We start from the raw sequence: 144,179 nt of genomic DNA on the forward strand, positions 1-144,179 counted from the left end.
AGAAAAGTTCTCGCTGCCCAATGAGCCTTTAAGGCTTCTTTTTTTAATCTCTTTTTAAAAAATGTTATGGATTAATTGAGATTGGCATTAGTCATATCCAACCCCCTCTTCACATACAGATGTGAGTGATCTGCCTTGTAAATAGCTAGTGGCCAAGTGGTAGCAATTTAAATCAGGTGAACAAAGAAGGGGGTTGGGAGAAAGGAAAGAGTTTTTCATCTTTAAACAAAGTCAACTTTTCAACCTTCTGTGTGAATGGGCAACAGAAATTAAAAGGCTAATGGAAACCAACAGAGACAGGCCAAAAGCTACCTCGGCCACAAATTTCCATCCAGGCAAGACGCAAAATTCACTACCTTGAATTTCTTGTACTCTTCTCCCCTGCTCACCCTTTAGGGTCCAGAAAACTGTTTCCTGACCTCATATGGGGTCTTGTAACTGAATGGAAAGGTCATAAAATTATAATTTATTTTCATTAACTGCTTGATGTATATTTTATTTTTTTAAATTTACATTTATTTTATTATTTATTATTATTTATATATATATACCTGTAACTCAGCGTCATCTAAAAACTTGGGAGGGGGGTGGAGGGTTATAAGTGGAAAAATCTTTAAGAATCCCTGCTTTAGGGTAAAGGCTGATGGCCTTGTGTTAATGTGTTAAGGCAGATCCATCAGCAGAAGGAAAAAGGATGAACAATGAGAGCCAGGATAGTCTGCTTTGAAGACTATTGGTTCCTGGGTACAACCATCACCAACACCAAACTTTTATTTATGGAGTGCTTTACAATTTAAAAATATTTTCACAATTGTAAATCTGAAATAATCAGGAGAGGTTTTTGGATACTTCTCTGAATGACAGGTATGGATTTTTTTTTTAATCAGCATTTGAAAGTGATCCAGTATGGCTTTACAGATGGTGGAAAAGGCAGAGGTGAGGAACCCAGTTCCAGTTTTACTTTACCACTAATTAGCTGTCTGACTTAGAGCAATTATTCAATGTTTCATTGCCTGAGATGCCTTATTTGTAAAATGAGTGAACTGAAGTAGATATGATTCAAACACTGGAAGCAGTTAGTTGTCATAATGAATGGATAGAATGCCAGACCTGGACTCAGGAAAACTTGAGTTCAATATGACCTCAGACACTTACTATGTGGGTAAGGCTCTGGGCCAAAAATAAGTTTTTACCTCTGTCTGCCTCAGGTTCCTCATCTGTAACCTATGGCCAATAAGGGTTGTTGTGAGGATCAAATGAGACAATAATTATAAAATATTTAAGTAATGTCTGACACACAACAAGCACTATAAAATGTTAACTATTATTATTATCTTCTGGAATAGTTGTGAGGATAAAATGAAATATTTACATGTATCTATACTCAAATGAACTTACGCATTGAAGTATGCTGTTGTATCACAGATGCCCCAAATCCCAAATATTCTTGACATACAGCTAGACATCTAGCATCTCCCCCACATAAATCTTTTTCATCCCCATTTACATGTGGTATGTTGGATATCATTTCACACACATACATGTGTGTACATTTGTTTTGTGCACACACACACACACACATTCCCCTGAAGATGTCAGAGATAAGAAATGGGGATCACCAAGCATAAAGACCACTCAATCAATATATATTTATTAAGCAAGTACTATGTGCCAATCACTTTCCTAAGTGCTGGTGATCCAAAAAGAGGTAAAAGATGGTCAAAGAGCTTGCAATTTAGTGGAAGAGACAGTAAATAAATATGTACAAATAAACTACATATAGAATAAATAGAAAGCAATTAAGAGGAGGCCAGCAGGGAGATTAAAGATATTTAGATTTTTTAGAAATAGATTTGAGAATTGTTAGCATGGAAATAGTCATTAAATCCATGGGAGCTGATTAGGTTTATCAAATTAAGTAGTTTAGAGGGAGAAGAGAAGATGGCCCAGGACAGAATTCTGTGAAACAAGGAGAAACCATTAGAGGGTATGATATGAATGAAGATCAAGCAAAGGAGACTGAGGAGGTCAGGTAGGTAGGAGAAGAGCTAAAAGAGAGTGGTGTCCTGAAAACCTAGAGAGAAGAAATCACAGAGGCAGTGAGAATTGGACATCCAAATTTTCCATTGGATTTGACAGCTAAAAGACTGTTAGTAATTTTGGAGACAATAATTTTTATGGAAATGATAAGGTCAGACATTAGGAAAAGGGTCAGAGGAGAGAAAGTAAAGGAATTTTAATATAGTCTGCCTATTCAGATTTAGCCACAGATATAGGATGATGATTAGTAGAGATGAAAAGATTGAGTTTTTTTTGAGGATGAGGGAAATATGGGCAAATTTACAGGTGGTAAGAAATGAGCCTATAAATAGGGAGAGATTGGAAAATAAGTGAAAAAGTGGGGATAATAAAGAGGACAATCTGTTGGAGGAGACAGGATGGAACGAGATGCTAGCAGGCAATGTATTGATTTAGAAAACCTCATATTAATATTTTCTATTTTATTTCTATTTATTTTATTAAATGTTTTCCAATCACATTCTAATCTGGTTCATGTGCACTGGGAATATCAATTATGTGTTTGACAGCCTCCAAAAAAAATTTCCCTCATAAGAACACTATGAAGCAAATTAGTCTATATTTTGTAGAAGAGAGAAGCTGTGCTTGTCCCAAGGTCACCCAACTAATCAATGTTTAGAGCTAAGGCCAAGGATTCTCATTTTGTCCCTATTATACTAGCCAATGTCTCCATTACGCCCAAAGGCTTATCTGTCACTAAAAGATAGAAAAGGTACTGAAGATTCAACATTATGAACCTGTTTTCTGCAACTTGAATAAAGAGAAATTCTGCCAAACTCCTCCAGTTCAACCCTGGCTTGAAATCATGACTGAGCGAGCCTGTGCCAGCTTCCCATTGCCTGTGTGTTCAGACTTGGTTGATATAACATTCCTCAAATAATTTCTTCTCTTTTTGCCTGCAAGACATTGCTTTTCAGGGAGGGAACCAAGAGCTAAGGCTCTTTGCTAGATTTAATAGGTCCAATTAACAAAGATTGTGCCTCCCTGTGACCCCCACCCCAATCATGACACACATTTTCTTTCTTTCTTTTTTTTTTTTCTTTCTGCACTGACTTAGAAGGCTATCATTTGAAACCAAATAAACAAAAGTTTGTCACAGATATCATCTCAATCAAACCGGTCTCCAGGAAATCCTGCATCTCATTTGCCTTTCCTAAATGGAAAACTTCCTCGTTTTTTTTTTTTTTAAGGCTAAGAAAACTTGTTTTCCTCAGTCTGAAGTTCAGAAGAACATTATTAATGTGTGCAGAATTTTTCTAAAGGAAAAGATTCTTTGTATGTCACAAGGAAGTCCTCCAATATTTGCAAAAATGTCACCTTAAAAGAGCAGAGCAGTAAGAACCCCAATGGGTTCATTCAAGAAAACCTATACTATGTCTTGGGTCCTGAAAACAGACTTCCAAGGATCAGGTCATGTAATTGTGGGAAATATTTTTCAAAATGTGATCTGGAGACCACAGGAGATCTCTGTTCTCATAATAATCCTAAATTGTTTTAATTTCTAATATGGTAAATATTATTAGATATAACTCTTACAAACACAAGTTCTTAACAGGTCCTCAATAATTGTTGAGTATAAAGAGGTCCTGAAACTAAAATGTTTGAAAATAAAGGAAAAAAGCAATTAGAATAGCAATAAAGATAATTAAAGTTCTAGTTCTAGCTCTCCTATTATATGGTCATGTGGCAAGATTCAGTTTCCCATCTGAAAAAAGGGGATAACAATAATATCTGTTCCATCTATCTTAATGAATTATTATGGTGAAATTATATAATGTACATAGAGTGCTTTATAAAACATAAATTTAGGTTATATAATTGCCATAGGGGATAGATTGAATGTATAATGTCTAGAATGCTATATTAAAATGTCAAAAAAAGACTGATTTCAAATCTAATCCTGGCACCTGTTAGCTGTGATCTTGAGCAAATCACCCTCCCTGCATCTTAATTTTCTCATGCAAAAAAAATAAGCAGATTCTACAGCATGATCTCTCAAGTTTCTTCTAGCATTGATCTTCAATACTTCTTTCAACTTGCTAAAAAGAATCAGGGATGCTTATTCTTTTTTACAGAAGTCTGCTACTTTTGCTAAATGGGGACCCCCTCAATCTGACTTCCACCTATAGTGATTCCAATTTAAATGAAGTTGAACTATATGTGATAAATATGAAGCTAAAGAATTTTTTTCTTTTGATCCTGTTTTTACTTTGGAGATTTTCCTGAGTTACAGATGACACTAGCAATTCTTTGTCCCTCAAGACCTTTAATTTGGAAATTTTAAGAGCAGGTTGCAATCTAAGTTGAATTCACAGAACTGTGATATAGTGATAGTAATAGACCCATTTTCTAAATGGGATCATAGTAGATCCTTTGAAGTTAGCATTCAAAAGCTTTGAACAATTACTTTAAGTACAAATGGCTGTTTTGATCTTGGGAGTTACCATGAAGAGTCTTAAGAGCTAATAGTGATTGGTTTGCAGAGATAAGCAAGAGGTAATTGCTCCTATGTAGGGTTCTTCATGAATACTATAATTTTGCTGAGATGATAAGTTCCATGCTCCAACTTGAATATCTTTTCCATGGCTGAAAATTCTGGCCCTCTTCTTATTAGGCAATTGTTGCACAAAAAGTTTTCAGTTTTTTCTTCATGTTTAAATTTTTTTTTAAGTCTATATCCTTCTAAGATTTTAGTAATCCACATTTCATCATCACACAGTCATTACTAAGAGAAAACTAGTGTTAAGAACTTGGGCTTTTGGTACAAGACAGTCTGAGTAAGTTACCTCTCTACTCAATAAACTTGAAATACTATTACTATAATCTCTAAATACTACATTCCTTTAGTTTGCTATTAGCTATCAAATAAATACAGTCCAAAGAAGAGATATGAGAAGCCATTCCCACCCCCACCCTTTCCAAAAGATCCATGTCTTGGGTCCTGAAAACAGACTTCCAAGGATCAGGTCATGTAATTGTGGGAAATATTTCTCAAAATGTGATCTGGAGACCACAGGAGATCTCTCTCCTCATAATAATCCTAAATTGTTTTAATTTCTAATATGGTAAATATTATTAGATATAATTCTTACAAACACAAACTCTTAACAGGTCCTTAATAATTGTTGAGTATAAAGGGGTCCTGAAACTAAAATGTTTGAAAATAAAGGAAAAAAAGCAATTAGAATGGTAATAAAGACAAAGTTCTAGTCCTAGCTCTGCTATTATATGGTCATGTGGTCCATGGGTATGGTACATTACATATATTTTAGACTTTTTTGATATATTATTCAATTTCCTAAATTTTTTTCTTTTTTTATAGTTTTTCTTTTCTTTGAACAATATTACTTTTATGTGAGGTGATCTGAAAAAGGTGACAGACAGGAGAAATTCTGCTGATGTTAAAAAAAATCTGTTTCGTGTGTGTGTGTGTGTGTGTGTGTGTGTGTGTGTGTGTGTGTGTGTGTAAATCAACTTTGTTGCTCACTATGTGAACTCAGAAATAACTTAATCTTTGTGGACCTCAGTTGTTTCTACTTTAACATAAGTATTTATCTAAATATCTCAAAGTTCTCTTCAAGATATAGCTCTTCAATAAATCTCCTAAATTATTGTTATGTTTTTAGATATCTTATAATTAAATGGAAAAAAAGTCTGGCTTTAGAATCAGGAACCCTTAGTTCAAATTCTAATTCTAACATAAACTGTGGATTCATGGGCAATTCACTTAACCTGTCAAGGTCTCAGTTTTTTCATCTATAAAATGGAATTAAAATATTTGAACAACCTATTTACTAAGATTTCTGTGAGAAAAGTATATGAGTTGTTATTGTTGCATTATATTGCTAATTATACCTACATCTTGTCTCTTTAACTAGTTGGTAAGCTCCTTCAAGGCAGGGACCTTGTTGAATATATCTTTGAATCTCATGTAGAATTTAGCTAGTAATATATATTAAATAAATGCTCCATAAATAAACACTTGTGTTACTGAAGTCCTAACTTTTACTTGCTGTGGAGAGGAGAGGGGAGAGGAGGAGACAAGGGAAGTGGGGACAAGGCAGGTACTAGGAGCAAAGTAAGGTTCTGTCTGAGGTCCCAAGTCATGAAAGACGCCCAATAAAATAGATTGTCTGCTTAGTTGATTGCAGACCAGAGTATGAGCAATAATAAGAAATAGCTATTAAACAATTAATCTGTGTAGAACCTCTGTAAGGTACTCAAAGAAATTAAATTTAAGTAAGACCTATTGTTTTCTATTTCCTTTACAAATCAAAAAGGGTGATAGTAACAATTTATATTTTTATAATATTTTAATATGTATAGTTGACTTTTCTAACAGAATACATATTTCTGGGATACATATAGTGAAAGCATTATTATCTCAATATTATAGATGAGGAAACTGAGGCTTATATTAATTCAGTTCCTAGAGTAATACAATTAGTAAGGAGGAGAACATGATTTAAATTCAATTATCCTGAGTCCACAACCAAGGTTCTTTTTAATAAGGCATAATATTTTAATGTCAGCTAAGTAGCTCACTGGATAGAGTACTGGGCCTGACATCAGGAAGATTTATTTTCTTAGTTCAAATCTGATCTCAGATACTTGCTAGCTGTGTGATTTTGGGCAAGTCACTTAACCCTGTTTGCCTTAGTTTCTGTATCTGTAAAATGAGCTAGAGAAAGAAATGACAAATCACTCCATATCTCTGCCAAGAAAACCCCACAATGGGACATGAAAAGTCAGACACAACTGAACAACAAATCGTTCTGAACAGACACTAAAATCCTCAAATATCTTAGTCATCGAGGCCTCCTATAGTGCTTGTGCCTGGAAGAAATAAGACATTTTGAGAAGATATTTTCATTACTCTAAGTCAGATGATCACAAACTTCAAAGAGATCTTATAAATCATCTGCTTCCACCCTTTCATTTTACAGATGAGAAAACTGGGACTCAAAGGGGTTGTTTGAGTTGTGCAAGGTCACACTGACAGATAATGATTGAAACATGAAGAAAAAATCATTCTGTATACTCACAAACCATATCTGGACAAGCAAACTAATTCTCTATTGCATTTTGTTAGTAAAGGCACAGCTAATTCTATTAATTCCATTATTAGAATTATATAGTAAAAGAAGGAAGGAGGAAGAGGAAAAGAAAAAGGATATAGTGTTGTATCTTTCCTCCTCTTATAGATAAGCAATATTCAGTGCTTAGCAGTTCACAGCTATTTCCCAACTGTTACCATTTTATGCGATGATGGACATCTTTTATCTCCTAAGACACAAGGTCATTTAGTGGCCTAATAGGGTATTAATATCATTATTGAGAAGAGGTGCTTTCAGACTGGCAACAATGCATATGTGTATATATTCAATAACATAATAATTATACAATAATTCACTAATATAACAATAATAAATTCAACTTAAGAATGTCATCCCTCAATATTCAGGGGGTTCACATTCATGGTTTTGGTTATTTATGGGTAGGCCATGGATAATTAAATGGGAATTTTTGAAGATTCTCACTGTGCTGTGAAGAACTGGAAAATCACAGATGACCATGTATATAAAGAAAACTAAAAAAAATTGTCATAAATATATATATATCTACATCCCCGTATGTGTATGTGTGTGTACAAATACAAAACAAATACAAAAAGTTAAATTTTGTTAAAAGTTTTGTCTTAAAGAATTTTAGTTTATAAAAAAAAGAGTAAGCATGCTCACATTTTCATCACATGATAGTCAGCTGTTATTTTTTCTGCCTTGTCTTTTGTATCAATATTTAACAGCTCTTATACTTTAAGACTTGGGCTTCTTGAATATCTATCTAGCAGATAAAATACAGCCAGTGCCCAAGACAGCAACTTTTCTCCTATCCCCCAGTCCAAGAATTGCTCAGCTAAACTTTAAAGTTCAAATATACATTTGAATTAATATCACGATGATTTCAGAGAGGTCTGGAGAGACTTACATAAATTGATGCTAAGTGAAATGAGCAGAACCAGGAGATCAGTGTACACGGCAACAATAAGATTATACAATCATCAATTCTGATGTATGTGGCTCTCTTCATCAATGAGATGATGCAAACCAGTTCCAATGATCTTGTGATGAAGAGAGCCATCTACACCCAGAGACAGGACTGTGGGAACTGGGTGTGGTTCACAATATAGCATTTTCACTCTTTTTGTTATTGTTTACTTGCATTTTATTTTCTTTCCCATTTTTTTGTTTGATATAATTTTTCTTGTGCAGCATGGTAATCGTATAAATATGTATGCACATATTGGATTTAATATATATTTTACCATGTTTAACATATATTGGATCACTTGTCATCTGGGAAGGGAGTGAGGAAAGGGGAGGAAAAATTGAAACAAGGTTTTGCAAGGGTTAATATTGAAAAATTATCCATGCATGTGTTTTGAAAATAAAAAGTTTTAGTAAAAGAAAAGAAAGCACTTTAACAATCTAGCCAAAAAAATAATATGACTATAATATCTAATTAGTCCTTTGTGCCATGTAAAATTCAGACTCCAATAGGCAAATATTAAAAATTTTAAGAAGGAACCCAGATCAATAATATTTGGCATTCTCCTCATCATTTCCCCCACCCTTAAAAATATAGCCCAAAGAGAACAAACCAGGAAATACCAACTTTCACGTATAAGAGCGTGGTGGGTGGTTTTTTTTTTGGGGGGGGGTAAAAAGAAACAGGGGCCCCATGGGGGGACAGATGCTGCCACTGATTTACTCAGTAACTTTGTGGAGCTAAGTCTACATCTGTGGCAACTTTACAAAGACCTATATGAATGGTAAATAAAAAATTGTGAGCAGCTGTTAAGTCAAAGAACCCCAAATGAAAAGTGAGCCAAGACTGGTGAACCAGACATGAAAGCCCAGAAAACTGAAGCATGGAATCAATTTAGGTTAGGAGCACAGGTTTAGAGCTAAAAGGGATCTTTTACTGATGAGCAGGACTGAAGTACTAATAGTTAAAGTGACTTTCCCAAAGTCATACAACCAGAATCAGGACTTGATTGAGTTTGGCAAAAAAAAAAAATTTAAAAAGATCCTTGAGCAGTGAGTTTTTTTCTTAACAACTCAGATGCTCAGGCAGAGGATTTCTTGAACCTGAATATATTCTGACTGACATGAGTACCAAGCAGGGTCGTAGGACGCTACAAAAAAAAGCATAATAGTATTAGTCTTTCCCTAGAGGACAGTAAAGCATTTTTCTGGAGGTCTATGGAGGTAACTGTAATTTAAGACACTTCTTGGGATGTTTTTGTACATTGGGGAGGGAGTAGGAATTGGCTTGTCTAGTACTGTTTAATCAGTACCTTCTTCACTAATGCTGTACACTTAGAATACTACTGAGCAGTGATTAGTGCTTATGATCTTACAACTGTTGGCTTCTCACTTTAGGCTATAGGCTAGTTAGTTATCTTTGATGTAATTTAAAGGAGAGGCTATAGTAGAGAATATGAAAATTTTTTATCTTTTCCAGAGATTTCCTTCCTTGGTCCTTACCTTGCCCAGCCTAGGCAAATAGTTTTTCAACTATTTCAACTATGAGACCTAGAATTCCAATTGCATAAAAGAGAAATTTCTTTAAATGATATTTTAAGGACCTGGATAAAATCAGAAGAAATTTATTTGAAAGGTAAAAAAAAAATTTAGAATACCAGGGAAAACAATTTTTAAAAAGTAGGAATAAAAGGAGAATAATACTTTCAGGCTTCAAGCTCTTTTGTAAAACAGCAATCATGAAAATTATTTGGTTCTGATTTAAAAATTGAAAATTGAGGGAGAATCAGAAATAATTAAACTTCATTACCTAGTATTTGATAAATCCCAGAAACAGATTACCTAAAGAAAACTTCTTATTTTACAATTGCTAATAGAAGTGGAAAGCAATCTGGCAGAAATTAGTTAAAACCAAAACTTACACCATATAGTATAATAAACTCAAAATGAATAGTGAATATCAATGATGATACTATTTTTAAAATTTAGGAGAGAATTTTTCACAGCTATGCCTAGAGGGTAAATTCTTAAGATGGGGAGGGGGGGTTAGAAAAGTTAAAACAGGGCAATTACATCTGCATAAAATAGAAAAGTTTTTGTACAAACAAAATTAAAACAGAATAACAAGATAGGTGATCTAATAAGTAAAGTGCTAACCTTGAAGTCAGAAGACTTGTCTTTCTGAGTTCAAATCTAGCTATATGACTGGGCAAGTCACTTAATCCTATTTATTTCAGTTTCCTAATTTGTAAAATGAGCTGGAGAAAGAAATAGAAAATTACTCCTCTATCATTGCCAAGAAAATCCCAAATGGGGCTATGAAGAATTGGCCAGGACTAAAAACTACTGAACAACAAACAAGGAAAATGATTTACTGAGGAAAATTTTTGTAGACAATATATCTAAATAAAGGGCTGTTGTCCAGTTGTTGTTGTTTTGTCCTTTGTTCTCCAAGAGTACCATATCATCAGGGAGATGATGTCATGATATGCAAGTGAACTACATTTACGTGAGGGAGGGCTGTTCAAGGTCACCTGCTTCACTTTCCCCTTCAGAAAAGACCTTATTTGGTCTAATAGCCAGATACAGATCCGGGCAACCAGAGATGATCCTGGATACAATGGGAGACTTTGGCTTTTTTAAGCTAAGGTCTTCAACAGGTTTCAGTTTGACTGAGACTACATTTTGGTGATTAAGGCTAGGTAGCTTTTGTACTAAACCTTCAAATGAGCATGAATTTTTTTTTTTTGAGAACAATATGCAAAGAAATTTTATATGTAGGTAACAAACAGAAATGCAAGGTAAAAGAACAAGATATAATAACAAAAGCTATTCCCAATAAATAAATGATCAAATAACACAATTTTCATAATAATTACAAACTCCTAAGGACCATATGAAAGAATGTTCTAATCAAGGGATTTAAATCCAAACAACTCTGAGATTTTTCCTTACAGGCAGCAAATTGGCAAAGATGACAAAAGATTTAAATAGTCACTGTTGTGAATGACAGGCAGGTACTAATGCCTTGTTGGTAGAATTGTAAATTAGTCCAATTACTTCAGAAAATAATGTAAAACTTGCGATGGAAATTACTAAGACGCTAGTTATATACACTAAGGAAATTAATCACAAAAAGAAAGTCCCATGTTTTGTATAGCAGAAAACTAGAGACAAAGTAGCTTAGAATAGTACCTACCTAGCACATAGTAAGCATTTACTATGTGCTGACTGACTGACAAGATGCACATCAACTAGGGGACTAAATTGTGACTAAAGAAATTCACTTCCCCAAGGACATACGTTGAGTAAACATCAAAAGTAGGATTTGAACCCAGATTTCTGATTCTAGAACCAGTATTCTTTTCATTGTACCAAGCTAACAGGCAGCAAGGCCATAGCAGGTTTCATTAGTTAAAAATTAGAGAGTGTCAGAGAAAAAGTTCAGAGGATACCCAAATTAAAAAAAAAAAAAAACCTGGCATAAAAGGAAAGCAGTAAGCAGTAAAAGATACTTCTTTACCAAACTTACTAAAGGCCTATCTTTCCTTGATGACAGAGATAGCTTTTATGAATTTCACACTCTCAATCCCCAAGGATCTCCCTGGAACAATGTGACTGTACTTGTTTACATACAAATGTATATATTTTAAACTTCAACAATCCCCTCACTTCCTTCATGATCTGGAACATAAACCATTTTAAAAACCTCACCAAAATAAGTGCATTTCATCATTAATGTGCCTGTCTTCATAAAATGTTTTTCAGCAATTTGATCCTCTTGATTTTTTTTTTTTTTTTTGGTAGTTGTTCAGTTATTTTTTTCAGTCCTGTTCAATTCTTCATGACCTCATTTAGGGTTTTCTTGGCAATGATACTAGAGCTGATGAGGTCTTGAGTAACTAGGTGTGGTTGGCAGAGAAAGAATGAAGTATTGATGGAATTACTCACTGAGACAAGCAGGGAAGAGCATTGACGGGGATCAGTGTAGCCTCAAAAGCCCACCCTTTGTGAAGGTCATGGGTAGCCTCACCTTGATATGTCCAAAGTATCCAAGTTATGTCCAATCTCTGAGATTAAATTTCCCCTTTAAATCTGTCCGCGGCTCACGCCATCCTTGCTGAACCCCTTTGGGTTACGCCCTCCATGGCACTCTGCCTCATGGTGTCTTTCTCCTTATCCCTCCCCCATGCCATGTGGTTTCTCTCCTTTCATCTCTTACCATGACTCTGTTCTTTCTCCTTTTTATAGCTAATTCTTTTAGGGAGCTAAACTCCTCTATAGATTTAGCTTCTATAGATTAAATAGGGCATATCCCAAATTTATGACATGTTTCCCTTCTTCTGGTTAATTGTGAGTTCCACTAGGAAATGTTTCCATCATTAATTATTGAAACTCTTTTCCTTGTTATGTGCTTTCCCAACACTATTTTGTATTTATCTTTCCTGGTGTCTATTGTATTTCTTCATTTTGTCTGTAACTTCTCCTAAATAAGCTTACCTTTTGCCAAAGAGAATGGCCATTGTAAATTCTTCATATGACCAAAGTCCAACATGTGGTGGCTACAATCTCATTATTTAGCGCTGAACCCCAAAACACCATTTGGAATTAAATATAGCTCTCCTAAATCACATCGTTATGGTTTGTTTTCTTCTCCAGCTCACTTTACAGATAAGAAAACAGGCAAAAAAGGGTTAAGGGTTCCACAGTAAGTGGATAGTAAGCATCTGATGCTGGATTTGAATTCAGGAAGATGACTCTTCATGACTTCAGTCCAGGTAATGTCATTCATTGTGCCACCTAGATGCCTCTCTTCCCATATAACTTATCTACTTCTTCAAAATCACTAATAGCTACCTTAGTATTACTCTATGAAAATAAATTCCATCTTTGTTCTCAGGGAGCTTCTTGGTAGAACTAAAAGCCACATCTGAGCTGTCAATTGTGTGTGCAACTTGAAAGCCCTTTGAAAATCTGTCCTAGGATACATATGAGAAGGAAGCAAACTTCCAGGATTTTGAAGTTGGCTTCAGTTTAAATATGAAGTCTGCCTTTCAGACACTTGTCTGCAGCTTCTGGTCACTATCTGAATATGCAGACATCTTGCTCCAGCTCCACAGCCCCATTCTCACTTCATTCTCAGTCTCGACTTTTCCTTCTGCAACTCTTCTGTTCCATTAGGCAGAGACCCAACCTCTGTACCTTAATACACACACACACACACACACACACACACACACACACACACAAACACACGCACACACACACACACACACACACACACACACACAAATTTGGTTTATTGCATTCCTGCTCTGTGCATATTACTGAATATGGTCTATCTTAGCATCCCACCTGGAAAACTATTTATGAGCTCCCATGAGGGTTCCTGAATATTTACTTTTTTACAGAAGAGCTGGGCCTTCTCAGAATGAGTCTTTTCACTTGAGAAAGCACTCAAATTTGATCTAATTGCATGTATATGCATATCTATTTGCTGGATGGAATATTATCTTAGTCACTCAGTCCTAAAATATCTCATGAATGGATTCCAGTGGAACTATCCAGAAATTAAGAGAGCAGTATTATCTCTTCAGTAAAGAAACTTACAGATGAACTGAAGTGTTTGGTCTTCATATGTGGACCAGGGATGACGGATCACTCTAACAGCAGTATGCATTCTGTTATATAGCAGTCTTACTGATTTATTTCATTTTTTTGTTGTTGGAAAAATATATTTTGGCCCAGTTTTCTTCTTTAAATCATTCCAAGATGCTGCTTCAGATTCCTTCTTTTCTCAGTTTTAAATACTCTTGAGAATTTCCACTATCATGTCACTGGCTATATGATCCCAACAAAGCAAAATATGGAATTGAGGTAATTATTTAGATAATTAAAAACAAAAAAGCCTTGGCCTTGGTGACTTGGAAAAGCCTGTGAAAGTAGGATTTTTGTATAAATTAAGAAACTCTAACTTTTCTTTCAGTTCATAGGCACAGTTAATGAGTTGAAAATAGATTAATTGTTTTCTCTAAAAAAAATTATTTGGGGAAAATTGGGTAACCATGTCACTATTTGACATACCTCATCTCAATGGCTTAGTCATGAGAATAGAATTCAATCACAAAACTTCATCTGGTTGGTTGTTGGGCATTAGCTGCTACCTGTCTCATCATCCTCCCTCTACTACATCCTCCCAAAATATCTAGCACATGATTCCCCCTACTCTGTCCCCACTCAAATGATCTCAAGATTGTTGAAATTAAAACAAAAACAAAGCCATGGTGTCTTCCCACAAAAATGTTGGAGATCCACTTGAATTAATCATTTATTTACCATAACTCACAGATAGATACAGAGAACTATATGAAGAAATAGGACATGAAGGCAATGTTGTTGAATAGAGGTTTCCTAATCTATACCTCTTGATCATAGGATGATAGATTTATAACATAAAGTCATCTTAAGGTCATTAGCTCCAATCTTCTCATTTTACAACTGACCATTTACACTCTAAGTGATTTGCTTAAGTAGCACATTGCAGAGCCAGAATTTGACCTCAAATCATCTCTTCCATCTCTGCAAGACATAGAAGCCAATTTGCTATCATATTAAATCACAGAGAACTTCCCTTCAGAGGCTTCTGACTGTTCAAATATCAGTTCTTGAACTATCAAGCATCAAAGAACATATCCCACCACATTCGAAACGGTAGCACACAAAAGTCCTAATATTTTTTGTAGTGTCCACTGACAGTTCTTCTGCATATTTTCTAATTCATTTAAATTCTTTTACTTATCTCATTCTTTTCTTTTTATTCCTTTCTATTACTATTGCCACTTTCCTAATACTGGCCCTTATTATATCACAACTTGATTATTATAAATGATTTCCCTATCACCAGTCTCTGTTCATTCCAAGCAATCCTGCACATATACAGTCTATAGTTGCCAGATTAGTCTTCCTAAAATATTAGTCATATTGTGTTACTCTACTATTCAGAATTTTCAGTGGTTCCTCATTACTTAAGGATAATTCTGAAGTGCCAAGCTTCTCTCTCCTTCCCCATGAATCCACAACAATCCTGAACTCCTACAGGATATTATTTTGCTAAAATGAAATCAGCCACCTATGTAAATAAACTAGTTTATTTAATATTTTAGTTTTACTTTTTGAATAGAATTAATAAAAGGAATGAAAATACAGGACTCAATAGAACATGTACATACACACAGCTTCTTCAAGTCCTATACCATCCTGTCTTCTTTAGTAACTATACTCCAAATCCAAAAGATTTAGAACACAGTTCAAGGTACCTGGGCTTCTCTGGTCACTCAGAAGAAGGAGATTCAACAAAACCTTTCCAACGAACGCAATCGTGGGTTGCGTTATCTGGGTTATCCGGGTGCTATGGGTTTTGTCAACTCCTAAAGCTGATACTTTTCAGTTTGATTTCTGTCAATAGCAGGAGTCTCTGATTGCTTCTCCCCCTAACTAGATTATTGTTCACAAAGCAACAAGAGAAAAACTTTCTCTCAAATGAATGCCCCAGTAAAAAGAGCCTGAACCCATTTGACCTTCTCTAGGTTTCTAATGGCACAAGCTATGTCTCTTTTTCTTGGATTTCTTCTAATGTAATCATGAGCTTGGTGATTGAGGATGAAGCAAAAGAAGTCTGCTTTTGTATTCAGGCTCTAATTCAGGCTCCGTCCATATGAAGGAAATAAGATAGAAATTTGAAACAATTTCCCAAATCACTCAGGTAAAAAAAAAAAAATGAATTTCTATAGAAAAGAAACAACAGCTAGCATGTCCAAAGTGATCAATACAACAGTTAATTTCAGCAAACATATCATATTTCTATTGTAAACAGAGGAGTGTTTGAGGAACTAATGGAAATGCAAAGTCTCACTAAAACACTCTCCCTAACCTCATGGAACTTATACTTTAATAGAAAGATATGACATTGACATAACTGACTATACTATAAAATATACAATAAGCAAATCAAGTATGTGTAAGAAAAACCAATAATGTCTGATAGAGAGAAAAGAATATTATTGACAAAGGCTATCAGAAAAAATTACTTTTCATCTTTAAACATCTGTTAAATTTTATAGGAAAGAATGAAGGAAGGTGGCAGTGGAAATAAAGATATTCTAATAATAGGTAATTGTGTAAATGGAGCTATAGAATTAAGAAAGAAAAGGCCATGCACAGGACAAAGAATTTACTCCTTATAATTCTCATGTAGTTCATGAAGTGGAATAGTCTTAGATAAGACTGAAAAAAATAGGGATGTCCAGATTCTGCATGGTCCTAAATGTCATATAGTGCCATAAGAAAAAGTAAAAGCAATGTGTTAAGAAAAACTCAAGAAAACTTGAATGACAATGCAAAGTGAATAGAATCAGGAGAACAATTTGCACAATAACATCATTGTAGAGAAAATTTTATTTGATTTAAAACTCTGATCAATCCAGTGATTAATCATGATTATAGAGAACTGATAGTGAATTATATATGCAATCTCCCGATTGAAAGATGATGGCTTTAAGGGGCAGAATGAGACACACTTTTGGCCATAGATAATGTGTCATTTTTTTTTGCCTAAATATGCATGCTTGTTAGGTTATATTTTTCTTTCTAATTGGTTTGGAGGGAGGTATGGAGGGAGATAAAAAAAAAAATAAAGGGGAGAATAAAGGAAGTTCAAGGTAAAAGAGAACTGCTAGAGTATTTTGAGCAGATGAGTGACATGAGCAAATTATTGGATAATCATTAAAATTCTACATTTCATTTTGCCTGTAGGAATGCTCTTCAAGGAGGCCTAAATATTCTATACTATGTCCATACTTCAGTATAGTCCATACTATCCCCATAATGGGATCACAAAGGCAAGAATTCAGAGATCATTGAGGAAGTTATGTAAGGCAATATAAAGGATATTTGATTGTGGGTCAGAAAGTCCCCAGACATTTTTTACTCCCAGACATTAATAATTTTCTCAACTGATACTAGTAAAAATTTAAGGAAACCAAAAAAAGTAAATTTCTCTTTTCTTTTGACTTCTAATTATATAAATGAGGAAACTGAGGTCCAGTTATTCCCCCTCTCCACTTTTCAACTCCCTTTTATATGTTCTCCTCCCCCTTTAGAATGTAAGCTCCTTAAGGGTAGAGACAGTATTGGTTTATCTTTATATCCCTATAATTTATCCCAATACTTGGCATACAGTAAACTTCAGTAATGCTTCTTAACTTGTTGACTTAACTAGGAACTAAAGAGATAATTTGAATACTTTGAGAAATCTCTTGAATTAACTATGATTTTTTTTCAGTAGTCACACTATCTGTATCTTACAGTACAACTCATTTGTCTATAGTACTTTAAGATTTACAAAATGCTTTCATCACAATATCTTTGTGAGGTAGATAATGTATTATTAAACCGATTTTCCTGATGAGGCACATCAATTAAGTTATTTGTCCGAAATAAACAGTAAATAGACTAGACCATAACTAGAAACCAGCTCCTTCGACTCTCTTCTATAGAGCTAGCAAGTTTCTTGTTTAGGCAAGGATCAGGTCTCTTCTAATCATGATATTCTTGGATTCCTGGCCCAATAGTTTTTCTACCAAAATAATATCAGACAGTTAGAAAATGCATAATTTGATCATATTCTTCCCATACCAATCTGAAAATACTTTTTTGTGTTCCCCTATGCCCTTTATTGAGCCTTTTGAAACAAAATACCTATTTTAAAGTTATTCCTCCTCAAGAATTAGGGATGTAGTGAAATAGATTTGTAAATTATTAAAGTTAGTAGTTGATTTAAAGATCATCTAGCCTAATCCCCTCATTTTTAAAGTGAGGAAACTAAAGGCCAGAAAGGTTAAATTATCTGCCTGTGGTTGTATAGCTAGTTAATGGAAGAGCTGTTACTCAAACCTAGTTAACCTCTTTGTATGTTCAGAGCTCTATCTCCACTGAATTATATAGAAGGACCCCAGTTACATTTTGCGATACTCTGACATTGTCCATCCCCCTGGAGTCAATCCACGACCCAACTGGCTTTGATTATTTCTATTCTTCTATGTGATTGTGAAGTTTATCCTCTCCTCTCTGCAAAATCCAACTTAAACCTGGTCAAGTAGGCAGATGTTTGTAATGTGTATGTTGAGAGGCATAAGGGAGAATCTCCTTGGCCCCAGATATCTCTCCTGCCAATATGATATAAAGGCCTGGGGACCCAACATTAGGGAGGTCCATTCATAAAACATCATATATTAAAACTAGAGAGGATTTTAGAGATCAACTAGTTTATCCCTTTCATTTTTCAAATGAAAAAACTGAAGATAAAGAGGATGTTAGCTAAAGCTCCCAGTGAGTTAGTGGCAGATCAGAGAAACCCAGCAGTCTAGGTTTCTGCCTCTCCTGCTCAGTTCCCTTTCCACCTTATACTTTTCAAAGAAGCAATCTAGCATAATTCAAAGATCACTGGGTTTGGAGTCAGAGACCAAAATCCTGGCTCTACTGTTTAATAGTTTTACATGACTGTTGGTAAATCATTTCCTCTTGTTTAAAATTTTAATTTTTAATTTATGAAATAAAACAAGCATTTCCATAACATGGTAGAATAAAAAAATTTGAACTTGAAACTGCAAATCTATTATGTATAACTTGCTATTTCTTTTAAATATATAATAAAATTCTTTTATGCACCTCCCTCCCCCCAACCCCCCATGGCTACCGTTGGATGCAGATATTTTATGCTTCTATGCTTCTATTTATCAGTTCTTTTTCTGGATGCAGATGGTACCTGCCTTCATTGCTAATTTTGTTATTTATAGTAGTAAAAATAACAGTTGTTCAAAGTATTCTTAAAACAATATTGCTATTATTGTATACATTTTATCTTTTTGACCTTCAGTTTCTTCACCTATAAAATAAGAGGGCTGGTCTAGAGTAATGGTGTCAAACTCAAATAGAAACCAGGGCCACTAATTTGTTTATAAGGATCTCTGCAAGAAACATTCTGGTTTAGTTTTTAAAATGTAACATAATCTTATTGTATTTTTGTTTACTTTGTTAAATATTTCCCAATTGTATTTTAACATGGTTTGGGCTACATATAGGAGCAGAATCAATAGCATCCCCAAGTCATTTGTTCAATATCTCTGGTCTAGACAATCTCTAAGATTCCAACTAACTCAAAATATTGTCCTAGTATCCAGGAGTCTGAGAACCAGAGGTTTATGAGGTTGTGAGGAGGGAAGAAGGACTAAACTTGAACATGCAGGTAGGGCATCACAATGAAAGAACCTGTTTGACTCAGGGATAAAAATAATAAGTTCCTTCTTCAGGAGATAAATGTGAATAGAAAGAAGAGGATCTGTGTTCAAATCCTTGGACTGATGGTTATTACTTTGTGATCTTGGACACTTCATCTACATAATCTTGGTTCTCCATCTGTAAAATAAAAAAGTTATATTGGATGGACTCCAAAATCCCTTCTAGCTCCAGATCTATGGGAAAATGGCAAAACACCCAATCCAAACTTTATCTATTTCCACACTGGGTGCTATTTGGTCTTCATGAAAAAAGCTGTGGAATATCCATTGCAACTGACCCAAAAAAGGAGCCTAGGTCTCAAGATATCCTGATCCTCTTAACATTAGTCCCTTCCCGCTGTGGACTTGTTCCAAATTGTCATATATATGTCCTGTTTTTATAGTATTGTTTTCATTCATATTAGCTCCTCCACTGGGCTATAAGCTATTAGAAGAAGGATTGTTTTTTGCCTTTCTTTGTATGCATGGCATCTGGCACATTGTAGGCACTATCCTTACTAATTAACTAATAAGTTAAAATAGATAAAAATCCCAAAGGAAAGTATTATGAGGAAGAAGGATAAATGTTTTTTAATGTCTTCCTTTTGAAATTAAAATGCCTGCCCTCTTCATCTTGTATTAATTGCTTTTCCCATGATGCTCCTTTACCCACTCACTGATTCAATTTAGTTGTGATTTGGTGTGGCAGGAGGGGCAAAGCGAACTCCCCTTCGTATGTCAAAAACTTGGTGGTGAGACCTCCATTATTAAGAAGTTAGCTGACTCATATTGACACCCAAATGTACTTTCACTCCAGGAATGATGTAAAATTATAGGTATTCCTCAGGCAAATAAACTCAGAACACTCCCCCTGTGCAAATAATTCATAAAAGTCTGGGTAAAAGAGGGTTGGCACCATTACACTGTAGGTGGGGCAGGGATTAATTTCAAACATGGAGATTTATTTTAAAATCAATATTAGTCTCTTTAGAGTATATCCAAGGATTGACAAGTAATAAGCTTAAATTATGAATACAAAGATGTGAAAATTAGAGGGTAAGGGAGGAAGATATATACAGAGTCAGAGCAGAAAACCAAAGACCACCTTTGTATCTCTCCATCAATGATTTCATGACCCATGGCTAAAATACGGTAAAAAGGGACAGTTTTCTGAAGATTCCTTCTACCTTCAGTTCTTTGGAAAACTTAAGTGTAGGCGGGCATGATGGTACAGGCCTGTAATTTCTGGTAATAGGGAAATAGCTGATAGAACACTAGTTTGAGAGTCCTGAGTTGCAACAGGGCTAAAACTGATCTAGTCTCTGAATTATATATAGCACCATATGATGGTTCCTCCTCCTATTCTTCCTCCCCACTTCTATGGGACAGGGACCTACTAGTTAGCCTATCAAAACTTTCAAGCTGATCACCAGTGGGATTGGATCTATGAGCAAATGCTGCATTTCAAGTCTGGGTGAGATAGACTCAATCTCGAAAAGTAAGATAAAGTAAAATAATTTCCAGGATAATCTCAGACCACACAAAGTTAACTGAACTCCATCTTCTCCCTACTTCTCTGTACTTCCCCTTCATCACAACTAATGCATACACGAACATACAATATTTGCTTGTAAGAAGAACCTGACTTTGTTCTCCACAGCAGACTGATGCTAAATGTGAAAAATGATTAGTTACATGGAGATGGTTATAAAAACTTATCAGAAGATAGGAGAGAGAATGTTACCTGATAACAGTTCTAGATTAACCTTTCTTTGGACTATATTATTTATAATTCCTTTAATGACAGTTAGGAAAGCCGGGTACTAATTTCTTTTCTGAACTTTATTAGTTTCATAAATGAAGTTTAATTTTGTAGGCAAATTATGGGATTTGCAGTAAAAGAAAAAAACACATGAGTTCAAATTTTGGCTATGATATTGGATGAGTCCCTTTGTCTCTCTGAAATTTTATTTCCTCACCCATAAAATGGGAGTGTAAAGGAGGACTAGCACATACATAGAATGCCATTGATACAATTTCCCCTATGAAAAGAGATTTAGGGAGCTTGCTTCTCAAAGGGTGTCAATGAATTTCCTAAAATGTAATAGAAACATCTTGGAGAAACTTTGGAGAACATATAAGTCATTCAGTAATTTACTCTGGTCTGTTAACCATGTGGTAAATGATGGCTTTTTTTTCAATAGTTGCAGTTGTGGAATCAAAACTGAGGGAACCTTCAAAAGGCCTTAATTGGCCTAGCTACCACTTCCTCCACCTAAATTTGACCCAGCTGCTGGGATTCCTAACTATGGCTATGTTATCCAATTCTTATCTCTCAACAAAACTATTTTACATGGAATTCACTCATTCTATAAGAACCTATTAAGTGCCTACTATGTTCACTATAACTAAAAGTATAAACATAACTTGCCCCCTGAAGCAAAGTTGTTCATCCGTGAAGAGGAACAAAATCATTAACAAATCATTCCTTACTTTTCAGTGCAGCTAATCAACAAGACTTTTTTCTCCATGATGGCAGAATGTGCCAAGTACTGGAAATGGTGGTCACTTCTATTGTACTATTGTACTGTGTCCAATTCAGTTTAACCAAATCAATTCTACCATGTCATCACATATATTGACTGGGCCCAGGGCGCTCCAAAAGGTCCACTGGCTCCATAATTCCTTTGGAACTTTAAGTGACCATGCTTTCTCAACAGTACCCTCCAGAACTGAAACTTGAATTCAATTAAACACTAATGAATCATTATTATATGCAGCATTAAATCAAGCTATGCCTAGAAAAAAATCTGTAACAAACTGAGAGGAATGAAAAGTTAGCTGTATGATCATGGAAAAGACACTTGTCTTGTAATCAGAAAACCTGAATTCAAATCTTACCTCTACTAACAGGCCATGTGACTTTGAGAAAATTGGGTCTTCTGTGGGATCTTATTTCCTCATCTTTAAAACCCTGGATTCCAACCTTGATTTTTTTGCCTAAGACATTACTTATCATTGCATATAGTGATTCTCCAGTAGTATTGTAAAAAGCAATGATGTTGACAGGAGAGCTTGAGAGAGAAAAGATCTTTCTTCCTGCTTTGAAAGAACACCCATATGATTCCAAGCTTTTTTTTTAGGGATCCACATTGAAAGAGAGTGGATTCTGGAAAGTAGATATATAAGTGAAAGCTGGTTCCCTGATATGTCGCTGCTTTACAAAGCAGGAAGGAAGAGAAATATCTCACCTTTCCCAAGCTCTCAACCAACATCACTGCCTCATACAGTCATGGAGAATTGAATATTTTTTCTCCACTAATAAGGAGAGTTTTATGCAAATGTTTCACTCTTCAACCAAGGTCACATCTATAAAATGAGTGAATTGGAATAGATTCACTCTATAGCTCTGGATCCTCTAATTCTAAGAGTAAATTAAAATAGATAATCTTTTAAGTCTAGACAATTTCTCCCCTAATTTTCAGAGTACAGAGAAGTACAGAGAAGAAATTAGTACCTGGCTCTCCTGTCATTAAAGGAATTACAAATAATATAGTCCAAAGAGAGTACAGTCTAGAACTGTCATTGGAGGCCTCAAGATTTACTGTGACTTGTCTTACTCTAAGATTTTTTTTATCCATACACAAAAGAGCATATACCCAATCTATAGGACTAGCACACTCTAAGACTTATCTCGTAAGGTCTTAGGGGAACTATTAGGGGACTAAAGCTAAACCTCTACTAGATATCTTACAATCTTTTACTTTGCACCAGGTTTGCTCTAATCTGGGAAGAACCCACACTTGTGGTCTCAATTAGCAACAGCACATGTCTGCTATTAATAATGATAGCAATTTACTTCTGCTGAAACTGAAGGCCTTCAATTCCCTTTGAAAAAGTTAAATGTATTTCACATGGCTTGCATACATTTTTCTAAGCTTTCTCCTTTGCATTTTTCTTCTTTTGTTTTTAAAATAAACTTCATCTTCAAAGCCTATGACTGTCATTTGGGGCTCGAAGATGATTTTTTTTAATAAGCATTTTGTGCTGTGGTCAAATAACTGGTTCTGTCTTCTGGGGTAACTTGTTAGAGTCCATGTGGATATAATTTAACTGTCTTTTTTCCTTGAATTTTTATTTGACATTTTAAAAGACAGTGGGATAGCATAAAAACAAAGAAAAATCCTTGCAATGAAGAATCATAATTGTTTTCAGGAAACCACATGTAGCATTTTAAATCTATGTTGTGGATTACATTGTATCTTGCAATGGGGTACAGTTGAGAAACACCAAAAAAACAAACCCCAAAAGAACCATTAAGAAGCAAGTCTGAACAATTAACTGGCCTTCACCAAATACACAAGAGAGGGATTTATAGCCACATCAAATGTTTCCATTTTCAATAGTCCAATTGAATACATTGAACAATTGTGTCTTAAAAGAATCACCCCCCCCCAAAAAAAAAGAATCACCCAGAGCAAGTGCATGTGGAACAAAGGGAATTGGGATCAGTTAGGAGAGGGAATATTGGCAAATCTGAGATATGGAAAGCACTTTTATCCTCTGACTAATATTTCTGAAGGACTTAAGAAATTTGATGCAAAACTTGCAAGCTATATTCATAGAGGCAAAATAGAGAGTTAAGACAATCAGCTGAAAAATTTAGGCTAAAAGAAAATTCTATCGCAGCTATTTAGAAAAAAAATCAAATTCCCCAAATAATTTGCTGAAATTTCTCCTTTGTTATGAAGATACAAGATATGTTCTTTGTAACCACCAAATTGATACAGTGATTATAACCAAGATGATTATCATAAGCTCTGAAATTTGGTACTATATACATGGCAAGTTCGTAAAAACAAAACAAAACAAAACAAAACAAAACATACCAAACAGCAGCAAGAACAATGAAAACAACAGTTGATAAAGAATTTAAGATTGGATAAAATGAATAACTTGTTCATCAAATAAAATCATTGAATAGGTGTTTTAGAGGAGAAGATAAATGGGATCCATTTCTTTCTTTCACCCTCAGTAAAAGTATTCCAGAAAAGTGAAAAATCACAGCTATTCCACCAACCCTGAGGAAATGCAAATTACTATGACCAAAAGTTTTTTTTTTGTTTTGTCTTTAGGTTACTAATTTTTTTATAGGAAGGTAAAATTTAAATGAAAATCTTCTTTTTACTTTCCCCCTTACTCCTCCTTACCTAGATCAATGGCTCTGAAAGGACAGATTCTATGATTATTTTAAAGCAATTAACTAACTTTGTTAGCCTTTGAGGACATCTGACTTGAAAGATATGGTAAACTGATATGCATAGAAGACAGAAGGAAAATGCATTTGTCTGCAAGCAATAATGGTGACCAATCATGGTTTGGCAAACTAATAAGAACTAGTCCCTGGAAGTGTTTTTATAAAGATGAGACTGGTTCCTTAATGTATCTGTCACCATGGCCCATAAAATGGAAATGACATGGGCTTTGAGTATGGCTAATATAATCAAAAGTTACTGAGCTCCAGAGTTGGCAAAGATTTTAACGGCCCCCAAGTCCATCCTGCACCTAAAAATTAACTCCTTCTCAAACATAAATTTCAATTGGTACTTAAAGATCATCAATGAGAGAGAGAACCTACTACCTCCTGAAGCACCCCCTTGGAACTTTGGGATACATCTAATTATTAAGAAGTTTTTCCTTAATTAAAAGCAAATTGATCTTTTCAAAAATTTCACCCTTTGCCCCTGATCTTGAAGAAGAAAATATGGTCTAAAAAGAAATAGACCAATAATTAAGTTAGTTAACACATCAACTCTAATTTAGGCCCAATCTAATCTTTAATTCATTTCTAAACTTTAATCTAATTCCCAGCCTTTGACCTGATTTTTAACATTCAGTGTCTTGAATTATTTTTAAAAAAGCAATTTTGTGCCCCAATTACTCTTCTTTCATTAAGTCTCACAGATATTAGGTCTTGAAACCCAAAGCATATTATATATGAATTATTTTTATATAATATATTTATAGAAACATTATACAACATAATAAAAGTTTATAGAAAAATACATTATTGGATTTAAGCACCCAGACCACTATCAGGCCTGATGCTTCTACTACTTAATTCCAGCTAAAATTTTTGTCAGTTAAAGCTAATTGATTTAGAAAAATCAAAACTTTAAGTAAGTTGAAGAATTAAACATTTAAATTACTGATTATTTATTTATTGAACAAATTTTTATGACTTAAGTGGTATCATACAAGCCTAGACTTGGAACTAAAAGAGACTTTGGAGATAAACTAGACCAATCCTCTTATTTTACATATAGCATATAATCAATTCTGACAGATGTGGCTCTTTTCAATAGTGAGTTGATTCAGGCCAGTTCCAAAGGTCTTGTGATGAAGACAGCCACCTGCACTCAGAGAAGGGACTGTGGGGATTGGATGTGAATCACAATATAGTATTTTCACTTTTTTTTGTTTGCTTGCATTTTGTTTTCTTTCTCAATTTTTTTCCTTTTTGATCTAATTTTTCTTATGTGGCATGATAATTGTGGAAATGTGTATAGAAGAATAAAAATTCTATAATATTCTATTTAACATATATTGGATTACTTATCATCTATGATAAGGGTTGGAGGGAAGAGAGGAAGAAAAAAATTGGAATACAAGGTTTTGCAAGGGTGAATGTTGAAAATTATCTATGTATATATCAGGTTTTTTTTTTTTTTCTGAGACAATTGGGGTTTGTTGACTTGCCCAGGGTCACACAGGTAGGAAGTGTCTGAGGTCAGATTTGAACTCAAGTCCTCCTGATTTCAGGGCTAGTTCTCTATCCACTTCACCACCTAGCTGCTCCTATGTATATGTTTTGAAAATAAAAAACTTTAATAAAAAAGAAACAAGATCATGTTCAAGTTCACATAGGTAGTAAGAAGTAAATATAAGGGGTAGAATTTAAACCAAGGGCCTCTAGTTTCAGAATCTATATGCTTTCTATTATATTACTGCATTTTGGCTGAATTCAGTTGAAAATTTAAAATGTGGTCCATGTCTAATTAAAATAGTGATTCAAAATGAACCATTGAAAGATTATCCAGTAAATGTGTATTAGCACTTACAACTATAGAGAGAACATGATTGAGTGAAAAGAGTCAAAAGACCTATATTTGGATCCTAAATTTGATACTAATTGCTGGGTGGCACAGTGGATAGAATGCTAGGTCTGGAGTCAGGGAGACTTGTCTTTCTGAGTTCAAATCTGACCTCAGACACTTCTTAGCTGTGTGACTCTGGGCAAGTCACTTAATCCTGTTTACCTCAGTTTCTTCATCTGTAAAAGGAGCTGGAGAAGGCTCTAGTATCTTTGCCAAGCTAACTCCAAAGAGAGTCATGAAGGGTAAGACACAGCTGAACAACAATTGAAGCCATACAAGACTATTAGCCCTTTCCTAAATGTGACCTACAGTCTCCTGCTTCTTGATATTGGGACGTACTATCTCTCCACCATTGCATGCCCTCTTTCCTGACTCTTGCCTTTCAGATTTTTACCTTCCATTTGGCTTGGTGCCAGTTCCTTATGAATGACTTCTATGATCATTCCAACTAATCTTCCTCTCTCATCCTCCCCTTCAAACATTCTTCAAGGAATTTTTCTGCTATCTTGGTCTCTTTCCTTTCTACCTTCTTAGTGTTTCCATCCCACAGTCAAACACAAGCTTCTTAAAGCCAAGAATGTTTTATAATTACCATTTTTATCTGTAGTGTCTAATATAATGCTTTATACTCTTCCTGATTCCAGGCCTGGCAGTCTGTCCACTACACTCTCTTACTACCAAGTAACAAGTTTAGCAACTTCCATATAACTTTATTTTTGAGAGTTATCTGAGGCACTAAGACATTAAATGATTGCCTAAGTGTCTTGTCATTCAACCATCCAACTCTTTGTTATCCCATTTGGAGTTTTCTTGATAAAGATACTGGGATAGTTTGTTATTTCCTTCTCCAACTCATTTTAAAGATGAGGGAACTTAGGCAAACTAGGTTAAGTGACTTTCCCAGGATCACACAGCTAGTATTTATCTGAAGATAAATTTGAACTCATGTCCTGTCTCCAAGTCCAGAATTCTATTCACTCTGTCACCTAGCTGCCTACCTCAAAGCTACTAATCTAGTTTATGTCAGAAGTGGCCTTAAACCCAGGTCTCTTTGATTACATAGTGTAACCTTTCTCTTTGTACACAGAGGGCAATTAATAAGAATCTTTTGAGCAAAAAGAGACAGGACACATTCCTCATGAAATATATGCTATTAGAAAAACCACATTGCCCTTTTTAATAAAGAAAATCATGCATATGTATATATGTATGTATACATACATCCATATACATATACACACATACATATGTACCTATCTATGGAAGGATTCAATTGCAAGTCAGATGGGAAGGTCCCATGGTCCTTAAAGTACCCTGGGAAAACAATCATTAATAATAATATGGCTTCTTAGTATCATTTCCAATTATAAGATTATATTAGTTTCAGATAGTGAGTCTTTTCACAGTGCCAAGGATTTTGGTAGCAAGCAAAGAAATGGTGTTGGATCTAATGCTTGAAGACTTGAGTTCAAATTTTGCTACATACCATTGGCATGACTTTGGACAAATTACTACTTTTGGCCTAAATTTTTGTTAATCTATAGAATAAGGAAATTGTACTCTTCTATGGCCTTTGATATCCTTTCAATCTCTATGCTTGCATTCTTAGGTCAATACAATTATAGATGAATTGCATCAATGTCAAAGCATACTATTAATTTATTTCACTTAGTCATGTGTAATAGAGAAAAGTCCAAATCATATTGGCCAGTCATACAATCTTGTAGAAAGCAGAATGAACTAATGATAGGATATTCTAAAAGTCTTAGTGCAGATTTTAGCTTTAGTAACTTAAAACTTTGGGGATACCCTATATGTCAGGTCCATACAATTTGCCTGGTTCAGCATTCATGAAATAGAAATTGCAAATACCTTCTTTTATCTCAGAATAGATTTCTCTCCCTTTAAAAAGGTTATTTGTCCTTTGTCCTTCCTTTTCAAAAGGATCAATGACATTATGAGGTGATGCTTGACTTGCCCGTGAATTGAATTTAAGTGAGGCAGAGTTGCACCAAAGTCAGTAGCCTCATTCTCTTTTCCAGAGTCATCAAAACCCATGGTAATGGTCTGCGATGCAGCGAATGACTTTGGAACCTTTAATGTTTGACCAAACTGTGAGCACTCCACAGCACCTTCTTCAGCTGCCTTCAAGGTTGTTGGAACAAATTATTCTTATCCACCTGTTCTGGGGTAGACATCTCCCTAATTCACCTACAGGTTTGATGCCTGTTGGTTACCTTTAATCAGATATATAAAGTGTTCAAGGAGGACTAGTATTTCTGGTGTGAGGGCTTGCTGAGCCTTTTTCAAGGATCTCATCCACCTTTCATGTCCACCTTTTGCTCAACTTCCCTCAGTGGGTCCAAGAAGCTGTACCATGTATAGTGGTCGTACTAAATAGCAGACCAATTAAACTTTATAAGAATACTTATACTGTGAATAACTAGCTATTCTTCCCTCTATTTCTCCTTTTTGAAAGTTCTCAGCAAAGTAGCCTTAGGACAATCTGAATAACTCAGCCTGGGTGCCCAGAAGAAGATAAGAGAAGGCAAGACAAGGGAAAAAAGAGCAGGAATAATTCAATCAACAGTAAAATGCTGCTGCCCAGTTATGCAGTTAGTGTACCACCCAGGTGTTCAGTGAATGTAAAAGTAAATGAAACTAATTTACCATTAGCCAAATGGGAGTAGAAAGAAAAAGGATACTCCTCAAGGGGCCCAAGAAAAAGTAGTCCCATGGTACTCTGAAAGACTGAGTGAGGAAACAGAAGAAATAGTAACTGGATTTTCAAGAGTTTAAAAAAAACATAACAGAAGTACAATAGTAATACTGACATTTATATGGTAAATACAATAAGTTTGTAAAACATTTTCATAGTAGATAGAGCCAGATTTAGAATGAGATCTAAGTTAAAATACTGTCTCAGACGCTTACTAGCTCAAGTGACTTGCGCAAGTTAGATAAACTAATTTGAAATGTTGGTATAATAATAGTTGGGCATCTAAGTAGTGAAATGGATAAAGTGGTAGGTCTTTTTCAGAAAGATTCATCTTCCTGAATTCAAATTGGTTTCAAATACTTACTAGCTATGTGATCCTAGGTAAATCACTTAACTCTGATTCCTTATCAGTCAAATGAGCTGGAGAAGGAATTAGCAAATTGTCAAGAAAACCCCAAATGGAGTCACAAAGAATCATATACAACTGAATAACAAATTAAATAAAAGCATTGGGATGGATGTTAATCTTCTATGAGATCAATGATCATCATTATCACCATCATGACAGAAAAATCATTATCTCATCTTGTTCAATGAGTTCAGCTAGCAATAATTTGGGGGCAAGTTGTGCTATCATGCTGTTATTTCTGTTCAGTGATTATAATGATAAAACAATATGATTTCCCAACCAAAAATATTGATGCAATCTATATTAATAGTGAAGAGTTTAGAAGAAGGGAGATTATAGTGCCATTCTATCCTGCTCTAATCAAATATCTGAGCTAATACATTATATTTTGGTGGCCATATTTTAATATAGAAAGGCTTCTTCTAGATATTATCAAAGAAATTAGGATAATACAGAAAGATATCTGCTGGTTTCAATCATAAATCTCTCATCATCCTACTTGACTCCTTCCTTAAATAATTTTACCCTGATTTCCAAACTATTGTATTATTCTAAAAATAGAATGAGCTGCCTGTGGATAGGTTAGGACCCATATCATTGGAGCTCTTCAAGGTATACTTGCTAAGAATGCTGCAGAGAGAATTCCTGTTCAGTCATGGATTGATATGAGAATTATATAATGGAAAGAGTACTGAGTGTGGAATCAAAAAAGACTGGACTAGAAAGTGACAGTATTTACTACTGAGCATGAGATTACACAATCTGAGTTTCATGTGTAATGAGGGTTATCGCTGACTTCATACTTAGTGTATCATTATGTGGTTTGAAGGGAAGCAGAATATATATCTTTAATCTCATCTCATACCATTCTCCAAGGGAAATATAATTTCTATCTGGAGGGAAATAAGAGATTGGAACCAGAAATTTGGCTATTTTTCTTTCCATAGAGTGAAGTGGTATAAGGCTAGAATTATATCTGTTTCCTTAAATATTATTCATCTAAGGGAAATAGTTTTCTGGTTCAAACTAATGATCATTGTTTCATTAATTGGGAAGCCAGCAAAAATCCTAAGCTTTATAATGCAAGACTTGATGCCCTTCTCACCAAATACTAGCTCCACAATGAACAATGAACACAAATGCAAAGAAGCTCATTTATTCAAGTCCATTGCAAAGAGAAATCAGAGAAAGTATATTTAGGAAAATATATACCAAACAATACATGATAAAGGAACTCTGTCATTGGAACTGAGAACTAAATGAGATCCCCTCCAAGGAGAAAATTCCCCAAAGTATCTAGTTTAGCTGGCTAGAGATTGTGACATGATAGAGACTGTCAGTTTCTTTCACGTTGACTTCTTTCCAGAGAATTTTCCTTCAATAACCTGAAGTACAGTTGGCATCATCTATCTCCTCTCTCAAAACTGGAAGTCAGAAATGCCCAATGCCTGAAAAGTCCTGAAAAGACTCAAAATCAAAAGATAAATGAAGAATTCAACTCTTTCTCCATATTGCCAACTATGCCCTGCCCCTCATGCCGGCACAGGGCATGGATATCCACCAATGAGAACGCAATTCCATATTAATTACCTTTGGGATTGGTGTTATATATTCATGACATAGCTTCTTTTTAGTTATCTAGCTCACACAATGTTTGTAAAGCTTGAAAGTCTAAGGCTTAGACAAATTTTAAAAGCATCATTATATATTTTTTTACCTCTAAGATATCACGCAACTTTGAAATTCTCTCATATGCCAAGGCTTAAGGATACCAACAACGTACATCACAAATCTCTGTTCACAACAATCATAAAAGATCAGAGATAAACAGCTAAGAAACCCAACTTCCAACTCCAGGAGTAAGAATTTTAGTCTTAAGAACTGCCACATATTAAAAAAAATTTCAGGAATTATTAACCTTCCTGTTTTGAGATTCATTATAAGAAAATATTGCTTAATCTCTTGAGTAAAGAAGTACCAGAATATAAGGGGACATTGTCACAAAAAGGAAAGAGAAAAGAACTGTGGAATGATTCTGTTATGAGAACGTACCACTGTGAATCTACCTAGCTCCAAACTTAATAGACCCTTGGAAGAGTACGGCTATTACATGAAGAAAATGCTTAATTTTAGAGTGATTAACTATGCTCTTTCATGCAAATTGAGTTTCAATACAGTTTAGAAGAGAATATTTAGAAGTAGTTTATTACAGTGATTCTAAATCTGGGGTCCATGGATTACTAAGAGGGTCCATAGATAGATTTCAAAGGATCTGTGAACTTAGAACTCTTAATATTTTGATAACTTTGCAATCTTATGTATTTTACTTTATACACTTAAAAATATTATTTTGAGAAAGGAGTCATAGATTTCATCAGACTGCCCAAGAGATCCGTGACAAAAAAAAAAAAATTAAGAACTGATGTTTTACTGGGATTGGTTTTCTTCCTTCTGTCATTTCCAAAGACATAATTAGATCTGCTTTTATGTGAAGTACTGAGTTCACATACAAAGGAACTACTTGTCCCAAAGCACCTATCCTACCATCCCCCAAAATAGAAAGTTTCAGGGAAATCATAAGAATGTTCATCTAAACTCTATACATGGGGCCCAATTTATAATATGCTTTGAATGTAGACAGCCAATATCAGAAAACATAATGGTAACACAATTCAAAGAAATGTGGCCATGCTTTAATAACTCATTTAGTCCTTTTATAGATATTGTCATCCAGCCCCTGTTCATTTTTCTTAAACCTTCCATCATTTGCTGCCTTAATAATCAGCAAAAAATTCTGGAGCATGAACAGAGATTGCAATCTGACTCTTGTCAGCGACCATGTGTAAATATTAGCTATAGTCAAAAAAAAAAAAAAAAAAAAAAGGAGCCAACTTCTAGCTAGGAATTCACGGCAGCTGGGTCTCTACTAGGTAAAATACTAGCTTGAGAAATACTCTCTCTTTATTAGCTAATTTCATATCATAGCAAGGATCCAACTGAACCCAGAAGACATGATCCAAAGTGATTAGAGGGGAAATCCCCCGCCCCAAAAAAGAGAGTTTGCCTGAAAAAAATTGAATCAATGGCTATGTGGACATAGAGTCTGTGACAGAAATAAAATCTGAATAAGGGCCTATGGCACTGAAATTTAAGTGTCTGTTTGCCTTCTGTCTCTTCTGAGCCTGGCTGAGCATAAAAAATGGCCATCAGGACAGACTTCCTCAGAGAGCAAAGAAATCATAAATAATTAAAGCATTCTTTCAGTCTCACTGCCAGACACTTATTTGAAACACTACTTAAATCTTTCATAAGCTACTGATCATCTGCCTCTATGCACTGGCAATCCGAGCTTTAGACACAGCCATGTTTTTTGGCCTCCTTGATGGAGCTTGGATGAAGCAAACTTTTTAGTTGGAACAACAGAAAACTAGTCCATTGACTGTTCCCCAAATGCAGACACAATACTCAGTAGTGCCTTCTGTAGCCTGATCCTTTGAAACAAACAGTTTACTTGTTATAAAGTCATGTTTTCTAATCCAGTGACAGCATCTACACTTTATTCATGAGAAGATATCTTTCTACAGTATATGGTTTTAATCTTTTTAGTCTCTAAATATAAGTTAGTATTTAAAATGCCCAAAGAATACTGTAAGTGGGCTGGCATTATAAATATGAAGTAGACTATTTTGTTGTTCCTTGGTGTATGGGTTATCACTTATTTGTGTATAAAGAGGACTTCTCCAAAAACCACTTATTAGTTTGCACAAGTCTGAGTAGAATTTCATTTTGGTAGTAAACACAAAGCAAACCATTGTTTAGAAAATGCATCAATTTGATTCCTTTTACTTTGTTCATATTCAGTCCTAAGAGTCCTTTTCAGTGATTTTTTTTACAGTTTATGAACTGCAAATGGATCTGTCAACTCTCAGTAACTAATAACTTAATTTGTAAATAACACATTTTACTTCTGGCCCATAACTACTCCTGCCTTTAATTTTAAAAAATCAACTTAACAGCTTGAAGATGCTATTTAAAAAAAAAAGCTTTCTATTTTGAAAGAAGCAAATAAATACGAGTGACTTGTTCAAATAAAGATGAAAAGGAAATCCTTTCTTTTTCTTATCAATTAAATCATCATAAATCTTCATGCATTCCAGAGAACTATTTTCCCATTGATTTTGTTTTTCATCTTTTTTATATCCTATTTATCCTAATTTTTAAAATTGTTAAGACGAATTGATTAGCAAGTGTGGAAAATCCTTTTAGAACTGCAGTGAGAACTTTCTGCTGCTCACCTGCAAGAGGCTTATTTATCCAACCCTTTTCAAAAGTTCAAGAAGGTTGGATTCATGCATCAGGTACATGCTACAACTTTCAAGTTTATCTATCTATCTATCTATCTATCTATATATGATCTCTGTTTGCATTGATTTTCACAATAGATTTGAGATCTATTTTAGCTACACATTCAGCTATTAATAAATATATTATAAATATTTAGATATGTTCATTAAATATTAATTACATTAATACTCCTGGCACCAAAGGACCGAATAAACAAGAGAATCCAATTCCTTTTCCCCTTATTTAATATTTGTTGTGTTTTGTGGTCCTATACAACTCTTTGTACCTCATTTGGGATTTTCTTGGGAAAGATATCAGAGTGGTTTGCCAATTTTTCCTCCAGTTCATTTTTGCAAATGAGGAAATTCAAGCAAACAGGTTTAAGTGACTTGCCCAGTGTCTCATTGTAAGTGTCTGCATCCAGATTTGAACTCAGGAAAATGAGTCTTCCTGAGCCCAGTCCTGCTGCTCTAACCACTATATCACATAGAAATAACTAGATGAGAAACTTGATGGTAATGACCTCCAGTTTTTTATTTGAGGAAAATCCTACCACTAGTGATTCTTTCTAAATGCTTTAGTGGGAAAAACTCAGGCTCTGGAATAAGCAGAAGTGTTTTAAAGTTAATCTCCAATACTTGCTATTTATGTGATCTGGGACAAGTCACTTATTTTCCTGGACCTCTACTTCCTTAATTGTAAAATAAGATAAGTAGACTGGATGACCTCCTGTCAGTTGTGATTCTAGGATCCTGCATTAGAATGCTTAGGGGAAACAAGGAAATTGATGGTGTAAAAATTTGATATGTGGATGGATTCAAGGTTAACCAGCTGGTCTTTTCCCTCACAGAGTGAGTAGATTTATGACATGTGTATGCTACATTTCCTTCACTTAAGTCTTCTTCCCTAGAACTTCATCATGATGTGGAAGTGACCTTGATTATATAAAGACGAAGCCAGGGTAGTGCTACCTTTGTCAATAAACATTAATTAGGCTTCTACTACATATTTGGAAGGCAGCTAAGTCTTACAGTGGATAAAGTGATTGACCTAGAATCAGGAAAACTCATATTCCTGAATTGAAATTCGACTTCAGTTACTTATTAGCTGTGTGACCCTAGGCAAATCACTTAACTGGTTCAATTTCCTCATCTTTGTAAAAGGAGCTGGAAAATCAAATGGCAAATCATTCTGATGTCTTTGCCAACAAAGTCCCAAATAGGGTCACAAAGAGTTTGAAATTGCTAAGCAAAAAAACTACGTATTGAACTCATCCAACCATTCTGGAGAACAATTTGTATATCTTAACAGCAATATTGTACAATGAAGAATTGTGAGTGACAGTTATTCTAAGGAATACAATGATTTAAGACAATCCTAAAAGACTCCTGATGAAAAATATTATCCAGAGAAAGAACTGATGTCTGAATACAGACTGAAGAAGCATACTATTTTTTACTTTTCTTTTTTATGAGCCTTCTTGTACAAAATTACTAATATGGAAATGTTTACATGATTGCACATGTATAATCAATATCAGATTGCCCCCCCCCATCTCAGGGAGGGAGGAATGGAGAGATAGAACATAAAACTCAAAGCCTAAAATAATTTTAAAAGTTGTTTTAACACATAATTGGGGGGGGGGAACAAAGTATTATTTAAAATAAAAAAGAAAACTACTTACTTACATGCTTAGCATTGTGTTAAGTCCCAGAGATTCAAAGAAAAACAAAAGAATCTGTGCCCTTCAGGAGTTCACAGTCTGATGGAAGAGAAAATATGGAAGTAATTATGCATTTCAAATAATTTATATGCAGAATAAATAGGAAATAATTAACAGAGGGAAGATACTAAAATTAAGAGGGATTGGGAAAGACCTCCTGTAGGTTATATTTTAGCAGAAATGTGAAGAAAACAGGGAAGCCAAGAGAAAGAGATTATAAGACCAAGCATTGCATGCATGAGGGTCAGCCAGTAAAAATGCGCAGAGGTGGGAAATGAGAATAACAAGTTTGAGGAACAACAGAGATTTGATCAGTGTTACTGTAATGAAGAATACAAGGTGTGTAGGCCTAGGGTGAAGAATAAAACTGGAAAGATGGAGAGTCAGGTTATGAAGAGATATGAAGGAAAAAGAGAGGATTTTATGGAGGATGAATTATATCCCTATTTATGGAGGACAAGTTTAATTAAGGCTGGAATGACTCATTACCAGAAATGTGGAGGCAGGTTGATGAAGTTTTGGACCACAATAATTCATAAAGACCCTGTACTGAGTTCTAGAAAGAAATTCTCTGAAGCTCTGGAAGCTGTATGCTGGCTGATAAAATCTTGGCTCCTTGAGACATAGAAATAAATTTATGCATACCACATATATCGCTTAGTCTAAATACTACTTTCTCAACTACAGCATGAGCTCTTTGACGAGCACTTTCATGCAGCATTAGGAATCAGGAGACTTAAGTTCAAATCTCATCTCTATTATTTACTACTTTGTGAACTTTGGTGACCTCACTGGGCCTTCTTTATAAAATGGACTTCGATGTCCTTTCTAACTTTAATTCCATATGAAATTATGATCCTAACCTTCTTCATTTCTTAAAGCTCTTCTACCTTCTAGTATCACCTAATATGTGAGATTATGAGGAACCCAATCCTCTCCTCGTGACTCAGGAACACTCAACTATTCCTCTACCAGCATTCTTCCAGATTCTTTCTTCAAATGAGCTGATAGTTCAAGGGGAAAAAAATTACTTCTCTAGAGAAGGTAGCCTCAACTGCCCTAGGCAATATACTTTCATCTATGCCATTAAAAAGAAGCCCAGGAAAATTGCCTGTCATAAAGCAGGGGAATCCCAGGCAATTGTAAGAGATTAACCACCCTAAACTTCCCAATCCCCAAATGTTTCCTTTTGAGGGTTATACTGATAAGTTTAGGTCCAGGCATAAAACCACTGCAATTCCAGGAACCACCCCTTCCCCTAATAAAATAAAAATCCACAGGTCTGGTTCTTTGACAAAATTAACTCACTAGACAAAGATTCAGTTCACTTTTTAAATGAGTAGTTCTAGAGACTTGTAGACAAAGCCAATAATAGTAAACTATCACTTTTAAGTGCCTTCATCTCCTCCAACACACAATTCCAGACATGACAGTAGAATGAAAATAAAGGGCCAAACCCAAGTTTTTCAAAGGCATCATTGCCAAATTCCTGTCTCATATACAATACTGTCTCAAAAGAAGTTAACTAGAAAGAGAGGGTGAAGAAGTTATTATCATCTTCAAAGGCTGCTGACACCTAAAGGTCTTGGAGTTCACAGAACAAGCAAGGTAAAAAGGAGAGGGTGTTCTAGGGTCTGATACTGCCTTATATCTTGTGTCCCTATTCCAGGAGCTGCTGAAGAAGTACAATAATTGACCAAAGACTAACAGAAAAAAAGATGATACAAACAAAACAAGTAAAAAATTAGTTAAGTACTACATGTGAATTACTGATAATTTTCAAATCTATCAAAATGGGGTTGCATTTTTTCAGACATCTGCTTTTCCCCCTCCACACTCTCAGCCTTCTTGTTTATTTTCAGTATGGGAAAGAAGAGTTTTGCAACCTGATTAATGATTCGGAGAATTTAGATACTGAATTTCTGTTACACAACTCCAGAAACATCACAGAGATAGATGTCAAGATTGACAAGTTAAAACAGAACTAGAAAGTAACACTCTGGCAGGGTCCCTATACTCCCCCCCCCCCAATTTAAAAATAACAAATAAAACACCCAGTGTCATAATGTAAATGAAGAAAGCTGGCTTTCTGCTTGTTCAAAATAAACAGAGAGCCCAAATTTCTGCCACTCCCTTCCCACTCTCAATCCCGCAATAGATGGCACCAAGCAGTTTGGCATGTTCTGTATGTATGCTATGATACCCAGAATGCATTTGCAAGAGGAGGAGAAAAAAATTGGTTCTGTCCATATGATCCTCTTCTTCCAACATATGGACATTGAAGCCTTGTGTTATCCTGCTGGCTTTGTGAATATGGAGCAGACATTTATTTGTATATTTTTTCTAATGATTTAGGGAAAAATATCTCCCTCACCCACTAATGCTTAAATATCTCACCCTCGTGGCTTTATTTGTTAGCCTGATTAAATGCAAATAATACAACAGAGAATAACACTTTAAGGATTATTAGACATTTGTACCTAGGTGAAAGGAGTTTTTTCAATTCCTTCTAAAAATTGCTTTGACGAAGAGAGAAGGCAATATGAAATCCTGATGCTTCTCTTGGAACCTGGAAGCAGTATGCAGAGAAAAAAAGGCAGAGGGAAAACTGCAGAAAAGGAGAGGCTGAGGAAAGAAAAATGCTCTGCATTTACAAGTAAGGGCCAGGGAATACTTAGCGGCAGGACAATGGAAGAATGAGAAAGACCCAGAATGACTTCCCTTTGTTTCTATGGTTGAGGGTGGGAAGTAAATTTCATTTATAAATTTAAAGCAATCTAAAAGATCATTTCCCTAATCCCATTTGCTCCACAAAATACAGCTACTAGAAGAAATATGCAAAGTATTAATAAGAGAATATAGGAAGGAAGTTGCAGTATTCTCTTTCTCATTCTCATCCCCTCCCCGCTCTGTTGCATTTTTTAGCTTGACTTGTCTACATACTTGCCTTAGTCTATAGTTTAGGGAATAGTTTGGTTCTGGTCTGAATTATCCAGATTGGTAGTTTAATTCTACATTTTTACCTGTGTAGACTCAGATTAACTTAAGAATGACCTTTTTTTAAACCACATCCTCTCTTGAAGCTAAATCTTTGTTGGTAAAGGAGTGAGAAATTGCTACCAAATGTCCCACTGCACTTCTGAAGAATTATATCTCTCTCCCTTGAAAAGGCCTCAGAGACAATTTGGTAGGCTGCTAGGAGTATTTTTGGAAACTCCATGGTTTTCAAATCAGTAGTGTATCTTCCAGTAGTAAACCCCACACAAGATAGTCTATAATTGTAACTGCTGTGATTATTCATTTTCCAAAATGTTCTCTTGGACATATACTGTATATATGTATGGATACACATGCATATAAATATATAAATATGAGAAGTAGACATATATAGATGAGGCAACTTTCAACTCCAGATTTATAATCCTGTGAGCCCCCAAAATATGTATGGTTATTTTTTTTGTTCAGTTGTGTCTGACTCTTCATGACCCTATTTTGAGTTTTCTTGACAAAGATACTGAAGTAGTTTGCCATTTCCTTCTTCGGGTCACTTTACAAATGAGAAACTTGAGGCAAACTAGGTTAAATGACTTGCCTAGGGTCACATAGCTAGTAAGTGTCTGAAGCTACATTTGCTCTCATGAAGATGAGTCTTCCTAATTAAAGTCCACCTAGCTGCCCTAAGAAAATATACATACATACATATAAACAAATATACTTACACATATACATATATATATGTATTGACCACCTTTGTTGTTGAATCCTTAAAAATAAAGTATAAGCTCTTAAAAATGACTTCCAAAAATTCAACAATTCAAAAAAAATCTGTTAAATAACTAGTAATGTCTAAGGTGCTATGTTAAATACTGGGATGTCAAAATAGAAATAATAATACCTGCATCTAAGGAATTAAAAATCTAATAAAAGGGAGAAATGACAGTCACCATGTATAAAGCAAATTTAACACTGGAAACATCCCTATTTATGTTATGTTGTGTGTTAGGGTCCCAGAAAAATGCACCAGATTTAAAGTTATGGATTCACAGCCATTCCAGCCATTCAAAAACCATATGTATCTACTTCCATTTGTCTGCCACAGTGCACTATTAGTTCAAAGCAAAGGCAACTTATGAAATATCATATTGAATAAATTAACAATAGCTGATTTCCTTCAAAACCCTCCATAAACACTTATGCCATAGAGGAAAATGTGGACATACCTAGGAAATAAATATGCGATACTTATCTGTCTTAGAGACAGATTGAATGTAGATGCTTTAGGAGAGAACAGTAGATTTAGGAATTTAAAAAGTTGTTAAGAAGATATGTCAGAAAAAGGAATTTGGATTTCTAGACCACAGTCTAATATATAGACATTATTGAAAGACCAGTAAGAAAGTATACTTAATGAGAATTGGTTAAAATATTTGCCTGGAGTTTTGTGAATCTGATCAAGAGGGCTTAAAAATGTAGAGAGAGGGGGAAGAAGAAAATTTTGTTCTTCAATAAATAGAATAAAACAGAGAACTCTGATTCTAATGTAATTATGAAGTACAATGACTACTTGGGATGTAGTGGATATAGTGCCTCGATTTGGACTCAGGAAGATCTAAGTTCAAGTCTAGCCTGATATTAGCTGTGTGATCCTGGGCAAGTTACTTAATCCTGTTTGCCTCAGTTTTCTCATTTCTAAAACGAGCTAGAAGAGACAGTAAACCATTCCTGTATCCTTGCCAAGATAACTAAGTGGAATCATGAAGTTATACTCACCAGCAATGATGAACAACAGTAACAGAATAATTTCTGTAAAGATATGCATATGTATAAAACATACCTAGGATGTGTAAAATTGGTATATACATGTATAATTTGATTGTAGATGTGTATATATGCATATATATATATATATATATATATATATATATATATATTACATATATACATGATATATGTTGTTGTGTCCTGCTTTCTAGAGCCCCCAAGTTGGGAGTGACAAAATGTACTGTTGCTTTCTAGTTTTCTGGTACTTGGCACAACTGACACAGTGTGATCCCACCAATTGAAGCATCTAAGAAATGCCACCTTCTAGTGTTAATCCCTCTTGGATTTGGGATTTGGGCAAGAATTCCTTCATGATGCTAGGGAACACTTTCAATGAACTTGCACCTTCCTGATTTACACTTTGTGGATATTTGTATTCAGGCAAAGGAATATTAAGAAGGAAATTAAAATGTGAGGGCATAGGATAAGGAGTAATAGAGTTGAAAGTTGAAAATGAAAGTTGTCTCTTAATAGTTTTACTTGTGAGATAGGAACCAGAATTAAATTTATATCCCCAAGTTTATATGCTATGTACTGGGCTTGCCTTCTTTTGGTTGTCTGGTGCCTTTTTTAAAAAATAGCTTTTTATTAGCAAAATGTAGGCAAAGATAGTTTTCAGCATTCACCCTTGCAAAACCTTGTTCCAAATTTTTCTCCCTTCTTTCCTCCCACTCCTCTCCTAGACAGCAAGCAATCCAATATATATTAACCATGTGCAATTCTTCTATACATATTTCCACATTTATCAGGCTACACAACAAAAATCAGATCAAAAAGAAAAAAATAATAAAGACAACCAAAAAAGCAAACAACAATGAAAAAAGTAAAAATACTATGTTGAGATCCATATTCAGTACCCACAATTCTCTTTCTGGATGCAGACAGCTCTCTCTTTCTTAAGTCTGTTGGAATTAGTCTGAATCACCTCATTGCTGAAAAGGGCCATCACATAATCTTGTTGTTGTATATGATGTTCTCTTGATTCTATTAACTTCACTTAGCATCAATTCACATAAATCTCTCTAGGTCTTTTTGAAATTATCCTGCTGATCATTTCTCATAGAACAATAATATTCCATAGCATTCATATAACATAACTTATTTATCCATTTCCCCAACTGATGGGCATCCCCTTAATTTCTAGTTCCTTGCCACTACAAAAAAGACTGCTGTATACAAACATTTTTACACATCTGGCTCCTTTTCCCTTTTTAATGATCCCTTTGGGATACAAGATTAGTAGAGATACTGCTAGATCAAAGGGTGTGCATAGTTTGACTTGATACTCTTTTAGCAAAATAAATGGCTTCATTGCTTGTGATTTTGAGTCAGTGTGCTTTATCTGCTATTGTTGGTTGTTAGTGGTATGGATGAAGTAGCACCAGATCTGGGGGATGAAAATTCAAATGATGGCTCTGAAACTTAGTACTAATGTGAATTTGTGCAAGGCATTTCACATCTCTAGAACTCAGTTTCTTCCTCCATAAAATAAAGGGGAAGGTTATTAGATGATCTCTAGGGCTCTACTCAGCCCCAAATTCCACATTACTATGATTCTCTGACCCATGCCATATTGAGTCCAGTTTAAACTTGAAAAGGCATTAGCAATGCCAACCTTCCCCTTAACCCCAAAGTTTAGAACTTGCCTCAGTATCTTTCTCAAATTCTTTAAGTTCCAGCTCTTAGAAAAGAAGAAAAAAAAACAAAACTTTACAGTTTTAGAACTTCTAGCCTTGAAGCAGCTATGAAAAATTCCTAATGATTTTCAGATTTACTTTGCATGAAAATATTACTGTGGAAAGAAGGGGCATAAAAAACCAAGAAAATTCCAGTTAAGAATTAGGATAACAATGTACCTTTTTTTTCAACTCCTGCTCTGTCATTATTTCTATACCCTAGAGTACAACTTTATCTGGACCTGCCTTAATAATACTAAAGAAACCTTATTTGCTTGACTCTTCTCATTGATGGAGAATGATTACTCAATGCTCCATTCCTATATGAAAAGTAAAATTGGCAAGATCTTGAGAGAGAATAGATCCTAGATTCTTTTGTTTTCTGGCACAGAGACAACATGATGTAATGCAGGCTTTCTTCAGAGAAAGATTTTTGAAGGAGGGTAAACCTTCACATATACCTTAACCTAGCTAACATTATTAGTTAGGATTCTTATAATACTAGATAATTTCCACAATCCCATGTTTTCTTTCTCCTTTTCTTCTGTTACTTACTAGTTATATGGCCTGGAATTAGTCATTTAACTTTCCTAAATGTCATTTTTTTTATCTATAAAATGTAGGTACATCATAGGATCAAATGAAAATTTATATGTATTAAATGAAATTTGTATGTATGTGTACAGTTTTATAAACCTTCAAATCTTCTATTACTATGTTATTATTGTTATTACTACCTTGCATGGAGGTTATTTTCTGAAATTCATCCATCCATCAATCAATAATTTATTAAATGCCTATATAGTCTAGGCACTATGCTAGGCAGAAGGATAAAAAAACAAAAATGAAATCAGACCTTTCCTCTGGGAGCCCACATTTTAGTGGGGGCAGAAAACATGGATACATGCAAGTATATAGAAAAGAAGTATGTAATTGGTATTACTGCATTCAAGTTTGCCTAATAATAGTTCTCTCCATTCTGCTTTTTGTTAATTAACTTCAATTAAGCACTTTTATGAATACTGATATTATTGATCTTTCTTTTCATTCTCAATGAAGGTTAACCATAAGATAGTGCCTTTTATCTGATGCTATAATTTTATTTACTATATCTCTGTATCTAAAGAATCGAAATGCTCAAATAATAATTTTAAAGACATTATTTCTTATTATGTGGATTATGGTCCTTGATCTCATTGGTGGAGATCTGGTTTTGCCCTTGGATGGGAAATATGGCTGATAGTTATTACTAATGAAACTGAATGACTTCCTAACTCTAGCTTCTCAACTATGGAGAAAAGTGAACACTTTTCTTGCATATAATTTTTCTATTTTGGTCTAGACTGCAAGGCTTCTTAAACTTTTTCTATTGGTAACCCCTTTTAACCTGAGAAATTTTTACATGACCCCAGGTAAATAGGTATATAAAATAGATATACAAATCAAACATTTACTGATAATAAATTATAATTTTGTAAAGCCCACATTCAGTTATAAGACCCCATATGTTTCACCACCCACAGTTTAAGAAGCTTTAGTCTAGAGCTTAATGTCATTTGATACTTTTCTTATAAGCTGTTGAAGAAATTTGTTTACTTGAAAATTTTTTCTCCTTTTGACAATTTACGTGACAATGACATGTGATAGCATTCAGTTCCACATCCCCAATGAACTTTTTACATTTAGTATAATAATGATAAGTAAATACTTAGCACAGTTACAACAAATAGATTCCCAATATGTGTTAAGATATTGTTCTGTGCTGTGAGGCAATATGGGGTAGTAGAAATAATAACAGTCTTAGACTCAGAAGATTTGAGTTCCTATCTTAACTTCTAACATTTACAGTCAATATGATCATAGGCAAATCATTTCACCTCAATGAGGCTCAGTTTCCTCATTAGGAAAAAAAAAACATCAGAATTAGAGTTGGATGAAGAAACTAATAACAAAAGATCATATAATGGAAAAAAGTACTTTGTAAATGTGATTTTTCAATAATATAGAAAATATGGATCCTATCTTCAAGGAGTTTACAATTGAACTGGGGAGAGATAAATAAATGGTTTTCCAACTAACATGCATGATATAATATCTAACCTATTTATACATTGTATTGATTCTGAAAACAATCTATGGATCTTCACTGGGATCATTGGATATTTATCACAGGCTGAATCACATATCAGTTCCCAGATGACATATTCGGGGATTTATTTAGAAGCACATAGATTATTAAAGACCTAAGTTCTATTTCTCAGAAGCCTTGCAATGTAGCACGAGAGCAACAACTGATTTCTACCAACACAGCTATTTTGCAAGAAGTTGAGTCTACACAATATTCATCAGTTGAATGAAAAATTAAAAATCCAATTAAGTACTTAGGTATTTCCAAACATTTAAATGTTTAACACAGCTGTATGCAGAACATAATTTATTTTATTCTGTTGCTTCAGGTCCAGGATTAGAATAAAAAGAGACAATTATAGATCAACTAACAGTTCATAAAAGTAGGTTTACTTAGCCATTGAATGGAAAGAATAATAAATAAGGCTACAGCATCAGTTCAGGTAGACACAACCCTGCCTCGTCTCCACATGAAAACTTGTCTAGTCAGCAGGGTGTGTTAGATGTGGTGAGTCAGATGGCAGTGGGGCATATGCCAAGTCTGAAGGGCACTTAGTCTTTCTGGATTGGCTTTTTATACCTTAGGTGACTAGAAAAGAATACAAATTACTTGATCTTTAGCTTCTTGGATGGATCAAGTTGCAGAAACAGATTTTTTGCCTTTTAGGGGAAAGAAAAACCCCTAGCCTAACTTACATGTCAGATATAATTTCTAGATGAATGTCTGATTTAAAAACATCTTTCATCTTAATTAGATAAATATTCCAAATGATGATTTAAAGGAAAGAATACTGTACTTAGAATTAAATTCTAATTTTGACTAAGATATGTTGGTAAATTCCTTAACTAGTCTATGCTTTAATTTTCTCATATTTTCAAAAATGTTTAGAGGTCAAAGAAATAGATTATCTAATTAATACCATTTTTTAAAAAATGAATATTATTGTTTCTGGTTAGGGGTTTGACTTGTATGAGAAAAGTACTGTCAAAGATAGTATTAATGATACAGTTGATTAGAAAAGGAAGTGAATCAATCATGTGGAAAGAGAAAGGGATAACAAATGAACAAGCCCAAGTCACATAATGGTATCTATATGAATTTAAAGGACCCTCAATTGGGACATAGTTGAACAAATTAAAGGTACAGTTTCAGAGAAATCTAAGACTTCATGAAATCCTAAAGAGTGAAAAGTTGAGTACCAGAAGAATAGCTTATATAATAAAATTACAAAGACAAATAATTTTAATAGTTTAATTCTCTCCAGTGCAATGATCAACCGTGATTCTAGAGAATTATTAAAGATTATGCTATACAACTTGAGAGGATTGCATCTTGATTAACTCAAGAAGCACAATGAATATACATTTTTACATGGCCAATTTGGAAATTTGCTTTGTTTGACCTTACATATTTCTCCCCCTCAATTGAAGGAAAGTGGTGATTAGGAGAGAAATATGCTTGTTAACTGAAAAATAATCTTAAAAAAAACCCCAACAACAAAAAAAAATTTTAAACTAACCAAAAAACTTCCAGAACATTTTTTTCTCTAATATATATGAAAGATTTAGACAAGAGTTACTCAGAATGAGGAGGCATGATTAAGTTGTGGTATGTACCTTTGGAAGGACTACCTACATTGATAAAATAATCTGTCTTTTAAAGCAATATATTAGAGGCAAATCATGATGCTCTTAACATATCTCTATTAGTAATTATAAACCTAGAGGGAAAAATGTCACAACTTGAATGTTATAAAGCCAACTATGGAAAGCTGGCTTCCCCATCATTCTAACATGAACCTTATCATCTTGGCATTCAACTATCTGTACAGGGAAGAGTAGAAAGAGCTTCCCCAGACATCCATTTAATAAGGGACCCTGGGCAGCCATCTTCTTATTTTCTCACTTACTTCTTTGGATTTCTCCCTCATACTTTTATGACAGATACCTTCCTTCCCTCTCCCTGCTTTTCATCTCCCCTTAAATTCTTGAAAGTAAGGACTGTCCTTTTTCATATTTGTATTTCTTGCATTTAATAAAGTCTGGCACTTAGTAGGTGCTTAATAATATTTATTGACTGACTGACTGATGGAAAAGAAGATTTTGCAAAATGAGAATATAATAACTGAAAAGTGAAAGTAATTATTTTTGGATCCATTTTTGGCAAAAACAAGTTGATATAAATACTTACGGTAACTATTGGTCTTCAAATATATCTGTCCCACATTACAAATTATATTACAATAAATATTTAATTATCTGGAGCCTTTATGGAGTAAGTTTTCCAAATATTTACCCTTTTAGACAGCAACTTTAAAAAAGTTAATCTTGATGGAATTTTTTTCTTTTAAATGTATGTATTTATTTAAAAATAAATGTAAATAAAAAAAAATAGAAAAAGATAGAAAAAAGCCAAAAACATTGTCCTGTGCCCAGTAAAACAACAGGGAGGATTCAAAATATGTAACAATAAATCTCAATTTAAAAGAAAGCATATATAATAATAGAAAACATTGTATTGATGACTGTCCATCTTTTCCTTGCTTTCTTGTAGATTTTCTTTTGTTCTTTGCTGTGCACTTGATGGGAACATTTCTAAAATAAACTACAACTCTATTTGAATATGAGCTCATTAAATGTGAGAAAAAGAAGGAATCAGAGATAATACTGCCTAACCTTTTTATACAGAGAGAGAGAAGAATTGTAGAAGTGACTTGTATCTTATGCAAATAATAGAGTGAGACTTCTATAGTAACCTAGGTCTTCTGACTCTGAATGCAATGTCCTTTCGCAATATCTAATTTTTGACTTTTTATGTAGACTATACCAAACATAATTGAATTTTTCCTGGATGATTCAGGTCCATCGTTAGGAAATCACTTTATACACTGGGCAGCTCTTAGGCCCATTAAATTATGTTGACTGCTTGTCCTGTGCACGGTATTTCCCTGATACCTGTGATTTTTCAGTCTGTCATTTTCTTCCTTTTAGTAGTTTTTCAATATATTTCCTCACTTCCACAGACTGTCAGCTATCACTTCCCATGGCTGTCAACAACCCCACCTCTAGCATCTCTTGTAATAATCTATATTACATATCCAAGTATGTTAAAATTGCATGTGAAACATGAGTGGATTTGTAGTGAATGAGGGCCTATGTGATTCTTCTTGACCCAAATTGTATGTGGCTATTGTGATAGATATTTTGACTCCTTAGAGACCTGATTCATTGCCATTGTGGATCTTGTATTCTGGATGGCTGAAATATAAAGAAGCTGTGTTATCATGCATATATCCAGAACTGGTCTATATATATATATATATATATACACATACACATATATATACATACATGAAGATAAACACATTAACCATTCATATATCTGTATAAACATATACATAATGAAATCTTAATGTTATAAGGAATTCATTATCAAAAATCATAGTTCACAAAAAAATGGAGCTATAAACAACCTTAGAGAAAATTTCATCTCACCCCCTATTTTTACAAGTCATTATCAATTAATTTAAAACTTACAAGTCTTGGGATCCTTTTCAGTTAACTAGATAAGTAGCAGCAGCATGTTTCTGTCTAAGAATTAAAACAGAAACCCCCAAATCTTAAACTTCATGTTAGCTTGATGTTCTTGGAAGATTTTATATATATTAAGTGATTTACTAAACGGCTCACAAAAGGAGTTATGATTAAAACCTAGGTTTCTAGGAACTCCAAACCCATTGTTCTTCCTTTTATATCATATTATCATTCTCCCCCTCCCCATTACTCCTTCTTATCATCCTCATTAGTATTAGTAGAAGCATTAGCATTTATAATAAGGTTTACTGAACACTTCCCTCACAACAAATTTGGAAAATGGACAACGCAGATATTATTCTTTCCATTATACAAATGAGAGAACTGAGGCTCAAGTTATTTGGTCCATAGTTATCTAATTAGTAACTGATTAAGCAATTTATTTAAGTCTCTCCTGAATCCAAGACCAAGACCTGAATCCAAGATCTTTCCACTACACTGAGCACCTAGTTATTCAGGTCACTAGCCTAACTATATATAGAGTTCACAGAAATTAAAAGTGGCTTCCCCCCAAATTTACTGTCAATGAGCTAGAGAAAGATCTTAGCAGAACCCTTTCTTAAAACTGGAAGCCAGTATCTCTAAGAGAAAAAAAAAACCTTGAAATTTCCATTTTTAGAAATAGTTATTCTAATCAATATAATTTCCCGTAATCAACTTTTAAAAATTATTCACCAAATCATTCATCTATTCATCCACCTAGACTTTTACTCAGCAACATTATTTATTGATCATCTACTATATTTAAGTTAATCACAAAAAGTATAACTGAAAATAATGTCACTGACTAAAGAATACTATCACTCTAGATAATTTTATCTGATAGATTCTTTAGAGATTCAAATAAGATAATTTTAAATAATTTCCTCAAGGGTTTAGCATTAACATCCAGCCAATTTAGTTGTTTTCTAAGAATCAGTCCTTTGCTTTATTCTGTGACTAATAATATAACTGCCTAGCCTCATGTTTTTGATGGGGGTCTTTTTCAAAGACCTGTAATACTCTTACTTAAAATAATTGGATCCATTCTTCAGAAATCTCTTGGGTGCTCTTTAAAATATAGCTTATTGTAACAATTCTTATTCCTCCAGCCTCTCACTATTGGAACACTGGTGGAAAACCACTTGTAGATGTAGGAGTCTACAAGTGGTTTTCCACCAGTGTTGTGCACTTGTAGATTTCAAACTGGGACCCTAATTGCAAGGTCTCTCTATTTCCTAAGTGCAACTTAGTACAAAGAGGATTCAGTTGCTTGTCTATAAAATTAAAAGGTTAGACCTAGATGGGCTTTAAATATATATTGAGTTTTAAATATATGAACTGATGATCCAATGGAATCAATTAATTGCCTCTTATGCTTCTCATATGACTAAAAAGGAAATCATGTTTTCTAAGAAGCATAGATTTAGAGTTGGAAGAAACATTAGAAGCAATCTAGTCTGAGGCCTCAGATTTTGAAACTGAGTCCCAGAGAGAAGATTTTTTATTGTAGGTGCTTTGTCAGTTAGTTAATGATTGCATTATGCACAGGTGTAAACAATAACAATAGGTTATACTTTGTATAAGTAAACTTATTTCCCCTTATTTGACAAATGAGGAAGCTGAGGCCTAGAGTATCAAACTTATTTTTCCAAATCCACCCCAGTGTGTGAGTCAGGATTTGAATACAGATCTTCCTCAGTCCAAATCTAGCACTTTATCTACTATCTAAGATACCAGACACTGTGGTCCTTTCTCAAACTAAACTTCAGCTCTACTGCAGAGAGCACAATTCATGGGCTGGCCACATTTTTCAAATGCCAAATGCACAGTTATCAAAAAAGATTATTTTTTTGGAGAATTCACACATGGCAAGTGTTCACAAGGTGGTCAGAAAAAGCCACACAAGGATACTTTCAAGGTCTCTCTGAAGAACTTTAGAATTGATTGTATGATACAGGAAACACTAGCACAGGACTGCTCAGCATTAGATACTCTCATCAAAGAAGATGCTGTGCTCTATCAGCAAAGCAAAACTGAATTAGTTCAGAAGAAATGGGAGATGCTTAGAGTTAGAGAAGCCATCCCAAATGTCACAGGGAATATTTGTGTCTGACCTGTGACAGAACATTCCAAGCTTATATTGGTCTGATCAGCCACAGTAGATGATGACAATTTTGGTCCCCTTTGAGAATGAAGACAACAACCAACTATCTGTTATACCACCCCTGTCACAGAACAGTCACTTGTTACTGAAATTGTGTGAATTCATTAACAATTTTTCCATGCTCAAATATGATTGATAAAAAATACATGTGTAGAAAGAGAATAGGTTGCTCATTGGATGGAGCCAGGAAAACCTGCTTGAGTTTAAATCCCACCTCAGACACTCACTCTGTGATTCTGGGCAAGTGTGCTGTGTGACCAAAGAGTAAACTCTGATTGTCTTAATATACTAGAGAAGTAAATGGCAAACTGCTCCAAGATCAAGAAAATCCCATGGACAATATTGGCCTATTGTGGTAACAGATTCACAGAGTTGGAAATGGCTAAACAACAATATAGTTTTTAAGGTTTGCAGAGCACTTTTACAAATACAAGTTCATCTATTTTTCAGCAAAATCTCTATCAGCAAATTATTAATTTGTACCTGTTAAATGGCACAGTGAGATAAATCACTAGATCTGAAGTCAGGAAGAACTGATTTCAAATCTATCCTAAGGTACTTATTAGCTGTGTGATCCTGTGAGTCACTTAAAACTGTTTGCCTCAGTTTCCTATCTCTAAAATGAGTTGAAAAAGGAAATGACAAATCACTTCAGTCCCTCTGCCAAGAAAACCACAAATGGGTACAGTTGAAGGGAATGTTTATAGAAGCAAGCAGTTTGAATACTCTGGTAACAACTTAATTCAATTCAGTTCAACACTTAATGAGTAGATGAAAATTGAAAAGTGAAAAATAATAGAACATTAGTTCCTTCATTTAAAAGTTTACAAGATAGTGGCCTGAAACTGGAAACTGAGTGGATGCCCATCAATTGGAGAATGGTTGAATAAAGTGTAGTATATGAATATTATGGAATATTATTGTTCTGTAAGAAATGACCAGCAGGATGATTTCAGAAAGACCTGGAGAGACTTACATGAACTGATGCTGAGTGAAATGAACAGGACCAAAAGATCATTATATACTTCAACAATAATACTATATGATGATCAATTCTGATGGACGTGGCCCTCTTCAACAATGAGATAAACCAAATCAGTTCCAATCAAGCAGTAATGAACTGAACCAGCTACACCCAAGGAAAGAACTTTGGGAGATGACTATGAACCACTACCTAGAATTCCCAATCCCTCTATTTTTGTCCGCCTGCATTTTTAAATTTCTTTCACAGGCTAATTGTATACTATTTCAAAGTCTGACTCTTTTTGCACAGCAAAATAACTATCTGGACATGTATACATATATTATATTTAACTTATACTTCAATATATTTAACATGTATTGGTCAACCTGCCATCTGGGGGAAGAGGTGGGGGAAAGGAAGGAAAAAGTTGGAACAAAAGGATTTGCAACTATCAATGCTGAAAAATTATCTATGCATATATCTTGTAAATAAAAAGCTATAATTAAAAAAAAGAATTTTCCTAAAACAACAACAAAAAATATTTACAAGGAAGGGGCTAGGGCAGAATAAGAGATTTAATATGTATCCAAATAGGTAATTTCATAAAATTTAAGGAAGAGATAACTTGGTTAGAATAAAATATATAATATATTTGTGAGACTAAATAGGATAGGTTCTGGACCTTTGATCTTAGTGTAGGAATACTACCTAGCATTTTTACTTGATGGTTATTTTCATATTTTAATAAAAATGCTGAAGTCATTCACATTTGGAGCATAAAAACTTCTTTACTTTAAATATAAAACCTACTTAGTTCTTGAGGAATACTTAAGTTCCACAAACTGTAATCTTCCTCCAAAGCCTAGCAACACTCTTCAGCAAATTATCAGGAACAAAGAAAGTCAACTCCAGAAAGACTTAGCAGAGCAAGACTAACTCAAAATAATGCTGATGCTAATAGGCATTATTATGATTACCATCACTATGTGCACACATTGGGAGCCTTTCATCTTCAAGCTTTGCAAACATTAACACATTAATTCTCATAACATCCTTGTGAGCAAGACAGATGGCAAGTTTTATTATACTTTATGTTAGAGATAGGAAGGTTATAATGATGGTAATAATAACAACAACAATACATCAAAATCTCAATCAGCATCATCTTACTGGCATACCAGAAAAACAAGGAAAGGTGTCTGGAATGGGTCTTCAAGAGATAAATAAGTTTTCTTAAAGAAAGAAAAGGAGTTTAATTTTTTTTCCCCAAAAACATTTTTTCAACTATTTTCATTGTGTGAAACTACTGTGCTGTCACTGAAGCCTAGATAGTTCTTGAAGCCTAAGGAGATTAAGGCTTTGAGTCATTCCACTGTTCAAAGAGGCAGAAATCACATTGGGGAAGCTAGTACTTTAAAAAGATGTCCAAACTAATGTTGTATTTATTTGTGAAGAGAGTTCTGGCCAGTTGAGTGCGATGAGTATGTTCTGGGAATGCTTGTATGTTTCATGGTAAGGAGATGTTTTTATGCCATATAATTGGATAGCAATCCTCTTGTAGTAGTGAGAATGAATGATTGCTAAACTATCCTAGAAGCCTCTCTTTAAGTCAATCACTTGTTATAGGATCATAAATTATGGTTGGAAAGGATCTTAAGAGGCTAATGGTCCAACCCCTTTATTTAAAAAAAAAAAAAAAAACTGATGCCCGAAAGAAACTTCCCAAAGTCTCCCCAACAGTAGTTAGCCCAAGTATTATTTGAACACTCAATATTCTGACTTTCCAACCAAAGCTCTTTCCAGAGTACTTTGACTGTTTGTCTATCAACTTTTACTTAGCTTCCTTTGAAGATTCACCTTTGCGTGCTCATCCTGTCATTGAATTAAATTTGATTGAGTTGAATTAAATTGCTATCAGAGTACCCAAAGGCTTGCTCCTACAAAACTGTTTGCAGTGCTTTGGGGAATTATGAAACGAGTAGAAAATATAGTTCCTGCCCTTGGGGCTTTTATGAAATAGATCATAAGTGAATAACCCCCTAATACAAATAATGTATATACAAATTCCATTCATTCACTTAGCAAATATTTATAGGGAGAGGCTCTTAAAGTCGAAGGCACAGGGCTAGACGATGTAAATGGAGGTATTTGGGACTGATGCAGAAGCCAAGTGAGTTTCCCAGAAAAGAATTCTAAATGGACTTCAGAGGGTTTGACAGTGAGTTTTTCAGATCTTCCAATTGATTTTTAAAATGACAGATCTATGTTTTCAAGAAGGGGGAGGGGAAAAACAGGCTCTTGCTGCCTACACCTTTCTCTCCACAGGTTGGGACCTGTGACATAGGCTCATGTGCTTACTAGAGGAGCCGAGGTACTAACTTGTGGTGCATATATTTAGTTAAGACATGCTCGATTCCTGCTAGAACCCTCAGAGCTCCAGCAATCACACTCCTGAGTTCGTTCTCTGTCTCTGTTTTTGTCTGTACCTGTTTCTCTATTTGTCTCTATCTGTCTTTTTCTTCCCCTCTGTTTCTTTTTCTGTGTCTGTATCTGTCTGTTATCTCTCTGTGTGTCTCTCTGTCTCTGTCTCTGCCTCTCTCTGAATCTGTCTCTCTGTCTCTGTCTCTCTCTCCCTCTCTCTTCCTCACACCTTTTCATAAAAACAAAACAAAACATAAATATCCTCAGTCAGATCAGATATATGATTTTCAGCTTTGTTAAGTCAGAGTGGGATTAGCTTTGGACCACCTTTCTCCCACGAAGACCACAAACCAGAATCCTGCCACTGTTGGGATGGGAGGGAAAGTCTACAATTTAGGTCCCCTACAGAGTCTCAGAGCATAGGGGAGATGGGAGGAGGAGGGAGTCATAGAATTTAGAGCTGGAAGGGATATTAGGAAGGGAGGACAAAACTTTGCTTCCTACAACAGCGAGGCTGGGAGTGCCCACCAGCTTACAGCAACTCCGGGGGACTGGGACGGGGGCGGGGCGGGCAGCTCTTAGAAGCTCCGCGGGAGGCTGGGCAACCCGGAGACAGGAGAGGGGAGAGGGGAGAAGTGGGAGGGGCTGTCCAACCCGCCCTTTCAAGTCTCTCTCCCTCCCTCCCTCTCCCTGGCGGCAGCTGGGGGAGATGAGTGGCGCTGAGTCGCCTCTTCCCTGACCCCTCCTCTCCCCCCTGCCCCTCCTTCCTCCCCCTGCCTCTGCTGCCGCCGCTGCTGCACGGGAAATATGAAGAGTAGGTGCAGCTGCAGCAGCGGTGGTGGCTGCAGCGACTGGGCTCAGAGTGCGGAGCTGGGCAGAGGCGGAGCGCGCGGCCGCGGACGCCCTCCGAGACACCAAGACGCAAAGGCGGCTACCCGGGTTCGGGGCCGGGAGGGCAGGCAGCGATACCGGCGGTCGTTGCAGACTCAGAAAAGTGACTGCTGCGGCCCCTGAATTAGCTCCTCTCTGAGTGCGCAGTTCCTTCGCACTGCAGCCGCGAGTCCTCCATCCCTGGCCAGTGAGCTGACCCTGTGACAACCCGAGCTCCTGAATCCAGTCCGGCGCTCCACTGCATCCCCCAGACCCAACTGCGGGAGATCCACCGAGGCATCCCCCAGTTATCCCGCTGCCGCCGCCTTCTTCCCGGCAGACGGAGATGGAGTAAGCGGTCCCCGCTCGAGATCAGGCAGAACTTTTTTGGAAATCCGAAGCAAAAATTGGAAAGCTAAGTTTCTGAGAAAGGAAGAAGGAAGCGAAGAGGGGGACACTGTAGGGAAAAATCCATCCAGAGCCTCGACTCCGCCGCTCGCCCTTTTTTTCTGGGGTCCCAACGCACCTCCTTTGTCCACTGCCTAGCTGCCTCCGCTGCAGTCTTGAACGCAGTCTCCCCCCCCCCCCAAAGCCTGCGCTGCTGACTGACCCAGGACCCCCCAGGGGCCTCGACTTGTTGATCGCAGCTCTTCCAGCTCTCTTTCATCTGGCTTGTCAAGTTCACCCAGAAGGGAGTAGTGAACTTTTCTTCCGGCGTGGGGGTGGTTGGAGCGAAGAGAACGCCAGAACTTTAGCATCACTTTGATTCGAAGAAAGCCCAAAAATTGCACTGGAAGAGAATAGTTACTGACCATCAGAAAAGAAGAGGACAGCCTCTTGGACTCCTGGAGGAGGAAGTGAAGGAGGAGGGAGAGGAGTTGGTATAGAAGAAAAACTAGAAATGTCCCATCTCTATTTCAGCCTGGTCAGATACCTGTTCCTGGCCCTCCTTTTACATGGTAAGTGCTACTATTCCCTCTTCAACATCTCCCCTCCCCTTCTCCTCTTCTCTCCATACCCACCCCCCAACAAACAAAAATACTGGTAAATATAATGCTCATTTATAATAATTAATTAATTATCCATGATAACAGCTAGGGTCAAGTTAGGATATAAAAGTATTTGAGAATAAATCACAAAAATCTGAATTATTTAAATTACTTAACTTTCCTGGGGCCTCAATTTCTTCATCTGTAAAATAATAGGTCTGGAAGACATGGCCTCTGAGAAACTTTCTAGCTTTAGACCTTTCCATGGTCCTATGCTAGCTCTGAAAGGCTCAAGGGAACCTCCAGTTTCTGTCACTCCCACTTTTCCTGCATCCATGTGAAGGTTTCTTAAGCCTTTGCTGCTTGAGTGTTCCTATATGGTAAGAAAAGCTTGTTGACTTCCCCCTTTCTTTTTACCTCCAGGGTCAATGAGTTTGCCAAAATTTTGGCAAATGTTCTTATTCCTTCTTTAGCTTTTCAACTATAAGCAGAGATGCTATAATTAAATTATGTGCCTTGTGGTCATTTTTTAAAACGTTCCAAAGTCCATAGAATGACTCTTACTGTGGTCCAAGTTTTTATGGGACTCTAAAGAATAAGAATGATCTTTTATGGAAAAAGTTCCATGTGCATTTATCTCTAAATTTCTTGGAAAAGTATTGGTTAAATTATTCCTTTTGGTTCTGAATGAGAGCTGCTCACTGATTCAATTCTGAAGTGCCAGTGTTGTTTCAAATTTCCATGCATAAGCATTTCTGAAGTCTTTGAATGCAAGTTGAAAGTAGCAACACATAGTTTACCCATATTTACTCATCCAAGGAAGGTCTCACAGGGATTATCTGAATTTAAGGTGCTCTTTTCCTCATGTTCTGGTGTGATTTGATTTCATTAAATTTTCCACATACCCACTTGAGCTTTGCCAAAAGATCTTAGGCTTCAGCTCAGGGATATTATTTGCCTTTTGGAGATTTTGGTATGTTCTTTGAGGAAAATTAGAGACATTAAAAAAAGATCAGAATTATATTATATCCCACAAAGTAGCTGCTAGAGCAATATTGCTTGGCATAGCATCAACAACAGAATATATTGATAATATTTTGGGGTAAAACAGCTTGCTGTAGTGTCCTTGCTGAATAAGCACACTACTCTTGACATTAGAGGATTTGCATTTGAATTCAAATTCTGTCATTTATTAGGTATATGCAGTCACTAATTCACTGAGCCTCTGTTGCTTCATCCATAAAATGAGGATAATACTCACAATACTTAATTTACAGGGTTGTTGTTAGAAAAATGTTTTGTAAAAGTGTAAGTTAATATCTTTACGATTAGCTCTTGTTTTGCTTCCAAAAAATGCAAAATTTTGGAGTGAAACACCATGGCTTGCTTGCTGCAAGATGTGTCTCTAGGGGTACTCATTCTTCTTCCTTGTTAACAACTGAGTTACATCACTGGTGATCAGTGGGTATATGTCTAGGTTGTGATTATCGTTCAAAATGAAATTATTTTTATCAGGTTTAGAGCAGGAAGAGAAGGTGTAGATCATCTTAGAATTCATAGAATTCTTGGAATCACAGGAAAATGCTTTAACTGAGTAGGTAGATGCTTTCTTTATAGTCAGACTGCAAACTGCCCAACTTCTAATGCCATAGGCTGTGTCAGGCTGTCTGCTTAAGCCAGACCCTCCTTATGGCCAAGGTGTACTTTCAGACCCAGTGATTTGGAAGTTTAAAAGTCAGAATAGAAGTCTTGCAGTTAGAGGGCAAAAGAGAGAAGGTATAATTATAGGGTTGGACTCCCAGGCCCATCTGCTTAGAATTACAGAGCAGTTTTAATCTTTGGCTGAAACATGAAACAAATCAGAGCCAATGAACAGATCAAAACAGCAGCTGCCACCAAAAGAAAAAGAGAGATGAAACAGGGGAAATTGTCCATTTTCTTTCATCTATAGTTATATCTTGTGAAGAAAAAAAAAAAGCATTCTAATGACCTTAAAACAAAAGAACATGGAAAGTTAGTTGGAGTTAAACACTCTTAAAAAAAATCATTACTAATTGAATTAGAAAAGTAATGAATGACAGAATACTTACACTTGCTGCTTAGTTCAGGCATAGCATCATTTCCCTGCCACCATCTTTAAGAGGTAAATATTTTTAGAGTTACCTGACCTAACCAATTCATGGCTAGGACAGAATATCCTGAAATTTCTTTGAGCATGATGAGTGACCATAAGAACTCAGGTGATACTTCAGATTGTTTATGTTTCTCAAATTTCTATATGAAGAGGTATCTTATGGTCCACATCAAGTTTCTTAGGACCAGAAGATAAGACAATCTTAGAGAAGTATAAGTCTTATATTGAGTGGGAGAGAATCAAAGGATTTGAGTTCTAAAAAAGAACATGTAGTTCAAGGATCCTTAATGTGGGGTCTGTGAAAAATTTTTTGATCATTATTTTAGTATAGTTGCTTTCCTTTGTAAGCCTTTCTCATTTATTTTGTGTATTTAAAAACATTATTTGTATAAGGGGCCTATAGGTCTCACCAATCTGCCAACGGGAGTCCACAACAAAAGTTGCTCCTTATCTAGTCAAAAACCTTTGATAAGATTCAAACCCTGGTCTTCTGACTATAAATCCATTTTTTTTTTCTTACAGAAGGCAACTGGAGGAAATATTTTGAAAGGGGAAGTAGTACTTGGAGTTGTTTTTGTTTTTAAAAGAAAAAGAATTGCAAAGCTATAGTTAAATGACAAAGGAGATTCACAACATGTCATCCAATTCCAAAAGGAATCTACTTTGCACAAAATTTTAGAATAACTACAATTGATCACATAATACCATAGACATATCAATAAGAAGTAGAAAGAACAGGTGCAAGGAATTTGCATAACTTCATGTCTGAAATGAGAAAAATGATCATAATCAATAAGTCTATCTTTCAGAGGATATTAGATAACAGATACAGTGGGAAAATGAAACATTGAATTTCTTATTTTTATTTTGTTAAAGTATTTTGATACAAAACAGGTACCAATCTGTCTTGTACTTTAAGGAAGGTTTGTATATGTATAGCATATACCAGTCCCACTTTGGTATCAGGGATTTTAGAAATTTTTTTTCTTTGTGAAGGGAATCAGTTATGTAACGGTGCATGCATTTTAAATAAATTAACTCAAATGCTTTGGGAAGAAATGCATTTGGGAAACTTGGGCAACTGATTTTTTTTTACCTGAATTCAAATCTTTCCTCCCTAAATGTGGGGTTTTCTCATAATGTTTTTGAGGATGATTTTTATTCTGTCTTGTAACTTTAGTTGTGAGAGTTTGAAAATAGGTAAAAGATTTTATAAGGATAAATAGGAAGGTCCCAAAGACATTTACATTTAGATGCATGATTTTAGGTTTTAAAATTATTCCTCCTTGACTAAGCCACTGATAGATTGCCTCATGACTATTTTTTTCATGTTTTAGGGGGAAAATTAAAACCATCACCTTTCTTACCAATAGAACAGTAAAATATGTAATGAAGAGATTATAATTCATTGTTAATTTTTCTGAAAGTTATCAGATTTATTCTTCCATTTGATTGGTGATGTAATTGCATCAGCTAATTCAAGTCAATTCATGATAATATTACAAATGTCAGGAACTCTACTATCTGGTTCAATTGTCTTTTCAGAGGGGGAGGTTGAGACCTAAGATTGTGCAGTAATAGAATCAGGACTACAATTTAAATCTACTGGTTCATAATCAAAAGTTCAAGATAACGAATGTCAAAGAAAGTATGTTGCTAGAAATTGCCCGCTTTCACTCTTTTCTCAGCTAGTGTAAAAAGTGTAAAAGTTTCAGATGTTAATTTCTCAAATTAGTGAGCTCCATGATACTCACAGAGTTGATTTGTCTGTAATAGAAAGAATTGATTCTAAAATTTATCACTGATATTGTAAGGACCTATTTTTAAAAATGGTTGTTATTAATAGAATTGATTCACTTTTTTCTGGGAAATGAAGCTCTTTAATTTCATTCATTTGTGTCCAAACTTCCTACTATTTCTATGATGACAACTTGAGTCTAAAACAATTCAAGAATATTAAGATAAAGGTTAGATAATTATGGCAAAAAAAATTAGTTTATGACTTGGGTTTGAATCTTGGCATTGCTAATTATGGTTTGTGTGATCTTGAGCAAGTCAGTTAACCTCTCTGAGTTACCTCACCTGTAAAAGAAAACCAGTAGGCTAGATGATCTCTGAACATCCCTTGCTCCTATGTAATTGCTGGAAATATAGTTTGCTGGAAGAATTTCATGATGCTAAGAAAATGTTTTCTTTCCATTCTCTGACCTTTTTTAGAGCAGTAGGAAAAAATGGTGTGAGAACTTAAATATAAAAATGACCAAAAGCATAAATTTCATGAAAAAGCTAGGTGCAAGGTTCTTATTTTATGCCAGTGGCTTAGCAGAGACAACCAGAAACCTCCTTCTCCTCTCTCTGCAAGATGAATAACGAGCAAAGCACAGGTGGCAAGTGTTTCATAATTACATTGTTCTTGAGTATAAAGCAGAAGTTTGATCAAATTGGCAGTTGACATAGTCAATTTAAAAGATCAACAAACTATATGAGTCATCCTAAAGTATATTCATGATTTTTATATTTCTCAAATATATGTGTGTATCTTTGCCTCTCTACAGATCAGGGAAATGAAGATAAGGGAAATATCCAGGCTACTAAAGCAAAAACAAACAAACAAAAACCTTTGAATGAGGGGAAAGCAAGACTGGACCTCAATTGATCATGCTTCTCTATATGTTGCTTGCCTGCTTAGTTCTCTTGTCAATTAAGTGGTAGTGAAAAATCACATTGTGTTTCTCCCAGGGATCCCATATAGATGATGGTTCAAAATGATTAAGCCTTTAGATCAGGGATGCCCACTTGGTTTGTGAGCAGATTTATTTTTTAATTCCCTGAAGCTTTGCAATTGCTATGGGGAAGAGAACTGGAGAAACAGTAAAATTCTTGGAGATAGAGATTGCTAAAAGTAAAAATCATTATGTGGAAAAGAGAAAGAAGGGGACTATTGCTCCTCCCTTCCCCCTACTGGAAATCCTAGCAAATCACAGCAAGCCTTTTTCTGAAAAATAAAGAGAAGAGTTAGTGCCTCCAAGAACTATTTTGAAGATTTACCAGGAGAAACTTTGGATTTTATACTCACATCTTTATCTCCAGATTGAAGTCTTATATGTTAGAAACACAAGAGGACACCTGATGTTCAGCCAAAATCAAAGTAGCATATGATTAGTATCATTTTTTTAAAAGATACTATTTCTAGCAAAAGAAAATAAATCAAAGCCTTTAATGGTGACTTCATAAGAAATGTGTATTCCACTGTATCCTACCCTCATAAAGGGAGTAAGGAAGAAATAGAGAAAAAAGGGAAAAAAGTTTTGTTTATCACTGTAAAGATGAAAATTAAAAACAATGCCAAGAAACCGTAGTTAACTAGTATTATCAGAATCACTATTTTCTATTACACTAAAAATGAAAAGGCCTCCTAATATTTATCTAACAATTACTACATCAAAGTATAGTTTGTGGCAATAACTTTTTATTTAATTGAGAGAGCAATTGCATGGATAAGTAATTACCTATATTTAAGCTAATCAGTTGCATTTTTACATGCTACAAAGTTTTCATCTTTCAGACACGTTTTAACTTGAAATATAGCATGGTTATAGTAGAAATAGAATCATATTCTTAACATATATTATTTACATTGGAGTTTCCACAAAAGATAATATGTTAAAATTATAGTTCATATTCATAGGTTTTTCATTAGTCTTTTATCCTCCTTTTATCTTTTCAATTACTTTTTAGAAAATATTTTATTTTTTGTTTTCATAACCTTTACCTATATGGGTAAATATAATAGAAAAAAGAAAATTCAGACAATAAAAATCGCTGTTCAAAAATGTTGAGGTTAGAGGGTAGAATGACCCAAAAAGGATGTCCAAATTAATTAGACTAATCAGATTGATTAGACTTTTTTCCATTTCTTACTTATATAAACACAGCCTTTTTAGAGATACCTGCCCTATGTCCCACAAAAATCTCTTCCTTTTGCCCCCAGGGGTAAAAATGAGCACAATCTTTTGGGTGTCAGTTTACTCATATCATGGATGAGAGGATCACAAGTAGGGAGTAGTGTTTACTATTGTTGGTGTAGATCAAAGAGAGGAGTTGCATGTGTAGCATTTGTGGAATAAGTATGCTAAGATCAGCTCTCCACAGCCATCATCTGGTGAATTTAGGCAGTGTAGACAGCCCAAGTAATTCAAAACCCAATGTTCATTTGGTGCCTGGTCTTATGTTCTCACAAGGTGAGCTCTCTTTTTCTTTTTATGTGGAACCCTGTCTTTAAAATTGTTATTACTGAGAACTTCTGCTCCAGAAATAGAAAGTTGATTGTTGTGATCCTAATTAAGATAATTTTGGCAAGATTTAAGGTGTTGGCAAGAATAATCTAACCCCTAAGAGTAAATCACTTGCTCCTGTAAAGTGAAACAAATGCATCAGAATGTAAAAGTATCATTTACTGCCTTGAAAGTGGTAATTTGCTAAGTGGTAGGTACCCTTGTGCCCTAAAGACTTCATTTGCTTTCATAGCTTTTATGCAGTCTTGCTCACTCTCCATAGGAGCAAGCCTGTTACACATATACTAGAGTTTCACTACAATTCTCTCCAGGATCTGTTTCCTGAGACTTAATTGTACTTGAGACTAGTTTTACAACAAGATTATTTGGGTACTTGGTTGGGATCCAATTTGCACCCTTTATGAACCAAATTCTATTTTATGACAAAGTGTTATAGTTATTGTTTAGTATTTGCATAGTATTTGATATTTAGAAAACATTCCACTGATGTGTTTTATTAATTATTCCCCATCATACCTATAAGGAAGACTACTTTTGATTTTCCCACTTTATAAATGGGATGAGGCACAGTAATATGAAGGATCAGTTGCCTGAAGTGATGCTGTTGGCTAGCATTTTACAGTCCCTTCTCTGACTATTGCTTAGTCACTTTTCTTTGTCAAAAATAATCCATAGTAAAGCTAAAAAATAATCCAGAATCAAGCCTTTACAATAATATAACCAACTGAGCACTTTAACCTATAAATGAGATGGTTTCCTCTTACATTCTTTTCTGTCATGATAGAGGAAATAGATTGAAAACAAACACATTAGATTAAAACAAACAAAGAAAACAAACAAACCCCAAACTCAAGTTTGGATATGTCCTCAAGTTGGCCCATGCTGTCCAGTCTCTTGTGCTTTTTATGTATGAAGTGCTGTACAAGGAGAATTAATATTCAGATTGAAGAGCCTGAAGCACTGCTGGATTCCTAAGTCATCAAAGAAAGATGTTTTCTCTAAGAAGGCAGATCTTTCAACAATCAAACTGAATGAAGTTTTTGGTTAACTCTTAGTTAACCAAAAATTTCAGTTAACTACAACATCTCATTCCCTGAACATTATAGATTAATTATTTTTAAAAATTGGATATATATATATATGTACATATATATATATATGAACACATATAGAGTAACTTCATTATTATCAGATACTCTTTAAGATTTGGAGGTAGAGGATCTAAACTTCTATTATAAAGCTATGTCTATCAAGTTAGGGGCAAAGAATAAGAATTAATTATCCACTATGTGTCAGGCACTGGACTAATCACTTTTATAAATAGCCAATTCCTTACAACAGCCCAGAGCCTTAATTTATTATTTACCACATTCTATAGTTAAAAATTTGAAGCAAACAATAATTTCCCCTGGGTCACTCAGTTAGTGCCTAATGCCATATTTGAACTGAGATCTTCCTGTCTTTGAGCCTAATATGCTTGAACCACCAGATGCTTCTATCATTCAAAGACTAAAAAAACTAAATAGAGAGATAGGAAAAAAGGTAAGATAGAATGTTCATAGAATGGACTTGTCTAGTTTGTTAATCAAAGACATATTTATGCCTAACTATCTTGTTTATTAGAAATTTTTCCTCAAGTGGAATCCAAAAGTCTTGGATTTAGATAAAACCATCACTGATGTGATCTATAAATATTTCATTACCTGATTCTTCAAAGCAAAGCTTATAGAATTCAAGGATTTTATGTTGCTATGCTTAACTTCCATTGTTCCTTACATTAATGCTTTTAAAATGAATTTTCAATTCTCTGCCATTTATAAATAGTCTAACACATCCTACATACAGCTGCTTTCCTTGTTTTCCATACAATGACAATGGTATGGAATATTTGAATATTTGAAAGTGAATATTTGAAGATGAATGTTGATGACCAAATGAACATCGAAAAGGACAATGTACTTCATATGATGTATTACAAGCATTCTTTCATTAATTTGAACTACTGATTTCATTCCCTTATTGTTAATGATGTGTTGTTGCTGTTGTTTTTTCAAATAAAATACTTAAATTCCATATTTTTAAAAATTTACTACTGTCACTTCATAGTAGGTAGTTACTTGGCTCAGTGTATAGGATGCTGGGCCTAGAATCAGGAAGATTTGAATTCAAAACCAGCCTCAAACATTTAGTAGCTGTGTGACCATGAACTTATTACTTACTCTGTTTGTCATAATCCACCGGAGAAAGAAATGGCAAACTCCATTTGGTATCTTTGTCAAGAAAACTCCAGAAAGGATTGTTATGCTGTGGTCTATCAGGTCACTAAGAATTGGAAATGACTGAACAACAAAAACTTTATAGTATTGATTTGATATTATTTTGTCCTGACTACTAAACTTGAGTTACTTTTATGTTACTGTTATTTTGATTGGGTTTTTGTCCATGTTAGAGCCTCTGAATAGAAAGCAGTAAAGACATAGCTTCTCTCTATCTGTTTTGTCTGTCTCTCTTGGTCTCTATCTATGTGTGCATGTCTCTGTCTCTGTTTCTCTCTGTCGCTGTCTCTCTTTGTGTGTTTCTGTCTCTGCCTCTCTTTTTCTCTTTTTCTCTTGTTCTATCCCTTTTCCCCTCCCTACCTCTATTTCTCTTTTTCCTTTTTTTTCCTATTTGTATTCATTTGCCAAAGAATTCCTAGGGGAAAATTCTATAATGAATCATATAATATCTGAGAAATGAGCTTCAAAGATTTCTCCCTCAGTTAACTGTTTTCCTTCTAATTTTAGCTAAAGATGTTTGTACAAAAACCTCTTAATTTTATTTATTTATTTCCATCCTTTATTCTCTGACATTTTTTCCCACCATGCCCTTAAGATGGAAGAGCAACATAGAAAAGGAGTGTACTAAGCATCAATGGTTGATGTAAATAGCTTCTGTTCTTCTCTACTCCTTTGTTCCTTTCCCTCCCTTCCCATTTCAGTTAAATTATCAAGTATTTCTGGGCATCTCCTTCTCTGACATCTTTATGGTCAATGATTAGCAGGATATTTTCTAGGCATTTTTAGAACCTCTCTGCTATACAAATATCCAACTTTAACCTCTAGCTCTCATACCGAGGATAAGAGGCAACTAGATGATAGAGAGGATACATTGCTGGATCTGGAGTTGGGAAAATTAAATTTGACTTTAGACATATATGATTTGTGTAAACCTGGCAAATTACTAAATCTCTATCAGCCTCAACTTATCTATATGATGGGAATAATAAAAATAATAACAACTACCTCTTAGGGTTGTTGTGAGGTTCAAATGAAATAATATTTGTTAAAGTGCTTTTCAAATCTTAAAGTACTACTCAAATACTAGCTATTATTATCAATATTATATCTAAATACCTCCAACTGATCAGATTAGGGTTTATAATGAATCAGAGTTCATACTTTAGTAGACTATCCATGGAATGAGTTATTTTCTTCCTTCATTTTCCATAGCCTATGCTTGCAGCCATACTATTTGGGTTGCTACAATAATCAACCATCATTTGCATATACTTAACTTGGCATCTTGTCTCCACTGTGTTGTGTTTAATGACTAAAGTTAAAAGATAATTGGGAGGCTGAGAACAAATGAGTTCACGGACATTTCACAGAATAGTAATGGAAGTAAACCTGAATTTTGACTCAGGACATGGACTTAAGTCCTGATTCTTTTCCTCATTGAATGGTCTTGAGTGAGTTACCTTTGACCCAAGCAACTAGTGCATAGTGGCTGGAATGCTCTAGTTGGTATCAGGAAGAAATGCATTTAAATTCTTCCTCAAATACTTAAATGGACAAGTTACTTACCCTCTCAACTTCAGTTTCCTTATTTGTAAAATAGGGTAATAATACTACCTATCTCATATCATTGTTAAGAGCATGAAATGAAATAATATTTATAAAGGACTTTGAAAATCTTAAAGTATTAAATAAATGCTATTATTTCTTTTAGTCTATTGATTTCTCCTTTCTTAGATTTTGTTAGATTCTATTGCTCAGCCATTTTCAGTTATTTCTGACTCTTCACAAACCCATTTGGGGTTTTCTTGACAAAGATACTAGACATTTACTTTTCCAGCTCATTTTACAGAGAAGGAAACTGAGGCAAACAGAATTAAATGTCATCCCTAGGGTTGTATACCTAGTAAGTATCTGAGGCTAGATTTGAACTCATGAAGATGAGTCTTCCTAATTTCAGGCCTTGCACTCTATATCACCTTTTCCAGTATTCCTTAATCTCAGTGCCTTCCTTCTGAGATTACTGCTGATTTATTCTATTTGTTTTTATTTCATACATAATTATTTGCATTTTTTCCTTAATTGACTGTGAGATCCTTGAGAACAGGAGCTGTTCTTTTTTTTTTTTTTAACCTTTCTTTTGTTTCCATGATACCTGGCACTTAATAGGTGCTTAATAATAAATACTTGTTTGCCTTGACTTGGTCTTCAGTGTTCAAAATAGTATTGACACTCTGTAGCAACAGATCTCTACCTATTCAGATCCCATATTCCTTGCCAAAGCTGCAGATATCAGATCTTATGCCTTTACTCTCACTTTCTGGCACTTCTGTGCCTGGAGTCAGAGATAATTGAGTTCATATCCTTTCTTAGATACTTACTAGCTTTGTGGCTCTGGACAAGTCATTTAACCTTTGTCTCTCTGAGCTTCTTCAACCTCAAAGTAAGAATAATAATAGCACCTACAACTGGGATGTTATGTAAATTGCTTAGTATGGTATTATGGCATGTGGTAGCTTCTTAATAAATGCTTGTTTCCTTTTTCCTTCCTGCTGTAGGGTGTCTCTACAGCTTATTTTAATCCACTAATTCTACATATAGACTTAATCTCCTGATTGTCTATCTTCAAATAGAGCATCTCTGTGCTTTCTACCCATCTATATCAAATGGACTATATCCTCAAGACCAAGGTTTGATTCCCAACTCCCTTTCTTGATGACTTCACCTTCAACTGATTTCTCCCTTTTATAATTCCTTTTTTATATTTTTATATATTATATATTTTTATAATGAGCATCAGAAAAGCATGGAAAGATGTATATGAACTGATGCTAAGGGAAATGAGTAGAACCAAGAAAACATACAAAGCAACAACAAGATTATGTGGTGATCAACTGTGACAGACTTGGCTCTTTTCAACAATGAGGTGATTCAAGGCAATTCCAATAGTCTTCTGATGGAAAGAGCCATCTGCATCCAGAGAGAACACTATGGAGACTGATATGGATCAAAGCAAAATATTTTTACCTTATTTGTTGTTGTTCTTTGTTTGCTTGCTTTTTTCTCATTGTTTCCCTTTCACCTTTTGCTCAGATTTTTCTAATGCAGCATGACAAATATGGAAATATATATAGAAAATTGCACATTTAATCCATATTGGATTGTTTGCTATCTATGGGAGTAGGTTTAGTAGGAAGGAAGGAGAAAAAGTTGAAACACAAGATTTTACAAAGGTGAATGTTGAAAACTCTTTACATGTATTTGGTAAAATAAAAGGCTTTAAAAAACTATAAAATGAGCACTTTGTTATATTGTCTTATACTCTTGCTTTCATGTATGTGTAACAGAAAACTCATATTCATTCCTTTTATATATGCATATTTATAAATTGTCTTTTCCCAAGTAGATTGTAAGTTCTTTAAGATGTCTTATGCTTTTATATTTTCTGTAGTGCATACAGCTTAACATACTGGTCACTTGTTAATATTTATTGTTTGATAAAATTGGCCTTTTTAGAAAGGATGTGAGTGTAATCTTGCCTCAATACCAAGTCACCCTCTAGAGTGACTAAGGAGACAGCCAGGTGTCTCAGAGATTATGGAAGGGAACCAAAGAGAGGCTTGCATGCTATTGGATACAGGAAACAACTTTGTTGCAAGTGCCCCCTTGAGAACCATTAAAAAGAATTAGCAGTAAAACTAACAGAGGAAACTGTCTATTATGAATAAAGTTTCTCTGAGTGGATGCCCATCAGATGGAGAATGGCTGAATAAATTATGGTATATGAATGTTAAGGAATATTATTGTTCTATTAGAAATGATCAACAGAATGATTTCAGAGAGGCCTGGAGAAATTTACATGAATTGATGCTAAATGAAATGAGCAGAACAAGGAGGTCATTGTACATGGCAACAAGAAGATTATACAATGATCAATTCTGATGGATGTGTCTTTTTTCAACAATGAGATGATGTAAAGCAGTTCCAATGATCTTGTGATGAAGAGAGCCATCTATACCCTGAGAGAGGATTGTGGGAACTGAATGTGGATCACAACATAGCATTTTTATTCTTTTCATTGTTATTTGCTTGCATTTTATTTTCTTCATTTTTTTTCCTTTTTGACTTGATTTTTCTTGTGCAGCAAGGTAACTCTATAAATATGTATGTATATATTGGATTTAATATATATTTTATCATGTTTAACATATATTGGACTACTTGCCATCTAGGGGAGGGATGGGGGGAAAGGGAGGAAATTGGAACACAGGGTTTTTGTTTTTTTTAATTAATTAATTAATTAATTTATTTATTTATTTAAATTTTTATTTAATAATTACTTTATATTGACACTCGTTTCTGTTCCGATTTTTTTTTCCCTCCCTCCCTCCACCCCCTCCCCTAGATGGCAAGCAGTCCTTTATATGTTGGATATGTTGCAGTATATCCTAGATACAATATATGTTTGCAGAACCGAACAGTTCTCTTGTTGCATAGGGAGAATTGGATTCAGAAGGTATAAATAACCCGGGAAGAAAAACAAAAATGCAGATAGTTCACATTCGTTTCCCAGGAACACAGGGTTTTGCAAAGGTTAATGTTGAAAATTTGTCCATGCATATGTTTTGAAAATAAAAGGTTTTAATAAAAAAGAAAGAAATTTTCTACTAATGAGACCAAATATGACAAACAAATGCTTTGTCAGTTCATACTGTTTCCTCTGTACAAATTATTTTAGCCAGCTTTGATATAGATGGTTCCTGAGTTCCAAAGGCCTAATGACTAACTTTTTTCACTTATCTTTCTAGGGCTGGGAGAAGGTTCTGCCCTTCTTCATCCAGATAGCAGATCCCATCCTCGATCTTTAGAGAAAAGTGCTTGGAGAGCTTTCAAGGAATCTCAGTGTCATCACATGCTCAAGCACCTCCACAATGGAGCACGGATCACTGTACAGATGCCACCCACAATTGAGGGGCACTGGGTTTCCACAGGGTAAGAAGGACAAAAGTAGTGATGGGGAAATCTCACAGAGCACTGCAATGGAAGGGAAATGAAAAATGTTCTTTCTTATCTGTTTGAAGTCTCAGATGCACAGAAACTGCCTATAATATTCAATGAAAACTCTACTCCCTTGTTATCTGAATTTTATCCTAGATGGCATGCAATAAAAAAAAATCTGTTAAGAAACAGAGCTAAGTACTGTTGAAACCTTATGCTAAGGGAGAGATTATACTGTAACACAGTTGACCACATAGAGTTAGTGAATGGAACCTTGTTTACTGAACTGTATCCTACTGCTTGTTTATATAAAAAAAAGGCATTAGCAAGTGAAATTAAGTATCTGTATTTTACCAACCCCTGAAACATAGTTAGCTCCTTATGGTCTAAATACTGTAGTCATATTCAACTAATGCAATACATGTGACTTCAAGGCTATAACAGAAAAGAGAGGTACTAGATTTACCTCTACTAGTCTTTTTCTCTGCCACAGATATGAGATTCATCATTAATTGAGCGCTAGATTATAAAAAATAATGTAGAAGTCTAAGGACCTCAGGCCTGTGGCATTTGTTATCATTTAATGCTTCTCAGTTACCAAGGCTAGATCTAAGTAGGCTGATTTCTTCCTTCCAGGGCACCATAGAAAGCTGCCATCATGTCAGAGGTGGTGTCTAGCCAAATGGTTTGGCTAATGCCAAAGGTAGAGAATGAAATCAATTTGTGGTTCAACTTTTCATGCTTTTTCTGTAAAAATATGTTTCTATCAATGTAGCAGCATAAATACAAACTAATCATTTATAAATTAATATATCTTTAATAAACAAACAACTCAAAATTTAAAAATTGAATACCTTTGAAAGAGATGAAACATTCAGTCACTTCTTTTCACTATATAATAGATTATTACTTCTTAATAATATACAAAAGAGAAATCTTTTGTATTTTAATCAACTTGTATTTGTTAAACATCTTTGTTAACTGGTGATACAAAGACAAGATTAAATAATAGTTGAAACATGTTCATATCTAAATAAATGGAAAATAAGTAAAAGGTACATCTGAGGTAATTGAGGTAGGAAATCTGAGCAGCTGATAGAGATCTTTTCTGAGGTTATTGGCAATAGTAACTTTTGATTTTTTTTTCATTTTTTTGGGCATTAGAGTTATGATCACAGATCTTAGCCACATAAATTATGCCTTCACTCTTTGTACCTCATTGTAGCTTTTGGCATCTATTGAAAGTTCTTGGATCATATGAGTTTCCTTAGTGATTTTCCTAACTAGTCTTTCTGTAGTTTAGAAGTAGTTGCTATTTTATACAATATCAATTTCTTGGGATAGTTCTTTATTTCCTTTTCCTTATCTTCTGTTAGAACAATAGCAACAAAAAAGGAGAAATATCAGTCTATATAATCTTAGCATTTCTGTGGTTGTCTTTTTTTTTTCTCTCATGAAAAGTTACTCTGACAACCTTGATTCCATGCTACTGACTTCTTTCTCCTTGCAGCTTACTATTCATCAATGTTATTTTATGTAGAATGACTCTAGCTTCTTATTAAATAGACTGATAACTTTTAGGGTCTTTGAAGTTTCCTAAAGAGGTTTTGCCATTTTTTTCTTTTGCATAGAATATGTTTAAAGTCCAGTTTTAAAGTGTTTTTTTTTTGTGATCTATTTTAGGCATTTTCTAGTTGTAATTCTGTTTAGCTGTAGTGAGGGAAGGGTATGAGAAACTGTTTAAGGGAAGTTAGATGTTTTCTAGTGTCAATTTTAAAAAATAGTCTTCAATTATCTTGATTATCTATGCATAAATTATTCCTCTCAAGACATTATTTTGGTAAATTATTCATCCATTAAAGTTACAAACATTTAAAAAAAACTTATTGGTGGTTCAGACTTAAACTTTTCACTAAGGTAGCCTGTAAAGGCTCTTCCTCATCGAACAGAAAAAAATATTAAACATTGAAGAGTACAATGCCTCAGTTTATTTTTAATAGTAGTGATTAAAGTTGCTTGATGCCACATTTGTTAATAGTAATTTCTCTCAAATAAAATATTTTTTGGGGTGCAACCAAAATGGAGGAGAGTAGATACATCTCTGAACTCTTCCAAATGGTCCCTCAAATCAACAGCAGATTAAGCCTCTGAACTGATTTTGGAGTGACAGAACCCACAAATAATTGGAGTACAACAGACTTCCAGATGATACTTTGGAAGAACTTCAGAAAAGGTCTGTTTCAGTAGAGTAGGTGGAGAAGCTGCTGAGCCCAGATCACAGCACAGGAAGCAAGGGTGTTGTGGCATCTGCACATTGGGGAGTCTACAGCAAGGCTCTTAGGCTACTTGGTCCTGGTTGCAAGCTGGTGGTTCAGCAGATTTGCTGCAAGATATCCAAAAGCAAATACAAAATGAAAATTGTGAGCCACTGAGCCCAAGAAGGAAGTAGGAGATGGCTGTGCCTACCCAGCACCAGAAGTCAGTCAGCAGCATTGGCAAACAAAATCAGCTGTTGCCCCTTTGCCTTAAGAATAGACCTCAATCTTTTTTTTTTAAATTGAGCAAAAAAAAAAAAAAACAAAAAGAACTTTGACCATAGACAGTTTTTATGTAGAAAGAGAAGAACAGAACTCAAATCTTAAGGATACTAAAGGCAAATCAACTCCAGATGAAGCCTCAAAGAGTGATGTGAGTTGGTCCCCATTTCACAAGGCTCTCTTAGAAGAATTCAAAAAGCATCTTAAAAGAGTTAGAAGGAAAATGGAGAAAGAAATGAGATCTTTGTAAGAGGGTATGGAAAAGGAAAACCAGAAATGATCTGAAGAAACTCCTTAAAAATTGATTTAATGAAATGGAAAAAGCATAAAATATTTTTGTTTTTGTTTTTATCTGGTCTTTTTAGTCTGTCAGAGTAAGAAACCCTGGTATGAAAATTCCTACCAACAATGCAGAAAGGCAATTTTGTTGTAACTTAAAGAGTTGCCCAAAGTACTAAGAAGCTGTGATTTTCCCCCCAAAGAGGGGAGAATCACACTACTTACAAATGCCTCTTTCTACTTCCATCTGTTCAAAGAAAAAAAAAAACCCTACAGCTACTGAAAACACTTCTCTTTTCTACAACCAATTCCTTGATGCACATTTCAACATTATTCAGGATAATTATGAGGTGTATACATTTTTTGGTGGGCATCTTTTTGGGGGAGGAGAGAGCTTGGTCCCTGATTTCACTGGCATATCAAATTTTTTGTGTGGAAGCCAATACAAGTTCACAACTACTCTGTAACTTACAGATTTAAAAATTTGGCTGGGGCACTGAAGGGTTAAATGACTTTGGCTGTGATTACATGGTCAGTGTGTATTAAATGCAAGATTTGAACTGTCTCCTGACTCTAGTAAAAGCCTTCCATCCACTGTGATATGCTGCCTTTCAAGAATAATGAACATAATTTTACACTTACTATATCATTATGACTTTAAAAAGTGAAAGAAATAGTTTGGATGTGCAATTAGACACCAGTTGTATCCCCAAAGAAAATAATAGGGCTTGGATCACCCACATGTTGCAGAAGATTTCATTTAGTGAGAGCTTCTCAGCAGCACACAATTCTGTCCAATATTCTTCCATTTGCACATCTAGTACCTACTAAATACAATGACACAAATTATGACATTTATGTTCTAGGCTCTAAAGGGGATTATAAAAGACAGCCCTTATCTGAAATGGCTTATAATTTTGTTGGAAGGAGAAAAGTTAAATAATACAAGGTAACAATATAAAAACTAATAAAAGACAATCTATAACTTATTTCCATATATGTAGTATAAGCCAGTAGTTCTCAAAACTGGTTTCAAGATCTTCTGAAATTTATTGAAGTCCCCAAAGGACTTTTATTTGTGTAAGTTATATTGATTTGATTTTACCAATTTGTATAAATTACTATTGTTCTTAAAATAGTTTTGTTCTTGTAGACCTCCTGAAAATATCTCAAAGATCCCCAAGAGTCCCTGGAGCACACTTTGAGAAATGATTATATAGACAATAAGTGCTATGAATTTAGAGAATGAAGTAAGAAAGACTTGAGGTAGAGCTTAAATGGTGGAAAGAGAGAAAGCTGATTTTGGATAGATAATGTGAGCAAAATCATAAAGGCAAGAAAGCATAAGGAATATATCGAGGGAAAGTAGTTTAGTTGAAATTGAAATTTTGCTTATGTAGGGAATGAGAAATAAATCTGGAGAGATGATTAAGTTAAGATTGTAAAGAAGTTTGAATACAGACATGAAGAATTTGTCAGTCATTCGATAAACATTAAGTTTGGATTATGTAAATTTTAGCCTATAAACACTAGGAGTCATTGATGATATTTGAGTAAGGTAATGAAGTGGGATTTTAGAAAGATTAACATGACAGTGAAATGCAAGTTGAGATATGATACAAAAGGTGATGAAGACTATCAGTGGGAATATAAAGAATGGATAAATTGCTTATGGAAACTTATGCTTCATAGCCTTGCTCTGGAACTGGGGACAAAACCTGAAATAATATCCTAAGTAATTTTATTCTCATTTGGAATGCCAAGGAAGACATTTTTCTATTGTAGTGGAGATGATGATACATGTAGCTTTTAAAAACAAGGTATTGATATCATAATTAGAACATAATTGTTATGAACCATAGACCAAAGGCATTGGACTGTTCTTTTGGATAGAACATTCAAAGAAGATTTGCTCTTTGTCTGCTGTTAAGCATAATTCCATACATGTAAATTAATGGGAATTTTAGCAGTATATGTAGCACTTAAGTAAAATGTATCGATGATTTTTTGGTATAGTAATGGGCCAAATTTTATATTCCTCTTGTCATATTTTTCACGTCATCCTAACAACCAAAGAAGTGATTTGGCCAATTTCTTTGCCAAAATAAGGGGATCTTTTAATTGAAGGTTCTTGGTCATAATTAGGTTTTTTTTTTAAGCTAGCATTAATTGGCATCTCCCTTTTACATGCTAGATACAAATCCAAGTTTAAACTACCTGGAGTTTGAATTCCCCACTACCTACTAATTGTAATACTTTCATATCAAGAGTAAATAAAATTGATCTGCAAGTATATATATATATATATATATATATATATAATATATATATATATATATATATATATATATATGCGTGTGTGTGTATATATATATATATATGCGTGTGTGTGTATATATATATATATATATATGTATGTGTGTGTGTGTGTGTATATATATATACACCTCGTTTCTCCTATATATAAAGAGCTGGATTTGGATATTTTAAACTATTGTCACTAGATTTAAATTGAGAAGAAAGAAAAAGAGAAATTTGCCAAAGTAAGATAGGTGTAAAAGGTTAGACAAGATGCAAAGGAATGTTTTGAGACACATTTAAGGAGAGGAATAAAGGGGATCTTCTACAAAGAGGAGAGAAAAAAGATAGATAGCTGACTAGATGATGAAATGAGATGCAAAATAGGTTGAATGAACCAAGATGCGGGAGAGGGAAAAAGAATAAGAGCTTCAAGACAGGCAGCTTCAAGAGAAGGTAAGCAGATTAAGAACATATAGCCACTCCATAAATAAGGAAAATAAATATTTTTTGACCAAGCGTATTGATTTTGGAGTTAGAGAACTTGTATTCAAACCCTGGCTCAGCTGTTTTTTATAGGCCTAGCCTTGGTCAAGTTATTTCAATTTTCCCATTTCTAGTTTTTTTTTATGTCTAAAATGAGACTGATAAACTAAATAATCTCTAGAGCTCTTTCTGGTTGTAACTGTATAATGCCATCAACTAATAAATATTTCTTAAGAACATACTGTGGAGGATTAGGTGGTGCAGTGGATAGAGCAGTGGTCCTAGAGTCTGGAAGACCTGCATTACACATTTGACACTTACTGTGTGACCCTGGGCAAGTCACTTTAACCTACTATATGTCTGACACTGTGCTTAAGCACTGCAAATGCAAAAAGAGGCAAAAGATAATCCCTGCGCTGGAAGAGCTTACAATCGAAGAAGAAGAAGAAGAAGAAGAAGAAGAAGAAGAAGAAGAAGAAGAAGAAGAAGAAGAAGAAGAAGAAGAAGAAGAAGAAGAAGAAGAAGAAGAAGAAGAAGAAGAAGAAGAAGAAGAAGAAGAAGAAGAAGAAGAAGAAGAAGAAGAAGAAGAAGAAGAAGAAGAAGAAGAAGAAGAAGAAGAAGAAGAAGAAGAAGAAGATGATAGCATACAAATGAATAAAGGAAAAATTAATTTGATCAAAGGAGTAAACAAATGGAAAAAAAAAGGTGGAATTCACCATATACTTATCTTATTGTAATGAAGGTAATCTTCCTTTTCTCCCCACTTCCCATTCCCATTTTCCCATTTTAAGTTTGCTATGATCTGCTCCGATTCTCTGGAATGTTCTTTCTCTGCCTCATAGCTGCTGTTTAAATTTCTTCTTATTCCCCCCTTTCCCCCTCCAATGGCCTAAGTCAAATATCATTTCTTCCATGAAACTAAATCGTTAGTCAAGTGAGTGAAATCCTTCTGAACTTTCCAACAAATAGAAGCAAATGTGTACCTTCACAGATTTCTAATGCCTTTTCTTGGTCTTTATCATATCTTCTTTTGAAAATACTAGTATTATTGTTGGAGTTGTGAACTAACCCAACTATTCTGGAGAGCAATATGGAACTAGCCAAAAGGCTATCCAAACTGTGTATACTCTTTGATCCAGCAGTGTCTCTACTGGGTCTGTATCCCGAGAGATCATAAAAAGGGAAAAGGACCCACATGTGCAAAAATGTTTGTGGCAGCCCTTTTTGTAGTGGCAAGGAACTGGAAACTGAGGGGATGCCCATAAGTTGGAATGTTAGAGAATATTGTTGTTCTCTAAGAAACAATTAGCTGAATGATTTCAGAGAGGCCTGGAGAGACTTATGTGAAATGATGCTAAGTGAAGTGAATAGAACCAAGAGAATATTGTACATAACAATAACAAGATTATATAATGATCAGTTCTGATGGATATGACTCTTTTCAACAATGAAGTGATTCAGGCCAATTCCAATGGTCTTATGATGGAGAGACTCATCATCATCCAGAGAGAAGACTGTGGGGGATAAGTGTGGATCACAACATAGCATTTTCACTTTTTTGTTGTTTGCTTGCATTTTTTTTTCTTTCTCATTTTTTCTTTTTTGATCTGATTTTTCTTGTACAGCATAATTTTTATGGAAATATGTATAGAAGAATTGCACATATTTAACATATGTTGGATTAGTTGCTATCTAGGGGAGTGGGGGGAAGGGAGGGAGAAAAACATTTGGAACACAAGGTTATGCAAGGTTGAATATTGAAAACTATCTATGCATATATTTTGAAAATAAAAAGTTTTTTTTAAATACCAGTATTATACTAAATTCCCTTCTTTTCTAAATATTAATGATATAGTGTAACATAAATATTTCTGATGTAAATACTAGTATTTCCATAGAACTTAAAGTTTTGCAAAACACTTTGCATACATTATCTCATTTGATCCTCATAATAATCCTGTGAGATAAATGTTATTATATCACTATTTTATAGGTAAGGAAACTAATGTTGATAGAGATTAAGTGACTTGCCCACAGTCACAGAGTAATACATGACTGCAACAAGATATGAACTCCTGGTATTCCTTATGTCTAATCCTCCACACACTGAATCTCCTAGCTATCTCAATTTTGTGCATGTTTGTTTTAACTATTTTTATTTTAGGCTCCTCCAGGGCATATGATTATGTCTTCTTTCATCTTTGTACCCTTATCTGCTAACACAATGTCTTAAACATATAGGCACATAGTAAGTGTTAGTTGAATTGAATTCAATTGGTTTAATATAATACTATAGTGTAGATGGTCTCAATAACTTCTTTAGTCCTTTCAAGTCTTAGGACTTCATAATTTTAAGCAGAAAGTCAAAGGAGATGTGCCTCAGAGAAAAACAAAGTTTGCTACTGCCAAACTCCAAGACAAGTGACAAAATCTATATCCCCCCCAATATTGACATTTATAGAAAAAGCACACAGAATTATAGCAGCAAATCTCATTTTTAAAAGTGACTTGAGAAGGAATAGTTTGTCAATTCTAGATATGCTATACAAGTGATGTTTTTTTTACCTTTTATATTTACCCCTCAGGAAATACTATATAGTGTATTTTGTTAGTTTATTAGTTTAAATGAAGAGATATGGGAAGAGAAGGGTTTGGTCCATGAATGATGACTTATGGTGAGTATAAAGTATATACAGTATATAAAAGTAGGTTCATGCAAAAGATTATTTGAAACTTCTGTTTTATAGCAGCAGGAAATGTTTCTATGTTTCTAAAATTAAAATCTGAAGGCTATTTTTCTTAATTTATTATTAGTTATTATTGTATCATATATATCACAATTAATTAATTAATTGATTGAAGAATGGAACCTATTTTCAGATTTAGAGACCTATCTTTTATAAACAAAGAATGAGATTTGTAGGATTTGTAGGATGATGAAGGTGATAATTCTATCATGTTGACCTATTGTATAACTTAAATGAATGCCTGTCTAGAGTGATAGCTTACTGGAGTGGAAAGAGTCGGAATCTGTAATCAAAGAATTTGAATTTGAATACTACATTTATTACTATTGCTTTGATTGTAGATAAACTATGAAACTGCTCTGGGGTTCCCTTTTGTCAACAATACAACAAGGGAATTGGGCTAGATAATTTTTAATTTAGCTCTAAATTATATGTTCCTATAGTATTTTTCATTTTAGAAAGCGGTAGTGGTTTCCATTTCTCATACTTTTTATTTTAAAAAATTTCTCTTTTGTTTTCTAGATGTGAAGTAAGATCTGGTCCAGAATTCATTACCAGATCGTATCGATTCTACCACAATAATACCTTCAAGGCCTACCAGTTTTATTATGGTGGTAACCGCTGTACCAATCCTACCTACACTCTAGTCATCAGAGGTAAAATAAGGCTTCGCCAAGCATCATGGATCATCCGAGGAGGGACTGAAGCAGACTACCAGCTACACAATGTCCAGATCATCTGCCATACTGAGGCTGTTGCTGAAAGACTTAGTCAGCTAGTAAATCGCACATGTCCTGGTTTCATCCCCTCAGATAGTCCTTGGGTACAGGATGCCACCTATGATTTATGGCGAGAGGAAAATGGACGTGAATGTACAAAGGCAGTGAATTTTGCTATGCATGAGCTTCAATTGATCCGGGTAGAAAAACAATATCTCCATCACAATCTTGATCATCTTGTAGAAGAACTGTTCCTTGGTGACATTCACACTGACTCTAGCCAAAGAATGTTCTATCGGCCATCCAGTTACCAGCCACCCCTACAGAATGCCAAGGTATGTCTTTCCAGGACCATCAGGAGTCCCCCATTTTACATTTAAAATGATTCAAAATGAGACAAAATAAGCAGACTTTTTGTGCCAAAGTGTGAAATCACTGTTGGGTATAGGAAATGGCATACCAATAGCCGAAGAGGTGAAATCTTTGAATGATGAGGGTATTAGTTTAAAAATGAACTGAATCATATCAGGAAACTGGGCTATGGAGGGATGAAAGGTAGAGAAAAAGATAAAGGAAAAAGAGAGAAGAAAAAAAAACAAATGCAGAAGTGACAAATGAAAAAAAAAACCATAGTGTCAATAATAATAGTAGTAATAATAATCTTAGCTAGCATTGATATAATGCTTTGTAGTTTGCAAAGCACTTTAGCAATAATATCTCAACAACTTTGGGTAGTTTATTTGGATTTTGAAGATAGAGAAACTGAGGCAAAAAGTAAATGACTTTTCCCAGAGTTATGTAGCTATTAAATTTCGGAGACCAGATTTCATCTCAGATCTTCTTAACTCCAAGTTCAACACTTTATCCTTGGTATCACCAAACTGTTTCTAGCAATGAAAATTACTATGCTGTGTGACTGTGGACAAGTCACAATTTCTTGGACTTCAGTTCTTTATCTATAAAAATGAGAGGTTTGAACTAGTTAGACTCTGAGGACCCTTCCAGTTCTGCATATGTGACCTTTATAACACATTTTTCTCATAACAGCTTTATGAGATAGGTAATTTAAAGATTATTATCTCCAATTTATAAATGCAGGAACAGTATTAGATAGATACCTATGGTCCCATAACTAGTAAATGGCAGAGTTAGGACTTGCTAGAAACTTAGTTAAGCCTTCTAGTTGTACAACTTAAGTCCATGCTATGTCTCGCAAGGCTTGTGAAAAACAGGTCCATGTACAATAGTAGTGACCCTAAAAGGAGAAGAGGAAGGCACAAGTAGTAGCCATGAAGAAGGAATATGATCAGGTAAGTGATGACTAACATTTTCATTAACAACAACAATAATAATATCCTGCATTTACAAAGCACTTCTCCCTCTCTTGAAGAGCTTAATGTTCCTCAGAGCAAGAATACAACATGACCAATATCATACACACATAAAGAAAGAGTATCTAGCTGAAAGTACTTGAGCCCCTTTTGGATTCTCTTTTCCCCACAGGGTTGAGCACAAGCTTTACTGTGTGCTATCTTCACCTAGTTGCAGAACACTGATTGCATAGTTATATAGTACAGACAGTTTGAAGAGAAATTTCATAGGTCTGACCACAACCAGTAGAAGTGTGCAAACTTGGAAGACTGGGAAGTATGATAGCTATGTGTTCAGCTCCAGCCACTTTAAGATAAGTAGAAATGGAACAGGTAGAAGTGTAATGCACCCAGGATTAGAAAGATTCCCTTAAGAAACATTGACTTAACTAGAATGTTGACATTTCTAGGAATTTTTTACCCAAATGCTTTGAATTTGCAAATGTCTTTGGTGATACGCTCAGGAGAACAGTGGCTCCCTAATTGGACTGATCCATTTGCTGATGAGGCTATATTTGTATGTGTGTGTGTATGTTGTGTGTGTATGTGTGTGTGTGTGTGTGTGTGTGTGTGAATCAGAATAATTTTCTCTCATGTTCTGAGACAAATCATAACTGAATGAGACAGCACAAAATATTTCCTTTCTCAAACACTATTCAGAATTGGAGGTTGTTATTTGAATCTATCACATATAAATATATATAAAAATATATGTATAAAATCTTCTAAGAAAGTTTCCTTGGCCAAGGATATTTCTTATAAATGAATCTTGTCATGGCTGTGTCTTGGCATTTGTAATTGAAATATGTCTGATGAACTAGTGTGCTGAGATACAGAACCACTTGGAGATCATTCTGAGTTGGCAGCTTGCCAGAATGATGTCAAGGGCCATTTGAAATTTGTTCCAAAGGGGAACATAAGCCAGAGCAATTTCTTTCTGCCTCATCTGTTTCAAACTATCTGAAAAGAAAAAAGGTGAACTGAATTTGAGGAAAAGGGAAGTTTTAATTTTTGGTCCTTGTGGCTGTAAAAAAAAGAGCTTCTCCATATCCTCTCCCCCCCCCCAATAGTTCTTTAAGTTAGTAATGTAGAAATTTCTAAAGGTTTCCCTTTTCAGTAGGTTGATTCCTTTGAAAAGGGAAAAAAAAGGAAACAGAAAAAAACCTGCTTCCAAGCATGACGGGCAAGTCTTTAATGAAAATTTTCAGGAATACTCATAGAATCAACTGAATCAATAGAATTAACAATTGTTAATCAGCCTGAAATTTCATTTGGGAATTTTGATTGCCAGAATTCAGCCCTCTGATGGGTAATATGTTCTTTTAAGACGCTAGTTTGAGAGATAGTCGGAAAAAGAACAACAGCAGGAAAAACTTCTTTCTTGGCCTTAGGTTTCATCTTCATTAATGAAGCCATCTCTCAAATATATATATGGCACTCAGAGGATAGGAAATGAGCCTTTAATTTCATTGGTATAGCAAACTCCCAGATAAGAGAACTCTCTCTACTCATGCAGATTGGCATTTTTTCTGCACTTGATAAGTTTTAGTCTTAGAGAATTACCTGGAGCAGGAGAGGTTAAATGAATTGTCAAAGATCCCATAGCCAGGATATGGGAGAAGAAGGACTTGGACTCAGGTGTTTGTTACTCCTAAGTCAGCTCTTTGTCCACTCTGCAATCCTGGCTTACATGAAAAGGAGAAGTAGGAGAAAAAGGGTTTGGGAAATGTAGAAAATTCATATTTGCTAAAGCATCAAATTCAACCTCACCCTTGCTCCTTCTTACCCTTCATTTTCCAAATATTTAGTACAAATGTTAACAAATACACTTCACAACATTTGTAATATATGGAGCCTTATAGATTTTAGACAACTCCCTAAAGGTTGAGTATTACAGCAGAAAGCATGTTGCTGTTTTCAGAGGTAGAGGTAGGATTCAAATTCTAGCTCTACTTGTTATTGTATATAAAAAGGCTTCATGTCTCTGGATATCAATTCCTTGTCTATAAAATGTGGGTGAATTGGGCTACTTGGCTTCTAGAGCTATGATTCTTATGACCACATTTGTAGAGCACATTCTTTATGAAGCCTAAATCACAAATCTTCACATAATCACTAATAAATAGAAAACCGATTCAGTTTAATTTTATCTCCTCCAAATTGGGTGGAAAATAGCCAAATTGTAGGCTAATTAACAAGCACTTGTTAAGCATTTACTATGTGCCAGGTTTTGTGTTAAGTTCTAGGGTTACAAAGAAAGGCAAAAGGATAGTTCATCCTTCAAGGAACTCCTCTTCTAATCATGCAAACAGCTGTGTACATCTAAGTTATGTACATTGCAACTGGATGGCCATCTTAGAGGAAAAACATTAGCAGTGAGAAAGGTATCACCCTTACAGAACATGGATTTTGACATGAGTTTTAAAAGAGACCAGAGAAACCAGAAGGTGGAAATGAAAAAGAAAAATTCTAGTGTTAGAGGATAGACAATAAAAAGGCAAAGAATTATGAGATAGAGGGTTGTGTTAGAGACAATATCAAACCCTTTATCATTGTATTATGTAGTTTATGGAGGGGAGCAAACTGTAAGAAGACTGGAAAGAGAGGAAAGGACCAGTTTGGAAAGAATAATATATTTGGTCCTGGGGGTAATAGGAAGCTTTTGAAGTTTCTTGAGCTAAGAGGTTGAGTTACATTGTCATATCTGAGCTTTAGGAAGAACACTAACAGCTAATTAGAAGATACATTAGAGTGGAGAAAGACTTGAGACAAGGAAAACAGCTGATAGTTCAGCGTCGGTGATGAGGAATTGTCCGCAGGAGATAGCTGTGTGAGTGGAGAGAAAAGGACACACACTAATAGAAATAACAAGCTTGACTAGAAATGGTCTTATGGAATTAGTGTGAGGGAAGAGAAGTCAAGGATGATCACACAGAGATTGTGGTATTGAAGACTGTAAATCAAGGCATTTAAATAATTTACACAGAATGCCTCTGATTGAGACTTGGTAGTAGAATGAGCACTGGTTACAAGATCTGGATTCTAGTCTGACTTTTGCCTCTATAAGTTTAAGCACATCACATAATTTTTTAGCCTCCTAAAGATTTCTGAGGTTCTTTTCAGTTCTTAAATACTAGAATGAAAGCAATTTAGTTCACCATGATATTCTTTTCTTATGAACTTATGTTTGTCTCATTTTCTATTCCCCTCTTAAAATCCTAATGGTGTGGCTTCTCAGATGAGACCAGGGAGTCTAAAAATCAAAGGTTTTTTAAGTGTTTAATAAGGCTTCTGGCTTCTTCCCATTTCCCCCACCCCTTACCCCTCCCCTACTTTCCTATCATTTCCTTTGAACTCCTAAGAGGGATTTTCATGTTGGTCAGTGTCCATCCTCAGAACAGAGCCCATCTGTAGTGAGAACAGAGACATACACAGCTCTTTGAAAACATCTGAGGGCTAGGAAGATTTTTTTTTCAGATCGTTCTGATTAAAATATGAAAGTTGGCTGAAAAACAGGGTGATCTATCCAACCCATGGCACTGCCAAGCTCACCTCAACTAACTCCCTCTGGGAGTACACACCCTTCAAAAGTAAGGGAATCTCAAGCACCTCTGAGTTGATTGGCATTAGCAGAAAATAATTTGGTAATTTAGGTATGTTGTTGTATGTCTCCTACCCCTACCCTATCAGCCATGGAAAATTTCCTGTTAGTGAGGGTCCTTAATCATTGGAAAGGAAATTAAGGGATTTTGTATGATTTCCTGCTTTGGTGGACTATTTCATAAAAGGAAAGATTGATTTGGACTGATGCAGTATTTTAATGGAATGGATTCCATAGGAACCTACTGGTCCTATGATTCTGTGGCAAGCTAAAATGATAATTGCCCAGGGAATGCAAAGGTATTTTTCTGAACTTTGACTACCAAGATTTTTCCCCTTAATTTCTCCACCCCCCCAACCTAGCAAAGAAAATTTTGGAAATAGTGAACAGGTTTGCATCTCTATCTACATTAAAATTTGAAATGGGTACTTATGTTTCCCCCAAATATAGAAAACAGTCTGTCTCAATCTTGGGCTAAATCTCCCAATCTTGCTGCACTTCCAGAGATATCTGTTCAAAACAGTATAAAATGGAAGTCATAAAGGCAGAAAGCCCCCAATTCCAGACTTCTGGGATATGCTGGCATTTTGGGCAATTCAAAGGGACCATTCTTCTCTTGTTCTTCTTCTTGTATCTCTTGGCCCAAAATTTGCAATAAAGTCATGAGGATATTTTAGATCTCTTCTCTAGGACAACTAGGAGTAGCAGTAAATGGACTTAGAAATTGGTAATTTTCCAGATGCAGCCAAATGAAAAACCACAGTTTTTCTATGCCCGTTTCAGGCTGCCATACCAGCAGGTTGTTAACCTGGTTGTGGGTTGCGGTGTTTGCTGAATACAGGAAGAAAGACGGGAGAAGCTGCATTTTAAAAGACCGCACAAGCATGCCATTGAAAGGTTATAACCCTTCTTCTTTGAACTCTTTGCCTTTCCTAATTGCTGGTCCCATAGAGACCTAGCTGAAAATGAGTTTAAATGCTAAATTGAGTTTGAAACCACTAGTTCAGACTCTTCTGGAAACTGGACACCATGTATAAATAGAAACATTAAATCAACTTGTTATTCTAAGCTTTCTACAACTTCTCTGTGAGATTCCAAAAACTTTGGCAAGTAAATTACCTTTGGGAAGAATCAGGTGAGCTGGGTAGAATCCCTCATTATGAGGCTGGTTTTTTTCCCTTAAAAAAGGAGGCTTGCTTAAAATATATTTCTAAGAAGATACCTTGTCTGAATTCAGTTTAAAATTAAGGACTTCTTTAATGGGGATTGCCCCATTCCATGCTCACATTTTTCAGAACCTTATCAGTGGATGGAATGATTAAGTTCATTATTTCTGATACAGAATTGAATATTAATTAAAAACAAATGATTGCTGGGTAGAAATTGCCAAAGCCACAGGACCAAATTTTTGAATAAACAGAATTGTGCTTTCTCCAGATTCCTGCAGTGACTTAGCCACAGGATGGTAAATCAAAGGATTTCTCTGAAAACCAGAAAGCTTTCCTCCAAGCTTTGAACCCTTAACATTTTATTCAATTATTTAGCAAATAATAGTGAAATATTCTAGTGAAGAATGTTGGGGAGAATCAAAAGTAAAACTTTTTGAGAAAACTTTGTTATTTAAAGGGAAAGATATGCTAAATGTTCTTTTTCTCATGAATTAACTGTAGCTGCTTTCATGATTCAGAACGAAGAGCAGCAGGACAGTGAAAAGACTCCCTGCCTTTGAGTTTTATGGAGAAACGACTTAGTCAATCTGTCAGTGAACATTTATAAGCTCCTTTTATGGGGCAGGCACTATGCTGTGTTGGGGATAAAAAGAAATGCAAACGATAACTCCTGCTTTTCAGGAACTCCTAATCTAATGGGGGAGGCAACAAGAAAACAAATTTATACAGCCAAGTTCCATATAAGAAAAAAAAGGAAATAACTAACAGAAGGAAAGCAATAAAATTAAGAGGAGAAGGAGAGGGGAAGAGAAAGGGGCAGAGAAAGACAGAGACACAGACAGAGACAGAAAGAGATTTGAATGAGTCTGATGCCATTGGATTGAAAAACATATTGGAGGAAGGTATAAAAGCCTGGAAATATGAGGAAAAGGGGAGATTGTGAAGGGCTTTGAACTCCAGAGGATTTTCTATTTGATTCTGGAGGGAATAGGGAGGTAGAGTTTGAGTAAGGGGATGACGTGGTTGGATCAGTGCTTTAGGAAAATCACTTTAGTAGCTGAACAGATGGTCTGGAAGGAGGTAACACTTGAGGCAGGCAGACCCATTAGCAGGCTGTTGCAATAATCCAGGGGTGAGTGATATGGGCCTGCATCAGATAGTGGAAGTATCAGATGAGAAAAGGGGGCCTATCTGAGAAATGTGCAAAGGTAAAATCAGCAAACTTTGATAAGAGATTGTATATTTGGGAGGGAGGAAATGAGAGATAGTGAGAAGTTGAGGGTGAAGACTATTAGTTTTGAAACTGAGGATAATAGAACTTTCTTACAGGAATAAGGAAATTAGAAGAGGGAGTGAAATGTGGGGGAGAGATGAGTTCAATTTTGGGTATGTTGCATTTAAAATAACTAGCCTAGTAACTAGACAGTTGGAGACTGGAAGTCGACAAAGAAATTATTGCTGAATAAATAGATTTGAGAATAGTTTTTCTCCCAGGCTCCCTTGCACTCTTCTTCTGTCTTAATCTCTTAGACAACCTATTCAACTATAAATTGTCCTCTCTTGAGCTCCATTGTACCGCTGATTATGCCCAGCCAAGCCTCAACCTTGGATCATTCCCACAATTTTCCACTTTCACTTCTACACATGTCCTGCTGAACATGTGAAGAAAATCATGAAATCTTTCTGACTGGATCCATTAAATATTTATTTCATGCAGTCTCAATTGGGCCCTCACTGCTGCTAGGCAATCCTATTAATCTTTCCTTATTAACTCACTAACTTATTCTCCACAGTAGCTCTTCCAAACATTTTCTTCTCAAATCTCCCATAACTCCCCTCCTCTTACTCTTTCAACTGAGAACCTTGCCTCATATTTTATAGAAAAAATGGAGACCCTTCTCCATTAATTCCCTCTTCCCCCTTTTCTTTATCTTCTATTACTCAGATCCCTTCTGCCCTTCTTTCCTCCTTCATCTTTGTCTTATATAGTTAAAATGGGCCTTATTCTTTACCAAAGTTAACTCTGCCATTTGTTTAAGCAATTCTATTCTATCCCATCTCCCCCAACAGATTAAGCTCTTTATCACAGGCATTCTTTCAATTATTTTCAATTATTCCTTATACATTTCCTATGACCTACAAACTTGTTCATGGCTCCCATCCTTAAAAACAAATCAAAAAACCCCCCCAAAATCCTCATTTAATCTTTTCATTCAATCATTCTGTATCTATTCTTTTTTTGGTAACTAAGTTCCTCAAAAAAGTGCAACTACAATAAGTGACTCCGCTTTTTCTCCATTCAGTTTCTTCTTAATGCTTAATAATCTGAATTCCATTCTTATCATTCCATATTATCTGTTAATTATTTCCTATTTAATCTCTATATAGTTTGCTTTGTATTTGTTTGCACGTTGTCTCCCCCTTTAGGTTGTCTTTTGCATCTTTTCGTATCCCTTTATTGATAGTACTTAAAGTTGTGCTTTGCACATAGTAGGTACTTAATAAATGTTTATTGATTAAAAAGTATAGAATTTGTAAACTTTAAAACATGATTTAAATGTAAGGTATTATTATTATGAATATCTCATTCTTTTCATATTTTTGAAGAGTTCAAAAAAAATTCAAAATATCTCAAGGACAAATTACCATGCCACTATTATTCTTTTATACATAATATTTTTAGAATAATTGGTTTGGGTGAATAAAATGACTTTTTAAAAAATTAAGAATTTTGAAACAATAATTTGAGGATGTAAGCTTTTCTTCTGTGGTTCACTTAAAGCATCTTCGGAATATCCCCAGGAGCAGAAAACAGCATTAGCAGACATTTATATAGCACTAACTATATACCAGAGACTAGAAATATTTTATAAATATTTTCTCATTTAATCCTCATAGAAACCCTAGGAATTTCCACTTCATAGTTGACAAAACTAAGGGAGACAAAGGTTAAATGAATTGCTAGTAGTTACAAAGCAAGTAAATATCTGAAGCTGGATTAAAACTCAGGTCTTCCTGAGCCTTCCATCCACATATCTGGTGGCCTTTGAAAAATTTTTCATAGTGTTACAAACATATGTCCCATACTTCATCCTAATTCTGTGAAGTTTTCTCTCAAATTATACATGATTATAAGTGTATAGGGAATAGATTTTGGTCCTGTGGCTTCATTGGTATAGAAAATTCCTGGACAAGGGAACTTCTTTTATCCTCACCTTCTCCATAACTTGAATAATAAATAATTTATCAGGGGTTGTTTTTTTAGCTATGTGTTTGTTTGAAGCAGAAGAATAGGGAACAGTATGCTGAATACAAGAAAAATATGGAAATAACTATAGGTTGTTAGCATCTGAATTTATTAACTTGGTTACAGAGGAATATGGCTGACTTGACAGTAGTGGCAAAGGGTGATAGAGGAACATACTGGAGTTATATATGTAGTTGGAATAGTTCCCAGGACTCACTGGGTGTGTACTGCTGGATTGGCCATGGAATAGAGCCAACAATTTGTGAGAGAATTCCAAGCCCCATTTTATTCTACCAGTGGAAGGCAGAAGAGAAAGCTTTTGGGAGCTACAGAGCTGAAAGAGGCAAGCTGCCAAAAGGAGTTGGAGAGCTAAGTAGCTGAAGGGGCAGTGGGTGAAGACAAAGTTAGATGCCATTTTGGCAACAGTGGTTGGCTTTTAGAGTAAGTTGTTTCTTACTTATTGTGAAATTTTTCCTATAACCCAGTGGAGATCGCATGCTCTATGGAAATATTGCGCTGGGTGATGGGGTCATCAGATGACAAGGGGCTTTACTTTGGAAATGTATACATCATTTGTTTTTTTGAATGTTAGTTTATTTAGGGTGAGATATAATGTGTTGCAGACATGCTGCATTGAACAGACTTTTTTGTTTTTATTTTATAAAGTTGTGAAAATGCTTTATTATTGGCTAAACTCACCTCTGATGTCTCTAGTATCTCAAGTAGAAAAACAAAAGTGAAATTGCTCATTTAATGAGTTAGTAGAATCAAGAAGTGTACTTTTGGGGGCAGCACAGTGGATAGAGCACCAACCCTGAAGTCAGGAGAACCCGAGTTCAAGGTCTCAGATACTTAACACTTTCTGGCTGTGTGACTCTGGGCAAGTCACTTAACCCTAATTGCCTCAGGGAAAAAAAGGCAAGAAGGGTACTTTTGTGGAAGTAAAATCTATAAATATTTAATTTTTCAAAAATTTATTAAAAATCTACCATATACAGAGCACTATGTTTAAAAAAATCATTTTGTTGTATTTCGGTAACAGTAGTAGATCTCCCTTTAAAACCCATCATCCTCTTCCTTCTAGGGAGCAAGAGAAGTACAACTTTATTTTTGAGATTATGATCATATACAGGATAGATAATATTAAAATCACAGTCAATCAACTCTTATATTATTTCTCATGCTTTCTGCACATCCCTGAAACCCTGTTGTATATTTCTGTAGATGGAAAACCTCAGTTTGTCATGTCATTTTTCTAATTACAAGATAAAGTGAGATTGGTTTCTTAGAAGTAGTCATATAGAACATTTGTTAAATAGAAATAAAGCAAATTTATGAAGAAATTTGAAGAATCAAATATGAAGAAAATTACTTGTTATAAGTCTGTTTTATCACTTTTTGAAATTCAGATCATCTTGAGACTAGCTGATATTGTTATCAAAATCCTGATATTTTATACAATAAAAATATGAGAAATTGATTTGGCTAGGCATCTATTTATGACCATTGGCATAAATAAGCCAAATAACATCCTGGGAACCTAGCGGCACTTGACCTTTTAGAAAACCCAGATATGTGATGCTTGGCAATTTTTTTTAAAAAAGGTTCCTTTTACATCATTGTCTGCCCCCATAAGAATTTTAAGAATTAATGATCAAATCAGTTCCATTTGCCTTGAGCAAAATGTTATTTAACTGAGCAGATATTGTTAATGAAGTCCCCAGTGTACTGTAATAAAGTTTTCCCAGGACTCCTTAGAAAAAGTGTAAAATATTTGAACTAATATACAACTCTATATTCAGATCATCAAAGAGCTAACTAGCTTCTCTGAAGCCAAATTTTCTTATTTTCTGCCTACAAAATTAGATATTTTTAATGGGACATATACTCATTTTTGTGTGTTTTTCTGTATTCATTCTTTTAAGTCTCAGTTCTTCCCTTTCCTTCACCATTATACAGAAGGGAGAGCTGGCAACTATAAAGGGACACTAGAGAAGAAAGGGTCAATTGTCATGTTAATGTTACCTGTATATGACCTTAGGTGATCTGCTAAAAAGAAACTCTGAAAAGAAATTATATCAACAACTATTTGCCTATATGCCTTTTCTCACATCTATACAAAATTTTTATCTGGGTCATCTATACATAAATTTAATAGTCAATAAACATCTATTAAACATCTACTATGTTCTAGACACTGTGCTAAGTGCAGGGAATGCAAATATAAAAAGACAGTTCTACCTTCAAAGAGCTTAAAATCTAATGGGGAAAGACAATACACACACACATACACACACACACACACATACACACACACACACACAGACACACACACACGCTCACACACACAGAAACTGAATAGTGTGAGGGGAGGCGACATGATGAAAAAGTCCAAGAAGTACCAATGAGTGTAGTCAGATGAGAACTGAACACTGAGAGTATTATTCACAAAGATATCAATAAGGAACAAGCAAGATTTCCCAAATGACATTCAACAGTGGACTATATCTTTATCTTCTTACAATTGACTGAAAGATATAGATGTTTTAAGATCCCATTATGTTTATTGCTTGAAATGAAAACAAGAAACACTGAGGAGTCCATAGAACCAGACATTACCACAGTTTTAAAAATAAGATCTCTCCCATTCATGTAGCAAGGTTGTTCAAGATTCTTTGGAAAATAAAGCCATAGAAATAAGCCCATTCAACAACCTCTGATAATAAATATCAAGCAAGGCATAAAAAGGCAAATGTATGTTCTTCAAAAGTATTTGTCACCCTGTTGAATGATAGCCAGTGTAGATTCCAGACTGAGAAAAGACTTCCCATGGATGATGAGGTCGTCCAGATTATTCTCTTTGCAGATGTCTTTGTATTAATTGCTTCAAGTCCCCAGACTGCAACATTCTAAAAGATATCTGAATCCATTCAAAGGAGTCTGACCTACTTATCTATCCAGAAAAATCCAAAGGGATGAAAAATGTTTACCACTCAGATTTCAAAATGCCCATTGAACTCGTCCCACCAACAGCATGCGTATTTGGGACAGACATTATAAATAGATAAGGAGGTAAGCCCAAAGCAAGGAAAGTAGGTTAGATTACTTTCAGGAAGTTGCAAAGCATTGTCACTGATGCTGTTTCACATAATATCTAATATTTATTCTTCCAATACAAACATTTTACTGATTTTTCTGTACAAAGGAGAGATCTACAATGCTATTACAATGCACCAAGGGCAAGGGGAGGTATGTGGTAGATATGAGTAGTTTGTAACATGTAACAAGGGAGAATTTAAAGAATAGGAGTAAAGAGTGCCGGGACTAACCAGTTGTAATGCAGAAAAATGAGACAGTCACGGGGCAAGAGAATAGTCAGATTTAGGGTGCACAGTGCTTTCCTCAACATGTCAGAAAAGGGGAGAGCCCACCAGAATGCTGAATCCTATTCCCTGTTTCACCTCTTCTGCCTATTCTCTGCTTCCCCTTTTCCACTGCATGATCCAGTTTTGGGGAGAAAATGGGTGAGAATGTATGGGCAGATATTGATGTGATATCATCTCTATCACTGGAGAAAACTCCTGAACTGTTGATAACATAGATCTATCTAAATACTGGGGGTGGGTGTCACAAGGATGAAGAATCAGTAACCATATTTATGCCACTTGTATAAGATAATAAGTCTAGAGCTGGAAGAGGATATATAGTTCTATTTCTTCATTTCTCAATTGAAGGCCAAAGGAAGTAATGGAGAGAGAGAGAGAGAGAGAGAGAGAGAGAGAGAGAGAGAGAGAGAGAGAGAGAGAGAGAGAGAGAGAGAGAGTAATGAAAAGAGAGAGAGAGAGAGAGAGAGAGAGAACGAGAGACAGAGAGAGAGAGACAGAGACAGAGAGATATAGACAGAGAGAGAGAGATGGGAGGGGAGAGACAAGAAAAGGGAGAGAGAGGGAATGTGTAGCTGCAAAATATTTTGCAGGCCTGAAAAAGTTGCCATGCCTCCTGAAGCAAAATACATTGCTGTCATCTAGGTCTTAGTAGGTTTAAGAATGTATTATAATCAGGAAGTTAGAAATATAAGAACCAATGGTATATATTGCATTTGGAGAATTACATTATAAAGTTAGGAGTACATTGAACTTTCTAGTACCTCCCCTCATATACACACACTATATAGATAGATAGATATGTTAGTGTTAGAACATGAGAGTAATGAGAGAAAGACAGACAGACAAAGAGACAGAGAGAACCCTGTAAAAATATATTAATTAACATTTAAGATTCATTATGAGCTAATGAAAGCGAGGAAATTTTTCAAGATCTCTCATATTTACTATTAATTATTCCCACTATGGAAAAAACTTGAGACTAGTTTGACATTTGAATGGTCAATGAGAGTTGTCCAGCTCTCAAATGTTGTCTCTGTTGCTGAGAGGTAATGGAATAGTAGAAAGTTCACCGATCTGGAGTTAGCAGCTATCTGAAAATTCTGGCACTTAGTTGTTGTCTCTCCATGTACAAGCTATTTAACCTCTATAAAAACCTCAGTTTTCTCAATTGTGAATTGGAAATAATATTTGTGCTACATGCCTCACAAGACTCTTATAAGGAAACTTGGTAAATTTAAAGAAAATATCACTAAATGTGGATCAGTTGGGATGGGAGATAACAGAGTGGTAAGGTAGAATACTTTTCTAAAAAGAAATAGAGGATTCTAGAATCAATTTTCCTTTCATTCTGTTTAAGTTGGTGAGGAAAAAGGCTTGAAGTGAGAGAGACTGGAATGTCTAAGATAATTGCATCCTTTTACATCAAACTAAAATTGAAATTGAGTGGAAACTCTTTTAATCTTAAATGCATTATCCCCCCCTTTTTAAAGGAGTGTTTATCCCCCCATTAGAAATTTCATTGAAATTCAACTTAACAAGTATTTATTTAGAATATGAACAAGAACTAAAATAGGCCCTGAGGGAGAAAATATATGGGTAAGATACTAGCCCCCTAGTAAATGACAAACTTCTTGGGGATAGAAGTACAGAAGTGAAATAGTTAAATAAGACTGCAATGCAACAAAGAATTAAATCCCAGAATGAATGGTATGGACAAATGTTATTGTAGGAGTTAAGGAAAGGAATGAGCATTTATATAGCACAGGCATTTGAACCTCACAACAATCCTGACAGGTTGGTGCTTTTATCCTTCACAGCTGAGGAAACTGAGGTTCAGTGAGCTGCACGTAGTCGGTATAGTCAATAAATTTCTGAGGCTAGATTTGCAACTCAAATCTATCCTGAAGCCAGGTCCAGCACTTTATTCACTGAGCCTTCAGCTATCTCTCTAGGAGACAGGGAAAGATTAGTGTAGATTGGAGTGGGTCTGGAAGGCTCCAAAGAGAACGTTAGGCAGAGGTCCTCAAACTATGGCCTGCGGGCCAGATGTAGCAGCTGAGAATATTTATCCCCCTCACTCAGGGCTATGAAGTTTCTTTATTTAAAGGCCCACAAAACAAAGTTTTTGTTTTTACCATAGTCCGGCCCTCCAACAGTCTGAGGGACAGTGAACTGGCCCCCTATTTAAAAAGTTTGAGGACCCTTGGACAGGCTTCTTTTTCCACTTGTGACTCCTTTTCACCCGAGATTTTTACGTGACCCTGGGTTTATAGATATATAAAATAGGTCTACAAACCAAACATTTACTAATAAAACATCATAATTTTGCAGCTTACTTCCCACATTCAGTTACGACACCCCATGCAGAGTCACAACCCACAGTTTTAAGAAGCTGGGCTTTAGCTGAGCCTCCAAGAATGATTAGGATTTGATTAGGTTTGACCCTACAGAACTGTGGACTGGGAGAGTAGTTAAAGTTATCTCCTAATTCTCTTTAGTGTATGATAATCTGAAAAAAATTTAACCTTTAAAATTCTCATTGATTTGATAGATTAAAATGTGCTTTTCTTTCTAACTCTAATTATCCCCAGCATTGAGAGTCAAGCTATCTTGGCAGGGGAATGTGCTGGAATTGGGTTCAGATCGTGACTATGCTGCTTACTTACCTGTGTAACTTTGGTCAAATTACTTAATCTCTTAGGACAGGGGAAGGGAAAGGAACAAGCATTTGTATAGGGCCTGCTATGGGTCAGACCCTGCACTGAACATTTTGTACTAGTATCTCTTTTGATCCTTACAACAATCCTAAGAGGTAGGTGAAAGATCTTAGGTTTTTCTTTTGTTAAATAATTAGACTGGGTGGCCACTAAGATCTCTTCCACCTCTACATCTCTGAGTTCATGATTATAATTCAGTGATACCTGTGGCTTTATAAGGAGAGGGGGAGGAACAAAGGAAACAGTTAGGTAGCACAGTAGGTAGAATATCAGTACTAGAGTAAAAAAGATTTGAGTTCTAATATGACCTCAGATACTTATTGGCTGGGTGATCCTGAGCAAGTCTTTTAAGCTTGTTTTCCTCAGATGAGGATTTATAAATGATCTGGAGAAAGAAATGGCAAATCGCTCTGGTAGCTTTGCCAAGAAAATCCCAAATAGGGTTACAAAGAGTCAGATGGGACTGAAAAACAACATATAAGGGGTGTGTGTGTGTGTGTATTTTAAATTTAGGGAAATAAACATGGAATCAACAGCAAAGATACAACCACTGCTGGCACTGTGATAGAACATATTTTTATCTAAACTGTAAATAACAGTTGGTTAACCATAAAAAAGACAATAAAATAGCCACGATAAAGAACATGTCAGATTGTAGCCTGAAATACCACTATTAATAAAATATTTTATCTCCCAAATGGCAGGAGAGGAGTAAGAATGATGAAAACTGAAGTGAGAAGAGAATCAATCAGCTAGTATTAGTATCCAAGGAACATTCATGATGGGTCAGGGTCTGGCACTATTAGACTCGGTGGGGGATACAAACAGAGACATAGCTTGAACTATGGGATCCACAGGATTTAAGATTTTTCTAAGCTAACTATTAAAATGAATAACTGTGGAAACAGAGGATGAAAGAGAACCAAACAGTGAATTAATAAGCAAATGAGGAAATTTCATTATCATTTTTTCTTTTAAGGCTAATTTGTTTTATACTCGGTTGTTTTTCTTCTGGAAAAGTTTCCAGATGCTTCTTTTTTCCCCAAGTACAGAAACTTTATTTGCTTCATGAATTCCTTGAGCATTCTGGTAAAGCTTATGGATCTCTTCTCAGAACAGATTTTTAAATGCACAAAATACAGTGCATAGGATGCCAAGAGAAACCAAACACACTGACACATAATTATCAATATTTTTTAAAATGTTTATGGATCCCAGGTCAATAATTCCTGATAGATTTTTTATTTCATCAGTTCTCAAAGTGTGATTCAGGGACCTCTGAAGATCACTGAGACATTTTCATAATGATACCAAAATGTTTGAATTTCTAATAAATAATTATTGTATAACCCAAATTGATTGCATATTATATTTTGTTTATTGTATAAACACAAGCTCTTTAGGAGATTTTATATTTTGAAAAAATATAAAAAGGTTTTGAGACACCAAAGTTTGAGAACTGTGAATCTATTTAAGCAGGGAAAAATGATAAATAAATCATTTAATAAATTTTGGTAAATTTGATTAATGATAAAGAAACCTGAAAGAAAAGTTAATTGTTCTTGCTTTAAAAAAAATTACTGGTGATGGACCTTAAAACAAAAGAGGAGAATAGTTGAGAACCAATTTCTAATTCACACTCAACTTATCATAATCTTTAGAAAATCAAAAATCTATATAAATTAGAATATCGCTGTGATGATCCAAACAATTTTTATCTCTTTCCTTTGAGGTGCAAAAGGAGCTTTCAATTGACTATTTCGGGCTCTGCCTCATTATCCATTATTGTAGTATAGAATCAACATTCCATTATTCTTTATCTCCTCCCTCCCTCCTTTTAGGTCTAGCCCCCTACAGGGCCCTGTCTGTCTCCATGGCTAATCTAACAGACTTGTGGGCTGCTGAGCATTATTCTAGTGAAGTTCCATAAAACCTTCAGTGCCCTAAGGAACAAGTGCATTTCATCTGGCATCTTCCTTGTGGTCTGAACTCTTGCCATGGAAACAGTTATATTTTTTCTTTAGTATTCTTTTCCCAGTTCTCCCCACCATACACATATCTCTTTTTTCTCTACTATTTCACAAACTATTGCCTGTCTTTATTTCAATTTCTTAAAAAAAAACTTATTCTCTGTTGTTTCATGGATATAGTGACTTCAGAGAGGTCTGGAATATATAGTAAACTGAGGCTGTTCTATTCATGATTGAGTTTAAAACAGTTATCTTCTTCTATCTGTCTCTCCTATAGCTTCTTGTCAACCCTGTTTGTTTTTCATCTAGGACATGCCCACTAACTGCTCTGTATGAACACCATCACCCTCACCTAAGCTTGAAGGTTTGGTGTCTTCTTCAACTCTTTATTCTTATCCCCCCTGTAGCCTATTATTACTGAATCTCACTTTTACTTTCACGAAATCTTTCATATATGTTTCTTTGCATTCATTTAGTCACAAACTGGTCCAGGTCCTCATCATCTCTCCCAGACCAGTTCAGTAACCTTCACTGGTTTTCTTGCCTTAGATTTCTTCCTTCTTCAATGTATCCTACAGTCAGTTATCAAGATGATTTTTTTTTAAAAAAAATATCAAGTTGATTGAAGCAGAATTACAGTAGCTCAAAAAAAGTGAAGTGCACTAATTTGTAGACATTTTTATTCCAAATGTTCATGTAGGCTATTTGTGCCATTCAACCTTATATTGATCTGATCAGCCATAGTCAGATACACTGTACTTTAATGCTAACATAATAATGCCAATTGGGTTCTTTTTGAAAATGAAGGATAACAACCAACTGAGATCCTGATGATGTCACCCATTTCTTTAAAGAGGAAAGTAAATCTCTCTTTCTTCCAGGATCAAATACAAAGTCTTCCATTGGACATCTCAGGTTCTCCACATTTCCTATTCTTCTATCTTCTTACATATTCCTTCCTTCTATAGATTTGATGTGCCAGTAATCCTGACTTACTTGCAGGACTAAAATACCACCACTCTATCTTCCATTCTCGAGGCAGCTGGTTCTGAAGTTGGAGTCAGGAAGGTGTGATTTCAAATCAGACACTAGTTATATGACCCTAGCCAAGTCATTTAACCTAATTTACTTCAATTTCTTCTACTGCAAAGTAGAGGTAATAAAAATACCTACCTCCTGTGATTATTGTGAGGATCAATACATAGTAGATGCTATATAAATATTTATTCCCTTCCCCATCCTCACACCATTTTGTTCACTTTATCTCACACCGGGAATCAAAAGAATCAATCTAACATAAACATAAAGAGACAACTAACTTCAGTCATTCGGAGCATTTCAGTCACTGTTACTGGAATATACATTGTTAAGTCCTCTATCCATAGTGATGAAGTGAAGCCTCTAGAGAAAAAAAAACTTTCAATTTATTGGTGTCTTTCTTTTCTTTCCTGAACAATTTTAAAAACAACTGTACACTGTACTTACGTGTGAATAACATGGGATCGCAGTTAGAACAGGAAATTTCAAAGAACTTCTGGTTAAGTCTCATTTCTGTAGTTGAAGAAACTGAGCCCTAAGGAGTTCAATCACTTACCCACAGTCACACACAGAGTATCAAAATAACTTTTTAGAGGTGAACTCTTCTGAGTCTAGAACCAGTGCTTTTTGAACTTGGTCATGATGCCTCTCTAGCCTCCAAAATAGAGTGGAAGTCCCTTCAAGTAAGAGACTGTTCTAGTCATGTCTTTGTCTCTCTAGCACCTGACATCTTCGGATCAGGTCAATTGTAGGTAGTTAATTAATGTTTGTTGTATTGAATTGAATGGAATAAACAAGCATCAATAGGGATCCACTAGGGAAAGAGGGAGAGGGGAAGAGAGGGAAAGGGGGAGACAGAGAGAGAGAGAGAGAGAGAGAGAGAGAGAGAGAGAGAGAGAGAGAGAGAGAGAGAGAGAGAGACAGAGAGAGAGACAGAGAGACAAAGTAGAAAAAGTGACATAGGCTGAGAAACAGAGGCAGACAGAGGGAGAAAGTTTATACTAGGAATATCAAAGAAAATGTTTATCCCATTCTGGGCAAGAGGCTGGTCCAAGTAGCAATCTTTAATGAAGATCATTGACTGTCCAGAAATAAGTACTATTCAGAACCCAGAAATAAGTACTGAAGAAAATGGAAGAAGCCTATAAAATCCCCGTCTTCTAGGGATACTTTTAAGTGGCTAGAGACTTTGACAATGCAATATGTTCTTTCTCATAGGGCTCATAGTCATCTTCCTGATTCTTTCTGTCTTTACCTCTGCTGATTTAGCTGAACAAAGGTCAGTTTGCATTTTGCCATGCTTGAGGAATTCATTTGTAAAAATGGTTTTATCAACCCTCTGCAAGTTACAGAATAATGACCCTAATGTGCTTAAACCTTGGAAAGAAATGTCATATAAAACCAGGTTTCATTGATATTTACTGGCTTTATGGAATTATAGAGAAACTAGAAATTATAATATATGAAAAAAGTGCCTTCTCTCCAGAACATTACTCATTTAAAAGATTCATAGTTTCTTTTCATTTTTAAAACACAGTTTTTTTCCTTAACCAGTTATATAGGTATTTTTTAAAATTTAAAGTTTCTATAGTTGGTATACCTCAAAGTCATTTTTCTTATCATGTCATCAAGGTATTGCTAAATATTTCTATGACTTTGGAGACATTAGCAAGTGCTTAATAAAAGCTTACAAGTATTTCATGGGATAGAGTGCTGGACCCAGAGTTAGAAAGATTTGAATTTGAAGCTCACTCCTTTTATGCCATCCCTATGGTGATCCTTGTCCTGGGGAAGTCACACCTTCATGGAGCTTAGGCTTCTTCATCTGTAAAATGGATGGCAGGACTGCCCTAAGAAAATTATGACATAGTGCAAATGAAATAATATATTATGCAAATGACTACAACCATAAAAGATTTTATAAATATCAATTATTAGTATTATTCTTTTGGAATTCTGGTAAAGCACAGTCTGCTTGGCTAGTTCCACCATGCCAGAAAGTCTTGAAGTACTGCCTTGATTATAGAATGGATTTGTCATCTGAAAACACCCAGTCATGCTTAGAAAGGGTCATCACCATAAGGCTGACTAGCAGATAATGATTTTTTTTTTTTTTTTAACCACAGCGACTCATGAAGGCCATCTGCTAGGGATTAGTGAGGTTGGGATTGTTGTTGAGGAAGAGATGATATCACCCATTCTTATTATATTGAGGTATGGTTGATAAAAAAATAGTAACAAGAAGATTTTTTTTCTGATTTCTCTGCTTTAAAAACCTTATCTGTGCATGGAAACCCAAATTTTATATCATCAGCGCCAAGTCCTAGGGAAAGAAGTCAAATCCTTGGCCTTGAAAAAAGACCAAATCTCAAATGAACACTCTATGTCAGAAGAAGAAAAAACTCATATAATAGGAAAGAAAATAAAGAAAACATAACTTTAGTATGATACTTAATGAGATTCATTCTGCTTATTAAAAATGGTTATAATTTCACTTTTCCACTTAGTCATCTGGAAAAGCTGGATATACATACAAAAGCATATTAGAAAAAGGAAATCCTAGGGCTAACATACTGTGCAAGTAATATTTCCTACTTCTATTGGAGCCAATCCCATAGTTCTTTGATCCAAGACAAGGATAATAGAAATGGGGGAAAAAAAGAAACAAAACAAAAAGCATCATTAGTAAAGTATTTACTTTACTATATGAACTACTCGTTGACTTTGTCATTGTTAATAACTAAGGAAAAAGATGCAAGGGAAGTATGACAAATAAGTTACCTCTTTATAAGAGCATCTATAGTTTTTATTTAATGATAACTTTATCTTTTTTCCAATGCATAGTTCTGAATTTTAGTATTCAAAAACTTTTAGTGTCTTCCCACTGATGACTGAATAAAGTTCAGATATTTTAGTATTCAAGGCTTTCCACAATCCACCTCTATCACAATTTTTCAGCTTTCTCTAGCATTATTTTGCCTTCTACCCTACAGGCAAAATGAACTGCTTTCCATGACTTTGACATATACCATGCTCCTCCAGTTCTGTGTCTTTGCTTGCTCGCTCCCTCTGACTAGACTGAGCTCTATCTTCATCTCTGTCCCTTGAAATCCTTCTTTCATTGCTATTCAGGAGTCCTTATACCTCTAAAATTCTATAATTTTTTATAATTCCATCAAGAAACTTTAGCATCTCTTTATTGGGTATTTCAAAGTACTATGTGATTCATACCTCTTGTGTTGACCCAACATGTCTTGTGGATACACTGAGGGTAAATGTAGTAGTTCAAGGTCATAAGTGACAGCATATCTTGGGAAGAAGGAATGATCTTTCTTGAATACAGATATTGTCAGTAGTCAGACAAAAGTCGAATGGCTCTTGTCTGAGCTTACCAATTTACACAGCACAACCAGAAGAATATGCTTTTATCAGCAGACATTTGCAGCAAGGAAAATCTTGTCCAATATGTTCAGTAGGATAAATTTCTTAGTCTTTTGCTGGTTGTCATCCAGTATGTATGACCATAAAATCTCTTTGCTTTGGGGCAAGAAGACAAGAGAAACCACAACTTTTAATTGCTAACTCAAGGGTTAAAAAATCTGAATTCCTTCCATGCTCAAAGTTTATCCTGGTGGTGATGTATTTATATATTCTGATTAAAGACAGTTCTAATAGACTATGTTCAGGTGTTTTACTCTCCCAATTTAATCACTGTAATTTGCAGACAGCAGCACACAAACCACAGGACACTCCTGCCTTCCTTAGATCACAGCTCCCCAGGCAAACAGTAGGCTAGAAAATACAAACCAGACCCCTAGGTTAAAAGCAGAGGCCTCATGCTTTCATCTCACCTTGCTGCAGCCCATTTGATCTTGTTATTTATGAGCCACAAATTATGTTAGCCAAGGGAATGTTCTCTTTCATAAATTGCAGCGCCATACTCATTTAGCAGAAGTAGCAGGTAAATGACTGAGAAGAGATTTCCTCTTTGATTGGGGAGGCTAAGGAGGTGACAATTGAAAATCTCAGTTCCTTTTCTCCATTTTCCTCTTCCCTCATTCTATGAAATCAAATAGAGGCTTTTATAGTTGCATTTCCTGATATTAGAAGAATTAAGAAACTAGGAAAATAATAATAATTAGCATTTATATAGCACTTTAAAGTCTGCAAAGTTCTTTATATACATGGCCTCATTTGATTCTCACGAGTTCTGTGTGGTAGAATGCTATTGTTTATCCCCATTTTATAGATAAGGAAACTGAGTCTGAAAGGGACTAAATCAGGCTTTGAATTAAGGTCTTCTCTACTCCAAATCTAATACAATATTTAATACACCACTTAGCTACCTAAATAAATGCTTCCCTTACAGAAACAATAACACTGATTTTTAGAGTATCCTTAGGAGGGAAAGAGTGATTATTATTATTATTTTTAATAATTTTTTATTGATAGAACGCATGCCAGGGTAATTTTTACAGCATTATCCCTTGCATTCATTTCTGTTCCGATTTTTCCCCTCCCTCCCTCCACCCCTTCCCCGAGATGGCAAGAGTCCTTTACATGTTGAATGGGTTGCAGTATATCCTAGATACAATATATGTGTGCAGAACCAGTTTTCTTGTTGCACAGGGAGAATTGGATTCAGAAGGTATAAATAACCCGGGAGGAAAAACATAAATGCAAGCAGTTTATATTCATTTCCAGTGTTCTTTCTCTGGGTGTAGCTGCTTCTGTCCATCTTTGATCAATTAAGGCTCTCTTTATCAAAGAGGTCCACTTCCATCAGAATACATCCTCAAACAGTATCATTGTTGAGGTATATAATGATCTCCTGGTTCTGCTCATTTCACTCAGCATCAGTTCATGTAAGTCTCGCCAGTCCTCTCTGTATTCATCCTGCTGGTCGTTCCTTACAGAACAATAATATTCCATAATGTTCATATATCACAATTTACTCAACCATTCTCCAATTGATGGACATCCTTTCATTTTCCAGCTTCTAGCCACTACAAACAGGGCTGCCACAAACATTTTGGCACATACAGGTCTCTTTCGAAAGAGTGATTATGTTGAATATGTGGAATGATCTCTGTCAATCTGCCAAAGAGATCTAGTTTAGGTGTCACTAAGCTAAGCGCACTCTCTCTCCCTCCTTTCCTCCCTCCTTTCTTCCCTCCCTTCTTCTCTCCTTCCCTCCATCCCTCTCTCTCCTTTTCTCCCTCTCTCTATGTAATTCTGTCTTTCTCTGTCTACCTGTCTCTCTTTCTTCCTCCCTTTCTCCTTCCTTCTGTTCCTCTTCCCCTTTTCTTCCCCTTTTCTACTCCTTTCATCTCCCTCTCTTTCTCACGTTTGTCCATCTGTCTTTATCTCTCTCATACTTTCAACCATGTGCACCTTTATCATGCTTTTATCCTTAGCAAGTCCTTTATTATTTGATTTGCCCAAGATTCCTATTGCTTTGTGGGGATAGTAAAGACATTCCTCTGCCTTTATGTAGGTGAGGGAATTGGTGCTGAAATAAAGAAATCAACTTGCCTACTGTCACAATAATAGTTAATGGAAGAAAGCTGGAGCTGGAAACCAAGTCTTCTTATCCTAAACCAAGTCCAAGTTAGTTTATATAATTCATGTCTATCACTCCCCCCAGACCAGATAACAGACATTCATTTCTGCATGTTCCACATGTACATTCCAGTTCATGAGGCTTTGCAGATAAATGTAGAAAATCCTTGCCCAGTGAAGGAAGGTGATGATACTATAAACCAGACACCAGAGAAGATCCTGTTAAAAATATATCTTCTGCTTTCTTCTATTAATTTAATTTCCTACAGAGATAAAATCAGAATATGAATTGAGAATCTATACAATTTCAAATCTGCCAGGCTGATAAAAATAAATGGATGATCTGCATATACTAACATCTTCAATGTGGCCTTCAGCCCTTTCCTTCTTTCAGGCATTTTCCTTCCCTCCTTAAAAAAAAAAAAAAAACACATTTTTTATGAGGGCAAACAGTTCACATTTTGGTTTTTCCTTGTGTGCTTCTATTATAACATTTGTTTTTACTTTAGAAATCAGTTTTGCATGTGGGTTAGGAGGAGGCTATGTTCAATGTGTATCCATCAGGTTTCCAGGCAGGAAATTTTATTAGGTTCTATAGTTCAACTATTTAGGTTACTCCAAGATAGCATTTAAAAAGATATTTCATATAGGATATATCATCTGCAAGAAGCCTTTTCCAGTCTCCCCCAGTTCATTCTCTAAAATTACCTCCTTTTATATTGTATATATTTTATATAAAAGTAATTCTTTACATATTGTCTTCTTGATTAGAAAGTGGGCTCCTTAAGTCAAGGACCATGTTTTTGCTTTTATTTGTATCTCTAGCACTTAGTATACTGCCTGGCACATAGAAAGTACTCAATGAACGATTCTGGAGGGCTGCCTTCCAGATAAGCTATTTTTCCGAGGACAGTATAGTAATAAGTATGGCTGAATTAGGAAGCCACTGAATGGTTATGTCTTGGTTTAATGGGAAGTACATCGTTTGTTGTTGTTGGCAACTTCAGTGCCAACTTCAATTCCTTACTCTTCCTCATCTCACATATTCCAATCAGGTGCTAAATCTTCTTGCTTCTGCCATCTTTCCTATCCATCCCCTTCTCTCTGTTCATAATACCAAACACCTTTATCTCCTTCTACCTAGACTACTACAGCGGTATTCTAATTGGTTTCCCTACCACAGGTCTTTCCCTGAACCTAATTTATCTCACTCATAGTTGCCAAAATTATTTTCCTAAATCATAGGCCATATCATACCCCAACTCAATAAATTTCAGATGCTGCCTATTATCTCTTAAGGCCAAATAAAGGTTCTCTTTTGATTATTTAAAGCCCTGATCTCAACTCATCTTTTTATTTATTTATATTTTATTATTTGTAATGTATTTTATTTTATTTCTAATACATTATAATAAAATGATATAATAAATGCATTGTTATAATATATTAACATTTATTTATTATACATTTATTTATTTTATTATTATACATTATTCCTCTTCTCACAATTTAGTCCAGCCAAACTTGGTCTTCTCACATATAACTCCCTATCTTCTGACTGTATATCTTTGTACAGTCTGTTCTCCATTTCTAGGAGATACTCTTACTATCTTTTAGAATTTCTAGTTTCCTTCAAAGCTTATATCCAAGGCCAATTATTCTACTTAAAGCCTTTTCTGATCCCCTCTGCTGCTAGTACCCTAACTCCATTAACTTGTGTATGTGTGTGTTTTTTTTTTAATTTTTATTTGATAATTACTTTATATTGACACTCGTTTCTGTTCCGATTTTTTTTCCCTCCCTCCCTCCACCCCCTCCCCTAGATGGCAAGCAGTCCTTTATATGTTGGATATGTTGCAGTATATCCTAGATACAATATATGTTTGCAGAACCGAACAGTTCTCTTGTTGCATAGGGAGAATTGGATTCAGAAGGTATAAGTAACCCGGGAAGAAAAACAAAAATGCAGATAGTTCACATTCGTTTCCCAGTGTTCTTTCTTTGGGTGTAGCTGCTTTTGTCCATCATTTATCAATTGAAACTCAGGTCTCTTTGTCAAAGAAATCCACTTCCATCAAAATATGTCCTCATACAATATCGTTGTCGAAGTGTATAATGATCTCCTGGTTCTGCTCATTTCACTTAGCATCAGTTCATGTAAGTCTCGCCAGTCCTCTCTGTATTCATCCTGCTGGTCATTTCTTACAGAACAATAATATTCCATAACATTCATATACCACAATTTACCCAGCCATTCTCCAATTGATGGGCATCCATTCATTTTCCAGTTTCTAGCCACTACAAACAGGGCTGCTACAAACATTTTGGCACATATAGGTCCCTTTCCCTTCTTTAGTATTTCTTTGGGATATAAGTCCAATAGAAACACTGCTGGATCAAAGGGTATGCACAATTTGATAATTTTTTGGGCATAATTCAAGATTGCTCTCTAGAATGGTTGGATTCGTTCACAACTCCACCAACAATGCATTAGTGTCCCAGTTTTCCCGCATCCCCTCCAACATTCATCATTATTTTTTCCTGTCATCTTAGCCAATCTGACAGGTGTGTAGTGGTATCTCAGAGTTGTCTTAATTTGCATTTCTCTGATCAATAATGATTTGGAACACTCTTTCATATGAGTGGTAATAGTTTCAATCTCATCCTCTGAAAATTGTCTGTTCATATCCTTTGACCATTTATCAATTGGAGAATGGCTTGATTTCTTATAAATTTGAAAACGCAGATATATCCTTAGCTATCTTCTGATATATATGTGTGTATATCAAATTTAAAATCCTGAAGGCAATGAATGTTTTATTTCCCTTTGTATTCTTAGTGTCTAACATGATGGATAGCAATACTAAGTTTTAAATAAATGTTGGTTAAATGATAAGTGTTCTTTAATAAGAAGAGTCTTTAACTGGGTTTCTTCTCTGGTTTCAGAATCATGACCACGCCTGTATTGCATGCCGAATCATCTACCGTTCAGATGAGCACCATCCTCCAATTTTGCCCCCCAAAGCTGACCTGACCATTGGCCTCCATGGCGAATGGGTGAGCCAGAGGTGTGAAGTACGCCCTGAAGTCCTCTTCCTCACCCGCCACTTCATATTTCATGACAACAACAATACCTGGGAAGGGCATTATTACCATTATTCTGATCCCATCTGCAAGCACCCCACCTTCACTATTTATGCCCAGGGTCGCTATAGCCGTGGAGTACACTCTGCCAGAGTCATGGGAGGCACAGAGTTTGTGTTCAAAGGTAAGATGCCAGTCATGAATCAAAATTTCTTTAAGGATTGAGTCACAATGCAAGACTTGACCATTTTTGCTGTGCACATGTATACTACTATATTGAAGCAAGAGACAAGGGGGAACTTTTTCTGTTGGCAAAACCTGTCATGTAATGGTTAGCAGATGCCTGCTGCTTACAGAAAAGTACCAGCTTTGTATATTGTTGCCTAATTTCATGGGTTAAGGAATTCTGACTTCTAGTATTCACTTTAACAAGGTTCAGAATCCTAACCTAAAATGCAAGTATCATTGGGAGAGGTAATACCTTTACTTAAATTTTCAAAAAAGTGTAAATGACTAAATATCTGATTTTTCTTAAGAGCAAGTTTTATGGGAAAACTCAGAAAGGCACTTACTGTTTGAGGGAACAATGTATAGAAAAAGGGGCCCTCCTCTTGGAGGTATTTTTTATTGCTGTTTTTGTTTTTATCTTAGTACAAACTGGCTTATTAGCTTGTTTAAGGGTAAAATGTATAGAAAAAGGGGCCCTCCTCTTGGAGGTATTTTTTATTACTGTTTTTTTTTATCTTGGTACAAATGGGTTATTAACTTGTTTTTATGTTGTATATCGGCAATGTGAGGAATTTTATAGCTCTCTTCTCAAAATAATATAGGTTTAAAAATTATATTGGGAAGAAATGTTAAATTTTACTTAAAGGTTAGTGAAAATAGAGATGTAACTTTTTTTCCCCATCCAAATTCACAGGCCTCCTGATATCCATCCATGGAGATCTATGAACCCTAGTGGATAACTGTATTAAATGTTGCATTGACTTGGAGCATAGAGTACATTAAACAGGGAACATTAATGAAACAAAGGAGGTGATTTACGTAATGAAGAAGCTTACAATCACTTTTATTAAGAGTTGTAAGACATTTGGGATATATTTTCAAGAGTAGTCATAGGATCTCCTCATATGTTTTAAGAAATATATGTACACATTTCTGAGATCCTGGGTACACAGATTTACCCAAGAGATCAAAGGAACATAAAATGACAGATCTAGAGGTGAAAGGGATTTCATATCATTTGATCCAATGCCTTCATTTTATAATTAAGGAATCTCAAGAGATTTTAACGCAGAAAAGTTAAATGACTTTCCTATAGTTACACAGTAGAAGAGCAAAAATTTGAACCCAGATTCTCTGACCCCAAATCCAAGGTGTTTTCCAGTGCATAGGAATACTGCTATGAGAACGATGAAAGATGTGAAGCATTTCCAATAAAGATTGCATAACCAAATTATTCTTTTTTTTAAAATTTCAATAGTATTTTATTTTCTCAAATATACAAATAGTTTACAACATTCATTTTCATAAGATTGTGTGTTCCAATTTTCCCCTCTTTTCTTTACCTACCCCCTCCCCAAGAACAACAGCAATCTGATATAAATTAAATTTGTACAATCCTTTAAAATATATTTCCATATTTTTGTGAAAAAAATCAGACCAAAAAGGAAAAATCTAAGAAACAAATAAAAACAAATAAAACTGGTAAAAATACCATGCTTCCATACACATTCAGTCTCCATAGTTTTCTCTCTAGGTGAAGATGGCATTTTCCATCCCAGGTCTATTGGAATTGCCTTCAATCACCACGTTGTTGAGAAAAGTCAAGTTTATCACAGTTGATCATTACACAATCTTATCATAACTGAATTATTCTAATGTAAAATACAGCAAAGACATTTTATCTGAGTGTTATTTACCCAAATAAATCTGAGAAATCTAGGGAACCATATGCAAGATATGTGTTATAGAAGCAGAGAATCTAAGAGCAAGAAATAATTTTAAAGTTCATTTTTTCAACTTGTAGAGTGGTTAACTTCTCAGGTGTACCATCTTTGACAAATGGTCATCCAGTTTATTTGGAAACTTCTTAAGGTTAGGGAATTCACAACCTGTGAAGCCCTTAAACTTTTGGATAGTAATTTTAGGAAGGTACCTCTTACACCAAGCCAAAGTCTTTCCCTCCACAATTTCTGAATTCCATTGTTCCTAGCTTTACTTTCTAGGGTTAAAAAAAATAATTCTTCTCCCTCTCCCCCTTTAAGATTTTTTAGGTAATTGAGAGATAGCTATCTTGTTCCCTGATAAGTCTTCTCCAATTACTTCAAGGTCCCCAATTACTTCAAGAGATCCTTACACAACATGGTTTCCAAGCTCTTCTCTGGACATGATCCAGCATAGCAGGTTTATTTTTCCTCCAATGTAGTACCCCAAACAGCTCATGAGACCCTATGTGGTCTGACAAGGGTAGGGTGAGACAGAACTCTCTCCCCCTTGTTTTAAACAGTGCCCTCCTACTAATGTAAGCCAATTTGGCATTAGCTGTTTGCTTACCACATAACAATGTTGGCTTTCATGATGAGCTTTTAGTTCACTAAAATCTCTATAACTGCAACTCCCCCATCCCTTTCAGCTTTGAGGCTTTATATGAAAAGAGCTGGGATTTTTCTCTTCTAAATCTTTATCTACATTTTGTCTTACTGCCCATAGCCTAATTTCTTTCAGATCCCAGCCTATGGACCTAAATTAATTTACATGGCATGGAGAAGTGATTGATGCTAAATCTATTAAAGATCTCAAAACATCCTATGCCATTTAAAAAATCCAGTTTCCATCATTACTCTTTAGTAGGCTGATTTTTCAATGTATTGATATCAATTCACATAATATTATAACGTAGAAACATTTTATAAGCCATTATTCTCTAAGGCTGTGAAAATCATAATTAGCAGTGGATGTCTATATTTGACAGAACTACCAAGGCCCAGTTTATTGACCAAAAGAAATTAAATTTACCCAGACACACATTTAATTCTTTTGGTGTGACTGCCATTCAGAGAAAAAGATTCAGATAATGCTATGTAAAAAGACTCTGGTCATATGGAAGCAGAAGCTGGGATGGAACCTTTCTTTCTACTATCCCTTAAAATAGAAGGAAAATCTCACTGGTATATTATATTGCTAGTATCTGCTCTACAGGACTTCACTATCATATGCTTGCTTCCTTGGAGTAGTGAACTTTTTTCTTTTTATCATCTTCCTCCATAGTGAATCACATGAAGGTCACCCCCATGGATGCAGCCACAGCCTCTCTCTTAAATGTGTTCAATGGGAATGAATGCGGAGCTGAGGGTTCATGGCAAGTTGGAATTCAGCAGGATGTGACTCACACCAATGGTTGTGTTGCCTTGGGAATTAAACTACCTCACACTGAGTATGAGATCTTCAAAATGGAACAAGATACACGAGGTCGGTACTTACTGTACAACGGCCAGAGACCCAGTGATGGATCCAGTCCTGATCGGCCAGAAAAGAGAGCCACATCTTACCAAATGCCCTTAGTTCAGTGTGCATCTTCGGCTCCCAGATCAGAAGATCTAACAGAGGAGAATACAATAGGCCACTATGGGAATGGGGCACCTAAAAGGAATTTCTGTACTGTACTCTTGACTCTGATTGCATGCCTTTGGACTATTCTACAATGGAATACCTTCAGCTAGATTCCTTTATGCTTAAAAAATATATATATATATTTTTATTTTCCAAATTAGGATTCCTTGGGATTTGTGAATTTTCTTTCCCCAAGAAAGGATCTTTATTTCCCGGATGCACTTCAATGCCTAAGAATTGTTGTTCATTTCATTCTCCCTTTCCCCCTCAAACCCCACTCCTAACCCCAGAATCATGAATAGCACTTGTTTGAAGTTTCTTCTTTGAACTTCATCCAGTCTGTTCCCTGGCCTGAGTGACTGCACAACAGTAATTGCACTTTAGGACTGCAGATGGTTTATGGGTAATAGATTCTTTGGGGGTTGGGATTTTTAAAAAATTATATATTTGGCTGTGTTGGACTTTAGTTGGGAAAAAAAAAGATCCAGCTACAATTTTCACTGCCATTTTCCTCTTGTCGTTTCCTTTCCTATCTCTGAAACTGCCTCTCCTTCAGAATCTAACCATCTTGAATAGCCCTATGCAGTATTGGGTTAGTGCAGGGAGAATGGCGTCTTTTTACTTAAGGAAAATGCTTTGGTGTAGATATGTATATATTCAAAGACACAAGGATTTATCTAAATGATCTTTACAAGTTTTATACGAAGAGAGAATTGAAAGCGTTCCTTTCAGAAGACTAAATGGAAAATATGTGTAATTAAAATTTCAAAGTAATTTAAGCTATTTTTACATGTAATTTTTAAAAAAAAACTTTTAAAGAATACACTTACTGGAGCATATGTGGCATAGTTCTCTGTTCATGATTGATAAAGTCAAAAGAAATCTTTGAGGTCATTTTAGTCTAACTCATTACTGTGATTTTGTTGTTATATTAGGTTTGTTTTTGTTTCTGTGCTCTGTACAATCAGGTAACTTGCTGAAATCAGTATATAAAAAGCAATGCCATGATAAATCAGAGGATAAACTGTAATGTATCTGGTATTTGTAGATTCTTCAAAGTACCACATGAATGCTGATAATAATATGGTCCTTTTCTTAATATGCAATTTCCTTTTCTTAAAACTTTCACCTTGACTCGTATGACATTTTGTTACAGGTAAGAAGAAGTATCTAGATTTGCAGTATCTCTCCTGCCATAAAAATTATATTTTTAGAAGAAATATTTGTTAGGAAAGGTCCTACTTGCTTTTCAGAGAAGATGTAAAAATCAGTATCCTGTGGGATTTGTAGCATCCCTTTCATACCATATGTATCTTGGTTTTTGTATTGTCTTATTATCATATGGACTTAACTGGGAGACAGGTAACTAGACTAACCCTCCTAATCAGTAATTGACTTACTTATCCAACATAAGTCATTCTCTCCATTCCTCACTCTAACCTTATGCAAAATAGGAAATAACATTTCTGCCCCTTTTCTGTCCCATTGAGACACTGGATGGATTTAATGTTTGTAATGTACTTTAGATTCTTGAAAAGGGATCTGATTTAACACCAAGTATTTTTAAGAATAAAAACTAATGAAAAAGGAATGAAACAGTCGACAACTGAAGATCTAGATATAAAAGAATGCTTGTAGAAGGCAAAAAATCAGTCAGGGTTAAAACATTATTCTATTTAATATTAAAATTAAATGCCAGTAATATTGTCTGTGATTTAAATTTTTAAGGATCATGTGAGTGTATATTATTAAATAAATATATTTCAATTATATTTATAATCATGAAGATTATTAAGATCACATATTCAGCATAAAAATACTAACCTGATCAATCAAATTTACTTCCTAGTGAAAAGAACTGGAAAAGTGTTAATACTCCTGTAAAATTTCTTTTATCTATGAAGCCGCCTAACAAATGGGGTAATCATTTCATCATTATAAGACACAACAAATTATATGAAGCATGTCATATTTACTACCATGGGCCATATCAGCAATTTAATCATGGAAGTAACAGGCTAATAGCTATTGAAATTAGAAACTCTAAATCATAAGTCTAGAAAATTGTTTCCCTATTAAATACTTGCATTTTTTAGAAAAGTGTATGTATATTTATATAATTTATTTTTAAAGTTGCAAGTATGGCAAAATATATGTGTATATATATATATGTATGCATATATGTGTGTGCATGTATTTCTATACAAAAATAATACATGCAAACACAGTCTTATTAATGAGAACAAAACTGAATCCACATGGATATAGGTCCTCTCTTCATCATTAATGTAATTTATTTAAAATGGTAATCATGATAACACATTTATATATTTCAACTACAATGATGGGTTTCTTAGTTATTAATTGCAACATAGACATACATACATACATATATATATATATATATATATATATATGTTTGGACTTGTGTTTTTACAAATTTAAATCTGAAATCAAATTGGTATAGGATCATATAGCCCCTTTTATATCTTATTTTATACAATTCTTGTCCATGTCTTTCTGTAAATTATATACAGAGGATACTTGACGTATTAGAAGCTTTCCTCTTGTATTTTATATTTTGTGGGCACCAATATAGTCCAAATTTTCCACTGCTTTTAGTCTTGATATATAACTGGCCTGCTTTCATCCAAGATATGCATGGCCAGATATGCCTGGCCAGATAACATGTATTTTATTCCATGAATGGAGCACAGACTATCTTATTATAGTTTACTTATATCCATCCTATGTCTTCTTTTTGCCCTTTGGGTTGCTTGTAATTTTGAATATGTTAAAGTCATGATGATTTATGAGTCATAGCCATACAGCATCACCAAGAGAATATTGTTATTAAAGATAAAAATGTTTTCTGGTTGCAAAAGAGATCATTAAAAGCACTGAGGAATTTCTCAAATATAATATAAGCCATTCACTTACTCAATTCAGCATTCAGTTTATTTTTCGTTGGAATATCCAACCAACAATTCAATCAACAAACATTGAGTAAGTACTCACAGACACTGTCCAAGATATACATGTTGGTGGATTAACTTAGTGGGTCTCTGTTCAGTTAAATATCATTTTCTTGGCATTGTTCATTTTTTATTCTCTTTGTTTTCCTGTGGTAGACAATGTCTTTTGAATTTCTGTGGATTTCACTGAAGAAGTTTAGTAGGATATGGGGGCTTAATTCAATCGATACAATGGGATCTGTGAATAAGACCATTTAAAGAAAACTTTCATTAATTCACTTTTGCTTGAACTCTGCACAGGACATCTTCCATGCTATAATCAAACATTTTAAATGAGCTGATATCTTGCCATTTTATGACTGGCTTAATAATGAATTGTTGATCAAAGTGATTTCCTTAGTCACATATTTTTACAATATATTGCAGAAGGTGATTCTTTTACTGAGAAAGATCTTATAATTGATGGTTGAATTTTTTCCTACCAAGTCTGTTTAAAAAAAAATCAACATAGTAGTAGCATTCACTATATCATTTAGTTATAAGATCCAAAGATATGTAGATGGAGATATAAAGAATTTTCTGTTATCTTTTCATGCATTTATCAATAACATTCAATATATATGTGAATGATTTTCATCAAGATTTTATGAAACTGAGAAAATAAGCACATAAGTAATTAGTTCTAGGTACCTTAATTTGTGAATAAAGTTTTCTAAATGTTAATTTCCTGCACCAAATTACTCAGACATGCTGTTAAGTATCCTAGCATTCTTGAAAGAATATGACTATAATATTCAGGAAGAGTCCACACTGAAGAATTTTTAATGACTTTAAGATGGTCTTTCTTAGAAAAGTTATAATGATATTCTGCTCCAAACTTTCAACTTATATTCAACTCCAATTACAAAGCAGGAAAAAAGGTGCTAGCCAGGCTCGTTAGGAGATAAGGAAGGGGATATTTTGCCCCAAAGGTATGGGAAAAAGAAGTGTAACTCTGGCCATAATGAATATTTCTATGTCAGAAACCCTCTTCTTATAACTCTCAACACATATTATACCTCAGCTCTCTCTATGTGTTGAGGGGATGATTTCATTGCTAAGCTTTTGTCTTTTGAGTCAGTTTCAGTATCATGTGTTTTCCCATAGTGCCACAAGTGACTTGAATTAGGAAGTTTTCCTTTTCTAGATCCTAGCCTTAGAAAGAATAACTTGAACCAACAATGGTCTTAAAAAGTTGCTCAGAAAGTAGGTAAGTGATATTTATAGAATATGAACTTCAAACTGAACCTCCTAGAGTAGTAATCATAGGGCTCCTAAAAGTCAGTATGTCCAAATTCCTTGATACAGTAGCAAGCAGTAATTATATATGCATTATAAGAGCCATTATCTACATGAATAATACGTTCGAAATATTCTAAGAATGATTTGCACATTGGCTAAAAATTCTGGTTTACCTAACAAGTGTGCACCAGTTCCCCATGGAAATAGGGTGAAATACTGATATCTATCAACACCTAATATAGAAATCAATAAATGTCATCAGAGTTGCCATGTCAAAACAATTTCATCAAAAGAATTATTTTCCACTTGAATTGTGATGGGGTTTTCCAAGCCCTCCACAGGTATTGCTAGTATTTTTGCTATACCTGATTTCCTAAAGGTCTCAAATAGCTTTATCTATTTAAGCTAAATGTAGTAGCCATGGACAAATGAAAAAAAAAAAAAAAAAGATGGCCAAATGCCTTTCATTTCTAATTTCTTAAGGAAAAACAGTCTTTCCTCAACATCAAAGAGATTGTTTGTCCTTTATATATGTTCTTAATAGAGACAATTTGGATTCTTTAAAATCCTGTGGTACTACAGCTTGGTCTATCTCACTTGGAAAATAGACGGGTCAATTTAATAGCATATACCCATAGATTGAATAAACTCTAGTAATAAAGCTTACTACCCTATTTCTCCCAGTCACCACTCTTTATTCCCTCTTCTAACACCATCCTATTTTCCAGATACTTATGTGAACAGGGCTACTCTATCAAAGGGACAAATTTAGAGTAATTTTGGTCTACAACTTACTTCTTCATCAATTAAGCCATAATCATGTCAATACTTTTAACAAGAGTACCTAGCAGTCCAAGAGAACCCAAACTCTATACTCAGACCATCATGGAAACAATAAGGCTATTACTTGGCATTAAGACTTAGAATTTTAAACCAAACCAAAAATGTATTTCTCTTCTCTGGCAAGAATAAATTAAGATAAATGATTTTCAGGAGAAGGACTTTGACATTTGTATTTTTAAGCATCAGCAGAGTGTCTATCAAATTACCTTTCATTCTGCTATGAATAGTACACCCCAACCTTGCAAACTGAATCAATCCTGCAAAGGAATAAAGTCTCAGGAATTTTGGGAATAGGAATCTTTTAAAGCCTAGTCCTCCACAGATTGTGGGAAAGAAATAATGTAGGAAAAGAAACACTTCGGAGGCTAGCTCAATATCACAATAACATTACAATAATTGCATTTAGAGCCACTATTAGAAACTATCATGCACAAGACATTTTCCTATTTCCTGTATAAGATATTATAGATTCTTGCTGCCTGGACACATTATAAAGCATCTTATTTATGTACAGGTTTTCTCTTTTATTAGAATGTGAGCTCCTAAAGGGCAGGGATTAGTTTTTGCTTGTTTGAGGGTTTTTGTTTTTCACCCTTTTTGTATCCCTAGTGCTTAGCATAGTACCTAACCTATATGACAAGTGCTCAGTATATGCTTGTGAATTAATCAATAATCACTTTGGAATTAAACAAGTGGAAAAATGATAAACTTTGCAGAAGATGCTCCGGAAAATTTAGAATTGGTTGATGAGAAGAGGTTTCACAATGTGAATTATTTGGGAAATATTATAAATAGTATTCTGCATCATGTTCTTTATGAAAAAAAGTGGCCAATAAACTTTATACTAATATTCTCAATCATTAGATCATACTTGCAAATTTTGAAAGAGTATGAGCTCCTTGCATGCAAACAGGGACTGTTTATATTCCCAGTGACTAGCACAGTGGCTGGTATATAGGAAGTGATGAATAAATGCTTTTTGATGAATTGATTATGAGATAGAACACTGAAAACAGCCTGAAGATTACCTCCAGTATCACCCATTACCTGGATAAAAGCAATGTTAAGGGGAAGAGACTGCACAACATACCTTAGTTTGACAGCATAGTAGCATTGGAAGATTAAAAGAATCCGAGGAAAGAAATGTAATGAAAAGATTTCTTTGCCCTATTATTACTACTATCATAACATACCAAGTATAAACAGGTGCCTTAGCAAAAGGTTGGACTTTTTATCTTCAAAGTTTTTATTTTTGTCTTAAGCTTTTAATATATAACTTCTTCCTAGCAATAAAGGGAATACACAATACATGTACTGTAAGCAATTTCAAAGAAATAATGTTCCTGGTAGATGTCTATCATTTACATAGAGATATCTTGTCTTTTTCATGAAGCAATATATTTTTAACTTGGAATCTACTCTTCTCCCCCACCATTTCCAGTATTTTTCCAATGTCAGGGTCTTTTTATATTTTTTTATTTAGCATTTATGTTTTGTAAATATACAAAGTAATTCTTCTTTTCTACTCTATGTTCCAGATTACATTGTTGGAGAAATTTGAATAATTGTTAAAAGACTATCTAAAATAAGGCTGTCAAATAAAGCACTAACACCTCTCAAGACAGTGTCATGATGAGTTATTGCTTCTAATCAAGTGAAATAAAAACAGAACTTGAAAGTATTTGATTGCACTTAAGATTTTCTAATAATTTATGTTTCCTTTGGAGATAGGAAGAATGGAAAAAAGAAAAATTAACAATATAAAAATTTCATTTCCAAGTGAAATTTAACATGAGGTCTATAGCTTTATTTTATTTCACATGGGCATATATTTTAGTTCAAATCGGTAAGTATATATTTAGTACTCAAAACATAAAAAAAGTGGGTCCGATAAAAATTCAAAATGTGACATTCTAATGCTTGCATAGTGATTTCCTTACAACAATCCTTTGCAGTAAGTAATGAAAATGTACTTGTCTGTTGCTTCACTCCAATTCAAGTGATCAAAGGAGAGAAAGTGCTAGAATGAGATCTCTAAGAAGAAGGAGTTGAAAAAACAATAGGGACGAGGAGCATTTTCCAACAAGAAATCTATTTCCATCCACCAGTACCACCACATCAAACATAGCAGCTCTGGTTCCCAACTACTGCTCAGTCACCAGACATCAATGGACCAAATTCAAGACCAAATCAAGATTTCCCTTTGTCATCCAGCAAGGTGTTAAAATGCATATTCATTTCCTGGAGAAGAGGTACAGTACATCAGATTATTTAAAGGTTCTACTGATCACCTTGCTAAAAAAAAAAAAAAAACAAAACAAAAAACAAAAAACCAGCACACCCATTTTATATGAGGAGAAAGTGAGTCTCAGAGGTTAAATGATTTGCCCATGGTCCTAACAGTTAATGTCAGAACCAACTCTCAAGCTCAAGTCCTATGATTCCAAATTGACATTCTTTCTACCAGGAAACATTGCTTTTTAACTTTTCCCATTTTTCTTGCCAACTTATTTTAATTTTTACTTACCAGTTGTGATAAGGAAACATGGAATAGCAGATAAGGTGCTATCTTGGTATCAGAAAATTTCAAGATCAAAAGTCCTTCTGTCCTTCATAAGCTATATAATCATGAATATCAAATTCTATGATCCTCAGGCAACTTCCTAACATTTATCTAAAAATTCATAAATTATCAACTGAGTAGGAACAGAGAACTCCCGTATCAGAAAATCATAGAGCATTGATCTATTTACTCAATAGGGTGAATAATCATTTATGTATGTTAGAAGCATTGAAAAGTGAATGATCTTTCAAGACATCAGGAGATTATCCAGTAAGTTATTGCTCTAGTTCTTAACATGGATTCTATGAACTTTTGAAATTTTATTTTGAAAAGTATTCTTTGATATGATTACTTTCCTTTGTAATCCTATAGTTTTTGCATTTAAGATGTTAAAATTTTGAGATGGGTGCATGACACACAAAAAGGGTAAGAATTTCTCTTCTAGTCTATACTCTTTTGTTGAACCTATCATATTATATTTTTTAAAAGAGTTGTCTAAAAACATGAGTTCGTGTGATAGGCACAATACCTCATAGTCTAGCATGATTTAGTCATTCCTCTCAATCACAACAGTCAAATTGATTGCTCAGTGATCATCATATGCCTTCAAGATATAACTATATAAAGGTCTAGTTTGTTCTTACTTATAGACTCAGACAAAGTTAAGCCATGAAAGAGCCCAGGAAACTGGGATACCAAGTGTACCAGGCCAGACTGACAACACAATTATATCTATTGGTTTTCCATTAATGCAGAGAAATAGGCTGAAAGCAAAGTATTCTGCCAATTGAAGTATATGGTATTCATTCATTCCAGACCAGCAAGTGAAGTAGAAAAAGAAAGAATCTACCAATCACCTATTGGAAAAATACCTCCAAAGATTTTAATATATCTCCTAAGAACAAATATATCAACTATCATGGTTTTTATGGCATGAAATAGATGAAGAAAAGATGTGGGAGGGACTTTTAAATCAAAGTTTGAAATATTAAAATTGCATATGAGCATGAAACTTCAGAAATATTTTTCATATTAAGTGAGGTTTGTTTTTCATTTTGGAAAAATACAGTATTTATAATTGAATTCTGACTGGATCCAGATATTTACCCATGGATATTTCTAATTTACAAATGGACATCACTAAACATCCTACAGATGACCTATACTGACTACTATAGTTTTGATTAAATTGTTGTGGTTTGTTTTTAGTCTATTAAAAGCTTAAAACAAAAGCACATATTATATTAAAAGACATTTCATCTTTTATCATCTCTTATTTGATCTTTTTTTTTCCATAAAAGCTTTTACAAAATGTCATTGGATGATTTCATAAACATTAGAATTGCAGAAACATAAACATAAACAAGAAATATAAACTCAGGACAAGAAGAGAAAAGCCTTTTATTTTATTTAAAATAAAAATAGCTTTAATAATAAGGAAAACAAAGTTACCAGAAGAGCAAATTTCATTCTACAAAGAACATTCTACAAATATATTCTGGGACACAAGCCTCGTCTATGATATTCTTAGCAGTCTGAAGCCGAGCTCCTCATTTCCTTCATAATTTAAGACTAAACAGAATAAAACACCCAAGGGCACCTTGAATATTTCAGAGGTTTGTGCCAACTCAAAACTGGGTAGACAGCTCAACAGAGCTATTTTCCTAATGCTTCTAGAAATTCTTTTGGAATGAGAGATAAAGTTGAAAGGAGAATATTTGTGTTTATTAAATAAAAATCAAAGCTAGACCTGAGCCAAACATGCAAATGCTGTCATTTGTGGCTGTTGCAGTGATAAAGATGTAAATGTGAATGAGAATTAGCTTTAATCATGCAAAATCCCAATGTTTTCTACACCTGGAGCAATCTTCCTCCCCACAGCAAGAAGTGTACAGCAATATTCTTTTGGACAGGTTTTCCCTGGGGTCTTGATTTTAATAATTTTTCCAGAAAATAGAGAGCCAAGATGGATGTTAACTGTCAACTTTTGTTTGCCCATAGGTATCAACTCATAAAATTACAGAATTTGGAATTGGGAAAAAACTTGAGCAGAACATTTAGTTCAAATCAAATCTAAAAAAGAACCCTCTTTTTAAAATATTGGGCATATGCTTATCCAGCCTCTAAATAAAGATCTCCAATAAGGAGGAGTCCAACCCATTCACTTTGGGAAGACACTAATTATTAAGAAGTTTGCCCCAATATTTAACTTAAATTTGCCTCTTTATAACTTCCATTCATTACTCCTGATTCTGCTCTCTGCTGCCAAAAGAAAAGTCTAATTTCTTCAAATGACAGAAAGTTATGTTTTCCTTGAGTTTTCTTTACTTCTGGCTAAAAGTATAGATTTTTCAATAGCTTTTCTTAAGTCAAAAACTCAAGGCTTTTCACCAGACTGGCTACCTTCCCTGGACTTTCTTCATCTTATCAATATATTTCCTAAATTACAACATCTAAAACTAAACAATGTCAAATTTGTAGTTTTTTGAAAATCATTACTGCAATTTTCAGAACTTTCTACAGAAATCCAGAGCCATAGTGTCACAGAACATATATAATGCTAGAAGGGATCGTCACCAAAGATTCTGGAAAGTAAACTGAAAAAAAATAAATTTTCTGATAGCATCTTCAGCTGATCATTCATAAAAGCTATAACAAAGTCATAAATATATTATAACAACCATAGATGTTGTATTCTATTCCTTTTTTCCCCTTTTGAAGCCATTATGTTTAGATAAATCAGAGCTTTTGCCTCTTTAGAACTACTTTCTCACTTTCACTTTTCTCTCTGGTCTCCTATTCTGACTGGGAGATTAGGAGAAATGATCCCTGATAAATTAGTCCAAGCATTCCGCATCACATTTTAGAACTACATCTAAACAGCTATAAAACTTTGCATACTCTTTGACCTAGTTATGTAACTACTGGGTCTGTATCCCAAAGAAATCAAAGAAAAAGGGAGAGGATCTATTTGCTATATATATATATATATATATATATATATATATAGTGGCTCTTTTTGTGGTGACAAAAAATTGGAAATTGAGGAGATGACCATTAGTTGGGGAATGGCTGAATAAGTTATGGTATATGAATGTTATGGAACGTTATTGTTCTATAAGAATGGATCAGCAGAATGATTTCAGAAAGTCCTAGAGAGACTTACATGAACTGATATTAAATGAAGTGAATAGAATCAAGAGAATATTGTTCACAACAACAAGATTATGTGATGATCAACTCTGATGGACTTGGTTCTTTTCAATAATGAGTTGATTCGGGCCAATTCCAATAGACTTATGATGGGGAGAACTATCTGCAATCAGAAAGAGGACTATGGGGACTGAATATGGATCACAATATAGTATTTTCACCTTTTTTGTCATTTGCTTGATTTTTTTTCCTTTTTTGATCCGATTTTTTATTTAGCATGATAAACATGGAAATATATTTATAAGAATTACACATGTTTAGCCTATATTGGATTACTTGCTGCCAAGGAGAATAGGCTGGGGGGAAAAGAGAGAGAAAAATTTAGAACACAAGGTTTTACAAGAGTGAATGTTGAAAACTATCTTCTCATGTATTTTGAAAATAAAAAGCTATTATTAAAAAAAGGACGCTTAAAAAAAAACTTGGGAAGACATATAAACTGATGCAAATAAGCAAGCAAAGCTAGAAGAACATTATACACAGTAACTACTATATTGTAACAATGATCAGCTATGAATGACTTGGCTACTCTGATCAAGACAATGATCCAAGATTATTCCCAAGGACTCATGATTAAAAATACTCTATGTACCTCCAGAGAGACAAACTCTTGAGCTCAGACTGAAGCAACTTTTTTACCTTTTTTTTTTTTCTTGCCTTTTTTTCTTTGTATTTTATTTTCCAACATGGTTACTATGGAAATATGTTTTACATGACTTTACATGTCTAATCAATATCATATTCTCAAAAGATCAGGGAGGATAAAGAGGGAGGGAGGGAATTTGTAACTCAAAAATTTTTGTTATTTTCATATAATTAGGAAATATTTAATGAAATGAAAATATATTTAAAAAAACAACAAAAATAATAGTAATGGATAGACATATATGTAACCTTTATCCATACTTCTCTCAAGGATTTCACTCACTCATTCATGCATATTGTATACCTTCATTAATTTGATATTTATTGAGTTCTTGAAACAAACAAGGCATTGTCGTAGGTGCTGTGAAAGATACAGAGATGTATAAGAAATCCTGAAGGAACTTCTCTAATGTGGGACCACAGCATAGTGGATAGCGTGATGGATTTTGAATCAGAAATTCTTCCTTTCAATCTCATTTCTGATATTTACTAGTTATATGAATGTGGGTAAATCACTTTTCCCATCTACAAAATGGGGCTTGTTGGAATCTTTACAAAGTGTTAACACATTAGAGTTGATAGAGACAATAATTATCTAAATTAGCATGGTTCATTATGATTGATCAGATCCTACGAGGAGATGTTATGGGCCAGAACTTGAAACAAAGTACTAAGTGGAATTGAGGAGACAATGTTTAAATCTAGTTTAGAATTGATTTAATCCTACAACAAATAATGGTTACCCAGTGATATAATGATTGGTTTGTACTCAGTGTACAGCATATAAGCACGAAGCTCTCAGGGCCAGAGAGCACTCTGGGAAATACAGAAGCCCACAGGCCCCACTCTCGGAGGCCGAGTCATTTTCATTCCATCTTTAATTTTTGTGCTGGCTGGAGGCTGAAGAAAGCAGAGGCAAAGGACAAGCTGCAAGAGCTCTTGGAACCAAGCAGAGAGATAGGCCTCTAAGAAAGCTAACTGGGCCCAAAGAAAGAGACAAGACTTGGAACAGAAACTAAGGCTGCCTCCAGAAAACCTCCCCAAGAAACCCATCATATATTATATGCTCCCACAGAGACCCATCATATATTATAAAAAAGAAAAGAACACCACAGGCTGATTTAATAATTATAATTATAATCGTAATTGTAATCTGACTACTTATTTATCTCCACTCAGTCTGATCTTTATACAAATTTATAAAATTATTATTCCTATCTATTTCTATATTCACTGTAGCAATAAAGAAGCTAAATCAAAAAAAAAAAAAAAAGTCCCAGTAGGGAACACTCCTACAATCCTGACATCATAATAGACTGGACTTCATGTTTTAGATCCCTAGCCCTTTGTATTAAGCAAACTCTGAGGAAAAGCTTTTTGTTTGCTTAAATGGAAACTACCCTTGCCTATATAAAATAAGAGCCAAAGGGAAAATTTGAATATTTTCGATCAGTCTTGGTCATCTTTGTATTTCTGCTCCAATTTCTTGTCCTTAAAATATCCCAGCCCAATCTTTAGAGTATCTCAGTTATCTTATTTTTTAGTCTTCTGTCAATGGTTTTAGATTGGCAATGTTAATAGATGTTTCAAACATCATTATGATCATGATGATCATCACTAGCATTAATATGTAATACACCCTCTCATACTACTTCTCCCACTCTCACTTGATATTTCAAAATGAGTGTCTAAAAAAAATATAACTACTACTTTTCCTAGAGTTTTAGAAGTAAATTTGTATTTATCTAATTTTGCCCACAAGTCTGGGCATAATAAATATACACATAATCCATGAGGAAAACACTTATGAACATAAAGTACAAAGATAGTAAAGATACATAAGTAGAGAACACATGTTACCAAATGGTATACTTATAACTCCTGGTTATACTAAGTTCTTTTCTTTTTCTTTTGTAGAGTTTTTATAATTTCTTCTTAGATGTAATTTTCTATTGGATTCCTAGGGTTGAATCCATAACTACTACTTCTCTTCACTACAATAGTGTCTCACTCTTTAAAATTGTCATTATCTTCTGCAGACTTTCTGCGATTAATCAAGTTTGAGGGTCCACCACCACCTAGAAATATAATGCTATAAAGTTTATAAAGAACTTCATGTACATCATTTTATTTGATTTTCATAATAACCATGTTAAGTAATGTGGTAAGAATCAGTGAAAGAGGAACTTATGGACAGAAAAAGAAACTCAGGCATTAAATTACTAATAATGAATAGTCACTGGAATTCCTACATATAAAGACACAGCACAATTTTCTGTAATTATATGAACTTATTTTATATTTGAAGATGGCACTTAGTAAGGTCAGGATTTCCTGAGTTATACTTGTTTATAGAAATAATGATTCGTTTAAGACTGATTCCAAGACCTAGTGACCTTCAAAATAATTCATCTGACAGTGATTCAAATATATTCAGTTTCATGTAAGACCCATATGTCTGCTGGAGAATACAAAAATTTTAATAAAACAGTATCTGCCTTCATGAAACTTTAAATGGCATAAGAATTGGTTTATAATCTTAAGAAAGTTATGTCTTTTTACAGCAGACTAGAGTACCACTGTGTCCTCTTAAAATTCATACCAGAGGGCTAACAGATAACAATTGAAGGATTAATTTAGGGGGGAAAAAAGGCATAAAACAAAATCCTTCTTTTTTTTCTTTGTTTTTTTTTTTCAGATCCTTGTATCAATATCCTGCATAAGTAATAGTAGGTTCTGACACTTCTTACTTTGTGATTGTTCAAAGTGAAAGAAAGAAAAGGAAAGGAGAGGAGAGACAAAGACAGAGAGACAGAGTAGAGATACAGCCACAGACAGAGAGACGTAGTAGAGACATAGACACAAAAAGACAGAGAGACACAGAGAAAGACAGAGACATAAAGAAAGACATAGAAGAGACAGAAACAGAAAGACAGAGAGATACACAAAGAACAGAGAGACAGAGACAGAGCAAGACAGAGACACAGAGAGACTGAAAAACAGAGACAGACACTCTCAACACAAAGTGACAAAGAAGCACAAAGAGGGGGGGGGGGCAGAAAGACAGACACAGATGGACAAAGTTAAAATTACTACTTAAAATGAAACCTACCTGGTTTAGTGCAGCTTCCCCCAGAGGATGGAAAAATATTTACATTATGAAATGAACTGAAATCCAATGGGCACTCCTTGTTATTATTAGATTTCCTCTTGAGAAGCATTTGCAAATTAAAACATTACTTGCTATTTTAGTATTCTGCTTTTTTAAAGAAGAAAAAAGCCCTTCCTGAAAATAGTTTTATAAAAAAACTGGATGATCCATTTCATGAACTTGTTTATTTTCTTGTTTTCCTAGCTAAAACAATCCCTTTTAATCTTTATATTTGTTTGTTTGTAAAGGGTAGTTTTTCTCCTTCAAAGACAGAGGAATCTTTTCATAAACTAAGCAGGAAAGTTACAGCATCAAATATGCCTTATGTTCCTATTGGGGCCTCTCTTCTCTTCCTTTTTGAAACTAGATCCAGAGCTCCCCATACTGGTAAAATCTGGGAAGGCAGCTAAAGATGGAAGATAAATCTGAGTGTAGTTTCTTAATACCCAAATGAATTGTTAGGGGGCCTTCTCTGGAACTGAAGCAGGCATTCTAAAATATTTCATTATCTGCTGATAAAAATCATGTGCTCATTTCTTGTAAAAGATCATATTTTGGTACCTTATTTTTATATCACCTTCATTTTCAAACTCCAAATGTGACAAATCATCCATTTTAACAAAGGGGAAAAGCAGCAAAATTAATGATCTCATCACCTATGTCTGACAATATCTACAATATCTCATATCCACAGTTCCCTACTTTTGTAAAAAGAGAGAGAGAGAGAGAGAGAGAGAGAGAGAGAGAGAGAGAGAGAGAGAGAGAGAGAGGAAGGAGCATTTTTTTTTTCATGTCTTCTTAGGATCATGTTTGGTCATTAGAATTTACGTGTTTAGTTTCATTTATTTTTCTTTCTCATCATAATGTTGAGGGTTGCTAGGTAATGTTGTGGATGGGGCGGGAGTTGAGAAAACTAATCTTTCTGAGTTCAAATCTAGCAGCAAGATATTTACTAGCTGTGTGACTCTAGGCAAGTTACTTAACTCTGCCTTAGTTCTTCATCTGTAAAATGAGCCAGAGAAGGAAATCTTTGCCAAGTATCTTTGCCAAGAAAATCCCCAAAGGGGTCATGAAGAGTCAGACAGGACTAAAAAAGACTCAACAACAACATTATACTGCCCTCTATATTGTTTCCCCTTTCTGCTTACTTCCCTCTGCATATATGATCTATAAGGCTTTTTTTTTTAATAATCCTTTATATTCATTGTTTTCTATGCCATAGTGATAGGTCATTGTAGTCATGTGCCACAATTTATTTAGCCATTCCTCAATCAATAAACATCTGTTTTGCTTCCACTTCTTTTTAACTACCATCGGGTCATTTTACTGAACACATAATAGTATCAGCAAATACAGAAATTGTCTAGGATAGTTATTGCAATTTCAAAGACGATCCTAAAACCTGTCATATGTTTATCTTCACATTATGATCAGGTTAACTTCCTCTTTTCTTTATGAGTAGTTCTAAGGGTTGGGTTTTGTTTTTTTTGTTTTTTTGTTTTTTTTTGTTTTTTTTTTTTTTTTAGAATTTTTATTTTTATGAGCATTTAGGAGATCAATATAGACGTTCATAATTTACCATCGTTTTTGAAGGGAGATATTTCTAGACCTTAGAAAAAACAATTCCAGATACTAAAGTTCTGATATATTAGTATTATATTCATCTAGAACCTGAAGAGACTTTCAAGTTCAGATATCAAAATAATTCTATAGAGTGAGAAAACTGAAGTCCATAGATCAGGCAAGACAAGGTGAGTAAGTGGACCATGCCAAAGGCTGAATTGGAGCACTGATTCTCTAAACTTGGACCCTGCATTCTTTCCACTATTCCTTATTGTCTCCTTTGAAGCCCCGATTGTTTCATTGTTTTTCAGTTGGTTTAGTCTCATGTCTGATTCTTTATAACTGAGGTTTTCTTAGAAAGTTTCTGGAGTGGTTTGCCATTTCCTTTTGCAAGTCATTTTACAGACAAAGAAACTAAAGCAAACAGGGTTAAGTGATTTTCCCAGGATGGCACAACTAGTAATTGTCTGAAGTCAGATTTAAATTTCCTGACTCCAGGACTGGTGTTCTGTCCTTTGTGTCACTTCTCTGTTTCTATCTACAACCTTCCTTTAAAGCAAAACATCTCCTTAACATAAAGTGTATTATTTATCTTTTAAAAAAAAAAGATAGCTATAGCATTTGTGAAAACAATGGAGATAGGTTGAATATCATGAATAATTCAGAGATTTTTTGGAATGTATTTGATAGGTGGTCTCAATTAGGCCTTTCTAACTTGCCCCTGTACACTTAGCAAGGGCAACAAGACCTGATCTTACATATAGAAAAAGTAGAATTTTTGTATGGAAAACTTTTTCAATGAATGCAAAACTATGCTACAATTTGATCAATAATATAATTTCTGTTTGGGAAAAATAATAATTGTCAGGCTAGTGGCTAAAAGCAATATATCTGGCAAATGTGTGTGCACATAGCTCCCTCTTGTGTTAGTATTGTATACTACAAGCTTCTAATAAGGAGTAAAAGTTTAAGCTTGGAAGTCTACATTATTTTTGAAAAATGTGCCTAATATTGAAGTAGAAGGTTTTATATTTACTTATACATATATATGTGTACACACACACACACACACACACACACACACACACACACATGTTACTATGGTCATTACATTTTAGAGAGTATTCCTCAACTGTGATGCTCTTATATTAATACATGGCTATTTAGTTAACTCATAAATTCAGTAACCAAATAAAAATATTAGGTAATTCTTCACTTACTTATGCCATTGTTTTATTGCATTCAAGTTAGGAATATCCTATTTCCAAAGACAAAAGGAATATTTTTACAAATGGGGAAATTGAGGCCAGAAGAGACAAAATTAGACTTGAATTCAAGATAGAACTAGACTAGAATCTAGGACTTTCCCCCAGTACCATTATGCTTCTTTTCTACTAGGGGTGCCAGATAAAGGATAATTAGTTTTTTAACTCACTTCTATACCAATACTATCACTTGCCAAGCGGATTATTATTTAAATTAGTATCAAGTTATGAGAATCCTTAAAGGATACCCCAATTGTTTACATCAATTTCTGAGAGAGGCATGAAATGGCTAAAAATTAATTTCAGAATCACTTGAATTAATGAATTTGACATAGAATCAGTTAAATGTGGTAGTTCTACACAAGGTTCTATAACTCATGTGAAAACAAAGAAAAAAGTTAGAGAGATGAATGCAAATGGAGCCTAGAATGATCAAAGTAGGAAAAAATAAGACAGAATATGATAACTTCCAAGATTGGAGAAATAAATTACAAGTCAAATAATTTGACAGAGATTTTAGAAAATCTTAGAAAAAGAGTAACATTATAGCTTCCAAGGAAATCTTGTTTCTTGATGTTGTATCTTTTCTGTTTGTTAAATGTCCTCTATATTGCTTTTGGTGTCCTATTTATTGCTCAATGTACTCTAGTACTCACATTGCTAGAAAATGGGAAAGATCTTAATTTAGAAAAGCCAGGATCATCCATTGCCTCCTGGACTATTACCAGTTATCTTGACTTCTGTCTTTCCACTGGACTTTGATGACTCAAGAAGAGAGAGGCTAATAACTTTGTGAAGCTGTCTCACTTATCTCAAGATACCACCATCATGGTGTTGTTTGTCTTTTTGAGAACAAAGGATGAATAGCAATATTGACAGGCAATTACATAATAAGCATTATATAGATATTAGCTATAATCATAATTTATTTTGAATTTTATCAATGTATAATTAGACCTTCAGTTCTCTATTCCAGGAAGTTATGCTTCTTATTAATACAACTCAGGATAACATTAAGGTTAAGGTTTTTTTTTTTTTGGCTGCTCCATCATAGTGCTAATCATTATGAGCTACTAAATTCCCAGATTATTTTATAGAATAACTTCTGCTAGCCATCTCTCTCCCATCTTCTGTTGATGTTTTTGATGAACCACTGAGAGATAGGGTATTATTTTTCCCCTTTGTTTCAGTGACTTTGAAAATAAATCACAAGAGAAACTATGGGAAGTTATAAGGAAGGGAAAATGCAGGAAATTACTTGGCTCTCCCAAGTCCTCCCCCCTCCCATCTTATAGCTGTAATATTGATTTTTCTATACCTAACTGTAACATTTTACATTTATCCCTCTTGATTTTATTAAGTTTAACTTAGTGTTCCAGCCTATTAAAATTGTTTTGGATCCTAATTCTCTCATCTTATATGTTCGATGTCTTCTGCAAATTTCATAGACCTCTAATCTATGCCCAATAATAGTTATTAATAAAAATTGTTATCAAGCATAAATCCTTTAGAAAATCTTTTGGAAACATCCTGCCATGTTGTCATTGAACCATTAATAACTATTCCTTTAGCCTGATATCCAACCAAATCTAACTACTCCAAATTGCTCTTTTTTCTCCCCAAAATAATAAATCAATCACCTGATTCATGGCAACCATCCCCAAAACGATACTCTATGGATAGTAAATGTATGACAAAGGAATAGGACAAAGAAATTCTTTTATCTCTAGGATATCTTGTTATTCATCTTTCATTTGCAAAGAGGACTAATATATGCATTGTAATTAAATGAGGCAAAATTACACAAAGTCATCAGCTCATCAGCCTAATTCTCTTTCAGTCTTCAAAGTCCAAATGCAAGACAAAAGTGGCAATAATCAGGGATGTTGTGGATAATCTTGGCATCTTTGATGTTTGGCCAAACTCTAAGCACTTGATAATACCTGCTTCAGCTGCCTTCATGGCCATTGGGACAAATTGTTTTCATGTACCCATTCTATCAGAGAAAGTCTTCATGTCCTTGGGGGTATACTTTCCTTTAACTGAGGGGGTTTGAGATCTGTTGGTTACCCTAAACCTAGTTTACCTAATCTGTTGAGATAATTTTACTGAGGTATGGGTGCTATCCATGCTATAGCTTTTGGAGACCCCAATAGGATTTATAAGATACCAATTAAATTTAAGGGGAGTATGATGTAACAAGGTACTCAGGGGAAATTGGAGGATGGGAGAAAGGAAGCAACTACACAAGTTCAAAAACACATGATTTTTGACCTTGAATCTTCTTGATTTGATCAAGACATAGCTAAAAGCACAGCAATCACACGTGGCCTTGGATTATAAAACAGCAGCACAAAGTATCCAAAGCCTGAGACATTATTTCCCTACATCTTAGGGGTAGAGCCCAACTCTAATATGAAGTTGACAGTCAAGAAATAGGTTGTTAAAATGAGTTTAAAAAATAAAGAAAAAACATGATAATTGATAGCTACTATGGTGATAGAAAAGATCAGCTTAAGGATAGGATGCTACTATACGCTAATATTTTCTAAATCAAAGCCTTCTGAATTGGCATTGTCTATAATTGCAGTGGAGATTCAAGCACAGAAATTTATAGAATTGATAGAAGGAATAGAATGTCTTCTGTAACATTCCAAGATAAATTGCAGAGAACTGACCTTCTGGCAGGAACTTGTAACAAAGTGCCTAACTGAATATTTATTAAATAAGGGTTCTAAATCAAATGTTGAGAAGTTGAATTGTATTGTGTCTGGGGTTATTGCTTGTCAGTTGAAGCAGTTATTACAAAACTGCTCATCTTCCAACAAAATTTGAAACTGGATTTTAATAGGATCCTTATGATGAAGAATTCAACTATTTTGAAAGTTCATTTCAAATCAGACAGTGGATTCCAATTTTAGAATGGATTTAAGCTATGAATTCTGAAACATACCAATTAAATTAGCATTGATGTTTTCAGACTTTTTGGAAATTGATTATATGTACTACTCTTGGAAATGTGTTCAGACTAAATTATGATCTTTGAAATATGTTTCTAAATTAAAACTTAAATGTGAAATCTTAATATAGAATAAGAATGGGAAACTATAGAATAGACTGAGAGTTAATATTGCCCCAATCTAGTAGTATATGGATTAATATCCTGGTTATACATAGTTTAATGGCAAAGTATTATTGACATTAATTTAAGTTATTTAAATTATTATGCAAGCCCACATCAAAACAGATCAACTTCAGAAAAATGGCATGATGCACTTAATGTTGTGCCACAGTTCCCTTTTAATGTTCTGATCCAGTTTCCCTAATTGTCCTATTTAGTTACTCTGCCTCAGGTTATAACCATTCCCTCTTAATGTTTGATAGGATAAAGGTCTTATATCTTAGACCTTAGGCTATACTTATTCCCTCTTAATGTTTAATGGGATAAAGGTCTTTATCCATTTTAGATGTCATTAGCATATCAGGAGCCTCTCCAGTACTTCCCTCCATTGTGTCATCCTAGGTGCCTGACTCCATTATGTCATCCTCATCCTAGGTTCCTCCCCCATTATTCCATCGGTCTTGTAACCCTATCAAAGAATCTTGTATCTGACATTCAGGGCTGGATTCTTTGAGATGATAGTCTCATTCAGTCCTGGGACCAAACATGGATCCATTTGGTCCCAGTAAATCTCTCCATTAAATAAATGATTAAATTGTTCTCTAATCTCTATTTTGCTCAGTTTCTCCGACATTAGCTCTTAAAGCTATATATGCTAATATAACACTCTAGAGTTGTTAATATAAAAATGTATTGTTAGCATAGAGCTTTGTATTTTAAAGCAACACATAAGGACATAATGCTCCTGTAACAAATCAACTTAAATTGTCTATCCAATTTGAAGTGATGTGGGGAACCCTAAAACTGTCTCTCTCTCTCTCTCTCTCTCTCTCTCTCTCTCTCTCTCTCTCTGACTTTGGGGGAAACGTTTGAGAAACTCCTTGAACCCTTGGAGAAGCTCTCCCCTGAGAGACCTGCCTTGGGAATCAAGATAAGTGATTTCATTCTGTTATCTTGATGGGAAAGTTGAGTCCAGGACCATTCCTACTTAGCCCAAGCTGCAGATCTAGAGTTCTATTGAAATCTACTGAAAATTGGCTGGACCACTCCCAGTAAGCTGTCTAATTCTACTGGAGATCTAGGCCTGGGGGCAGTAATCTCATTCAATTGAATCTTCTATTTAATTCAAAGATTTTGGTCTGATTTCAATTCAAATTGCACCCACCCCCTAGCCAAATTTCAAATTCCTTATAAAAAGGGGCAATGTGGTGCACTTCTTTGCAGAGGGCCAAAAGCAGGACATGCCATGCCAAGAAATTTCTCTCTCTCTCTCCTTGGCATGGCTGCCTTCAAGGACTCTCTGTCAGCTGAGAAAACATTCTCTGTTCAGGGTTAATCCCTCTTTATCTCTCTCACCTATTTCCCTAACAGAATCACACCCCACTTTACCTTTCTGTTGGGATTTCTCTTCTAGGAGATTTCTCTGCTAGAAACTTTATCTCTCTCTCTCTGCCAGGACTCCTCTGCTAGACCTTTACTTCTCTGAGGGGACGTTGTCACTAAGGAAGGCAGCCTCCTAGCAAAAGCTGACTTCCAAGTGCCAATAAACTTCTTTTTGCCAGTCTAACTTTTTGGTTTATAAATTCTTTTACAAAGGACCCGGGCTGACCAGAAGGGGTTCCCACAACTCTCTGCCCTGCATCAAACCTCTTCAGAAGTAAGCAGCAGTTTAATTGACTAATTATGTAGTAGTTGGAAGACTTAAGGCTAGTTCTAAGTTAATGGAGCTAAATTACTATATAGGGTTAGGAAAGCATAGAAGTAAATAAGTAGGATATATAGCTTAGTTTCCACAATAGCTATAATTAGTTCAAAGTTCCCTTTAAATATAAATCAAAGAATCACAGTGTGTCTCATATGTCTTATGCTTAATTTTGTAAAATGTTTTGCAGATAGACTTTTCAGTTACTCCTAAATACCTGATTCATTGAAGAATATCTTTTCTAATTCATCAATACAAATTTAAATTGGCCGAAGTAACTTAAAAAAGTAACAATATGTTCTGGTACTAAGAAAATAACTTTTCAATAAAACTATTGAAATGCAATTTGCCTAACAGAAATATAAACAGTTTAACCTTATTGAATTTCTTATGTTTTTGCTTTCTGTTTCTTTTTGACCTTTTTATGTTCCCTTTGAGTCATATTTGGAAGTCAAATTTTTTATTCAACTATTTTTTTTAACTAGAAATGCTTAAAAATCCTGTATTTCATTAAATAGTCATTTTTCTCTGAAAGATTATATCTAATTTTGCTGAGTATGTGATTCTTAGTTGTAATCCTAACTTCTTTGTATTCCAGTATATCATATTCTAAGATCTCCAGTTATTTAATGTGGAAGCTGCCAAATTCTGTGTAATCCTGATTGTAGCTTCTTGATATTTGGATTGTTTCTTTTTGGCGACATATAATACTTTATTCTGGATATGGAGCTCTGGAATTTGTATGATGTTCCTTGGAGTTGTTTTGTTTTGTTTTGTTTTTTGGAGGGGATCTCTTTCAGGTAGTGATAGGTAAACTCTTTTAAATTTTATTTTCCTCTCTAGTTCTAACATATCAGGATTGATCTTCCCTATCATCATAGTACCTTTCTATAGCCAAGTTTTTTTTTTTTTTCTTCTTTTTCTAGTTCTTTTTTTGCTCATTTTTTGGCCTTTTTTGGTGACTTGGTCTTTTTATGGGAGAGTTGAGCACTGATCCAAGTTTTTTGTGCTGGAGCTCTGGGTCTCGCTATTGGCTTAAGTGTGTTTCAAGGCTTAGTTGCTTGCTTTTCCAGTGTATTGGCCTCACCTGGCTGTAAAATTTGCCTGCTGGTCTGCTCCAGGGATGGGACTTGCTGGAGTGTTGCTATGGTAACAGTCTTTCTGGTGACTGGTCCTGGGGGAGAGATCTTTGTTGCTGATCTACCCCAGGGTAGAGCTTGTTACTGTTACTAGTTTGCTATGGTAACAGGGTCTCTCTACCAATAGGTCCCAAAGGTGAAGTCTTGCTGTTAGCCAGCCTCATGGTGGAATTTCAGTACCAGTAAGTGAGCAGTGGGATCAAGACCTTACTAGCATATTAAACTGGGATGGGATTATTTGGATGAGGGCCTTGTTGTGCTGCACTTGCCTAGGAGGCTAATGACTTACAGGAGGGCAGAGCCTTGGTAATGGATTATCTGGTTCCCAACTGAGTAAAACACTTTCCTTGAACTAATAAGCTGCTTTCCTGCTCCCAATTCTCAGAACCAAGTTCTGAGGTGGTTTTCAAGTTGAAGGAAAATTTTATAAGGCTTCAGAGGGTTCCTTCCCTAATTTACCATCTTGGTATTAAAAGTTTGCATTTAATCATTCTGTTTTTCTATATTTAACTATAAAATTTATATGACCTAATATATATGGTCAATTTTTGCAAAGGTGCCACGGATCACTGAGAATATATATATTCCTTTCTATTTCCATCAATTCTCTCCAGAAATCTATTATATGCATTATATATTATTTTAGTTTAATGAATCCAAATTGACAAATAGGTTAGGAAAGCATAGAAGTTGATGAGTAGGATATATAGTTTAACTATCACAATAACTAAAACTAGTTCAAATTTCCCTTTGACAACATGTTGTAGGAAAAAAGCAAAACAAAAACAAAATTTCCCTTTAAAGATAAATCAAAGAACCATAGTATGTCTCATATGTCTTATGTTTCATTTTGTAAAACAGTTTGCAAATATACTTTTCAGTATCCTTGACTTCTTTCTAAGTTATTTATTTATTTTTTGGTTAGATTTATCTAGTTCTGAAAACAAAAGGTTAAAACCCTCCTCTATTTTAATTTTGTTATTCCCACATATGCGTCATTTATATTTTCCCTTGAAAATTTGATCTATAGCTTTTGCTGCATTTGTTTATATTGATATTACTTCATTATTTATGGTACCTTTTAGCTCGATATAGCTTCCTTGCTCAGGTCTTTTAATTAAATCTATTTTGTCTTTAACTTTGTCTGAGATCATAAATGCCATCCCTGCATTTTTACATCAGCTGAAGCATAATAAATTCTACTCTATCCCTTTATTTGTATTCTATGTATGTATCTCATTTTAAATGTTTCTTTTAAATAACATATTGTTGAAGTCTCTTCTTTGTCATTATCCTCTTGTACTCCTACTTCACTGTAAGTTAAGAAGACCCATACCCTATTAGATGTAAGTCATTCCCTCTTTTACCCATTTCCAAGCTTTAATTTAATTTAATAACCTTACTCTTATCAAACTTGACCCAAAGAGGGAATAACACACACTCAGTTGGATATATATAGTTACCTTATAATGAAATAAAAAGGGATGGGCATAATAGAAGGGGGAGGGGTGACTGATAAAAGGGAAGATGATCAGAAATAAAATTTATGAGGAAAGAAAAGCAAGAAGGGGGAGTTAGAGAATGAAAGAGATAAACAAGTAAAAAGTAGCATGGAGAGAAATATATAGTTGTCATAGCTATAAATGTGAATGGAAGTAAATATTAGTATGGATTAAAAACAAATCCTACAATATGTTGTTTCCAAGAAACATATTTGAATCAGAGAGATATGTACACAGCGTAATGGTAAGGGGCTAAAGCCTTTTTTTTTTTTTTCTACTATGATTTTGAGCATAGGAAGCAGAGGTAGCAATCATGATCTCAGACAAAACAAAAGCAAAATTAGATCTCAGTAAAAGAAATTAAGAAGGAAACTATATCTTTTTGAAAGGCACTATGGATAATAATCCTAGCAATACTAATTATACACACACACACACACACACACACACACACACACACACATACATATATACGCCAAATATATATAACATCTAAACTTTTGAAGAAGAACGAATTACAGGAGGAAATAAATGATAAAACTATATTAGTGGGGCACTTCAACTTTCCTCTCTAAGTTGGTAGATAAATCCAATCAAAAAACAAATAAGACAGAACTTAAGGAAGTGAATAAAATTCTAGAAAAATTAGAAATAATAGATTTCTGGAGAAAATTGAATGGGAATGAAAGGAATATGCTTTCCACTCCCCCCACCCTCCCTCAGCAGTACATGACACACAAAAATTGATAATATATCAAGGCATGACAACCTCACAACCAAATGCAGAAAAGCAAAAATATTGAATACATCTTTTCCAGATCACAATGCAAGAAAATTACATTCAATAATGGGCAATGAAAAGAGAGATTAAAAATCAATTGGAAATTAAATAATCTAATTGTCAAAAGGGGAGGGGGCCAAAGAACAAATCATAGAAACAATTAATAATTTTATCAAAAAATGACAATGAGACAACACACCAAAATTTATGGAATGCAGCAAAAGCAGTTATTAGGGGAAATTTTACATCTCTAATTACTTACATCAATAAAATAGAGGAAAATGATTAATGAATTGGACATGCAACTAAAAAAGCTAGAAAAAGAACATACTCAAATTCCCAATTAAATGCTAAATTGGAAATCCTAAAAATTAAAGGAGAGATTAATAAAATCGAGAATGAAAAAACCATTGAACAATAAATAAAACTAGAAGCTGGTTTGGGAGTGGGAGGGAACAACAATCAAAAAGTAAGCCAATGATTTATTTCATTTTTTAAAAATTAAAGAATAAACCAAATGACTAATGTGTGGGACAAAGATCACCAGCTCAAATAAATTAAGGAGATTTTTCAAGGTAAAAGCAGAAAGGAATTTTATTAAGATCTCTAGAGAAAGGGCGTCTCCCTCCCCACAAACCCCCTCTCTCACAAGAAGAGGTTGGCCCACTTAACAGACAAGAATTATATAGTGGCCTGAGATAACACTCCCTTTAGGCTGGATCTTTGCCCTGATTAACCAAGACAAATGACCTCACTTTCTAAGACATAAGTGAGGAAAAATTTTCAACCCAATCACATCTTTAGGATTACTAAATTACTTTATATGGGAATTTCAAGGTCAAGGTAGCCTCAAATTAGTCTCACAAAGAAAAGGGTTATCTAGTCCCCCATGATCTTTGGAGAAAGAAACCTGGTCCCGGAGCACAGCCAACCTTTATTCAATTTTTATAACACTGTCTCCATTTTGTGAGATAGCTTTCACAGTTCACTTCATTCACTAATATAAAAAATGAAAGGGATGAATTCACTATCAATGAAACGGGAAATTAAGGAGATATTTTGTGCCATTATATGCCAAATGAAATTTTCAATCTAAATAAAATGGCGAATATCTTCAAAAACCTAAATCACCCAGATTCACAAGAGAAATGAAATACTTAAATAATCTAATTGTAAAAAAAAGAAATTGAACAAGCAATCAATGAACTTCCTAAAAAAAAAAAAAATTCCCAAGGATCAGATGGATTCATTAGTGAATTCTACCATTTAAGAACAATGAATCCCAAATATTATGTAAAATATTTGGAAAAACAGATAAAGGAGTCCTACTAAATTTATAATATAGATAATGTGCTGATACCCAAACAAGAGCCAAAACAGAAAAAGAAAATTATAGGCCAATTTCCCCAATGAATATTTATGCCAAAATTTTAAATTCAATTCTAATAAAGTGATTACAGTAATATATCACCAAGATTATAAACTATCACCAAGTGGGATTTATATCAGGAATGCAGAGCTGCTTCAATATTAGGGAAACTATTAGTATAATTGACCTTATCAATAACAAAACCATCAGAAATCATATGATCATCTCAATCAATGCAGAAAAAACTTTTGGCAAAATACATTTGTTCCTATTAAAAAGGCCAGAGATCATTAAAATAAATGGCATTTATCTTAAAATGATAAGTATTGTTGATCTAAAACCGTCAGCAACCATTATGTAAGAGAGATAAGCTAGAAGTCTTCCCAGTACAGTACAATTCCAGTACAGAGGTGATCACCTCTATTATCAGGTATATGGACAAGAAAAGAAAAAGAAATTAAAGGAATTATAATAGGCAACAAGAAAGCAAAACTGTCACTTATTGTAGATGATATATTTATAAAATCCTAGAAAATCAACAAAGAAATTAGTTAGCAATGTTGAAGGTAAATAAACCCACAGAAATCATCAGCATTTTTCTTTATATTAGCAACAAAGTTCAGAAGCAAGAGATGAAGAGAGAAATTCCATTTAAAATAATTGTAGAGATTATAAAATACTTGGGCATCTATCCACTAAAACAAACTCGGAAACTATATGAACAAAACCACAAAACACTTTTCACATAAAGTCAGATCCAAACAATTGGAAAAATATTTATTGCTCAGTCAACATAACAAAAATAATAATTCTACCTAAATGAATGTATTCAGTACCATACCAACCAAACTATCAAAAATTATTTTATAGAGCTAGAAAAAAAAAGAATAACACAATTATTCTGGAAGAACAAAAGCTGAAGGGAATCAAAAAAAAAAAAAAAAAAAAAAAAAAGGTGGTCTAGACAAACCAGATCTCAAACTGTATTGTAAAGCAAAAATTATCAAAATAATCTGGTCTTGGCTAAGAAATAGGGTGGTGAATCAATGGAATAATTTGAAAACAAATTACATTGTAGTAAATGATCACAAACAAAAACTCATTATTTGACAAAAAAACTGAAAAACCATGTAGCAGAAACAAGGTATAGATCAACATTTCCTACTGTATACCAAGATAAGAAATAAATACTTAATGTATTTTTCAAGAAATTAATGCATCCTTTTCAGATCATAATGCAGTAAAATGTATTTAATAAAGAGCCATGAAAATACAAATTAAAAATTAATTAGAAATTAAACAATCTAATCTAAAAGAATGAGTGGGTTGAAGAACAAGTCATAGAAACAAATTATTTTATTAAAGAGAATGATAATGATATTTTATTAAAGAGAAAGCATAAAAAAGATAAGGTATACAGCAAAAACAGAAAGCAGAGGAAAATTTACATCTCTAAATGCCAACATCAATAAAACTGAGAGAGCCAATCAATGAATTGAGTGTACAATTTAAAAAAACAACTAGAAAAATAACAAATTAAAAATCCCTAATTAAACATCAAAGTGGAAATCCTGAAAATTAAAGGTGAGAATAAAAAAATTGATAGTAAGAAAACCATTGAACTAATAATGAAAATCTAACAGTGTTGGAGGTCCCCAGGCGGGTGTCACAGATTTTGCAAAAGAATTCACAGTCCCAGTCTGCAAGCAAGGCTTTTGGCAAAAATGAGTTTATTTCACTGAGGAACTATTTCCCTGAGTGGGCCTCTTTCTGATTAGGAAGATAGTGAAGTTTTGGGTACAGAGACTTGTTTTTATTTAGCCTTCTGTGGTTTGGGGCTAGGGAGAGATTAGGGGCTAATTTCCAAATCAGTAAGGATGGTGATTGTTTTCCAGACCAAAGTGATTCCCAGATCACTTTGATGAAGTGCAAGAATTGAGAATAAAGATCCCCCTCTGGTCAATGTCTCAGATTCCTTGCAAAGGAAATTGAAAACCTGAAGTTTGTGGCAAAAGGGGATTTATTTGCACTAAGAAAACAGCTTGCTAAGAAGACAACTTTCTTAGTGAGCAGGGTCCTGTTAAGACTATTATAAAGATGGGTTTGACACTGAGAAGAATATATCTTCATCAGTGGGCTAAATCCAGAAGGGCAAATAGCTCCTGATTAGGAATTAGCAAAGATTCAGAGTTCAGAGTTGTATTTTATTACCTTTTTGAGGCTTGAGGCTGAGGTGATTAAGGGCTAATTTTTCCATTCAATAGAGGTGGTGATTATGTTCCTGGCCAAGATCTCCAATTGAATAGATTACTTATCATGAATGGGTGTGGCCCCTCCCAGAGGCCAAGAGAGTTTGAGACCCCAATCACCTTTCCCCCACAGATTAAAGGGGACGCAGTTCACATCAGGGCCTTTTTAACCCTTATCCCCCCAACTATATCAAATTGGAGGTAGGAGTTTCCTGTGGGAACCAGGTAGTTTTCCAGGAGTCAGGAGATTCAGGTGGGTAGGGATCATTTTTAGGGAATTTCCCCAGGCCAGATGGCCTACCCTCCACAAAGATCAGGGTGACACAGAGTCCTATTACATCAAAACTAGGGGGTGATTTTATGAAAAGGTGATAAAATAGATAAACTATTGCTTAATATGATTTAAAAAGAGAGAGAATATCAAATCACACATATCAAATATGAGAAAGATGAATATATTACTAATGAAGATGAAATTAAAACAAAAATTAGGAGTTATTTTTTCCCAGTTACATACCAATAAATTTAATAGTTTAAGTGAAATGGAAGAATGCATATAAAAAACATTAAGTGCCCAGGACAACTTAAAAAATACAATATCTAAATAAGACTATAAAAAAGAAACTAAATAGGCCATAATTGAGCTTCCTAAGATAAAAAAAAAAAAAGCATCAGGACCAGATGTATTTACAAGTGAATTCTACCAAACATTTTAACTAATTTTAGTATTACACTAATTATTTAAATAACTCCAACTCCAAAGATGGTGTTTGATACCTAAACCAGGAAGAACATGTTCTGCCACAGTTCTCTTTAACTGCCTTGACTCAGTTTCCCTGTACTAGTTTCCCTTGTCTCAGTTTCCTTAACTGTTCTATCTCAATCTCTTTAGTTGTAAATTCCCCTCTGGCCCATTAAGACTGAGGACTATTTGCTCTAAAGTTATAAATTAGCAAGATAAACAAGAGAGCAGACCTCCTGACTCTTTTCTGTCCTCAAGAATTTACAATATCCCTCTAAAATATTCCAATATACCTCACTGATATCTTTACTTCTTTGTATTCAGACATCCTGTCTCTGGGTTTTTAGAATTTGTGGCCTCCCCCATCCTGATAGAGGTTTTCCCTCGCTTCTTACCCGCTTCTTACCCCTTCCTTTGTTTAGAGAAAAGGTATTTAAGAAATTGGCGCTCCTCCATTCATTGCTGGAGGCTGGAGGCTGGAGGCTGGCGGCTGTATGCTGGACGCTTGATTCTTTGGGATGACAGTCTTCTCCAGCTCTGGGACCAACATGGATTTCTTGGTCCCAATATATCTTTATCTCTATCTGACTGGATATTTTGAGACAAGAGTCCTGTCCAGTCAATTTTACTCTCCCATTAATAAAATATTTAAAACTCTTTAATCTCTCTCCTGCCTCAGTTTCTCCAGCATTACAAACAAAAACAGAGAAAGAAAATAATAGACTAATTTCACTAATGAATATTGATGTAAAAGTCCTGAATAAAATACTAGCTAGGATACTATAACTAGGATACAAAGGTTATACATTGAGACTAAGTGGGCTTTACACCAGAAATGCAAAACTATTTTAATAAAAAAAGCAACAAAAAACAAAAAACAAAATTAAAAACCCTACTTATTACATCAATAATAAAAATATTAAAAAACATATTATAATATCAGTAGATATAGAAAAAATGTTTTTCACAAATTACAACACCCATTCTTTTAAAAAAAATTTTAAAGCATAAATACAATAAAATTTTTCCTTAAATTGATAAGAAGAATTCACTTAAAACCACTCACAAGCATTATATGTAAAATAACAATAAACTAAAAATCTTTCCAATAAGATCAAAAGTGAAATAAAGATGCTCATTTTACTGAAAATGCTGGCAATAGTAGTAAGAGAAGGAAAATAAATTGAAAGAATCAGAACAGGCAATGATGTAATAAAATTATTTCTTTTTGCAGAAGATATAATAGTATACTTGAAAAATCCTAGAGATTCAATTAAAAAGTTGGTTGAAAAACCAATTTTAGCAAAGTAATAGGACATAAAATAAACTCATGTAAATCATCAGCATTTCTATATATCACTAACAAAGCTCTGCAAGAAGATATAGTAAGAAATATTAAGCAGAGTTTTTTAAAAAATAACTATAGACAGTATAGTATACCTGGGAATATAACTGCCAAAAGAAATGCTAGAACTATATGAATAAAATTTTAAAGCACTCTTTATGTAAGTAAAGGTTGGAGAGATATTAATTGTCCATGGGTGGGCCAAGCCAATATAATAAAAATGATGATTTTATCTAAATTAATCTATTTATTCAGTTCCATCCCAATTAAATTACCAAAAAATTATTTTATTAAGCTAGAAAAAAATAGCAAAATTCCTTTGGAAGAATAAAAGATCAAGAGTATTTTAAAGGAATTAATCAAAGAAGGAGGTCGGTCTTAAACTGTATTATTATTTACTTGTTTCAGTTACCTCTGACTCTTAATGATTTCTTCTGGGGTTTTCTTGGAAATGATACCGGTGTAGTTTGACATTTTCTTCTCCAACTCAGATGAGGAAACTGAGGCAAATAAATAATTTGCCAGTAAGGGTCTCAGGCCAGATTTGAACTCAGAAATATGAATTGTCTGGACTCCAGACCTGGACCTCTATCTACTCTGTTTCCTAATTGCCCACAAACTATACTGAAGGCAGAAGTTATCAAAACTATCTGAAACTGGCTAAGAAATAAAATGATGGATCAGCAGAATAGGCTAGATATACAATACACAATAATAAGTGATTATGTATTTGACAACTGTAAAGATTTAAGCTTTGAGAATAAGAATTCACCATTTGCTAAAAATTGTTGGGATAACTAGAAAGTTGTATAGGTCAGTATCTTACAACATTTAACAATGGTAACAAAAATAGATACATGATCTTGACATAAAGGGAGATATCATAAGTAAATTAAAATAATAAAAAAATGAAAAATATTAAGATGATGGTTAGAAGAAGAAAGAGAGCATTGTGAGATGTACAATGGATAATTCTGATTACATTAAATTAAAAAGGGTTTTTACAAACAATTAGTTTAGTCAAGATTAGAAAGAAAACAGAAAATTCAGGGAACATTTTCATAAATAGTTGTTTTTTTTTGTTTTTTTTTTTTTTGTTTTTTTTTGATTAAAGGCCTCATCTCTCAAATATACAGAAAACTTTGTGAAATTTATAAGGATATGAGTCATTCTTCAACTGATTAAAGGATATGGTTAAAGGAAATGAACAGACAGTTTTTGGAGAAAGAGATTAAAACTATATATAGTCATATTTTTAAAAAGCCCTAAATCATTATTGATTAGAGGAATGCACATTAAAACAACTTTGAGATACTGTACCTATCATGTTAGCTAAAATAATAGAAGGACAAAATGACAAATGTTGGAGGAATTGTAGAAGAATTAGTATGATAATACATTATTGATAGAACTGTGAAGTGATTTGTAATTATGTCCAAACTGTTATAAAACTGTGTATACATTTTGACCCAAGAGAACCTAGGTGACACAGTGCACAGAACACTGGGTTTGGAATCAAAAAGACTCATCTTCTGAGATAAAATCTGGCATCAGACATTTAGTAGCATTATGACTCTAGGCAAGTAATTTAGCCCTGTTTGCTTCAGTTTCCTCATATAGAAAATGAGCTGGAGAAGGAAATAGTAAACTGCTATAGTATATCTGCCAAGTAGCCCTCAAATTGGGTTATGAAAAGTCAGATGTGATTGAATATAACTGAACAATAACCACAATCCTTTGACACAGCAATATGAGAGTTCATAGGGCATAAATAATGATACAACTAGGATTCAAATACTAGGTCTACCACTTACTACTGTGAAATTGAGTAAGGCCACTTAAACTGTGTATACTATTTGTTTGCTTATTCCCCCATTTAATTGTAAACTCCTTAAGGGAAATAACTATCTTTTGCTTCTCTTTGCTTCCCTGGTGCTTTTACATAGTAGATACTTAATAAGCCCTCAATTTCTTCATTTGTAAAGTGAGGGAGTTGTATTAGATGACTTCTAAGGTCCCTTCTCTTTCTAATCTATGATCTGATAATTTGCAGTGTCATATTTCTCCTCCACTTTCCTCCACACTTTAACATTGCAATTTCCTTTAAATGAGTTTACTGTGAGATGCAAGAATTGAGGGTAAGAGATCCCTTCTGGTCCATGTCGCAGGTTCCTAGTGAAAGAATTTACAAACCCGAAGTCTGTATGGCAAAAGGAGATTTATTTACACTAAGAAGAAAGCTTTCTTAGTGGGCAAAAAATCCTGGCAGGTTAGTTTTTCTAAGAAGACAGAATGGGCAAGGTCCTGTCAGGACTGCTGCAAAGATGGGTTTGCACTAAGAAGAAAGTATCTTCACCAGTGGGCAAAATCCTATTAGGACTTCTTCAAAGATTCGGAGTTCAGAGTTGTCTTTTATTAGCCTTCTGAGGCTTGGGGGCTTCAATTCAATTCAAAATTGAATTAGATTACTTAACTGAGAGTTTGAGCCACTCAGAAAGTTGTTGGCTATGCCCCAGGCCAGGATTGCCAATTAAATGAGATTACTTATCTTGGGAAGAGTGTTTTCTGGGAAAAGATGTGTCCTTCCCAGGGTTTGAGACTCTGGAAAGCCTCCCCTCCTCTCCCAAAAGGGGGATGCAGTTTCAGGGCCTCTTCAAAGATTAAAGCGGACATAATTTACATCAATAGAGGTTTCTGTCCCTTCATCCCCTTAATAGACATAATGTAGCACATTGGCTCTAAACTTCATTCTGCCAAAAAATATTCAGACTAACAGTTTGGATCCCCAGTTTCTCTTTACTCAGTCCCAGCGCTCTAAGAATAATCCTGAGGGGCTGTGAGGTTTTCTTAGTACTGTGTGGGTCAGAAACCATTAATAAAACAACTGGATAGATCTCTAGAAGCAAAGCAAAATTTATTTACGTTCTCAAGAACAAGAGTCCCAGCAATCGAGCAGACAATAGAAGGGAGGAGGCACCGTAGTGGGTAGGGTCGGCGCTTTTATCCCTAATGCAAATTCCCCCTCCCACCACTGACCCTCATCCTTATTGGCTGAGGATCTTACATTCTAAATGAGGGAACTATCCAAGAAATTGAACTTGACCAACAAGTACATAGTTGCCATATTTGGCTGAAATAGGGAGGAAAACAAGAAGGGGACTTAAGTATGCCCTTAGGGGGCTAATAGGGAGGGGATAGCAGGAAGAGACTTTAAGTACGTCTTTAAGATAGCAGGGAGAAGACACTTTGCAGGGAGGAGACACTAAGTATGCCCTTGACTTTAAAGTCCTTCAGGCCTACTCAAACTTTGAAATAGATGAAACCTTACTTGATTTTCACAACTGTCTTGAAAGATCTCATTTTATCTCGTTCAGTACTATCACTCTGATGTCTCTATCTGGTATGCTCTTTTCAAAATCAATAACTTGTCAATATCTCACCAATATTAATCGACCAATTGACATAAATTTGTTTAACAAAAGGATATTGATTGAGAAGATATAGCAACAACTGAAACACAAACACATACCATATGGGTCCCTAAAGAGACTGAACTCAAACTTAAAGTGATGATTAACGAATACTCCTGATGGCATGTGGAGATTTAACTCCTCAATATTGAATATTGGAGCTGGTTTCTTGAGGTGTCTCAAAAGAATTTGTAGGATTAGACCATTTCCAAATCAATAGACTGACTGGATCACTTACATTGTTCCTTATGGCTAAGTCATTACTGGATTCAGAAACTGAACTTCTGACAGACTTACATATAGATTCCAATTGCTG

The 144,179-nt window shown here is 34.7% G+C and overlaps 1 protein-coding gene across 1 annotated transcript; it reads left to right on the forward strand.

Annotated features, from left to right (window-relative positions):
* The first annotated feature begins 54,418 nt into the window (after nucleotides 1-54,418).
* On the forward strand, nucleotides 54,419-110,716 carry APCDD1 (APC down-regulated 1). The gene is made up of 5 exons (XM_051970473.1): nucleotides 54,419-55,389; nucleotides 68,930-69,113; nucleotides 77,989-78,520; nucleotides 105,192-105,513; nucleotides 108,603-110,716. The coding sequence occupies exons 1-5, from the start codon at nucleotides 55,332-55,334 to the stop codon at nucleotides 109,052-109,054; spliced, it is 1,548 nt and encodes a 515-aa protein (XP_051826433.1). The 5' UTR covers nucleotides 54,419-55,331; the 3' UTR covers nucleotides 109,055-110,716.
* The last annotated feature ends 33,463 nt before the right edge of the window (nucleotides 110,717-144,179 follow it).

The sequence above is a fragment of the Antechinus flavipes genome, chromosome 1 (assembly GCF_016432865.1).
Source record: "Antechinus flavipes isolate AdamAnt ecotype Samford, QLD, Australia chromosome 1, AdamAnt_v2, whole genome shotgun sequence".
NCBI classification, from domain to species: domain Eukaryota; kingdom Metazoa; phylum Chordata; class Mammalia; order Dasyuromorphia; family Dasyuridae; genus Antechinus; species Antechinus flavipes.

Coding starts and splice junctions, on each gene's coding strand:
- APCDD1 (XM_051970473.1), top strand. CDS start 55,332: ATGTCCCATCTCTATTTCAGCCTGGTCAGATACCTGTTCCTGGCCCTC. Junction 55,390..68,929: donor CCTGGCCCTCCTTTTACATG/GTAAGTGCTACT, acceptor TTATCTTTCTAG/GGCTGGGAGAAGGTTCTGCC. Junction 78,521..105,191: donor CACCCCTACAGAATGCCAAG/GTATGTCTTTCC, acceptor CTCTGGTTTCAG/AATCATGACCACGCCTGTAT.